The sequence below is a fragment of the Hoplias malabaricus genome, chromosome X1 (assembly GCF_029633855.1).
Source record: "Hoplias malabaricus isolate fHopMal1 chromosome X1, fHopMal1.hap1, whole genome shotgun sequence".
NCBI classification, from domain to species: Eukaryota; Metazoa; Chordata; class Actinopteri; order Characiformes; family Erythrinidae; genus Hoplias; species Hoplias malabaricus.
In genome coordinates, this window is record NC_089818.1 from 16464370 (window position 1) to 16605334 (window position 140965).

A 140965-nucleotide genomic window follows, 5' to 3' on the forward strand; every position below is an offset into this window, starting at 1 on the left:
ACATTAACTTTCACTGTTACGCAGACGACACACAATTGTATATTTCAGCCAAGCCCGATGACAAACACAGATTAAAGAAAATAGAGGACTGTGTAAAAGACGTGAAAGGCTGGATGTTGCGTAACTTTCTCCTTCTAAACAGCAACAAAACAGGTCCTGCTTTTGGGTCCAAAAGTTGCAAGAAATAAATTATCAGATTTAATCTTAAATCTCGCTGACTCTCCAGTTAAACCTGGTTCAGCAGCAAAAAATCTTGGAGTCAAAATCGACCCGGATTTATCATTTGATCAACACATAGGTAGTATCACTAGGACAGCTTTTTTACATCTTCGCAATATTGCTAAGATTAGAAACGCCTTACCCCTGCAGGACGCAGAAATATTAGTACATGCCTTTATTACTTCAAGGCTTGACTACTGTAACGCACTACTGTCAGGATGCACCAGCAGCAATTTAAGAAAACTTCAACTAGTTCAAAATGCTGCAGCTAGGGTCCTCACTAAAACTAGAAAATTTGAACATATCAGCCCAGTTCTATCATCACTTCATTGGCTGCCTGTTAAATTCCGCATTGAAAATTCTGTTATTAACATATAAAGCTCTACATGGGCTTATAAATCCCCCAAACTCTGGAATGATCTTCCAGAAAATGTTCGGGACTCAGACACAGTCGCAATCTTCAAATCTAAGCTAAAAACTCATTTGTTTAGTTTATCTTTTGGTAGCTAATGCTCCCCCATAGATAAAGGCGGCAGATCCGGGGGGTCCATGGACACAGGGAATTATAGTAAACTGAGACGCTGGTGCTGTCGTCCCGTCGCTTCTCGCGATCACTCAGGTTTGTTGACGGTGGAGCGGAGGAATGCCAGTGTTTCAGGATGCTCCCGTTTCTGTGTGTCCTCCTGGTTCTCTCCTTTTAGTTAAAGCTGTCAGATCTGCCGGAGTCATTAGCCACACTCTGGAAATTTTCACATTTTCTGCTTTACAAACACAAAACAGTTCAAAACTAATTCCATCCCTTTACATCTTTCTGAGTAAACGACTGCCCACCTGTCTGTCTGGACACTGATGGATGACTGTCGAGATCCTCCTCCACGCTTCAGACCAGCTGCCCACGCTCCAGCCAACACCAAGTGCCTTGAAGCTGTCCCTACACTGAAGTTCTCATGGACTACTAACTATTATCACCAGTAGATTGACCAGAGGAGGATGGGTCACCCCTTGTGAGCCTTGGTTCCTCCCAAGGTTTCCTCCTCAGCTGGGGGAGTTTTTCCTTGCCACTGTCGCCCCTGGCTTGCTCACTTGAGGGTTTTACATTTGTTTTTACATTTCATGTCAAATCTTTGTCTTACTGGAATTCTGTGAAGCTGCTTTGTGACAACATCAGTTGTGAAAAGCGCTATATAAATAAATTTGATTTGATTTGATTTGATATGTCCCTCAACAACACATAATACAACAAGCCGTTAGTGGGTATAATGCTTCTCTTGCATTGATCCATGACCCTCTCCTTTTTCACACAATCTAACTCAACTGCATCCTCTTCCTCTCCCAAGGTCAGCATGCGCACATACACGTTTGATGAAGCATGTACGCCTCAATTCCCCCCACCAATCAGTAAACACAACGTTCTGATTGGCCCACAATTAACCATTAACCTACTCTGCCAAAATCCAGAGCACTGGAGAATTCCTCAGAGCGATGCAGCCCTAGCTTTGATGTGGCGCCGTGTCTTGTTTATTGTGATAAGAGCTCACTGAGGGGGCTAAATGCTAAATGCAAACCAATTACTCTCTCCCACTCTCCTTTATGTATCTTGGCCCCAAAAATGTATTACCCCACACATGAAGGCATGAGGCACGCTCCATGTGACTAAACACAGCACCTGGCACTGACCCAGGCCCAAAGGACCAGGAGCAGACCTACATTAGCCTCGGGATGACTTACAGAGAGGAACTCAGCCAGGCCACACAGCAGAGAGGGCCAGAAGCCAACCAGGATCTGGTTCCAAAACCCTGAGAAGCTTTTGGCTCGTAGAAGTAGATCAGATTGGAAGCCTCAGTTAACTCAGTTCACCCAAAACATTTCTACTCTACCATTGATCTAGTGCTGATGACAACCTCTTCAAGATGGTTAGAAGATGAGTGAAGCAGCACCAGCAGACCACAACTCTGATTGATATTAAGGATTATTACTATTTAATTTTTGTTTTTATTTGTTTGTTAAAGAACAAAATCATAATTTTTTTTTCTTGCTATAGCTTATTGAAAGAATGTGATAGCTTTGAAAAGAGGAATCAGCTTTACGTTACCAGGCCCTACATCGCAAAATGAGGTGACTCCACCAGAAGCCATTGTCCATAGAATCAAATTGTCCCAGCATGAAGCAAATCTATACTGAAATCCCTCAGAACAGGATTTAAGTTCCATTCAGAAAAATCAAGAACAGCTCCTTAAAAATTGCCCATATCATTACCACACAATCACAGCTCATGCTCACGCCTTTTTGTGACCTTAGATCTAGAGCATGGTGGATGACATTGAGGCTTTTGCTTTGCTGGCAATGTGTGCTTTCTGCACAGAAATAGCCAAGAGGAAGAAAAACACAGGAGATGAACACAAACACAGGAGATGAACACATACATGCATGACGTCAACATCACATTTCCCACCAAAGAATATTACTTACCTTGCCTTGCCTGCATGTACACATTAATTTGGGGATATGGAACCTACCAAACCACACACAGTGAAACCACCCAGTCAGTTTTTCTGTGGGATGCCAAAGTTAGCTATTCGGATTTTGCTTTAAAAAAAAATTATCCTTTAAAAGAAAATGTGCTGAAACTGGTCATTCCAAACAGGATTGTTTACACATGACGAACGCTGCTGTGTTGTTGTAGGCTTGTGGTATTTAGAACTGTGTTCATTTGTGGAAGGGGTGCAGTAAGTTCCCTTTAAGTCTCAGAACCAGAAAACAGAAGTTCTAATAATAACATGAATGACTAAAAATATTCACCATTTCACTCCCCAAATACAAGTCTACTTCAGCTTTAGACAGTTATAACTATTGCAGAGTGTCTCTAAAACAATCACAAGAACATGGAGGAAATGAAGGTAGACATATCGGAACACAACACTTGCACATGCATTTCATTTACCACATAATTGTAACCACATAAGCAATTGTGTTAAGGAATGGTTAGCAACTTATCTGATATAAGCAATGTGTATGCTAATTAGCTTTAGTCATTAGTTACATGAGGTTTGTAGGTCAAGGCAAACTTTAGCACATTTTAGCTGTTAGATCTTGGTTTTCTTGGTGTCTTCAAGTGGAATTAATCTTGTTCTCCTGTGATATAAGATCAGCACTGAACTGTAATCCAAGGTGTGGAAGGAGTTGAGAGCATTCCCTCTCTATCATCTCAGCTGGGCACTCTTATAGACAGAGAGTACTCTTGAGCTACTGTTACGGTGACAACTGTTTCTAAACGGCTCTCCGTCGCTGTAGGAGCTGGAGAGCACTCTCAGCGGGTGTCCATTTTCCTCCTGCTACCTGTTAGCCCCTGAGCATTCGACAACTCCCAGAGATGGTGTATCAATATGACCCAAGGTGCTAAAATCGCAGGCTATTTACTCTCGTTTATATCAGTGAGATCGACAAAATTAGATTATCTCTGGATGAAACAATGCTCCCTCTGGCCTTGCCCTCAGCAGCTGGCGAGGGCAGTTGGTTTCATTATCCATTTTGTCATATGACACCATGCTTTCATATCATGCACTGTGATAACTATATAGCAAATTTAATACAGAGCATTCTTTTTTTTCTGAAATCAGTGACATTAATAGGGAACTTGTCACAATTAGCTTCAACTACCTCTGCTCTTCTAGGAAGGCTGTACACAAGATATTGGAACCATTCTGTGAGAATCTATTGGCATTTAACCATAAAAACATAAGAAAATCAGGTACAGATGCACTGTAAAAAAATATGTGTAAATTTTACGATGAAAAACTGTAAAAATGACAGTAAATGACTGTAAATGTTGAAAACAATGAAATACCGTAAATACTTATCAGCCAAAACACGAATCTAACTACATCTAAATATGGCCATATTGCAGTCTCCATTCTCTCATTTGTCATACAATTTACATGTTAAATTTATGGCAAAACAATGTTTTTTTTTGTTATATTTATGTAAATATTATGGGTTACGATGTATATCTGTTTTCTTAACAGAAAAGTACTGTAAACAAAACAATTCTTGAATGTAAAATTTATGATTGTCAAAAATAATACTGTAATGTAATATATATATTGACTGTATTTTTTACGGTGAATTATTGGCAACAACTGGAGCTGTTTTTTTACCATAGATTTTACTCTTTTTTTTTCTTTAAGTGTGTGGTTGATTACTTCAGTATCACAAATGCCACCACAAGCCATTGCAAAGATATAGACTGGAGTGCCATTAACTCAGTTCTGCTTCTCCTCACCCCAAATGCTAGGGCTTTATACCCCTCTAGCTGATACATGGCATTGGCATAGTCATGTACAACTACGTCTCATCATTCCGTGCTTTTGGGGCCATGTTTCTCTATGGATATTAGTGAAAGTCACTGATGAGACAGAACATCTACAAGTTCTTCTATCTATCGCTCTCTCTCTCTGTCTTTCTCTCTCCCACACTTTTAACACTCACATTCATGAAGCTATAATCAGATCCCTGCTGCCACCAATGAGGATAATCATTTCTCTGTCACAGTGATGGAGGGAGGATGAAGGAGGAATGAAGGACTGACACATGTCACTCCCTCGCTCATCTTCTCCTCCGCTCAGACAGTCTGTAATCAAAGAGGGAAAGTGCTGTTTTATAAAGCCGCTCTCTTCCAGACAGCTTTGGAATGAGCTCGTCACAAAAACAAATGGGACAAAATGAAAGTGACAAATCACGGGGAGGAAGGATGGGGCTTGTGTGCGGACTGCAGTCTGGAAGAGCGGGATTTCACACTTTCTACCATCTGACACACTGCTTCTGACTTTCACACATTTAGGCCCTGTTTACACTTGCCATTAACATCTGATCATGGTGATGGGATCATCATCATCCATCAAGGCACAGTGTGTTTACACTTGGCCGTTTCAAATTCAACTTTCAGCCACCAGTGATTGGGTCTTGAATTCCCCCTCGTTATCCAAATTACAGGGAATGTATTATAAAAAAAAATGGTGGCACGGTGGTACTGCTGGTAAAGTGTCACACAGCTCCAGGGTCCTGTTGTGGGTTCAAGCCCCACTCCGGGTGACTGTTTTTGAGGAGTTGGTGTGTTCTCCCTGTGTCTGCATGGGTTTCCTCCGGGTGCTTGGCGATTCAAAAGAATGGACCCAGTGAATCTGGGTAGGCTCTGGGCTCACACTGACCCTAAACTGGATAAGTGTATTAAAATATTATGAAAAAAAAATCTATTTAGGAATCAATCTGGAGTCCACCAACCCAGAAACTGCAAAACAAGACCACCCAGTCAGTTTCTTGTGGGTTGCCCAAGTCAGAAAACTTGGCGGAAAAAATGAACCATTCTGATTTTGTGCTCTTTAAGAAACTTTAAAATAGTCCCACCCCCTTGTCAGAGTCCCTCCAATCACAGCACTGGACCTGCAAACCTACACATACACAGGGAGAACACACCACATTCCTCACAGACAATCTCCAGAAGTGGGGTACAAAGCCTCAGCCCCTTTTTGGATGATTGGAGTGGCCTCTGCAATAGAGAATCACAATCACCCAATATCATTACCAGACATTGTGCAAACCCCCAGGGCTGCAATCAGATCCTCACAGAAATGTGCCAACACCTGATGTTAAGCCTTCCCTTAAGACCGATGACTGATGCCACAATTTTTTTGTTAAGGGTGGTGTAAGGGTTAAATTCATCAATGCATTTCTAATGGTTTTCTGAGGCAGAAGCTGCCTGACTCATATTGACTTTTATGGCATTGACGTTGGCTGGTATCTGGGGGTGGATGGAACGTGGCTGATGCTTCTGTATGGAGGGTGGGGGTTAATGGGCTGTTTCGAGCCCCCCCAGTGGTTCTCTCTTGGTGTGGGTGGGGCTGCTGGCTCTTACTCTACACAACTCCTTCACATCTCCATGGCAATGAGGCCAGTAAGGCCCTAATTGAAGCTTTCATTCGAATGGGGGCGTCTCCGGAGCCAAGGGGTAAAACCGAGGGGCTGCAGAACAACAGCCAGATATTAATGGGGGTCATAATCTGCATATCTTTTGTATTTTGTTTTTGAAGCCTGCTTGTAAGGTTCGAGGAGGGGGCATTTTTGTTTTTTACAAAATCTAATCTTAATATCAATTCACAGGATCATTTTCCCTTTTTAACCGGGCCTGTATCTTGGAAGTCGTTCATGACATTTATCGTTGCCTGACCACGTCAAACCTCTCCATGTCCCTTAAAATCAAACAATCTCTGCCTCAGACAGAAAGGTATGTTACAATCATAAATGTTGGAGCACAAATCTTTAGGGACGTTGGATATAAGCTGTAACTGCTCTACTCAATTGTCATTCATTGTCAGTAACTGCTTATCATATTCAGGGTCACGGTGGGTCTGGAGCCTACCCGGAATCACTGGGCACAAGGCAGAGCACACCCTGGAGGGGGTGCCAGTCCTTCACAGAGTGACACACACAATCACAACTAAACAATAAATATGAGGAATAAAATGGGCAGTTTATTTATGAGGAATGAAATGCCACTCACCCATATATAGACAGTATTAGTTGGGAAGTGAAGGGTAAAACAACCAATGAACAAAATCAATAAAAATTGATCAAAAATATTTGGCAACACGTTTCATTATTGATTAATTGATTTTTTGCTTATTCCATACTAACACAGATATTCAATCTGTATTTCGTTCTCTGTCAAACTCTGGGTGTTGGAGGTAAACAGATTTTACAGAAAATGTGGATGAATTATTGCAAAAAAAAAGATATGACCAAATTCTTCCAAAGTATGAACGCATTTTCCTGTCGCATACCATTTTTTTATATGGTTTGGCTGCAAAGTGTGTAAAGCTGAACTTACATGGCACAGAAGCACTATGATGCATGAGCATTTGAAAAAGAATGTTGGAGCCATAGAAAAAGAAGATGCAGGGGGCACAAAGTAAGATTGGTGAAATGGTAAAACAATCAAAATATTGCTGGTTTTATAACATAGCTTGTGTTGTGATGTGAGTAATAAATTGCGTTCTTAATACGAGAGCACAGTTGTTGTGGCTGCTACTACTAATTAGTACTACTGAGGCTATGTAATAAATTTGCATAATTTTTCCACACATATCATTAGTCTCTAAACTAACTTACATGTGCTATAATTGAGTACAGGATGTACTCTGTGCATCATACAATTCTCAGGATCTCATTATATCATAATATTGATATACTGAAATGGTTTTGCACTGTGAAGGACTGGCGCCCCCTCCAGGGTGTGTACCCACCTTGCACCCAGTGACTCTGGGTAGGCTCCGGACCCACCGTGACCCTGAATTGAATAAGCGGTTACAGACAATGAATGAATGAATGAATTAAATGTTTTTTATTTGTTTTCCATTCATGCCAACAATAGCATATGTTAGCACTGTGTTACATATAAATTTAATTATAATTAATCCATTATAAAAATATTCTGCTTCTCTACATTGTTTACACTGTCTGAACTGAAATGAAGTCAGGTTTTCCATGGTATGGGCTCTTTAAAGTGCAACATCCACGCTCAGTGCTCGTCAGGTATTCAGCGTGGGGCTCTGTCCGAAATGAGAGGGCTGTAATATATTTTTCCAAGGAGTGCACTGCTGCTCCTTTAATGTGCTCTGATATGTGAGTTCTCTTTGATAGAGTCTGAGGACGCTATGCTTGGTGATGGACAGGGCTGCAGCGCTGGTTATTAGTGAGGAGTGGCCCACTCTCCTGCGCTTTGAGGGGCTGCAGAATGCTCCCATAGCTGGAAATAGTTTTCTTCCATGGAAACAGCAGCTATTGATTTCAGGGTTTCCCCCCCCCCTCATCTTATAAATGCACATCACATACACGGCCCACTTATTCATAATTGTTTTTTTTAAGAATGTAGATATGTCCCAGTAAACTCTCAAACTGGTCAGGTCCTCAGGAGCTGGACTGAAGGCCTTAATAATTTCATGGATCCCTGACATCATTAGAAATTGACTGTGGAAAAAACAATATTGTGACTTATAATTGTATAAATCTGTGAGGAGATTCATATGATACCTTATGATAACTGTGAATGTGAATATGAGATGTAGCTTAACCAATATCCAGTCAGTTCTTACAAATGGAAGAATGTAGCCCTGAATCAGGATTCTTTACTGAAGTAGACACTGTAAAATTGCAGCATGCAAATCAAATATATTCCAGTAAACATTTCCAGAATTTTCAATGGCCCAAATGTCCATTGTTAATCATGAACAGCCATAAATATATTGATATGCACCAGTGTTAGGCCTGTTGCTATCTAGCTAATAGAAATCCCATTGGGGAGCTGGTTAAATATAAACAGTCAAACACAATATGGTTTCTCAGGATGTAGAGGGGAAGTCCATTCACATATACACAAAAGCACTTCAAAATTAGAAGGCAAGGGGTAGTTGTGTCAGCATTTGCCCATTAGCTTCTAGGACAAATGAGTTTATGAACAGATGTTTTGACTTTTTTCATCAGCATGGGGAAGTGTTCTCAGATTCTCTTTTTTGGTAACTGCTACAGGTAAAGGAACAAATTCTTATTCAATGGGTTGGCATCTTTACTTGCTGTGACCAAAAATCACACACCAAAACAAAAGGGAAGCACACTGTTAAAAACAATAACCAGTTTAAGATCTTTGGTTTTTTTAATATTAAAAAATGTAAATTTATATGGTCACATTCTGGTGCCATTCCACTCTGAAGCAGCTGTTATACTTTAACATTAACATTATAGCTATTACAATCCTATACCCTCCCTTAAATCATGCAGCAGTTACATTCTGGTGCTTAAAAGCCAGAGTGTAACTGTGGCAACAGTTTAAGGTGGAATAGTGCCAGAATGCAGCTGCTGCATCCTTTAAAGTGGAATGGTGTTGGATTGTTACTGCTGCACCATTTAAGGTGAACTCGTGCCAGGAAGTTACTTCTACACTCTTAAAGGTGGACAGGTACCAAATTTGATTTTTTAAGGTGGAACTGTCTTATAATTTGATTTTGTTTGGGCCCAGAATTCAATTGCAGTCCATCATTTTCCACATTATGAACATGGTCTTGATGCACTAAGCTGTAGAAATAGGGAGCCGTTATAATGAAATGTAAATAAGTGTGGGAACAGTGACAGGCCCTTTCTCTCCGCAGGCCTTCCGCTTGTTGCTAGTGTTCCGTGTGTCCAAGTATTTTTGGGCATTTGCCGCCCCTCTGTGTGCTCAGCCGCTCTGGAGCTCCAGAGGATAAAGGCTGTGCTTTCTCAATGTGTTGAGGAAAGCTGGAGCAGAGGAAAAAGCTGTGGACGCAGCTCATCTCTCACTGTGTTTAATGGCCTCTGGGCCGAGAGGCTGTAGTAAAGCTATTAGTTTTATGTATTATGTATTGTACACAGAACAGCAGTGATTGATCATTTACACTCTTTCTCTCTTCCTTTCAATTTCTCCCCCCCCCCCCCCAACACTCTCTCTCTCACTCAGTCTTTCTCTCAATTTCTTGCCCCAAGCTCTTTCTCCCTCTCTATCTCTCATTCTTTCCTCTCTTCAGTACTTCCCTTTTTCTCTGTCACTCCATCTCTTTCTTTCATGCTTGCTAAATCTCATTCTATTTCTCATTATTCTCTCTCCCCCTCTTTTGTTGTCTCTCTTCTATATATATATATATAAATATCATACTCCACTCACACGTCTGGACAGTTTCACACAGCAAATCCACTTACTAGCATGTGCATTTGGACTGTGGAAGGACACCAAAGCATCTGGAGGAAACCCACACAGACACGGGGAGAACACATCAAAGCCCATACTTAACACGGGGTGTGATTATTTTAATCATATGCAACTGCTCCGTATCGTACCATTTAATTCTAAGCAGGTTCAAACCTATTGCACCTTAAATTAGCTTAAGTCGCTCATTATGGGGATGTCTACATACTTTTGGACAAGTAATTTACTTGTAAATTTTACTTCTACTTGAGGCAGCAGTGAATTGCGTCACTCGCTGCGGTGTGTTCTGATTGGCGGATTGGAGGAAGGTAAAGTGTAAACACTAGACGCGTTAAATATATATTTATTTATTTATTATTTATTTATTTTCTGTATATATTCTCTTCATTCCTCTGGGGCTCCTACTCTCTCTATCTCTCACACTTGCTTTACCTACTCTCTCTCTCTCTCTCTCTCTCTCTCTCTCTCTCCTCCTCCTCCCACGTTCTTGCGCGCGCTGCGCGTTGCAGACGTTTCCACACCGTGTGCGCGTCCCGGAGAAAACGCGGACCTACATCGCGGATTACAGCAGCGCGCGAAACTCGGACAATGGTGAGTGCACGGATTTGTCCCCTTTATCTGTATCCCCTTTTAAAGCTTTGTTTTTGCGCGTACCGGCATGTGAGTGATGCACGCGCTCGGCGTGTCAGTGACCATAAGGACGACTGCAGTGTGTGCATCTGCATTCGCAAAGGATAGAAAGAAGAAGAGCCCTCTGAGGTTGGGCAGGATGGTTCATTAAGGGTTAATAATGGCTGCTTTTAATAATTGATAAGCGCGAGACTCGTCTGTTGGGATTGAGTCCGTCTGCTGGAGCGCGAGCTGTGTATTGACAGGGTATCACTGTGCATCATATGCATTTACAGTAGTGGAGCTGCAGTGGGCACATGCTGCATGTATATGATGTATGTGCAGGCACTGAATACAAGTCTCTCTCTCTCTCTCTCTCTCTCTCTCTACATGGATTATATATGTGCTCAGTTTATAGGCTCATGTGCGTACATGTCTACATATACCTATATATGCCTTATAAGTATTCATTTACTATACAAGCATATAATCTCTTATAGATGCAGACTTGCTATATTTGCCTTCACTCTATAAATGCCTACAATATATAAATGCATCTCTATATGTCTCAATGGCAAAGGCCCTGAGCCTCTATATGTTTACTACATGTCGTTTTGCATTGAAGTGTAATTGTACTGCATCCTACTGACATGTGCTGAATGGATTTTGTTGTTGTTGTTGTTTGTATTTTTTCACATCCTACACATGGTGTAGCTCTGTGTGTCCTCTGCCTACAGCAGACGGGATTATAGCTGATTGAACGCAATATGGCAGCATAAGCCAGGGCTGAGAAAGTGCCATTGATCAAAATCGTATGCTGTTCTTCAGGGAAAAGAGTCAGAGTTGTTGTGTGAATTTGCCACAGACAATAATACTGAATCTGAACCGAGGGTTTACAGGATCATGCTGGAATAGGCTTCTTTCTTCAGTCCAGGGTTAAGGAGCCCTTTGAGCTTTCAGCTGACCAGAACCAAACTAATCAGAGGATACATGAATAGAAAAGGAGCGAAATTCATTATCGGATTTAATCAATAACACCATCTTCGTCATAATCATCATCAGTGGCTGGACCGTGTTCCCCGATTAGACGTTGCGATGGTACATTGATGCAACAGTGAGTCACCACAGCAGCCTCATGCTACAGCAACTAAATTCAGAGATAGGAATCTTTATCTCTGTGGAAATGTCCTCTATTTTGTAAGAATTTGCAGCATTTCAAAAACTGCTAATCACAATTGCATACATTTAAAGCTACAGTAGGCACCTCATCCAACATTTCTCCTGAAATCCAGGGTATTTAATGGTCAGCTGGTCCTGCTTTGCTGCAGTCAGTGCTTCTGCTCTTCCTTGGTTTCCACCTGATGCTGGAACACTGCTGTAAGGATATGAAGGTATTCCACACAAACTTGAATGAGTTCAGGGACAGACAGTGGATGATTATTCTAGCTCGGAAACACCAAAGCCACACTCGCTCCATCAATCATTCCCACAATTCCGCTGCTCAACAACCCAATGTTTGGAAGCTTTATGTACCCCTAGCCGATGCTCAGCATTAATCATGCAGACATTAGGCTTATGTTCTGCTCTTTTGTTTGAGTGAGCGTGTGAAATTGTCCACAGGCGTGAGTGTTTGTGTTACTGGGTGAGTGTGTGAAATTACATTCTGAGCAGGCTCCTAAGCCACTGCGACCCTGATCAGGATGAAGCTCTTACAGAAGGTAATAGAATTAAGCGTTTTAAACATGGCTATTACAAACACCTGTTACTAAATGCATTTACACTATCGAACTGTTTAAGGAACACTAGTTGATTCTCTTTAATCTGAAGCACATTAGAGCTTGTGTTGCTCCTCTCTCTTAAAGAGACAAGATTTAAGTGCTGTTTATCTGAGGGGATAGTTGTCACTATATATACCAAGCCATTTGGACTGGAAATACAACGGCATTGGACTCATTTACAAGTATCTGGAGCTAGTTTAGTTTAACGTTACTGAAAACCATGATTCCAAACATGTGCTTGGAACAAATATGTACATTTTCGGAGGCATTTGTCACAGCCTGATTCTCATGGATATTTGCACAGAGTTGTGAAATGCTCGCTAAATATTCGAGCTGGTGAAACATGCCACGGAAATTGTAGCATGTTTTGACATTAGCGTGTCTGTTTATGTTTCGCTAAATGTTGGAGAAGATGAATTGGCTGTGGTGAATGCCGCTAAGAATCAGCAAAAACAGATGTGAATAACAAGAAGAACAAGGAACTTCAGATGGTCACTGACCTTGCTAGTTTCCAAGAAGAGGTTACACAGTTTCCTACACTATCCAAACATAAGGCTGCTGGTTTGCACAGAAGAGGGCAATCGGATTTGATAATTTATCCTTTATATAATACTGTGCTCATGATCAACACATTGTTTTTCTCTGAGTGATATTCTCAGTGTTTAAATGAAAATGAATCAACATACTGTTTAAATATAATGAGCATATCCCTGTTTAACTGAATTTGATGCTGTAAATTGTTAAATTAAAGTTATATATCCAGAGTTTATTGACCTTTTTACAGTATTGGTGTCTGTGTAAAATAAATAGATAAATAAATAAATAAATAAACAGTTCAGTTATGGTATGCTTCCACTTGCACTTTATCTAATACATGTCAGTGGAAATAAACTGTGAGGTTTAGCATATTTGATGTAATGAAAATGAGTTCGGTGGCCATACTGTGTTTGGTCAAACCTTGTCTGGTTCTGATTGGACTGCAGCAGACTCTTTACTTCATTTATTACCTCAGAGAAAGGCCAGCACTGTGAGCATTGGGAATGAGAGAGATTGCAAGAGATGTTTACTTAACCCCAATATTTATATTCATAAAATTGTTTTAAGGTGTCGTAATAATTCCTCAATAAATAAATAAAATGCAGTCAGTGCAGTTTAAGGTAGGATGGGGAGGGGAAAACAGGAGTCTAATATAACATGGTTTAATGTACTAAACCCATGACCTAGGAACACCAAGCTTCTCTCAGTTACTACTGATAATACGTGCTTAAACTTGATTAAATATGAAGAAAAACATAACATTTGTTACTTTCCGTTTGAGTTAGAGTAATTGTTTTAGCAGTAGAGGGCACTTATGATCAGTAATTGAGGGGGAAATGCTGTCCCTGGGTCGTTGTTTTAATAAATCAAGTCTCGCTAAACCACAAGAGCCCAGACTCAGCTCAAATTATGAGAACAATAAAACAGACCAAAGAAACAACACGGAACCCCATTTTGCCCACATTTCTTGCCATATTCTGTCATTATGTTTGAGCTAAAATCCCAGAGGTAACAGACATAGTGATAAATCCCTTCAAATGGGATCAGAATGAGTCGTATGTAACAGGACATGTTACTGAAGCATTTTAATAGTTCAACAAAATCACCTTTTAGAAATAAAAATGTGATTTTAAATCAAACATTCCTATAGTCTCTTTGTCACCGAGCACTCCGTCAACCTCCAGTTAGAAGCTGGAGCGTGAAACGTAATTTCAGCCTCAGGTTCTCATTTAAGGTGGAACGGAAAATTCGAAAGCGACGCTAGCTTTAGCCTCTTAATGAATGGCTCATTTAAGGTGAAGTGGAAGACAGACCTCTGGTTGGCGGTGCTGGAATGCCAGTTTGATAGATTTTTTTTGGGGCCCAAACCGTTATGTCACAAATCATTTTAGCATAGATTGGATTTAAGGCGAAGTTAAAAACCATAACCTGGGAGTTAATAATAATAATAATAATAATAATAATATAATGAATACAATCCACAATAAGATTTTTTGTTGATGTGAATGTGAGATTAACCACTTAAGCATTTAAATATTCAATATAAAATATAATAGAACATTTAAATGTATATAAAATATTGCTGCCCTTGTGATTTAATGCTACTGCTGCACTTCCTGTCTCTAATTCCTGTTGAGAAACTGGTCCTGGTTTCTATCAAAATATGAATAAAGCTATTATCTGATATATCTCAGATAAAATATTGCAACATTTATTACCATTGCAATAATGTTTCTTTAATTATATGTTTTCTATAAATGTATTTATTTTATTTAGGGTTGTGGTTGGAATGTCACAGCACTTACTATATGTGCTTTGCTGATTCTGATTGGTCTGGTTGCTTTGTGTTATTGGGTTAAATTTCCCATCTTGAAACTTGTGTAGACAATATTGATGATGTAGACTAAATTTGCAGCTCTTGCCATCTGAAAATAGCTACTATATTGTGTATTGCAACTGCAGTAAAAACAAATTAATTTTGCTGCGTTATCTGAACATGTGCAGATCTGGGCTTATGTCAGAGATGGAAAATTTGATGTAGAGTCGTTGTCCTTATGTTCTAAAGCAGGGGACAATTTTAGAGCAGGCAGAGCTTGAATATAAAACACATTTGTATCATCTCTGTCCTGTTGCTCCTCATTTAGATCATTATCAGGAGGCCAGAAAAAGACATGTCTCCTCTCTGAGTGACGGCTGCTCTCAGAGAACTGCTGACGTCCTCTGACTGAACCCCTCGCTCAAACCAGCACACTCCTTATCCACATTTGATCACCTGCTGATTCTCTCTCTCTCTCTCTCTCTCTCTCTCTCTCTCTCTCCCTTTGCCCCCCCCCCCCCCCCATTGTTTTCTACATACAGAATATTTGTATTTTCCTTGTTTACTCTTCCAAGCAAACATTTTAGTTAACAGCATTTGACTGAATTTGGCTGTTGCAGGATTAAATCTGGAACCAAATTAAATTAAAATTTGTTAAACAGGATGTCAGCTTCATCCATGAAAAGTGCATGATCTAAGGTAGAAACTGATGAAACAAAGAGATTTCATACACCTGGCAAACAGCTTTAGGTCGTGGGAAGGGGTTGGATGTAGCACTGTTTTAGTTTAGTGCAGTTTCTGCAGTGCTGAGCCTGGAGTGACAATGACAGAGGCTCTATGCTTCCTAATACCAAATAATAAAGCATCACTATGATTTTGAGCTGTGTTTTTGAGGTAAAAAAACAACAACTATGTAGTGTTCCTTTAATATGCACCCAGTTCAGCAACAGAATGAGTGCCGTCTGTCAGCAGCACAGTTTTCTGTCAGTAGTGAGAAAGGGCATAGAGGAAAACAGTGAAAGCACTTTGGTCATATCTTTTTTTGTTCCTCTAGGTCTTGATAAATCTGCTGTGGTGTGTGTTGTAGAGGCGCGATGTGCAGCTGATTCTACGGCGCACTCTGAGTATCCCATCATTATTTGATAAAGCGCCCCAGTTAGATGTAATTGGATTTAGAACCAAAGGGCAGGAGTGTGGAGGCTGTGTGTTTGTGCGTGTAGCACATGAATTGGAAATGTATTTTGCTTTTTACTAATTCACATTTAGTAGTGTCACAGTCACACAGCTCCAGGGGCCTGGGGGTTGTGGGTTCGATTCCCGCTCCGGGTGACTGTCTGTGAGGAGTTTGGTGTGTTCTCCTATGGTCCAAAAACACACATAGGTATGTAGGTGTGTGTGAGTGAATGTGTGAAGGACTGTTGCCCCCTCCAGGGTGTGTTCCTGCCTTGCGCCAGTGAATCTGGATAGGCTCCGGACCCACCGCGACCCTGAATTGGAAAAGTGGTTACAGATAATGAATGAATATTTGGATTTGCTTATTTCTCCTTTATCTACTAAGGATCTTATCTACTACCTGTGTGTGTGTGTGTGTGTGTGTGTGTGTGTGTGTGTGTGTGTGTGTGTGTGTGTAAACAAGTCATTCTGTGAGCATAACTGCAATTCATTTTCACATCCCCCTATTTTGGTGGGAAATGATGTGAATAAGTAAGAATGTGTGACAGCTGGAGGCCAAATAAATCCTCTGCTTTGCTTGGTTTTGCTGTGGACTGGATAGTGAAGGAGATCTTTACAGCCTCCTCAGATCATTAAATCTCCTCTTTCTCACAGATTCCCATAAACAGACACTTTCCCTGCAGCTCTCCTACTCTCTCTGCTGACTTCTCATTCCAGCTGTTCCACCATTGTCACGTTTCCTCACAGCGTTGATCATAAAACACTTGAATGGAACTAATAGAATGCTGGGCGTTATATAGGTGACAATACAATGTCAAGGACAAGGTCATATATGTAAATGCAATACGAATGTTTCAGGCATAGGTCAAGGAAAGTTCAGCATTCATTACTTTACAAAGGACAAGAGGAATATGTGTATACAGCACTGAACAAACTTCAGAGGCCACCCTTTGTACTTTATTTTTCGTTGGAATTTCTGTTGAAACAATATAGCACAAACGCTTAAAAGAGTTCAGTAAAGTTAAAGATGGGACTCAGCCATGACCAACATAATCTTCACCTTCAGATAAACACACTTCGTATACTTTTAGGTGTAACAGGAGTGAAGTCATCAGTGCTGTGTGGCTTCAGCGCCCCCACTGTTCTGGCTGAAAGGCCGCAGTCAGAGATGTCCTCATTAGACTGAAACCTTCTGTGTCTTTTCTAGGTTTTTTTAGGCTGAATGACTGCTGTGCGGAGGCCTGACCACTACTCTTGAGGCCAGTCAGTTCCCTGTTCCTGATCACTCCATACAGCAGTGGGCAGAATGAAGCGACCTTCAGCCATCTTCCTCCCCCTCCTCGTCCTCCACTTCATCTCTCTGGTGAGGGCACACACAAGACATATTCATTGTGCACTTTAAACACATTGGTGAAGTGTAAAGCCACAAACAAAGAAGTGTGGAAACAGATTAGCAATGTGAAGAAACAGTTTAGGGCAGTGTAGAGACATTAGAATTAGAGAAGAACAGAGATATTGACAGAAGAGGGACATATTAGAGATATATTATAAAAATGTAGAGACGTTTGGAGTAGATTAGAGATAAATGACAGAAGTAGTGAATTTGATAATACAGAGATGATTTGTTTAAAAAAGAGGGGTTTTTGAAATAGCCTTCGGGAACTGAAGCACTAAATTGAATGTAGACATCTTAAATCTATTTGTGAAGTATGGCTTTGTAATAAAGAAACAAATGTCCATCCATCCATCCATTATCTGTAAGCGCTTATCCAGTTCAGGGTCGCGGTGGGTCCAGAGCCTACCTGGAATCATTGGGTGCAAGGCAGGAATACACCCTGGAGGGGGCGCCAGTCCTTCACAGGGCAACACATACACACACACTCATTCATTCACACACTCACACCTACGGACACTTTTGAGTAGAAATAAATGTCTTCATTTATAATATCTAAACATAGTTAACTTTTTTATTGTGTTTATATTTCTACATACAAAATCAGAACACATTGTAAATATATTTAACTCATATAAATCATAAAAACATAACACTCTCAATATTTTCCTCTCATTAGCTACTTGAAGATACTCGGGTAATTAAGGGTTAATTATCTCCCTCTTTTCCACAAGTGAACCTAGACCTGGGTCTTAATGAAGCATCTTTGTCCTGCTTTGGTCAAAATACCACATGGATCAAACACCACAGCTCCTGCTTCTTTTAATGATAATGAGCTGCTGTTAACCCTGACCCGAGCGCACAGCAGTGAAGAGTGAGGAGCAGAAGCTCTGGATTTTTACTCTGTTCTCTTTCTTATCTATTCTCTATTTCTCTGTTTTTGCTCAGTGCTCTTATTTCTCGGCCATATAAGATGTGTGTGTGTGCACATGTGTGTGTGTGCACATGTGTGTTTGTGTGTGAGAGATCATGATTCACATATTAAAATACGATGTGGATGGGTTGGGTGGCAGTTGTGTGGGGGCCCATATGCAAAAACAGAGCTGAGGAGCAGGGGCTGTTGGGAAACAGCGAATCCTCATGCAGGAGATGATTTTGTTGACAGCCCATCTGTTGAGAACCCCACCCCCCTCCAACCCCAAAGCCCACTAGCCCTGGCTTCAGAAGATGAGAAGAGCTGGATCATAACTGTTAAACTGAGCTTCTCTCTGAGCTTGTTCTCTACAGAGAAGTAATGGAAGCAAAAGTGCAGCACTCTTGTCGTTTCAGTCTGTGTGTTTTAGCCGAGCGAAAGTGGCTAAAATCCAGAGCTTCTGCTCCTCGCCCCTCACTGCTGGGCATTTGGGTCGAGGTGAACAGCAAATGGCTCATTATCCTCTAAAAGAACAGGTGCTGAAACCCCATGTTCTACACAGGGCTGTTTAGAGAGGGAGAATGCTGCTGTGGGTTTTGATCCTTCTGGTATTTTGATCAAATCATATCACAGATGTTTCATTAATTTATTTATTAGTTTATTTATTTTTTTTTTTTGGGTGGGGGGGTATTAGTGAATTATTAATCAAACAAAATAAAATTGATGCTTACATTTGGTTAAATGCGCTTTCCTACAGGACACACAGCTTTTCTACAGGACACACACACTACTAATAATGTTTATAATAGCAGCTTTGTTTATATCAAAGATAACATGTAAAATCTGTCACGTCTAGGTCTTTCTTCTATGGTTTCGTAAAGAGGGTGGAGGACATATGTCTTAGAGCAATCTCCTCTACTAAAACCCCATTGCCCTGTCCCCTGCCTCTGAGACTAAAGCTTTAATCTGACATTAAGATCAGTGTGGGATGGAGAGTGGAGAAATGAAATGAGGAGAGTGGTGGAGGAAGGAATAGAAGGAGAGAGATATAGAGATATAGCACAACATCCTTCTGCTGCTGTCTGTTGTGCTGTGTAATATAGTGGATTAAAAATTGTGGAGAGTTCTTTCTTTTCACTTTATGACCACTTGCTTTTGTTTTTTTCCTCAGGAGACTTGTTTGCTGTTTCTCTAAAAGCAAGTTGTTTTCACGTTCTGTTTCTCATGATCCAAACAATCCCAAACACATTCAGAGATGTTGACCTCTGACCCAGTCGATTGTTCTGAGACCACCAGCAGCTCCTTTGTTTAATTTCTTCTTTTTTTTCTATGTCCTTTTGTCGGTAACAGCTTCTTGACAGCTCCACGTCCTTTCAGAGACACAGCTATGAGTGGGTGGACGTACCTGTGGACTCAGATCTTAAGTAAAACTTTGAAAGATCACAGGTTTAAGAGCTGACTATCTGGTGAGGCCAGTTTTGGTGCTCTGCCAGTCCTTGCAGGGTGGTTAAGTGTCCCACATTTTCTTGGGATACTTCTTAGGCTGTTCTGTTCCATATGTAAGTATTTTGTGTCTAAAATAAGTTGCTATTTTGTTGGTTCTGACATTGAAGATTACCACTATTTGCCTGTGGTTTGACTTCAAAGTGAGAACATTTTATTCTGCGACTGTATGAAAACAAGCCCACACTCACATGCACGGACAATCAGTCACGCTCTTATTTGCTTTCCCGGAAACCTGATTGCAGTTGAGTAATCCAAGGCAATATGTGCATATTTAACTCATGAGAAACGTTCTGTATGGGATTGAAATTTAATGTTTCAGTCTATGAATAGATGTGCAGCTTCTGGATTAAGCTAATGTCGTGCTGTGGCATGGCCATCAATCATCGGGCATCCAGTTACTTCTCCCGTTGCTGGGGAGGTCCTTCTGGATTGCCTGCTTTCGTAAGACACAGCAGGGTTCTTTAATGCGAAATGCCACACTCAGTATTAGCTTTGCAGCTTTGGATTGTAACATAAGAACCTTATTTACTTTTAATATATCCCTGAAATGCTGTGACTTCAAAACAGTATTTGCATGGCTTTACAGGCTTTAGTTTTGTTTCTGTGTATAGTATCAGGCTTTGTAGCTGAAGGAAAGGGATTGCGTTACATTGCATTTATTATTTACATCCATCCATCCATTATCTGTAACCGCTTATCCAATTTTAGGGTCGCGGGGGGTCCAGAGCCTACCTGGAATCATCGGGTGCAAGGCGGGAATACACCCTGGAGGGGACGCCAGTCCTTCACAGGGCAACACAGACACACACACATTCACTCACACACTCACACCTACGGACACTTTCGAGTCGCCAATCCACCTGCAACGTGTGTTTTTGGACTGTGGGAGGAAACCGGAGCACCCGGAGGAAACCCACGCGGACACGGGGAGAACACACCAACTCCTCACAGACAGTCACCCGGAGCAGGAATCGAACCCACAACCTCCAGGTTCCTGGAGCTGTGTGACTGCGACACTACCTGCTGCGCCATCGTGCCGCCTTATTATTTACATATTTACATTAAATATTATACAGTACGGTGCAGCAAGTAGTGTCACAGTCACACGGCTCCAGGGATCTGGGGTTGAGCGTTTAAGTCTCGCTCCACCTGTGAGGAGTTTGCTGTGTTCTCCTTGTGTCCACGTGGGTTTCCTCCCACAGTCCAAAAACACACGCTGTTAGGTGTCCATGGGTGTGAGTGTGTGAGAGAATGTGTGAGTGTGTGTCACCCTGCCAAGGAATAGCACCTCCTTCAGGGTGTGTTCCCACCTTGCGCCCAGTGATTCTGGGTAGGCTCCTGATCCACCGCGACCCTGAACTACATAAGTGGTTACAGACAATGAATGAACGAATTGTACAGTACAGTAATCTCTTGTTTTTCGTGGCGGATGCGTTCCAAGACCACCCGCGAAAAATAAATTTCCGCGAAGTAGAGGAAAGTTATTTTTTTAAATGTATTTAACGAGTATTTGGAAATTTTAAAACCCTCCCTGTTACTGTTAACAACCCACCCTTTGCATTAAACAGTCATTCTATAATGTTTTTCAGCTGGAACTACATGTGATATCCCACCAGTTTCTTTAATAGATTAATTCCTAGGCTGTGATTTAGCGTAAGTAAATTTCACTCGGATGTGGACATGAACAATACATGTACTGTACGTAAGAAATACTTGTAAATGATATATTTTGTCACCTAGAGGCCTAGTCTATTGCATGTAAATAATCAAAAAAATATTTTTGGCTATTCATCTTTCACGGTTTTCCTAGATTTTCCCTCAATATCCGAGATATAGTGGCCATAAGCCCCCTTGAAAAAACCCGCGAAGTAGCGAATCCGCGAAAGATGAACCGCGAAGTAGCGAGGGATTACTGTATTATTAAACAGGAGATATATAAGATAAACATTTTGTTGCATGTTTGCTGCTGTGAGTTCCTGTATATTGTGTTGTAACTTACTATCGGCTGTGTGGAGCAGTCAAGAAGCTGATACTGGGAAAAGGAAATAGCCAGAAAAGTGTGAAGTTTGGGAAGGGAAAACCATAAAATAGCCCAAATCAGATGACTCTGGGTTGAACTCTGTTGACACTCCTGACTCACTAGTCAGAAAAAAGCAACCACCTTTACCTGTCGGAGACGTTGAGTTGTGGGGATGTTTTATGAACTGTAAAACCTGGTATGATGGGTAAGATGCGGATTATGAGGAGCTGAGATTTAGTTTGCTAACTAGAAATTGAATTTTCCAAGAACTTTCTAAACAAAATCACATTTTGGCACATTCTGATCTTGAGCTAAATATCACAGTGTCACTGAGTCGCCGCAGGCTGGAGCTCAGCAGGTGAAGGCTCAATGCCAAGACAAACAGCATATGTGCTATTAGAAGTTAATGGGTCAGATCTGAAGGGGACAGGGCTGATATGTTGACTCTGTGCTGGAGGGCTGCAGGCCTGGGGACACTGCGTCTTTGAACAAGACTTTAAAGCCATGGACTCGACACAAGTCCGATTTGTAGGATTCCCCCTCAAACAAAGTATCAACGAACACACTTGATGGACATGTGGTAAAGCAAAAATGTCTGTGATTACACTTAACTGCAGCAGGGCTGGCTGCAAAGGTTTGGGTGACACTGGTCAGAGGACTGTTTTAGTTGATTTCCTGATGGATTTAGTGAAAATAAGCACACATCCTCCACAGAGAACACAGTTTTTCATGTTTTAATGCGGTGATTTGGACTGGAATGAGGCCTGTGCGAAAATAATGTTTACATTTTGTCCCCTCAAAATGTTTTAATGTAATTACGTTTTTAAAATTATTATTATACTTAAAATGCTTTTATTTTATTAATTTTCTTTATTTTAACATGTCCACACCATGGAGTGTCTAAACGACTGCACACAACTACTGTGTATCTCAGCCGGGACCAACACTCCTGCACAACATTAGTCTAGAGATTTATTTTTTTTTAACAGTGTGATTTTTCATGCTGTGATGTTTTTGTTTATTGTCCTGTGCTCTGTTCCAGATGCATCCCACACATTCCGAGATTTTCGACTGCGTCATTAAACGAGAGCAGGAGAGATGCATGGAGAGGATCGCCCTGCACGACCCCACAAAGGACCAGGAGTTCGGTCAGTCCGTAATATTCATCCGTAGACAATGTGTAGCCGAGCAAAACTGTCTGAATATTTCTGTGGTTGAACTGCCCAAACCCAACATCATTCATTCATTCATTCATTCTGTGTGCAGACCTGATTTTAGACCAACAGAGTTCAGTCCAAACCTGATTATAGCTGGAGTAAGTTCTGTCCAGACCCAAACAGAAATCTGTGGTGTCCATTTTTAATACTGGAAAATGGGAAGAAAACTAGGATGGGGGAATAAAGTTTACAAAAACATTGTGAGAGACTAAGGAATCTATATATTTTTTTCAGAAGCTCCAGCACATGCTGCATCATGTCGACTAGCGATACACACTCTTCCTCCCCCGAGTTCATCGAGTACATCACAGTCAATATGTGTCATCCAAATCATCCCCACACATACACACACACACACACACACACACACACACACACACACACACACACACTCAAACACTTGCATGTTCTTATCAATGTCTTGTATTTATCGTCAGTAAACAGGAAGCGAGGGCTGTGACACCTGGCACCAATTACAGTGGCAGCTCTGGAAAAGTGGTTTCATTTTAAACAACCCCTGAGAACTGACACTTAAAGAGAGAGAGAGAGAGAGAGAGAGAGAGAAGGAAAGAAAAGATAAAGAGACAGCAAAAAAGAATGGAGGGAGTGTTTTGGAGAGAATGAGAAAAGAGAACAATAGAAAGAAAAGGGAGAGAGAGAGAGAGAGATGCAGAGAAAGAATGGAGAGAAGTAGAGTAAGATACAGAGAAAGAGAATAGGAGATGGAGGGAATGTGAGGGAAGAAATGCATAGAGAGAGAGAAAGAAAAGAATAGAGAATGGATTAAAATGGGGAGAGAGAGAAAGAGAAAGAAAGAGACGAATGCAGAAGGGGCAGAAGACACAGATAATAGGTTGTGAGAGTAGAAAAGAGAGAGGAAGAGGAGTGTGACTCATGTAGCTGGCACCCTGAAGGCCACTCGGGCTAATTCTGATGGTTTAGAGCAGAAGATAATAGAGCTGAAAGAGTGAAACAGCTTGAGCTGCTAGCAGTTAGCGAGGGTGTGTTTTCTGGAGAGCTGGTGCTCACTCTGCTGCAAAAGAGCACTGGAGTTTACTGACCAAGACGCTTTAACTGCCAGAGAGCCAAGGGTCCAGTGATTCATTATGTTGTGTATCACCGGCCGTAACATTCACAATTCCCTCAAGGCCATTCATGTCCAGTTACTTTTGCTCACAGATGTTCAAATTGTATGAGCATTCTAACCAGAGAGAGAGAGAGAGAGAGAGAGAGAGAGAGAGAGAGAAAGAGAGAGATGACAATGAAAGAAGAGAAAACAAGCAAGACACAAGCCATTAAACCTGAAGAGAATTAAACCATAACAGAACAAGCAAGAGAGATATAAAAAGAGAAAAATAGGAGAAACAAAAACAAATGAAAGAGAAAAAGGGGCAAGATAAACACAAGAAAGAGAGGAAGCAGAAAACGTGTATGAGAGAAAATGCAGAGAGAGAAAGATAAAAAATAAAAAAACAGAAAATACAACAAAAAAGAGAATAAAGATAAAGAAAGGAGTAGAAGAGCGAGAGAGAGAGAGAGAAAGGCAAAAAAGGAGAAAATAAAAAGATAAAAATCAGAAGAGAAAGATGAGAATAAGAGAAGCAGAGGAAGAGGAAGACAAGAGCAAAAGATTAAAGAGAAGAAAGATAAAAAAAGAGAGATGAAAAAATCTTAGTGAAAGATAATATACTAAGCCCCGATGTGTCTCTTCCACAGGCAGCGACGCGGTGGAGCAGCTTGCAAGAAACGATCGCTGTAGCTAATTAAAATCTTTACTGCCTCTTTCCCCTGACTTCTGAATTTCAAACAGATCTGTTTCTAAAATAAAAGTCCTGATAGAGCAGCCTCTATATAGAACGTCCTCTATATTGATTCTCGTTCTTTATTTCTTTAAACTGGGACAGACTGCTGCTCCCCAGACAGGAAATCTTTCAGCTCGAAATAAAACAGCCACATGCTCCGAGAGACGCTCCGTCTTTCATTAAAGGATAAACAGGATGGACTCCCATAACACTCCATTATGAAACCCAGTATAGACCAACTGTAATAATAGACCACCGGCAGACCTCATTACTGTGCTATTTCACACACACACACACACTCACACACACACACACACACAATACACAGCTGCCATGTTGTGTGTGGGGAGTTGACAGTGAGCCAACAACTGCACAGAGCTGAGATATTGAAGGAGTCACACTAGATTTTTATTTCTGTTTTTATAGTGGGAACAAGGGTAAATCTTGCCTTGGTCTTGGCTGCGTCTGTGTGAAGAAAAAAGCCAATAAACTGCCAGTTTTCCCATCATCATTTTTGTGATGTCACATCCATGTAAATGTTTGCATATAACCTTCAAAAACAAAGCCTTCCACAGCTTGCCCCTGCCTGTTCCTGTTGAAGTGGTGTGGAACATGGGGAAAGCCATTAAACGTTGTGCTGTTCTTGGCTGTCAGGAAGTAAACGGATCACAACTTCTGAATACTTTGCTTACGTTTATCATAAGGATTTCAAAACTGTACCAGGATGTTCTGCACATTTCAGTGAGGGCTGCTGTTTAAAAGAAGCACAATAGAAGGCAGCCAATCAGAACAGGGCTCATTTCCGCCTAACGACCTTAAAGGGAAAGTAATAACAGGCCGTTTCAAAAGGAAAAGTGAGAAGTGTGATTATTTTAGTGAAATGTTATAAGTGGACTTGTGTGTGTGTGTGTGTGTGTGTGTGTGTGTGTGAGCTTAGCCAAGCCCCATTCATTATCTCCCATGATTCATGAGTGGGGGCTCTCTTCCGGACCACGGAGCATTGATCCAGTGTCATATTTATGTTTCATATTAGCACAGTGCTGGGGCTGTTGATGGATTTTCATATGGAAATTTACTCAGCATTTGTTGTGTGTGTGTGTGTAGGTGTCTGTGGGGGCATGCACTCTCATGCATAACGGTGGCAGGAATTCTAATCCTTCCCAAAGAAGATGAATGGAGCCTTTGAAGCCCTCGAATGTGGGATAGCACACCTTCATGAGTCTAGCCCCAAATCCAAAAAGTCAATGCTATTACCTGTTGATGAGTGATCTGTCCAATTACACCAGGTCAATGAAATCTATAGTAATAATATTTGCTAAGGCAAGTCTCTGACCCACAGTACCCATGATCCACAACCTGTTAGACTAATGTTTATTAATCATTATTACAAAGCCATTCTTTGCAAACCCAGTAATGTAGATATACAAATCCCTACTGGCACTTCCACTGCAAGGTGCCTACTCTACTTGACTCTACTCATTTTTTGGCCTATGGAACTTGGTTGCTTTCCCATTAGCACATCTGCCCCTAGAAATGTAGCCTGAGATGTTGCAAATCATTGTTTCTAACAGGAACTGGAGGCTTTAGAAACCAGAGCAATGGCAGCGATAATTTTAAGCATTGTTTACACATCGTGTATTCTCGTGTTATTATGTTTCATGTTTCCTTAGCCACCGATCCAAGGAGTGTTTGAACTTCACAAACCATGACGTAAATTTACGAGCTTCTGTTGCGAGTCGGTTTAAAACAAATTTGATCTTTTCTGAAGCTTGGAAATGTTACAAATGCCTTGTTTGTGCTGTATGGCTGTATTTCGCTGTGATTGACAACCATGGAACCATCACCTTGCTTGGAACCAATGAGTGAGTAAGTGCTAAAAACAAGTCTCCAATTCCAGAGTCCAGGAGAAATTTTTCTTAATGGAAAAGTAAAAGAGTGAGTAGAGCTGAGTGTGCCAAGCCTATACACCCTAAAGCTGGTCAGTCCTGCACTTTCACACTGATGTTGTAAGGTGTATTTTAGGACTTGTTGAAATGCAGTGCCACCAATCAAACATGGAACATTTACATATCAGTCTTAGAAGTACAGTCAAAAAAAAATATAAGTGATAACGGATAATAGATAAAAAGCACAAGACATGGACTCTTTTAGCTCTAGTTTTACCTCTGTTAAGTGCTTGTGTAATGATCAGACTGTTTGGGTGTGTGTGTGTGGCCTTGTGTGTGGTTTGTCTCTGCCCAGTGCATCGTCTCTTCGTTGGTTTGGACTGTTCTTATTTGCCCTTTAAGAGGTAATTGGCTTTGTGTCCAGGCTGCCAGACAGAGCAAAAACAGATTAGAGTGAAGAGGAGGAGCAGCAAGTGCCACAGGGCACACCAAGCACAACCAAGCTACTGAGAGAGAGAGAGAAAGACAGAGAGAGAGGGTTAATTTTAGTTGGAGAATAAATGCATAAATGAAAGACAGATAGAGTGAGAGTGAATTTTAATAAAGTAAATTCAGTGTCTTCATTTTCAGTGCAGAGATACAATGTGACCCTACAGGCTTCTGGACCAGATTTCATGACTGGACGTCATCAGGCACATGGCCAGAGGAACTGTGAACTCCTCTTGTTACCTCTAAGGGTTTTTCTTAGCTGGGTTTCATGCTGTGTGTTAGATGAGCTAGTGTAAGTTCACGCCTTTATTGTAGAAAGATCACACATCTGATGTTGATTGCCTTATAACCGCAGAATCACATCGACAGTGAAGCCGTGATCTTAGAGAATTCTGACAGTGTCCATCCACCTAGGCCCTCGTTCAGTGTGAGTGTCACCCTTTTCACTCCGAGCTGAATGCACCTCCTCTGTGTCTTTGTTTTGTGATTCTAATGCGACGATCGCTGGGCCTTCCTGGAAATCTCTTCAATCTGAGATTATGCGCTCCAAAGGTTTGGCCATAACTCACTCTAATGCCCATATTTCAGTACGATGGAGGGCTTCAGGGGACAGTGATGTAGCTCTTCATGCATAAAAACAAAGCTGGGGATAGTAGGCTAAATGCATGCTCAAGTAAAAGGACAGGAGTAAAATTCATTCATTTATTATCTGTAACTGCTTACCCAGTTCAGGGTGCGGTGGGTCCAGAGCCTACCTGGAATCATTGGGCACAAGGCGGGAATACACCCTGGAGGGAGCGCCAATCCTTCACAGGGCAGCACACACACACTCACACATTCACTCACACACACACACCTACGGACACATTTGAGTCGCCAATTCACCTACCAACATGTTTCTGTGGGAAGAAACTGGAGCACCCGGAGGAATCCCACATGGACACGGGGAGAACACACCACACTCCTCACAGACAGTCACCCGGAGGAATCCCACATGGACACGGGGAGAACACACCACACTCCTCACAGACAGTCACTCGGAGGAAACCCACGCAGACACAGGGAGAACACACCACACTCCTCACAGATGGTCACCTGGAGGAAACCCATGCAGACACAGGGAGAACACACCACACTCCTCACAAACAGTCACCTGGAGGAAACCCATGCAGACACAGCGAGAACACACCACACTCCTCACAGACGGTCACCTGGAGGAAACCCATGCAGACACAGGGAGAACACACCACACTCCTCACAGACGGTCACCCAGAAGAAACCCACGCAGACACAGGGAGAACACACCAAGTCCTCACAGACAGTCACCTGGAGGAAACCCACGCAGACACGGAGAACAAACCAAACTCTTCACAGACAGTCACCCGGAGGAAACCCACGCAGACACAGGGAGAACATACCACACTCCTCACAGACAGTCACCTGGAGGAAACCCACACAGACACAGGGAGAACATACCACACTCCTCACAGACAGTCACCCGGAGGAAACCCACGCAGACACAGGGAGAACATACCACACTCCTCACAGACAGTCACCCGGAGCGGGAATCGAACCCACAACCTCCAGGTCCTGGAGCTGTGTGACTGCATAGAATTAAAAAGTCGTGGCTCCAAATACTTAATCACGGAGAAACCTGTATCCTGCTCTGGAATTTTGCAAAACATTCAGCATTGCTTCAGCTTTGAGGTCAGCAGCGTGACAAAGAGCAAAGCAGCTCAACAACAAAACATAAGAAAACTAAACAGTGAAAAGGAATCAGTGACTAAATGTACACGGTTACAACATTAAAATCAATTCATTTACTCACTACTATACTTATTATACTTTGTGTATTAATGTGTGTATCTGGCATCCATTCACACACTGTGAACCAAGACCACCAGAAAATTCTGCTCCTTTTACGTGAAGTACAGACTATTTACAGTTGTTACGTACAAAATGTCTTAAAACAGCTTTTGCTTGCTTGCTCCTCACTGCTGGAAGCTCAGGTCAGTGTGAACAGCGGCTCATTATCATTTAAAGGAACAGGCACTAAAATAATCAGTTTATACCAGTGCTGTTTCGACGGGGGAGAACGCTGCTGTGGTATTTGATCCTTGTTGTATTTTGACCAAAGCAGGTCATAGTCCTTTCATTAAGACCCTGAACTGTGTTCACTTGAGGAAACATGCTTGAATATGACCCCTATTATTTGTTCATTGAGTACACACAAGTTTTTCTCGTTCTGGAGAAGACTCAGAGTAGGCCTAACGTCAACATGCTGAGTGTCAGTTGCTCACTAGAGGCTACATTTGATGAAGTAAATGTTACTTGTCACTACTCTATCAAATCTGTATTAAACCACACAGCACCTTCTTGCTCCAAAAGAAGGTGGAGGGAAATCTGCAGCTGCCTAAACGGAGCTGTCATCAGGTTCTCGGCGCTACACGGAGGCATCGCTGGAGCGAGGATAATCACTGCAAAGCACCAAAGGAAAGCAGAGGAGTAGAATTGAATTCCCCCATCAGGAGACAACTCTGTTGAGAACCTGATGGATTTTCATCATGATCACATATTGATCAGTTTCACCTCCAGGGTCAGGATGAGTCATGTGGAGAGGACGGAAATGCAGCACTGACTCACACCACCCCCTGGTGGTCTGTGCGGCTTGACGTCTCAGGCGTCTAACTATTTAAGGAATTCATTTTCATGTGACGTCTGTGGATGACTCTAGACGCCTTTGGAGTGCATCAGCAGCCAGCAAAAAAAAAGACATTGTTATAAAACTTTATCCTCATGTAAGAACGCTAACGTCATTTTTAATTACAACTATTTTAAAGGACTGAGCACTTAATGTTTTTGTTTGGATTCCTTGGAAAACTTGCTTCCTGACAGCCATGAACAGCACAGCAGTTAATGCATTTCCTGTATTTCTCCATGCCCATAATTGCAGTAACAGCACTTGACTTCGGAAGGACAGGGTGGGCCAAATTGAGGTCTATGTTCATGCTTGTGACATCACAAAATATGTGCAGGTTTGGTTCATGTTGAATGAAAGAAACCATATACGTGTATCTTGTGTCCTGTATAAAGTGTACAGTAGTGGAGACGTACATACAGGTCTTTTTCATTATATGGATGGCGTGGCGGGACGTGTTTGGCAGTTTTGTCAAGGCTGAAATTCCCGTTTTGTTTCTCAGGCTGTGCTTGGCAGTGGGACAACCTGACATGTTGGCAGGCCGCCAGCGTTGGAGAGACAGTTGTGGTCAACTGCCCTGAGCTTTTTGTGTTTATGAGTCCTGCAGAGAGTGAGTGATTTTATAGCATGTCGTATCTACAGTGTTTATCCGATGTGATCTATTATTCACTCTATTACTGATGCTTCTGCATTATCGTTTTATTATTTACGAGAGCATTCCTGTTTTCTTTTCCAGTCAAATCTGGAAAATATTCAGGACAAGTTATTAATTGCAGGAGGTGTTGAAAAGAATCAATTTATGAGAAATGAGATCAGATGTATAAAAAAAATGATTCAATCTAGATTAATAAAATCTAAAGGGGCTAACAACCATTTAAGGCCTGGTAGACCATACCATAACTGCCCTCATCAGATACACAGCACTTACATCTTTTATTTACAAGAGGGGAAAACTCTTGGCTGGTCAACTACATCTGGATTAAATAGTAAACTGGGCCAGTTTTTTACTTTTTTTCTCTTAATGTTTCAATTTTTAAAATTGTGTGATATTCATATTTATTGTGTTCTGTCATATCACAGGCCTTGGGAAAATCAGTAGGAACTGTACTGAATATGGCTGGTCTGAACCTTACCCACAATACATGGAAGCCTGTATGTCAGAGGAAAATAGCACCAAACCTGTACGTGTTCTTCTAAAATACACATTCTGCTGCTCCTCCAAGGGGCCCACATCTAGGACAAAAACATATTCATTGCTTTTTAGCTTGAAGTATGAAAACATTGATACTACGATTCGTGCTGTCCTTATATGGAAATGAGGCTGAAAATTCATACACTGGCTTATGAGCCAATCAAACACCTTTATAAAAAAATGTAACAAAGAACCCTCTGAAAAGTTGGACATAAATTTCATCAAATTTCATCATGTCCTTGGCGTTATGTTCTTATGTTCTTTATGATTCCTACAGGATATGTACTATGCGTCAGTAAAGGCTCTCTACACAGTGGGCTACAGCACCTCCCTGGTGTCGCTCACCACCGCTATGGTCATCCTTTGCAGGTTCAGGTCAGTCTTGCATCCCTGCATCCAGTAATCACACCACATATAGTAAACATTGGGGAAACTGGTCTAGAGGTCAGTTCCATTTCCGCTCCCGTTCTCCAGCACTGGAAATTGAATTTGGTCCTGCCAGTTGGAAGGGGCTGTATTTTTTCTGCTCTACCAAGTGATTCTGATTTAATTCTGCCTGCTGTAGCTGGAGTCACAATGAAATGGGCTCGACTCCTGTGGAGGCTTTTTTCATGTGGCTGTTATTATTCCTGTTCGTTCCTGTATCTTTGGAATTCACTGTTCTCATTGGAACTTGCTCCATTTTTTAACAGGAAACTGCACTGTACCAGGAACTTCATCCACATGAACCTGTTTGTGTCGTTCATCCTGCGAGCCATTTCTGTCTTCATTAAGGATGGGGTACTGTACGCTGAGGAGGACAGTAACCACTGCTTTGTCCACACGGTGAGGCCCTTTTGGATGGTTTTCATCTATATGCAGTGTAGAGTATATGCAGCTTTAAGTGCCTTTTTTTTATCTCAATCAAGCTGCAGCTGTTTTCAAAACAAATAGCTCCCCATTCCACTCTTACCCCTCATTGCTCCCTAGCAGCTCAACATGAAGTCACAACATTTCTCATTTAGAAGGAAAATAAAGTGGAGAAAAATGTTCGTATTTGACTACAATTTCACCAACATTTGTTTTTTTGTCACATTTGGTGTGTGTGGGTGGGGGGGGTAAATTTGAGTGTAATATTTTAATAGACTGAAAAATATATGTGCATCCAAACCACAATAGATATATATATATAATGTCAATAACAATAAAAATAGATCACAAATATGATAATAATAATTGCACTATGAACAGTTATAAGCCTCCAGTGGACACCTCCAACCCCCCTAAACAAAAGAAATAAACCCTAAAGTAACTAATCAGTATCTCACTCATGTTAAATTCTCCAGGCTTCTGTTTGTGATAACAAACTTAATTGAACTGTGCGCCACTAGAAGCCAAACACAATGAACATGATGTAAATTAAGTGGTCAATGTGAATGAGACAATGTGCTTAGTTCCATTTGCATCAGAAAGGCATGGGCTAATGCGTTTTGAAATTGCTGTGGTTCGGGCTTTCACCTCTCAGAGAGCCACTACACATTGTACAGGGCCTGGCCAGTGTCAGACAAACAGCCATAATTAACATTGTAGCGGTGGAGTTCAGCAGGCCAGGGAAATCTTCCATTAGAGCTGCATTACCATGACAATACCTGCTCCGCTCCACATGCACCCATTATACACCTGACCCAGCACTCTGAGTCAAACTTAACAGCCAATCACAGGCCGCCCCAATGACATCACTCCTCCTCTAATTAGATCATGTACTAATTGATGGGCATGATAAAGGACAATGCTACGCCTATTACAGTGAATGGAGATGAATGATGTACTGCATTTCTAAAACTAAATGCTACCAAAATAGTTCTAGACTTCTAGGAGAGACTTGTAATGGGTAACACTATGTTTTCTTTACACTTACATTAAAAATTCTAACTTGGTTCAGTTTGAAGCCTTTTGTTTTATAAAAGTGTGTACACATTAAAGGCTGACGTAGTGTTCTTTTAAATAGCGCAAACTGAAAAGAGAATTGATTGACTTTTTAATGAGACCTTATGCTTCTTGAAATCTTAACAGTCCTTAGTGCTGTGGTCATATTACAATTACCTTTATTATTGTTCTTATAGGCACGTTTATTTTAGATATGTCATTTTTCATATTCCAATATGTGGTCATTTAAAGTGCTTTACAAATGAGAAAATACAATATAATTTAAATTCAAATAAAAAAATGTGAGCTCTCGTCCCCCGCTACCGTTGTATACTTAGCTGAACCTATGTGTGCTTTTAGGTCCTTTACACCTTTATTTGCTACACATGAGAAAAACATGGGAATTTCTTTTTTTAATTCATCCGAGAATTTACATTTACGTTTCGGCACAGCTGCTCCAGATGAGGGTGGGTACATGAGCTTTGCCTGACGTAAACAAGGACTACTGACGTGCAGACTGACCAATTAAATGTTTACAGAGAAGGTTATCGACCAATAACGGTACCTCTACAGTCAGACCGTCCAATCAGAAGATTTTAGGCTACTTCACCATGCCCCCTTCTCACTCAAGCGAACCAATCGGAGTAGAGGAGGGAGGGACTAGTTTGTGAACGAAACCCTCTAGAAAAACAAAATCCCGGACATTTGTGAAATTCCGCCCGGACATTTTTTTAAGTCTAAAAAAGAGGACATGTCCGGGTAAAAGAGGATGTCTGGTCACACTATTTAAACCAAGCTGAAGGCCTGTTTAAACAGGAAAATCTTTCAGCTTGGATTTAAAAGCATCTAGTGCTGGGGCTCTTCTGATGCTCGGTGTCAGCTTGTTCCATTGTACGCCATTTGGTTCCATTAACACTGTTGATATTTTCTTCTACCGTTATTGTTTAAACTGGTAATTATACAGAACAGGACAGATTTTTGGTCTGAAATAACATGAAATTGGCTAAGCACCATTTTCAATTCTCATTCTCTCTCCCTTGGGTTTCCTTTGTTGCCACATAGCCACCTCCCTCTTTTACCTCCTGCTGAGTGACGAGTGTGGCCAACTTTCAAACCCACAGCAAAACCATTTAGAACTCCTTCCCAACTTTCTCTGGTTGCCTGCAAAATCAGAAACAGAAGGATGTCCTTTATTGATATACCATAGTACAAACCCATTTGAGAATAAATGAAAGCACTAACCGATCCACTGTGTTCAGTATTTGTGTTTCTTCTTATTTCCAGGTGGGATGTAAAGCAGTGATGGTATTCTTCCACTACTGTGTGATGTCCAATTACTTTTGGCTCTTCATCGAAGGCCTTTATCTCTTCACTCTGCTGGTGGAAACCTTCTTTCCAGAAAGGAGATACTTCTACTGGTACACCATCATTGGCTGGGGTAGGCTGGGGCTTGTTTCTAACATTTTACTGTAATTTGCTATGGATTCTGCTCTTATTTAATAGCATTGTCTCCACACTTTTCACACATTGATTAAGACAATTGTTTAAGTCACCTTCACTGACCTTGCAATAGCTGAGCTGAATTGACATTTATTTTAACAGGGAACATTTTTATACCAATATAGTAAATAGGGCCTAAAATCAAAGAGACTAGTTGTTTCTTTTGTGTCGCAGGAACCCCAACCATTTGTGTGACTATCTGGGCTATTCTGCGCATTCATTTTGACGACTCTGGGTAGGTTTCATGCAGTCTAGCACAAATGCCCCTTCTGCCTGTTTGTACAAGCCTTTAAGGCGGATTCAGATCATTGTGGTCTGTTTTTGTCCTCTGGGAGAAGGCTGGTCATGTTCTTGTGACAGGATCTGCTTTAATTTGCATTGATTTTCTTGTGTCTGCGCAGATGCTGGGATATGAACGACAACACTGCTCTCTGGTGGGTGATCAAGGGACCTGTTGTTGCTTCTATTATGGTAAGACCAGCAGCCTCACGTCTCCACAGTTTATAACACACTGGGGAGTTATTTTTTGCAGCTGGAATGCCATTAACGAAAAATATTTGAACAACAGTTTGTTCAGATGTTAAATGAATTCCTGCTGGAAAGAGCAGTATTATGAAAATGAGGTTATGTTTGAATGGTCACTATTAGTGACCCCTTTTCAATGCAGAAATGCCTTCTCTGGTTCTCTGAAAGTTTGCTTTAAAATGTCTGGACATCTGCTCATACATTTCTCTGGAAATGAAGGGAGACTTACACTAGATGTTGAAACATTTCGGTAACTCCTCTGTCTTTGATCTCCTCAGATAAATTTTGTACTCTTCATCGGGATCATCATCATCCTCGTCCAGAAGCTGCAGTCTCCAGACGTGGGAGGGAACGAGTCCAGCATTTACCTGTGAGTAAGCCCGTCTCAATCGCCATGGAAACACACCTCTCTGTCTGTTTCTCTTTCACACACACACACATACAAAGGAATAGGGTGTGGGGCTCTGACTCATCTGATTGGCTGATCGATAGTGTTGTTGCATTATTAGGCCCTGACGGCCTGCTGCGTGAGCTTTGATTGGAGTATTAGAGATGAATGGACGTTCTGTGCTGCTTTGTACTTCTCTGAATGGCACCATGATGTTCCTCTCTCCGTCGTTCTTGATGATTATGCAGTGTAACGAAGGACAAAATGTTCCACTGATCCAGAGCCCCTATGGTGGCACTTTTCTCAAGAATGACTGGATGAAAGGATGCGTAGGTTTACACTGGTGTGTGCTTGGTCATGTGCTGATGGGTGCGGGTGAATATAAGCTGTGCTTTAAGCGCTATTGCACATCGTCATAATGCTCCTTTGAACTTGTGGTGGTTTACTCACACTCCAGCTTTCTGAACTAATCTCCACCTACTGTAAAAACCTGCATTTATTAGTGGTTTCATGTGAAATGGTTCACTGTAGAGAGTCTTAATGACTCTGCAGTGCAAGTGAACGGAACTGGAGTTTGTAATGTCTACAACATTTCATAAATTCCCTTCAGTCCCCACCCACATCTTCACAATAACAGTGATAATAATGTGAGGTAGTGGTAAATCACAGCACCCTGAATATCCTTTCACCTTGAATACGTTTTACAAATGTATGTTTTTAGGCCGAAGACTTTGTAAAACAAATGTTTTAAATTTCTAAGAAGGATATATTTGTATATCTTTAAAAGGAGCTGGAAACTTGAAAGAGTATTTAAGAAATGTGTTCTGATGTCCTAATGACCCCTCAAAATGTATTATGTTGCTGCACAGTGTGTTTATGTGGATGTGAGTGTGTGTGTGAGTGTTCTGTCCTGAAGAGGTGTCTGTTGTCTCTGTTGTATTGTCTTTGTCGTGTTTAGCAGCTGTGCACAGAAATGCTTCAGTGAGCCAACACAGGCTGTCCAGCATTCGTGCAGGATGTCAGAGCTTTCTGCCATCACCCTGTAAGTGTGTGTGTGTGTGTGTGCATGGGCGTGCATGTTTACATGTCTGTGTATAAGTACCCCTGGTCTGAGTGTATGGGTGTGTGCCATCCCATAACCATGTATTTTATATAAAGTGTTGTGGGTGTTGAGTCTGGAGGTCTTGTACTAGTGCATCAGTCTGTGCTGCATGCTTCAGCTCATCTGGGATTTCAGAGGTTCACTCATGCCATTGCTTGCTGCAGCAATTGATTAATAACTAGACATTTAAAGGAAATGTTTTAAACAAAATGAAAGAATGACTTGTAATTTCTGGGAATTGATTAAGAAATTACAGATTGTTCCCAAACAAAAATGTGTTTATTTTTCCTGGATTTTCTGTCTGTTGATTCACTGACCAAATAGTTGTGTTTATGGCTATTGGTAAATCCTATTAAGCTTTTATAAGGAGCAGACCATGCACTGAACTTAGTCTTACATTTCTGGAAACAACCTCATTTTTTTCTAAGTATTAGAGACACAATGGGGACATAAAGAAATGTCTAATGACTGATTTTGATTCATGTGAAATTGTTAATTAATAAAACTACTTCTTCTCATACAGTGGAGGTGATAGGAACCAGGGTTTGTAATGTTTAAGCACAAACTGCCGCCATTTTGTTACTGATTGTAACTCAGTAGACATCTTAATAAACTTTAGTGTGCACAGAGACTTCATTGGTTAGTCCCAATGTTTCCTGCGCTCTCAGATACACAGTTCTAGTCAAAGGTGCAAGAAATAATCAATTAATTAAATGTCTTTATTTCAAAACCATTTTTTTCTTTTTTTAGTGTTTTAATTTTTGGCAAAAATATAAACTGGAGACTTTTTGTACTCTGTGTTAATGTTCAATTAGTGTTACGCTCTTCTGTAGTAATCATTGTATATATGTGAACATAGGACAGTTTCTATTTGTGCCACAAGGGGCGACAGAGACTGAGTTTGAATGTAAGCTACTGCCATCTTTCACATGAGCTCATCTCTGCTCATTTTTAAGTTTATTTTAAATCTGAAACTGCAAGTTCTGCAAACTCCACCACACACAAATCAGGCATTTGCAGACTTTCAGACTCATCCATCAAGTTTTCTTAGAAAGTTATATTTTGATTTTGTGGCATGTTCCTCAGGAGTTGCCTGTAAAAGCTTATTAGCTTCAGGCTTGAGAGGAAACGTAAGATATTTTGGGGTTTCAGGTCATGGATTGAAGTACAGACATTAATCATGTGTACAACAAAAAGGATGTTATCGATATATATCTATATTTATCGATATCTCAGTATGTGTTCCCAGCCTTACTGGAATCCCACACTATATTGTTGTATGTTTTGTGTAACCCACTGTGATATTGCAGTGTGTTGAGCGATATCACTCCTGTGTGAAGTTTGATATTATGTTTTGTAATAATCCATAAGAGTGTTGTCTTGTATATTATGCTGACTGAATGGTTTGAGAGGCAGTGGACCGATGGACTGATGAGCTGGACGTTGTGTTGTGTTTTCAGGAGACTGGCTCGATCCACTCTGCTGCTCATCCCTCTCTTTGGCATCCATTACACTGTGTTTGCTTTCTCGCCTGAGGACGTCAGCAAGAGGGAGAGACTGGTGTTCGAATTGGGCCTCGGATCTTTCCAGGTAAATTTCCATGACGGCCCAGGTCCTTGTACATTTAACAACATCTGAGTGCATAGTCCATTTGAACATGATGAATTTTGGTGTTCAATTGGACAAACAGTATAAATACTGAAATCATTATCCCTTTGTTAGCTCTATTCTTGAAATTAATTTTAAAAACTATTTTAAGGAACACTAGGTAAGATTAGCTATTTTGCTCCTTGGGCTCCCCCTAGTGTAATTAATTTTTACAGCACTGTATGAAATCAGTGAGGAGGGAGGTGTGATTCCTACCCTCCTCCATATAGTGCAGTTTCTGCAGTGCTGACCCCAGAGTAGCAACTCTAGTTTCTCTATTGTACATTTTACTGCTCAGTGGAGCATCTAAATTATTGTGAAGTTGTAATTTTAAGGTAGGTAGTGTTCCTTTAATAGTTGGAACCCACATTTTAAAAAGCATGATGTATGTGTCCACGTGAGTTGATTAGATTTTAGCTTAAACAATTGCAGACAGAATGAACAAAAAGCTTTGAGCAGGCTATAATTCAGTGTGACTAAGTTTCAACAGCTTCCAGAGGAATATCTTTGAAAATGTTTTGTATTATTAAAAATAGCCTGAGGAAATGTGCACTTGTTTGTATAAGTGTAACAGTGGCAGCCAGCCACTAACACTAACTTACCGCTTACCACTAACCGCTAACACTGACTTACAGCTCAGTGGCACAACACAGGACACTACCGGGGTTAGCTGTCCACTAATGAAGGATGTTATCTTCAATATAAATAGCAACATTTTTCCCATTATACCAAAATATCTTGACCAATGGGCTAATGTTATCCATTGAGGAACACTAGCAAGACTGCTATATTTTACAGTGACTGATTTATGTTAGCTCAACATTTTCCATATTCCTGTGATAACACTTGATAAAAACAGTATTTTATCTTCATGAATGTTCACAAATTGAAATGGTTTATCTATTCCTGGTGCATATTTGTTATCTATAGTGAGACCCCCCCCCCCTTCTTAAATAAGTGCTAATTGCTAAACATTCAGTGTCTTAACTGTCATGCATTAGCTTTCATCCATTGCTAGGCGACATAATGCTTTCAAAAGAAACATGTTCCTGTCTCAGCAGACACCCAGAACCCAGAGAGTGATTAAATGACACACAACAAGTGTTATATTTAAGTGCTGCCTCGCTGTTCATTATGAAGCATTTCACACAATCACACTATGGACTATAAATGTGAATGCTGTAACACTATTAAAATGCACTGAGGCTATCACATCTATTACCACTGACCACTGGTTGACTGCAATCTCATTCTCTCTCTCTCCAGGGCTTTGTGGTGGCTGTGCTCTACTGTTTTCTGAATGGAGAGGTAAGCCTTTTGAATGACTAAATAAATATTTGTGCATGCAGCATTGTTCTTAGATAGTTTGTCTCTGATATTAATCTTTAAATCTGTGAAGACTGCAACTCTTAAGATATTTGCCAAACACATGGAAGATGCCAAGGAATACTCAGCCTAATCTTTATCTGAAGTTTTTGCAGCATATGTTCAATTACCACAGACGATTCCTCAAAGATTCAACTCAGCTCATTTAAGCTGCACTGATTGTGAACACAGATGTTCAGTTGTGCGCACACAATTTGTGTAATCTCCATAGAAGGGCATAAAATGAAATGTGGTGCTGGAACAGCTGGACATGGGATTATAGTCACTATGCTAGAGTTCCAGAACCTATGATCCACAACTAAGCAACCAACATCAGTACCTGACCTCCACCCATGCTCCCAGCTTTTACTGAGAACATTGTCCTATGCCCATTTTGGAATGTAGTAATCACCCAATAGTTTATTATTATTATTATTACACATCAGTTTCAAGTCAGTGGGCTGTTACTGCTTTACTTCATCACACTACAGATGCCACAGATAGGGATGAAGATTAAGAAGTATTCCTTTATGTGAGTTTCCCTTGTTTCCTGTGTGGTGTATTAGAGAAGAGTGTAGAGAGTGATTTGTGTTGATAGATGAGGGCAGGTGGGAGAGCGCGTGTACCCTTACAGCTGAGTCCATTAAAAAATGACCTTTTCAAGTTTCTGCCTGAAGGTGCAGTCGGAGATCAAGAGGAAATGGCGCAGTTGGACGGTGAACAGGTACTTTGCTGTGGACCTGAAGCAGCAGCGTCACCCTTCGCTAGCGAGCAGTGGGGTGAACGGGGGAACGCAGCTGTCCATCCTGAGCAAGAGCAGCTCGCAGATCCGCATGTCCAGCCCCCAGGCCGAGAGTGCCAACCTCAGCCTGCCCACCTGAGCGCCTGAATGGCCCGGCCTCATGAGACTCCTCCCCCAAAAGAGCCTACCCCCTTCAACCCCTCCCACTACAGCCAGGACAGAGTAGGGCCTTAAAGCACTGCTCTACTGTACACGTATCTCTGACGAGTTAAAGGAGTAAATCACTGATTATTATATTTACATTTTTTGGGGGAAATTAATGCATATTTTATGGAGAGTGTTCGTAAAAATCAAACCATCTCATTTATCTCACGGTTTGCCAAATGTGTTTTTACACTCAAGCTTTGAGGCTAAAACTGCAGTGCTTTCTATTTAATCCCAGTTTTGGAGATTTCTGCCAAATAGCACTGAGAAAAGTAAATGACATGAAATAAATACATTTTTCCATTCTCATTAGCAGCTAATTAAATCGGTGGGACAGAGCTCGTCATAGTACTTAGAAAACAGGTCAGACTGACTTGAAACATATGCATTTCATGAGTAAGTACTACTGAAAATGACCCCATTATATTTAAGGGGCAAACATAACAACTTCGGCTCAGAATGCAGTGTTCTGATTTATTGATCACTGTGAGTATATTGATGTAATGAAATGAAGTCCATATTTAACTAACAAGCCCTCCCCCCAGAAAATAAATAAATAAATAAATAGAACTATAATACATTCAGAGAGAAAAGTACAAACCCAGCAAGATTTCCAAAGGGATGATGGGTATATTACAATTTGTAAAATGGTCATTGTAAAAAGTGCCAAAATAGATATTTTGATATTGTCTTATCTGCAAACTTAAATGTATATCAAAGTGACCATTTTAATATGTCCTATATACTTAGAATTGCTTGTATAAAATGCGGAAAATGATTACAGATGGAATCTCTAAAGAGATTTTAAAATGTATTTTTTTTAAACAATCAGCCACAAGTACAGAGTATGTCAAAAAGAAGACCCGTGAATCAGCTCCTAAATCCATGTAAATGTAGTTTATGACTGATTTCTTTTGTCTGTAGGTTTGAATTAATCCAGTTATCTTGAGGTGGGAGGGACTTTTGCAGAACTTAAATTACTTGTGGAGCAAATGCTTGATAGCGGGCTGTTCTTCTGCTAACTGGCTACTGATAGGAAGTTGCAGGTTGTGTGTATATTTTGTGCATTTACAGGAGTGGTTATGTGAGGTTTTCTTCAGTACGGGGCATTACAAGTTGTTTGTTGAAGTATTCTGGTCACACGCACACACACAAGCCTAAAAAACAAGGATAAACAAGACTATTCACATTAAAGGCTGGTTTTAAAAACATGCCCCTTTACGGTTCAAATTATGAGAAAATGTAAGTTCAATAATGCTTTCAAACAAGGAAACCTCAGACAGAGCAGAAACATTAAATATTGTCGCTGTCCAAAGATTTATTTCCAAGTAATTTTGTGGCATAAAGTTTCCTCCCATGGTCCATAAACACACATTGGTATGGGGATTAGTGACTGGCGCACCTTCAGGGTGTGTTCCCACCTTGTGCCCAGTGATTCCGGGTAGGCGCCGGACCCACTGCGACCCTGAACTAACTAGAGAAGCTGTTACAGACAACGTATGATTTTGGAGCATTTCTATTGGTCCATTCATAATGAAACATTAACACGACAGCTGCTGTGTTCAGATGATGTAGTTAGAATTTAAGAACTCTGTTTTTCTTTGGACAGGGACAATATGTGTCTTGTGTTGTAAAGTTTGTGGTAAAACTCTTTTAACATTTAATCAGTCGTTTTTGCAAAACATTTCACTGACATTAACAGAAAATCCCACTCTGAGGTTAGTTTTATTTTTTAAAATATTAAAATATCTGGTTTAATTATTACATATAAAAAGGCCCTGAAACATCATGTTTTGTGTATTACCAACTCATGTAAGTGCCTATTGGTCAGAAATAAATAGAAATATTCTATTTTAACAAATAACGATGATTATGCTAATGATGTTTGACACTGAATTGTATCTCACAGATGTACTATTGATGTCTTTCGATTTTAAAGTTCGAAAACTCTCTTCTCTAACACAGAAAGCCAGCCGTAGGGCACAATGGACTGTGAAAATGTTCAACTGCAAATAAATTTTAGGGCTATGATCAAAATGAATGAAGGGATAATTAACTCTCAAACCCTTTACAAAAAAATACGGTTTGATGTCAATATACTCAATGAACCAAAACTCTACTGACAATCATAGATATTATTTGTTATATATTTGTTGGGACATAAGCATGATCAGGTTTCTAAGGGAGTGAGCTAGATCTATCGATTGTACTGCATTACTTTTTGGATTTTATTTCTTTAGTCAGTAGGAGGCCAAGACCTCAGATGTCAGGGGTAAAAGAGGGAAAAAAAAGAAGAAAAAAAAAACACCTACAATGTATAGACCATCCTCACATTTGTACTGGTCATTATTCTGTGAATTCAAAGTTTTGAAATGGGGAAAAGATTAGCGTCATGTGCAATATGTGCTTTTACTGCAGCCTTTTCCTGGTGGATTATGGGTAACAGTTGAGGAGGCTGCTCTGAGCATTTGTGGCTTGATGTGTTTCAGTGATCGTCCTGTAACTGCTTTGCATAATTCTGGTCTGGGATATTTATCAGTGGAGATTTTTTATTTTCCATTTGCGTGAGTAAAATTCACGAGTCTGAGGTGCACACAGTGGCATAGACCTTAAAATTCCTAATAAATGCAAATATTTTACATCAGTAACTACCTGCAAACATCACAAACACAGCGTACCGTTTACAGGACCTTGTGCTAAAACCGAAGAGACCTTTACGCATGTTCACAAATACGTTACTGTTGCGTACGTTGAGAATACTCCAGCATTTTGTTTTATCCTAACCTTTAAAAGCTAATAGTTTAACATTGCAGTGAGAACAGCAGTGGACGTTAATGAGCCAGAATTGGAAATTGTTTCTGGAGCTGAACAGGTTTTGGGTTAATCAGTTATCGTCTATTAATCAGAGCTCACATGGGACTTTCTTAAAAATGGAAATAAATACGTTCTGTGAATAAATGTTTCTATTTATGCGACAATGTGACTTCAACTACAGACATTCCAGTTTAACCAAACAGGCCTTGCCAGAGTTCAAAAGTTATTTTGTATTCAGCAGCTGGCCATTGGCTCCTGTTAGAATTCTGTTTCAGGACTCGGAGCTTTATAGATTATCTGCTACAAACGAACAAATACAAATACAGGGTTGGAAAATGATGGAGTATTCCTGTAGTATTCAGTATAGCAGAACTTACAAAACATAAATAGTATGAAGAGCGGTCCAAGAGTTGTTAGTGATCAGGGTAACGGTTCCTGAACCATGTTTAGAATGTACAGTGAAAAATTATGTTAGTGGAGATAGTGGGCTAGAAGCTGTGTGCCTGCATGAAAAAAATAACAAAACAAACAAAAAAAATTATAAAAGATGAAGAAATAAATCTGCTGCTTTCTATGTTCTTGACACCAGCTGTCATTCTGAGCAGGAAAAGCTCAGAAGGTAACGACCATGTCTCAAAGCTGTTATAAACCAGTGTCAGCTGTGGAAGTGTGTGGATGTCTGTAATACATATTGCCTGCCACTAGGTGGTGATATATTAGCTTTCATTACTGTGCCATGTAGAGACCGGGGGAGGGGGGGTGAATGAGGGCGGGGAGGTCTGAAAATGTTCTGGGTCTCTACACGGGTTTAAAATGGACTCATTGTAGAACAGACTCGTGGACTCATTGTACTGTGGACTCTTGAACTATGAATGTATCATATGAACTGAAGTGTATTGTACTTTCCAGCTAAACTGTTGTGTATCATTAGTCAGCTTCATTTTATTTCCTGCTTCATGTACAGAATAGTTCAAAAGTCTTTGTTGAGCATTTTTTTCTACATGTTAAATTCCATTGTTGACAAAAAGAAGAAAAAACTCTGGTATTTCTGGTGTTTGTGCCAAATTTTTTTGTATCTCTCTGTGAATTTTTAATTGTCCACTAAAAAGAGCGTTGGCGTGTTTTGCCTTTGTTCAAAATCCTGAGATTTTTGAGAAAAGATGGCTCTCACTGAAAGAAACTGATTATAATTTTGGGACAAATCTACAGTTTAAATGTAAAATGAATCTCCATTCAGAACGGAGACACTGATGGTATAACATTCGAGAATATATATTTATTTCTTTGTAAAAGTGCCAAAATATTCAATAAAAATCGATGAATCTGTGATGGATGTCTTGTAAGATCAAATTACGACTCACACATTACAGCCCTGCATAGTTTTGGTCACTGATTTTTTATTTTCAGTGAAATACACATGCAAAATAGCATAATGAAATAAAAAATATATAATAAATAAATAGTTATTTGCATTACGTTGCCATATGGCAACAGCATGCTGCAATGGAATGACAGACATAAACAGTATTCGGACAGGATTAGTTCTACCTGTGGACCTGGGGTAAAATAATTATTATATATATCTCAGTAGTTTTAATTCTGTCTGAAAAGGAGTACCACAATAAAATCCACAAAACGACATTTCTGGTGGCTGTAGGTCGACGAGGGCTGCATATTTTTAGGCTGTTCTCAGAACAGTTGTGTCACTGTAAAAACTCCTGTAGCTCTGATGTGTCTGATCCACACTGTGTGATAGCAGTGCGTGAATCAAGTAGCCACTCCCACCTCTTATTTTCATAGAGATTTCTTATCCAGTGTGAAACCACCATAAACATTATTGACATCTTGTGGAAATATTACATTACGCCAGTTCCCCATGTAAAACTAATCCCGTCCGAATAGGGCTTTAGTGAACCAACACCCCAGAACTCCAGACAGAGGGACGATATGCTTACGAAAGTCTCATTTCCACTGATGTAAAACTAAACTTGGTAAATGATTGTCTGTTTGGTTTAAAACACGATCGTAGAGAAAGATTTCCTCCACTGAGGTGGTAATCTGCCAGTGTTAATGTAACAGTATCTTACAGAGACCAAAGCCCACACTGTAAACACTGACGTTTACCACCTGATGCTTGATAGTGGTAGTTCCACTTTAGACACATTTAATATGGTTTATTATGAGATTGTAGGACAATTAGTGTTAGATCTTTCTAACAGTTTCGGCAGATGTTAATCAAATAAAGGGTTATGTCTCACTTCGTATTATGTACTGAGTAATTAATTTTAAAAAGTTTTATTTTATTAAAATGACTTGACATATTAAATAACACTGAAGTGTTCTCATCATAACCTCTTCTACATTTCAGATTTGTTTACGTTTGGATATCGTTTTTGCAGCAGGTCACATTCATGAAAGCCCTTAAAAGGTGTTAAAATAAAGAGAACATAAAAGTCAAGACACAATGTAAACAGAAAAGTCTGATATTTTACAGTGTGTATATTTTACAGTCTAAGTGCTCCAGTGTGAGGTATCAGCAGTTTCCTGCTGTAACTGACATAAAAATACTGCACATAGTCACAAAACTGAAAAACCAGAGCTAAACGGTCTACACCACTATCCCAGCAACATCTACAACACATCCATGTACATCTGAACATTCAGACTTAGAACAACTGTTTTTGACAAGACTGTACACAGTGAGCCATGGCTCATTTGAACCTCTTCGTGTCCATATCCAAGACCTCCAGGGCTGCAAAAATTACTGGGAAAGTAGGGGTTCAAACCCAACCAGGCGCAATTAACAGGAAAACTTTTTTTTTTTTTCATTTCCACAGGAAAGAGGTGCCTAAGAACTTACTGAATATTAACTATGCCACAGACTTCAAAAGAGCATTTGCAACATTAATCATTGTGTGATGTTAAACCAAAATCTGGGTCTCTCCGTAGCTGTCTTCAAGAGATGCAGCATGAGACTGAATGGAGTTTTACGGGCTCAGGTTACAGGAGTTTACAGATGTGATGCACTAAGCTTAATTTACTCACAGCGGTTGGTTGCAGCAAACAATATTTGAGTGTTGGGGACAACTTTAATTACCATTTAGCTTTAAAGGTGGAGTAGGTGATTTGTTTTATGGAGTTTGTTATACTTTGCTGTAGCTGTTGGTTATTTATTACATGTGAATGAGACATGAGGTAGGTGTATGGTGTGTGAAAACAAGGCTTTTTTTTCTTTAAATGGCATGCCCTATGCAAGGTTTACACTTTTGTGATGGAACGAAAACAACCCACAACACCTGCACTTTTCTCCTCTGGGATGACTGCTTCTGGTTCTTCAACCTCTACATACATGCTTGTCATGGATTCCCTGTGTTTTTGTAGTGTGAAGTTGTTCATAATTATGGACGTACCTTAGCTAATCTTTCCTCAACTTGATCCATGTCTTTCCAACAGCTGACAGATCATAGTTGTTGCTGTCTTTATCGCCATGAGTTACAGTTAAGGGCGGCACGGTGGCGCAGCAGGGGTCTGGAGGTTGTGGGTTCAATTCCCGCTCCGGGTGACTGTCTGTGAGGAGTTTGGTGTGTTCTCCCTGTGTCTGCGTGGGTTTCCTCCGGGTGCTCCGGTTTCCTCCCACAGTCCAAAAACACACATTGGTAGGTGGATTGGCGACTCCAAAGTGTCTGTAGGTGTGAATGTGTGAGTGAATGCGTGTGAGTGTCTGTGTTGCCCTGTGAAGGACTGGCGCCCCCTCCAGGGTGTATTCCTGCCTTGCGCCCAATGATTCCAGGTAGGCTCTGGACCCACCGCGACCCTGAATTGGATAAGAGGTTACAGATAATGAATGAATGAATGAGTTACAGTTAAATTTCTGGGGAGGTGCTTGTATGGTGAAGGGTGAATATGCAGTAGATTTCACGCAAAAAGCATTCTATACATTACCCAGTCACCTACCCTGGCTTAAAATGTTTGATAACGAAAAGAGCAGTACTATTTGAGTTATCATGCTTAAAAACACTTCAAGCTCCTTTGGTACTCAACATGAGGACATATTAGTGTCTGATGCACATTCACAATGATTTTTTTTTTTTTGCTCGTTCACCTCTTTTTGTTCTCATCGCTTTGCCCTTGGAAGTAGCGTTATTCTGTGTCTGTTTCAGATCCACTTCACTACATAACCACAACCTCTTCCTTTTCATGGCTAGAAAATATAAGCATGACATACTCGGTCAGAAACCACAGATCATGAATGACAGACAGTCAACTGACCAGTCCATGCACCACATACAATTTTCTCCTAGCAGCTTCTACCAGGTTGGATGAGCATCACAGAGCATTCAGCTTCCTGAGAAAAAACAGCAGTTTTAACTAGGTTTAATTTCCCAAAAATGTCTTTGTGTGTGAATGATTTCAGTGGTAGAGTAGAGCTGGGGTCATTTTAGTTAATTAACTATTTAAACTCAATTGATGTATCATTAGAGTCTGCAGAAGGAAAAAAATATAACATAAATCTGAATGAAAAATGTCCTAAAGCCCCTGGGAACCCATTTTGAAACTTTGTGGGGTTTTTTTTTTTTTGTATAATTCTACATCAAGAGCAGAGCAGAACTGGTCACATTTCACATAACAACCAGGTTTAGAGTTATACAAAAAAACAAACCTAACCACATGACACCACATTTTAAAATGGGTTCCCAGGGGCTTTAAGTGTCTTGAGAAACAGGTCTAAAAACAGGCCCAAGTTCAGAAAAAGAAGCCTGTGTGAATGGGCCTTAAAAAGAACTGAAGATCAAGTTTAAATAAAGTTATTTTTTAATACTGAGGTATTTAACTGACTAGGGTCAGTGTGTGCATTTTGGAGAGAAATCACTACATCACCAGTACAGACAGGCAGTGGGTGGAATTACACTGAGATGCTAAAATTGCCAGGCTCAAACAAAGTATAGACTGCACAAAGCAACATGAAATAAACAGAATCACCTCACAAAGGGGCTAATTATATTTTCAGATTTTAAAACATTTTAAAATGTAGAACTTGCTTTAATTTTTTATTTTTTCCGCTCATTTTAGATCAAAGCTGTCCTCTTTCTCCTTTTCCTGTAGTGTTGAGGTCTATTCTCTCTTCCCCTTTTTCTCTTTTGAACTGTATTCTCTCTTCTCCTTTTTCACTTTTCTTTTCAGCGGCCTTAGAACACTATACGAGTCAACACTCAGCAAAGGTGTGCTGTTTACCACAGCCTGAAATGCAGGGACAAGCAGGTGTATCTTGTTAACACTAATTATCCCTTGGTATTCTGGGACTTTAAGTCTCCCAGAGTAGCAGTACCATGCTACCACTGCCCCCTACTGGCAGACAGTAGCACAGGCTGACATTACATTAAATGTTTTTATTTACTATCATAACCTGCTTAGTTTCAGTCAGGCACAATGACAAACAGTCCAGGTATCAAACACAATAGTCAAACAATTTCGTGCAAAATATTTTCGCAGGATTGCACAACGCCGTTTCTCAGGGAGATGGTTCTGTAAAATTCTATCCAACATCGTAACAAGTGCCCAAAATCTGTGTATTTTTGGATGGAGCAAGGTTGATGGCAGAGCATGGACAGGACAGTTATGATTTGGCAACGTAAATGATAAAGGACTTAATTTACATCAATTACAATATTAGCAGCAAAATGTAACCAAGTGTAACCTAGGATATTATCCAGTCTTTGGAGGTTTGAAGGTTGAAGCTGACTTTGGAGCTACTGGTTTTATCGAGACGACTCAGGCTTGTACGCTAAGTTCAAACATACTGCCCCACCCCACCCTACCAACCCCAAGGATGCTACATTAAACAGGTCTAGACTTCTAGCCAGACATCCTCTGCAACACAAGGCTGTGTTGGCGCTGTCACCCGTAAATGAAAATCTCCTCCTGAGACCAATTCAGTGTTCCTCACACGGGCTTAATGCTACTTGATCCAAGCTCCATCCCTTTATTTGAGGCAGACAAATCCAGCTGTGCTTGAGCTCTTCAGCCCTCAGAACACGACAGCAAGTTCCCACTCATTAATGACACAAAGCCGTACGGTGAAGCCTGTTTGTTCACACTGTGGACACATTACCGGAACACACAACTGCCTGAGGGTCGCCTCTCTCCAGAACGGTGATCTGGGTGACAGTGATGCGGCGCTTTTTTCCTGGGCTCAGATGACTCTGTGTCTGCCACTTTCTCAGCCTCCTCTTTAGTTCTGTCTGCACCTGAGGGGACAACATGAGTCCACACACAGCACATTGCACACAGCATAACACATCTAGAACTGGCACTGTACTACAGGAGACACTAATAAGTTGCTAGTGTTCCCGCTGCTGGAATGCTTACCTCTCCATTGAGGAAACAGTAGAGCAGAGCCACCACGAAGCCCTGCAGTTAAAATATAAATAAATAAATAAAGCAACACTAGGTTTTTTTCAAAGACACATACAATCTTTAACAACCAAAATGTCTGAGTAATATCAAAAGAACTGATCATCATCTGAAAATGTCAGCTGTCCTATATATTATGGAAACATATGAAGTAAAAAAAAATTATATCTTTAAAATATATATTTTAAACAAGTTCTTAATTATTATTCATTCATTCATTGTCTGTAACCGTTTATCCAGTTCAGAATTGTGGTGGGTCCAAAGCATTCACTGGAATCACTGGGCGCAAGCGGGAACACATCCTGGAGGGGGAGCCAGTCCTTCGCAGGGGACTGGGACACACACATTCACTCACACACACACCTACAGACACTTTTTGAGTAGCCAATCTACCTAACAATGTGTGTTTTTGGACCGTGGGAGTAAACCGGAGCAGCCAGAAGAAACCCACATAGACACTGAGAGAACACACCAGACTCCTCACAGACAGTCACCTGGAGTGGGCCTTGAACCCACAACCCCATGATGCTGGAGCTGCATGACAGCAACATTACCTGCTGCACCGTGCCGCCTCTTAATAATTTGTTCATTATTATTATTATTATTATTAACTTATAATTGTACTCCAGAGCTGCTTCACAGCTTACTACATTAGTTTTACCTCTCTCTGCAGGTCTTCTGCAAGTTTTCTGTCTGTGTAAAATTTTGTGTCTCTGTATTGAGATGCTAACAAATAATCAGGGGTGAGAACCCCATCACAACAGCGGCCTTCATACACACACAGAGAGAGAGAGACACACACCTGAAAGGAGCCGAGACCAAGTTCAATGTAGAGTCGTGCTGTCTCTCCTGTGTTCTCTGGCAGGAAAGCAAACACAGTGTAGTGCATTCCAAACAGAGGGATCAAAAACAGGGTGGACTTGGCAAGCCTCCTGCAAAAACAAGTTTAAATTTGCACACAGTAAATAGCAGATAGATGCAAAAGTTTTACATAATGCTTTTCTACTATAATGCTCATTTTTACTAGCGCACCTTTGGGATTCGAAAATTGTTGATTCACTATATTTTTACACATTCCGGATTAAACAACTTCATTTACTGCTTGTGAAACAGTTTATTATATTTCATAAGTGTAACAGATAACAGCATTTGACCTCATATAACAAATTTACAGTTATCTTCTCTGTAAAGAGCCCTGGCCTAGAGCGTTGTTTTTTCACATTTTTATGTCTGACCAAAATGGGAAACCTGCATATATGCATAACGATATAACAGTCAACCTTTTTTTTCTTTTGTCTGGAGAAATTTCCATAATATTCACACACTGTGTTGATATATCACACCACTCTCGAGTATCAAAGTTACTACTGAAGCATCTGGTGATATTGAAAAACCAAATGAGATCTTTTTCAAATATCTTGATAAAAAACTGCAGATCAGCTAATAAAGTGTAAACACTTCAACTGTGTGTGTCTGAATAATCAGCCCAATCTGCTGCTGTGCTATGCCTGGGGTAGGGATTCTCCTAGCCTGCATGTATGTGTATCGTCTACAGAGACACACTTTCAAACAAAGCCAAGCCTTGGCCTAAATTGTTCTGTCACTGAGGACTCTTCACTGAACAGAACTTGGCTCAATTTAAGCTCAGAACACAAGCCTATGGGGAATTATAATGCTAAGTCACCAGTACTGCATAAACCCACTTGTTAATAATCCATTCTAAATGCAAATGTGTAATTGCATAAACACTGGATGAAATTAGTTTATTTAATGAGTTTTGGCTTCATATTTGAATATCTCCAAGTATCTCTAGACCTTCAGGGATATAGTTGGATCTGGGCTACATTGCTAACATTATCATTCCACATAATGTGACATGGACCCCTGCTGGGTTTAGTTTTGACAATATTGGTGGCATATTGCTAAAAATACTTTCTCAGACTCTTAACCCAGCTGGGGTTATTTAGCTCAAACGTTGGCCATCTAAACAAGTTTGATTTTTAATTAAAAATAAGGTTCCCTCAACTGTAATTACATCAGGAACTTTATCGCAGCTGCCCTCAGCTAATTGTCATTTCCATGCTAATTGCCGTTAGCTCACTTCACATCACGCTTCCCAATCCGCCTTGATTACACCAGAGGCAGCAGGCAGTATTAGCTTCTGACAGTGTAGCACACTATTTCTGGGTTCGAGGGCATCCCTGTGAATAAGTTGGGTCACTGCTCATGTTCCATTTAGTCTAAATGCTAACAATGTTCATTTATGTTACTCTGACATAATTAAGGCAGAGCTGTTAAGACACTTAACTGTGTTTCCCTGGCTCTTTTTCAGTGCCTTGCTAGGTGTCTGCTTTATTTTTATGAGCATGAAAATGAGTACGCTAATCATTCCTACAGGATACTGGTGCCTTTTTACTTTAGCATTTTTCTGTCTTACTGCTTTAAAAACCAGCTATAGATGTTAAATTATACACTCTAAATTACACACACTAATTCATACACATAAACCTACATATGTAGCCAGCATCTCTAGTGCTAGTTTTGGAACCACTTTCCTGTAGCACTTAGCATTTACTTAATAACAAAATATTTTAAGTTTAATGTAATTCATATACATTCAAACAGTTATATTAGATCACTCTCTGAGAGCTACTAATCTTTACTCCTAAATGTATCTGTAGTGTTATGTCCATTAGCTTACTAGCAGGCAGCTAGTGAAATCATATTTGTGCTCAATGTAACTGAGCACAACGAGGCAAGTGGTGTGGAGAAGCTAAAACAGTGCCAAACTACTAATTAGATGGTTAATTACCTAACAAAAGATTTTCTACATACTTTTTCTTCTAGCTATAAATAAATATATAATGAGTCAAGCTTGAGATACTATCAAGTTTTACTGCCTATGGCATGATTGTCTTGGTAATTCTGACAGAAATTAGAAAATATATTTGAGTGTTTACATTAAAAACCTATGTATTATTTGCTGTTATGTATTGTTTGTGAAAGTTCCCTCTTTCAAGCTTTTTTTGTCTCTGCCTCCTTTGAGAGGGTTAAGTATTAATTAGAGTGGGTCAGACCACATAAAACTCACTATAGTCAGAGCTGGCAGTTTCCTCATTGTATTATTCTTCATGAGCTTATTTCACTATCAAATGGTTTTAATGTGCAAGTTATTTCCTTATCTCAGAAATTATTCTAGTCACAGAATGCCAGTGAAGGAAATTCCTTCAAAAACCCTCTCTGGCAGCTCTGTTAATGTAAATATTGTAAAGACCACACATAATTATAAAATGTGACAAAATTACATTGTTCAAGCAAATTATCCAATAAATGTTGGTATCTGCCATTAATCTGTAGGCTAATGAAGACTAGCTTTAACAGGAATCTGTAGGGTGAGCTTCCTCTGGCTGCAACAAATACATTTATGATGACTATCACAGTTGTCCAGTAATATGTATGCCCTCTTTGCATTTATTTCTACATAATCAGAGCACAGTTGACACTCATATAAAAATCTATATTATTGGACTGATAGAAATTAAATAACTTTTTAATTAACTTACATATTTAAGAGTGTAAATGTATCCTATTGAACATAAACTTGGAGTACAATTTGGACAGCAACACTGCTGTCTATCAAAGGCAGCATTATTTATTTGTGTGTGTATTTTATGAGACTTCCTGGTAGATGTTACTGTATGCAACGTGCCTCGAAGTGCTTGCTTACATTATTCATTACCTCTGTTATAAAAATAGAGTGAATAATCGATGATTGACAAGACAATTATATGGTCAAAAGACTCCCTCCAGAACTAAATGAATGAAAAATTTCTCTTTCGCCGTTGTTGAAGAAAAGTCATTCAAGGACGTATTATTATATGATGCATTGAATGACGGTAGCAATGCATTTGCAGAACTGTGGAATTTTTATGGTGATTTATAACTTTTGAAGAACAACACTCTTGTGTTGTCCTCTTTCTCAGTGATGTTTTAAATCAAACTCACAACATGTAACATGCTGTTTTGTGTTCCGTTTTTGTTCCTTGTTTGTGCTCCCCTTGTCATGTGACTGTTACCCCCTGTCTTGTGTCTGCTTCCTGCTTGTTCCCTGTTTATGTGATACCCTTCCCTTGTGTTTCTAGTGTCATGTGTCTTAATTAGTACCCAGGTGTTTCTTGTTGGTGTTGTCTTTATATAGTCCTTGTCAGTGGTTCTTGTTTGTGGGTCATTGTATGTATGTTTGCTTGATGAGCCTTAGCCTTAGCCTTAGCCTTAGCCTTAGCCTTAGCCTTAGCCTTAGCCTTAGCCTTAGCCTTAGCCTTAGCCTTAGCCTTAGCCTTAGCCTTAGCCTTAGCCTTAGCCTTGTTTATAATTTAGCCTATTATTTTGTGTTTAGCTCATCAGCTTCTGTATTTAGCCCTTTTGTTTAGTTCCTTAGCTTCTGTGTTTTGCCCTTTTGTTTAGCGTCACTTTTGTCTAATTTCCTTTAAGTTATTGTAATAAAACCTCCTGCACTTACCTCCTTCCCTTACTCCTACACACCCCCAGTCTTATTACACATGCCAAGGTACTTTACTATTGGTTGCTTTTCAGTGATGAGAAAAAAGTAAAGGGTTAATAGAAAAGGTGCTGTCACCCAATGTGTTAAAAGTCAGGAGTGAGTTTGTTAGGATTTCACTCATGCATAAAGGATGCTCTAACAGCTGGAACATTAGCCATTCTCAGCCACATCTTAATTGGAATGAACAAAATCTCCTGCTGAAAAGCAGAGGAGCATTCTTCCTCTTTATCTTCTTTACAAACTCACAAAGACACTATATAGCTGTCTACATAGTGACAGAGTCGACTGAATTCAACAGAAAAAAAAAGATTATAGAGTCAGTTAGTTAGTCTGAAGATTAAAAAACTAATTTGAGTTAACAAACTAAAATAAAAACTACTGTTTTTAAATATAATAATAATAAGTATGCTTGAATTAAACTTTTGAGAATTTGGAAGCACCCAACCTCTTTCTACTCTGTCTCTGCAGCACTCCCGGTGAAATATCCTTTGAAAACCTTCCTGACTCACATGAAATGTCCTGTGTCGTTGCCTCCTACTCCTGGAGACTTTAGCTTCTGAACCAGGATCCGGATCACATTCAGGAAGATGACGATATTACCCTAAGAGAAAGACTTCATGTCATTGTGTAATATTATTAGAAAAATTATAGCAGAAAAAAATATGCAATGCGCCACAAACATGCCATTATGCAACGCATTATACATTTTTATATAATTCAAAATTCATTATGTGTATTTTACTCAGTGCTGGCTTCTAAAATCTAAATACACTGTGTCTCAGCATATACAAAATCTGCCCTTTTCACCAGATCTTCTTCAGATCCATTTCTCGGCTTAGTGCACTGAACCCTGACTGATAAATAATGCTGCATGACCTAATGCTTTTGTTATCACCAATGACTATAAAGGTTAAACTGATAAATCAGGTCCATCTTTACACACAAACAAGGATGCTGTTATTGGGCCTTTGATGATCCACCAGACGCCCATGTTATCAGTGTCATCCCAGCATCTGTAAAAAGAAAATGTCATCAGACCAGACCAAGTCATCTTTGTTTTAATAAAAGCCCAGTGTCTCTGATAACTTCAGAGAAGACAGGAGAAACATGCACATTCCTTAATAACGTATAACGTATGTTTGCCTTCCTTTTGCTTTTGTGCTCTCAGAAGTTTCCTGAAATATCAGTAGAAAATGTTCAACACAAACTATGGAGACAGAGTTTTATGACGTTAAGACCAAGGGAACATAATATATCAAATATCAAAGCTCTTGGCACGATATTAAAATGTTCAATCACATGGTTACAAATGAGTTTTTTTAGAAACTCTAGCCTTTCTCTGTCACACACAATGCTACTACGTTTAGAACGTGTTTTTACAACTCAACATCACTGGACAGCTCAACAAGCTTGAGCTAGAGCACTATAAAACAACTCTGTTATGTTAGCTAACAGATGCTCACATTGAACTGCCCTTTGCTGAGTGATGAATGGATTCCTGATCTTGAATAGACAGATACCAAATTTTGAAACGAGACCAATAAACTAAAAGCCTCTTTATGTTTTGCTTGTTAAAGTAAGAATAGCTTACCCTCTGTTGTCGTAGAAGTTTCTTGTCAAAACCCAAACAACGAGCACAATTGATGGCACCCCTAAAACACAGAAGATGGGCTTAGAGTTAGCTTAGCTGAGGTAATGAAACTGAAAAAAAAAAAAAGAATTGAGCTGAGAGACAAATGCACTCTCAAGAAAACTAAATTTATGGCTTTGATCACATTCCAGGACATTTTGAAGAGGGTGCGCTCTCTTTGAAGCTAATTAGACGCAGGCCCTGCTCTGAGCTCAGAACTCATTTGCTTGATGCACTGACCCCAGCCTATCAGGATGTACCACCAGAAGTATTTCCTTTGGGAGACGAAGGTGAGTGCCAGCAGCGTCTGCAGGTACATGCCCTCCACCAGCAGCCAGAAGTAATTAGCCAGGATGCTGAACTGGAAGAAGGCTACAGCACTCTTACACGCCATCTGGAGAGAGAAGCGTGCAGTGAAAACATGAAGACAGAGCCATCCACTTGCATTAACACAGCCGCAGTGCTACAGTCGGCCAATACACACAATAACAGAGCCCTATCAGCAGGAGAGGAAGCCTAAACAGGCTATTAATGTTCTGAGTGCATTTGTTCTCTCACAAAATTCAGTGTTTTTAACAGGTTTCTTACATTTTAACCTACTTTGCATACTCCCTAAAACATCTGTATACAGTTATTTTAATATATAATTGCTGATGTGACTGATTTTTATCTCCAAATCTAGCTAGCCATAAATTAATACTATTATTATTATTATTATTATTATTAATAGTAGTTGCCCTAGCAACGGTAGAAACATTATCATTGGTGTTGTTTTTGTGTATTATATTTCCATAAAGTTACCCTGATTGTAACCTTATTATTACTGTGTCTTTTATTATTATTATTATTATAGTTATGATTCTTGTTGCTGCTGCTGATCTTGCTGGTTTGAAATGTCAGGTATTGTTTGCACAATAATGATCCAGTTTTCAAACTCCTGACTTATTTCCTCTGAAATAAGGTGCTGTGGGAAGCGCTTTACTGTACGGCTCTCTGTGTGTCTCAGTAGCTGCCTGTCACTTAAATAACATGACCCACTTCCCTCCAGAGAGCTTTTACTGCCTCCTGCCTCTCTGCATGGATTAACAGATCAGAGAAACAGAAAAGTGCTGCAATCTCAACACAGGCGTGTTTATACCCCCCTCATCTTCTCAGCTCTCCATTAATCCTCCACAATCCCACTCAACTGATATGTCAATAATGAATAATGAATGTCACTGTGTTTGTGCTCATGCTGTAAAATTTCTCCAGACGTTTACTTCAAATAAATCTGCACATTTATACACTGCAATATGTTAAATATATCTGGACGGGGCTTTTAAATTATTCATCTTTCATCGCTCTCATTGTTGACACTATTATATAAATTATCTATTATATCAATCCCCATCTCCAATTCAATTTTCAGATCTTAGATGTTAACTTGTAGAAATAATATTATTATCACGATTTCTATAAAACTAGCTGTGATTTAAACTGGTTCTACATATTTCACATCATATGTTCATACTGTCACAGACCTGGCCGAATGCTCTAAACATATTCATGTAATAGATTTTTGTATTGGCGCTTTGAGAGGCAAGACTTTAGAGGTTCCCAAAGCTCTGCCTTGGTGACCCCACATTATACACATTGTTTTTTAATTAACAAGATTCTCACTGGCTGTGTGTGTGAGGTGTGTGAAGTAGATAAAACTACAACATGCAGAGCTTGGGATCTTCACAAGTTGAATTGGAAATCCCTGTGTTAAACACTTTACACTTCTGTTTCCTTTCACCACCTCTAACGTTTATGTTTCTCTTGAACGGAGCATTTAAAATCACTCTCCATGCCTATTTTAACCAGTGAATTACACACTAATATCTGCTTTTTAAGCTGTCTACTTCTCACTTTCTCTGTCCCTCACCGTGGACATGAAGCAGTGGTCCAGGGACTCGTCAGAGAACAGAACAGCATCTTTGATGAAGACTGCACTGGCCCGGAGGATAAAGGAGGCAAAGAGGTTGATGTGTATGTAGTTTCTCGTACAGTGGAATTTCCTGGAATGGACAGGCACTTATTTTTGGTTATTGGTTATTTGGTTATTGGTAGGCACTTATTTTGACTAATTTTCTCCCCTCATCTCATTATTGCTCATCTTAATTTACACCCTTTCTTTTAATCTCCTGGCCTCAATGAGCTAAGGTAACACTGGGATTCAAATCTGTGATTTCCTGGGGTCATGGCTGAGTGGACGAGGACACGGACGTAAACGGAAGGAATATTTATTGAGAAACAAAAGCACAGACAGAAAATAATCAAGTAGGACAAACAGAAATACAAACTAGAATATACAGAACAAACCAAACAGAAAACAACCATGAACTGTTGAGGACATACTGAAAAATACACACCCACAGACAAGAACCGACAAAGCTGCACTGAAATCGAGGGGTATATATATATACAAAGGAGAACACCTGGAGGATATAACGAGAGGGCAGGGCAACAAAGGAGACACAGGTGGTGACACTGACGAGAGGGCGGTGCCAATACAAAAACAAGGGAGGAGACAGGAACAAAACAAAACCAGAGCCATGTGCTAACAAGGACACTCAGACAGACAAAGCAAGAACAAATGAAACAGGGCAGGAAGCGTGACACCTGGTGATTCGCTCAGGAGCTCTTGGCTACCCTTCTTCCTGAATCATTGGTTTACTTGAATACCAATACTATTTCTAGAGTTTGAATGAGGCTATTCTACCCACCTCTCGTCAGTAGTCCATTAGTGCTAATTATCAGTAAGTTGACAATGGCCCAGAGACCAAGACAACCTTTGTACCTGAAGGATGTGAAGACAACGATGGCTGTTATGAGAGATATCAGCGATGTGGCGTATCCTGCTGTGTACACCTGCTTAAATGTTGAAAAGTAGGTTGTCTAAAAAAAAAGGGAATAAGATGGTTGAATTATATTTATCTCTGACTCACATTTTCTTCCCCACTCTTACGATGAAAGAGACAGAGCCGACTATTGTGTTTATCCATCAAAGACCAGAAAGATGACAAAGAAAAGATCTAATTTGACAGTCTAGACATTAAGGTCAAGGGGCACAACGATATTTTCAAACACAAGTACATTCACCTCAGATTCAGGTTCTGCGTCATCTCCAAACTCGCAGGCTTCCTCGTAAGGAGGATACAGGTCGCTCCAACCTGCAGCTGTACAGTTCCTGTAGATGTAACCTGGAATATTCAACAGATGATTTGTACTTGCTCAGTGTTTTCTGGAGCACTATCAGCCTATGGACACTGCTACGTGTAAAAAAGATTAAAAAAAAAAGTTTAATGCACTGTAAAAACACTTCAATCCATAGAGTGTTGATATGGCAGAGACAATATATGACGAAGGTAAGCCAAGATAATCATCCTTAAGTACCAGGCTTGATATCTACTTATGTCACTCTGCCAAGTTCTGAGGGAATTAGGTTTGCCCTCCCGAGATTTTAAGCTGTTAAGGATTCAGAAGTGCACTGTGTAAAGATTTAAATCACTCACTAAATGAAACCTTCCACAAACACCTTGTGCAGAAAGGCATGGTCCGCTTCCAGAATTCCACTAAACTTCAGTACTTAAGAAGTACTTAAAAACTTGCATGGAAGAGCACAGGATCTTAATTAAAGTAATGGACAGCCATTATCATCTTTTGTCTTTTTTACATCGGTAATAAACTTGTGCCAATTGGCTGCTGTAGACCAACACCACTCAATCTTCTTTCGGATTAATATCCTTCTGAATTAGGTATGAATCGGAGTGAGATAACACTTTTTGGTTTGGAATTGTTTTATTGTATATTCTACAAAATCTCCACAGAAAAACATGAAATGAAATGGGATGCTCTGCAGCAGCTGCACATAAACAAAGAGGAACAAGAAGCTCCTCAAAATTAGGCTGGGTCTCATTGCTCTGGAGCAGAGGCGATTGCTCTAAGACTGCAAGGGAAGCTCAGCTTCCCCTAAAATGTCTAAAAATAAGTGATCAAATATATACTGTTGTGTCTACATGTCATTGAATAAATATGCACTAAAACGCACTCAACTTTTGTTCAGAATCAGCTTCTTATCACTGGTAAAGACGCGGCTTTCCTTTCAATCATTCCTGCAGCTTCACAGTGCTTTAAACAGTGAGGACGCTGAGCGTCCACAGAGTTCAATATCGAAGTGCAGCGAAACGAGACGAGTCATTGGATAAATGCTGGGCTTTTTCCCGCCCATCGGACGCTCAGCTTCTGCATGACGATTGGATGAATTGTCTGAGGCTGAATCCCTTTTTGATTGACAGCGAAATGAGCGAATCAGCGAACGGAGACTTTCTGAATCCTCTTAGCGGCATTTTCTTTGTTAAAAACAATTAGTGACAAATCGAACTTCTATATCTGGTGGGTTTTTTTGTAGCTGCTTGTGTTTGGAGACTGTCTTCTATCACTCTTTCTGACTTTCTGACTTATCGCAGTTTCTGTCCAGTGGGTGCTGCTGAGCCCATCCACCGTCACAAAGCACTTACAGGCGGACACACTTCACATGGGCCAAGGCCGTTTAAGCAGCCTAGCTCTGCTGGCCATTGAGAGGACACTAGTCAAGTCCCTGGAAAAGACGCCTTGTTGGTACGACAGGGTCACAGATCATTTTCTTGAAAAGGAACGGAGGGTAGAATTTACGTAGAAAATAAACCGACACATTTTATGATGTAAGCTGAAATTGAGATTCCCCTCCTTGAAAGACCAGCATCCGCCACTGCTCTGGAGCTATAATAACCAATACATTTGGGTTAAACTGGAGTGGTGTTTGTGATTCAAATTAACAATTCAACATCAGTACTGAATGTCAGTATCTGATCTCATTAATACTCTTGTGGATGAATGCACTCAAATCCTTACAGAAATGTTCCAACCTGGAGTGTAAAGCTGTTACTGCAGAAAATGGGGACAAACTATCTATTAATACCCTTGATTTCAGGAAAACACCTGGATGAGCAGGTGCAGCAAATTATACACCATGCGTTGGTATTTTAGTCTCATTAAAATGTAGTTCTGTATATGAGATGCATTGGTGGTTCAATGGTGTAATTCTCCCCTGCCAGGTGGGATGCATGGATGTGACTCCCGTCAGTGCTCAGTGCTGCTTTTCTGCAATTTCCCTCGAGACCTATAAAGTTCTACCTCTGAAAAACTATTTAAGCTAAATAATGTTAGCCATGTCATCAGCACACAGCAAAATATTCATCAGTAAAATCACACTAAATTACAGGCTTCCATAAAATGTTGTGAAAACCTGGAAACACATCACAGAGTGAGGCACAGAAAGTAGGGCAAATCTGTGTGGACGTTCTGAGAGAGCTCTCTTCTCTCTGGTCAGTCCCAGAACTACCCGATGTCTGTAATTAAGACTTTAGGTGGGTTTAACACAGTGCAGGCCTTTGGTCAATATCCCTGCTCTACACAGTGAGCTGTTCATTTTAAGCTCCAATCACTCACAGTGGATTTAAGAACATTGACACAAGCAGCCAGATTAGAGGGAATGTGTAATCCTCGAGCCTCTTGTGGTTTTAGACAAAAAAGTAATCAAAGAATCACGATTGGGAGCCCGCAGTGATGTCATCAGCCGCCAAAACAGGGCTAAATGAAATGTGTGATTATGATTATTTTTTAATATATATATAATGCCATCTTAGAGATATCTCTTCATGGAAATATCCTTGAGTTCAATGGAGAGAAAAACATGTAATTCCCAGACTGATTTTTGTTTATCCATATTTTTGTCATACTGTACATTTTATCTCTGGCACTTTCCCTCAGAAGACTAATGATGTAATGTCTGCATAACTGCTGAAGATTGCCATTGACTGTAATCTTTACGCATTACATGTCTGGTGTACATAAATGGATAAGGCCAAAATTAAAAAAAAAATGTAGTCATTGTTTCATCAGTTGTAAACATGTCTCCCACAATATTCTATTTTCTAGTTTAAAGATGAGGTCCATCTTGTCATGACGTGTTTTTAAAGTGGGAGGAACATAGGAAAAACTACTCTCACTTTGGTGTGGGGTCATGAAGGTTGATCTCAGTGGTTCCCAAACAGATATTGGCATAATGCATGCTGCGTATTGTAGTGAAAAATCAATGATGGCAGGGAACAGTGCAAGTACAAATTCCTGATTCCTATGACACCAATGAAGGACAACCACGTATATAGTAATATGAACAACAACAAGACAAGAAAACATCAACAACAAGAACAAAATACATATTTAATCTAAGTCTGACACCGTCCCTTTAAAATCGCAGATTAATAATATGTCTTTATTCGAGTTCTTCCAACAAGATCTAACATTAAATGAACAAAACTAGAAATAATAATTTGGCAACATAACAATTAGCTGGAATGTGTGAGTGTGTGTCACCCCGCTAAGGACTGGCGGCACCTCCAGGGTGTGTCCCTGCCTTACGACCAGTGATTCCAGGTAAGCTCCGGACCAACCATGAAACCTGACCTGGATAAGCGGTTACAGACAATAAATGAATGAATGAATGAATGAAGTTAGCTACATTTTCAAATCATGAAAATAGTTGTTAGGAAATGTAACATTGGGTCAAAATATTAACAGAATTAAATGCTAATTGATACATGAATGTGTATAAATGACATTCAGACTGAGCTTCTAACACTACTGCACATTCATTAGCATATGCTACATCTTGCAACACCAACAAGAGCGTACCTTGGTTGGAGCTAAGAACCACTCAATCAAATATAATAATAATTAACTTACTAATTATTCCAAACACTCTCAGTGTTTAATAATGATGAAGGCTTGATCCACTGTCTCTTGACACTGCTCTGTCTCTTAGTGGTGTTAATAATACATCAACCACAAAAGTGTATATGATTAGCATGATAATCATGGCCCTCTGCACTAATAAACAGCACACGGGAATGTTAACAATAGAAGGCTATTGTCTTATACTGAGGATTTTCCATCACCTAGACAGTTTTAGATGATTTTTAATATTACAATTGAATTTGAATTACCTTTGGCATGAGTCTGAGTGGGACATATGATTCAGAACTAATCATCCAACATCAGCAGTTGGCCTTTATAAATCATAATCCAGTCTCACTATATCCACCTGTAAATCTCACTCTTGACTCACTCAATATAATGAAAATATCATTTCCATTACATTATCAAATCTGGCATCCCTCCAAAGTGTATTATTTCTATTTTGGTATTTACAAATTCTGCAACAATCCTGGAAAAAAACATTTTTAATCTTCTGTCACTGTCATGACATGAAAACTTTTTTCAAAGGATGATCATAACTTGACTCTCTTCGAGGGAACATGGCTTCTGTAAGAATGTAATTTTCAGCACTCTTTCCATCACTGCCAGGAAAAGGAGGCCAGACAAGTCTGCGCAACATTTTTAGCACTAGCTCCAGCATAGCTCCTCTGGGTTTCTGTGCAATAAACACTCACAGCACTCTCTAAGCCACTGACCTGTAAAATGCTGTGACTTTTACACCGGACACTAGACCCACTAGGACACCTGGCATAGCACGACCCTGATGCATGCTGCCCATTTCCCTCCAGCTGAAAGATTCCAGGCACTTTAACCTCAAGACTTTTGATTTAGGTCACAGAAAGTCGTCTGCAGGAGCCTTTTTAGAGTCGCTAACTCTTAGAGTGTCAGCAAGACAATGAGGCTAAGTGTATCTGTACCACTCGTGAATGTCTGTGACATGTGCAGTTGACAGTTTTCAAGCATGAAAAAGAAGGGTATTATGTTTCGGAATGAAATTTTACCCAGGATTGTGACCCACTTTACCATGCCTCCGAAGTGCCAGGTGTGCCTTCTTGCACATGTGCCAAAGTAAAGTAGGTTTGAGTGTCTGATTCAAATGAAAGTGACAAACGAACACGTTCCAAAAGGCTTCCTAATTACACTTTATTTCTTTTGTGAGGCAATTTAATCTGCAGAAAGCAATGATGCATTTTTTGTTATCACACCATTTCCTCATTCAACACAGAACAAAGCAGCTCCACTGACTGTTCATTTTGGATCACTGAATGTGATGTAACTGACCTTGCTTGCTGGAGAAGTGTTGGAAGACTTCAGAGCAGGACACATTGACCACCTGATCGACGTCTGCTCTAAGCCAGCATCGTATCTCATCCCACTCTGTCCTGCAGCCTGAAACACACCAGAGTGAAGAGAGGGGTCCGTCAAAACAAAAGAACAACTACTCAACAACAGCCATTTTTTAATCTAGCTTGCCCATGGCCGATTAAGTTATTTATCAGATTTACTGCTGATGTCAAATCAAGTCTCAGCTCCTCAACATACATCGGTATACCATCGTCTGTTAATCCCCATCCACTGATCCTCTTTGTTCTTCATTCTGCTGATTCGTTTATTCAATTATTTGCTATGCATCATCATAGTTACACACTTTCATGGGTGTGCAGATCTCTGGAGGAGTTGAGAAAACTCCAGAAGAACTGACTCTACTTTGATGAAAAGAGAGATAAGACTGAGGTACAGGGAGGACACGAGGAAGTGGTGGTGTAAAACATCATCAAAGGAAATGGAAGTTTAAAGGAAGCTAGATGTGATGGAAGAGGAGCTTTAGGCAGGGTTCTACTGCTAAATGTGAAATATTAAAATGGGGAGGAGGACAATGCCTGTAACACCCCTTCCATCATATCTAACTCATCATAATGGCATGGTAGCAAAACAGAAGATCAAAAAATATACCTTAATAGCACGATTGTGAGTGTAACCTTCACACCAATTTGGTTATTCACACCAAAATTCTGTTTTTAACTACTCTTTATTTAGCGTTTACATTTCCTAATGAATGAACCAATAGAGTGGTCCATTAAATGATATTAGTGTTAGTTTTTTTGCTTCTTCTTGTTTGATTAAAGTGACAATATAACCAATGACTGTTCCTTGCTAATCCCAAAAAATTTTTATTATGTGCTGGAAATAACTTTTCTTCTTGTATCAGTTCAGCCGGAAGACTTTCTGCAGCTATCCAAACTGTGTGAAGCTGCCTATGAAAAACATTCCTTGCCAAGCTTCATTCGCCTCTTCCACACGCTTTGTCCACTCTGGTGTAAAATATTCCAAATACTGGCCTCAAGGCCCTAGAGACTTTGACATGAACCAAAATAAACTTCACACAGACTGATCGTGGCTTCAGCGAATGTCAGATAGTTAGTGATGTCACTGAATATTCATCAGATGGTCACATACTTATAGGCTTCTGACTAAAACTCAGTGAGGTACTGTTCAGTGGTTGACTATATACCGTGTAATATATTCTATATTTAGAAAACAATGTTCATATAATAATAATATATTAATAATTATTTCAAAGCTTTTTTAAAATAGGAACTTTGTATTGTCTTAACCTAGAATATTTATTAATGTGGTTGTTTTATTTTGCAACACTTTGGTTGACCCTTGCTGTCTTTTAAATGTGCTATAAAATAAAGTTGTCTTATCTAATATGATAGAGCAGGGAACTGGTTAGTACAGGAGTGTCCAAACTGGTTCATATAAAAAAAATATTAAGGGCCAGTCTCTCTTTCCAAGTATATTAATAAATAAATTATTTATAAGTGTATTCAAAATATGAAAAACACATTTACAAAACAGTTTATATTTATTAGCTATTGAATTTCATTTTGGGTGGCACGGTGGCACAGTAGGTAGTGTCACAGTCACACAGCTCCAGGGGCCTGGAGGTATAATTCCCGCTCCGGGTGACTGTCTGTGAGGAGTTGGTGTGTTCTCTCTGTGTCTGTGTGAGTTTCCTCCGGGGGCTCTGGTTTCCTCCCACAGTCCAAAAACACACGTTGGTAGGTGGATTGGCGACTCAAAAAAAAAAGTGAGCGAATGTGTGAGTGTGTGTGTTACCCTGTGAAGGACTGGCGCCCCCTCCAGGGTGTATTCCCGCCTTGCGCCCAATGATTCCAGAAAGGCTCTGGACCCACCGCGACCCTGAACTGGATAAGCGCTTACAGATAATGAATGAATGAATGAATGAATTTAAGAGCATTTACTGCTGCAGGATATCAAAAGAGTGTAGAATCCGACATTTGGCTGCAGATATTACCCTCTCTCTTGAAATCGCCGGTTCTTACTCTCTACTTTGGGTTTTTTTTTGTTGTTCTGTGAATTTCTTTGCTGGCCCAGAGAAATGAACAGCGTTTAAGCTTAGATCAGTTCATTAACAGTGGTGCAACATCCTATACATTAGCGCACTGCCACCGTCAGGTGAAAGAAAAAACCTGCCAATTGCTAGCGGGCCACTAATGATGTATTCTTTAAAGTGAAACAGCTGGCCAATTAAAATCTTACTTAAGCTGGACTTTGTACATCCCTGGGTTAGTAGATTATTTGCATATACAAAAACATATAAAAAGAGATATATAGAATTTATACAGAGAGATGGCACATGATGTGTCAGTCTATGAAAAACTTTGGTGAAGCATTTACTTGTGGTTAAGGCATTAGACAGGGTGACCAGACATCCTCTTTTACCCAGACGTGCTCTTTTTTAGACAAAAAAATGTCTGGGCGGAATTTCACAAAGGTCTGGGATTTTGTTTTTCTAGAGCTTACATAGAACTTCGAGAAGCGTTTCGTTCACAAACTAGTCCCGCCCTCCCCTACTCCGATTGGTTCGCTTTAGTGAGAAGAGGGCGTGGTGAAGTAGCCTAAAATTTTCTGATTGGACGGTCTGACTGTAGAGCTACCGTTATTGGTCGATAACCTCCTCTGTAAACATTTAATTGGTCAGTCTGCACGTCAGTAGTCCTAGTTTACGTCAGGCAAAGCTCATGTACCTACCCTCATCTCGAGCAGCTGTGCCGAAACGTAAATGTAAGATCACGGATGAATTAAAAAAGAAATTCAAAGAAAGAAATGTTTTGTGTAGCAAATAAAGGTTTAAAGGACCTAAAAGCACACATAGGTTCAGCTAAGGATACAATGGCAGCGAGGGGCGAGCTCATCACCCCCCGAGACGTGTCCTCTTTTTCACCATCTCAGATCTGGTCACCCTACTTAAGATCCAAGGGGCACATGCCCATGTGGGTTCAAATCCTGCGCCTGTCAAGGGCTTGAGATTTGTGTGGGGAGTTTGCACAGAGAGCCATATTTATTCATATAGTACATTTTATACAATACAAAGACAATTTGAAAAATTATTTTACAAGGTAAAACAAATAAAAATTTGTAAAATGTAATACAAAATGCTGAAGTGAAATTCAAATAGAGCACAAAGTAAATTAAAGAGAATGTAAAAAAAATGCTTAATTAAGACAAAATATCAGAATAAACATGAGAAGATTTAAAATGTATTTGAAGTAGAAGTAAAGGGACTAAAGAATTAACAGCATACGCAGGGTGCATGAAAGGCTGAGGAGAACAAATATGCTTCCAGTCTGCTTTTATAAATGTTTACATTCTATGCACATCTTACCTTATCTTCTGGGATTTTAACCCAGCTGGTTGCCATGTAGATGCTTAAAGCTGCCACACCTAGTTTTGGTTCTGTGTGCTGTTAACAGGCCAGATTTTACTGGTCTGAGATGTCTATTAGGGCTGCATTTTTCTATCATGTTGGAGATTTAATTTGACTCTTTATTATTCCATTTTGAAATGCGCTCTGTAGCTGATCAGGAACCAGAGAAAGATGTGAATATTGGAGTGATGTGTTCAGACATTTTTCAGTATGTCTTGGTTAATATATTCTGGAGGTTGTATTCGAATGGACTTTTTGTGGGGGCTGGTAAAGAGACAGATGCAGTGGTCTAACCTGCTGGAAATAATCTATTGCTGTAATATTTTGCAATCATTTTGCAATGTTTATAAGGCAGATTAAGTTATTAAAGCTAAGATATTTGGGCTGAGGGCTAATCAATTAAGACTCTGGGTCTTTCACTTGTGTTGCAGACATCAGAGCATTTGAGCTGAGATAAACCCTGACCTTACGTTCTTCCACAGGGGAGCGGAATACAATCACTTTTGTGCTGTCCTTGTTCAACCGAAGAAAATTATAATGCATCCATTTATCAGTTTGCTTAATGAATTTGCACAAAGAGAAAAAGGGAGCTTTGTACATATGGGTGTCATCTGCATATCTATATATAAGTGATTTGTTTCCTAGCAGGATTTGGATGAGCAGGAGCATGAAATGCAGTTAAAATAGTGACTGATTTGTGAAGTACAGATATTATATATCTCAATTTGAGCATTAAAAATGCAGCAAGTAATCAACAATACAACCCAAGTACTGTAATATTTACTGACTTTTATACAGAGAGTATAAGAGGGTAATACACCAACTTGCAAATGCAATGTCAAAACACAGGTCACAGTATAGTGTTAAAGTAATATTAGTAGTTTTATAATCATAAAACTTGATGGTCCCCTAAAACCCTGGAAAACTGACCACCACATTTACCTTCAGTCCAAATTGTTGTAAGAATCTGACCCTTTTATAAAGAGCATAGAATTTCTTTGAAGAAACTGATGACATGAATGAATGAAAGTACCTTCATAATAAAGAAGACATGATGGAAAAATGTTGAGGGCTTTGGAGTGTACTTGATGCTTTTAGAGGCTGTGAGGCAGTCTGCAGATCACAGGCACATCTCTGTCTCTGCTGAAGGGAACTCATGTCATTTGGGAAGCCTACAGTTAAAACAGGGTCAAGTCTGCCTAAGGGAGACAATTTTCGGGCAATTTATGTAGCTGGACCAATTGGCATGCTATAAAAAGCCACAGGGTGGGCTGAAATACCAGGCACAAAAATACACCAGGCAAAAGGCACCTTAGCAAAGTCCTTTACATTAATGTTGCTGCAAGCCTTGCGCCCAGTGATTCTGGGTAGGCTCCAGACCCACTGTGACCCTGAACTGGAAAAGCGGTTACAGACAATGAATGAATAATTGAGTATATATCATATTAATATAACATTGATTTTGTTGCAATAGTCTGTTTTTGAAATTAATACAAGTATTTTTCAGTGTTATTTCATATCGCCAAGAATAACATAATCGCCAAAATACCCTGAAATATCGTTATATTAGTTTAGGGTCATATCACCCACCCCTAATTATGATACACTTGCTTTTTATCAAAAGGCCCATTATGAACATTTCAGCATTTAAGCAAAGCCCTGCATCACATCTTTAAATCTTGATGGTGGAGTGGGTAAGTTGATGGACCACTAGACATGAGTTTGCATTAATTCAAATCAAACAAAACTTCTGGAAAAAGATGTCCCCCCATCTACATTCACATATAATTAGCATCTGCCATCTCGGCCAATTAGCCCAGACTTTTGCTCCTGACATCCACACCCACCGACTCCCTTCTATTCATAGCGCCTTAATTCATAGAGCGGGTCTACTGGGAGAGATGAAATCAGCACAAGTTGTAACTCATTTCAGATTAACAATGCCTCTGTAAATCACTTTGGAGATTATGCTTGACAGTTAAGACCCTTTCACTGGGCGAATTTCCCACCGGTTTCTCTCAAGCCGTCTGTCCTTTTACCTCCGAAAAGCTTTCTGTGCTTTGTTCCTTTGTGTAAGACGAGCATCAAACAGAGTGGCTTCACAGACATTTACGCCGCCAAGTAATGCAAATTCGACCGCAATCTCTTTCCTGTCTGGAACCATGAAATAAAAGAAAGATTGGGGAAATTGACTGTGCTGTGCCTAACATCACCTTGCTGTAGTCAGAAGCAGATTTGAAACTCCTTTATTCTGTCTGCTGTCACTGTTTGATGCCAATATACATACATCTTTACACCTGGATGCTTAACAGAATACTGTAGCGCTTTTCAAGCATTCCCTTTCTGTCTCAGATCTCTAATCACATGGATGCTCAAAGTCAATGGGCTGTTGAGATGAATATTCTAGCACTTAAAAAAAATGACCTAAAAGCTTATAGTTTCTGCTAGCAATACACAGCCTGTAGAAGAAGCATCCTGCCATGGTCAGTTACAGTAACATGGTTAAGACCCTGTCCTAGAGGCTTAGTGTAAATATGTAGAGAGAACCTGGGTAAAGCCCTTGTCTAATGACATATCAAATATCTCAGCAAATACAAGCTTAAATTCCAAACATTTGTGGCTACTAATTTTCCTCATGAAATTACTGTTGAGCTCTAAAACACAGCACAGTGTCCACACCTCATATTGTGCCCCTTCTTCTGGGAAGGCCAGTGAGTGGTCATAATCCACAAAGATGTTTATCAAACAGCTCATGGAATGAGGAAATGAATAAAAATAATTAAATATGTCTCCTTTAAATATTCAGGTCCTAAAAAAAGCAAATAATCTTGTGCTTTCTCTACAACAAACAGTTTTTAATGAGTATTTCACCATAATTAATGTGTAACTTAATCCAAAGTCATTATTCATATTCAATAATATTAAAATGACTCTTAAGGGCTATCAAGGCTTCTGTGGTTGATGCATGGACGAAAATCAATGTTATGACAGATCAAGCCCAGTGCTGTTCTACACACCCAGCAGATCCAAGCAGACAAGAACATGGCACATTAACAGAGTTCTCCATAGGGGTTTGACAAAGAACATTTTAATGTTTAATATAGAAAAACGAAGCACTAGGCAAAAGCAGTGCTAGTAACTCAAGGTTAAACAAGGCTCCATCTGAGAAGGTGGTGCACTTACCCGGTGGTTCTGTCTGGTTCCTGCTCTCCCTCAGTCTGGTCTGATTGCAGAGCTCCTGGGCCCGCATGTGCTGGGAGATAATAGCACAGTCAGGGTGGATGGCCTGCACCTAAAGGCACAATCAAAAGATCAAATCAAGACATGTACAGAGCTACTGAAATCTGCGAACTGGTCCAGTCCTGGCAACCTTGACTAGACCTCTAACGTTCCTCATGGGTCTCGTGCATAGACCTCACCTCTATGTTCAGTGCAATTTCTTTGCTCTTAAGAATAAAGCTTTTTAAAGGATCTACTGGTTTATTGTTGCTCTCCTTTGCTTATTGTCTTCCATGATTAAGTGTGTTCCAAAGCAGGATAAGTCCACCTTTTGAGTCTTGGTTCTTATCAGTAACTCTTCCTTGTGGATTTGCAAGTGTCCTTTTGAGGCTTGGTTCTTCTCAATGATTCTTCTTCATGCTCCTAAGGACTTTAATGCTTGTTAAAATAAAAAGACTACTGTTCCAAATAATTTGGAAGCATTTGTATTGGTCTATTTTACACACCACGCAAAGTAGGTGGTAGCTGACATTTTTTAATTTTATATATATAAAAAGCCTAGAAACAATGTTCTGACAGAAATTATTTGCTTTCTTCAAGTCTCGGTTCCTCTCAGTGATTCTTCCTCAGGATCTTGTGGAGCTTGTTCTGACACTGTGTCCCATGGCTTAGGGGCTGGACTCACTCAAAGCTGCTTGGTTGAAAATACATTTCAAATGAATGGAATTGAAATTCTAAGACTCATTCGAAAATTGACTGGAATCTATGGATGATTTATTAGTGCGCTGTGGTGTAAAAAATGGCCCATAAAAAAGAAAAGGGGGCAAGTTTCAAGGGTATTGCTCTCTTGATGCTGATTAAACATACAGTCAGATTCGTCCACGTCATAAAAATAGATGGGGCAGAGAAATACAAATATCATCAAACAGCAATTTGCAGATAAAATCCAAATAATGCATCCTAAAATCATAATTAGCTGAGGAAAAGGGACGATGGTCTGTTTAAAGAATGTGCAATATATGACACCAAGGTTGAAACATGAAATATTTAAACATATTAAAACTTCATTGGCTTAAACGCTAAAGGAAAGGCATTGGTCACGTCTGGAACTTCACCAGCTCTGAATACAGATTCTGTCCAACAATGACATGTAGAATAACTGGGGTTTGATTATAGATTTGTACATTTAAAAGCTTTTACAACAGAACTGGATGCTGTGAAGCAACTGCATATCTGCCTAAGCTTACCAAAACCAACTTCCGACTAGAGGTCAATAAAGTCCATGAGCACTGAGCTGTGGAGCAGTGCAGCTGCATTCTCTGGTGTGGTGGCGCTCCAGCCAATACATCTGGAATAAAGTGGAGAGGTGTTTGTGGTCCAGAACTCGTTATTCAGCATTAGCACCTGGGGTAACCAAGGTTCGTGAAGCTGGAAAGCACGTAATACTCCCAGGAATGGTCCAACATCTAGTGTAAAGCTGTTCCATCACAGAAGCAGAACTGCAGCAGAAGGGTCAAATTTCCTTTGAATATCTTTAATATCAGAAGAAATGTCATAATACTCATAAGGGTGGTAATATTCATATTGTTTCAGAATGGCGAGTTAGGAATAGGCTCTGCGTGGGTTGGTAAATGGACTAGTAAGACTCAAGTGGGCTGCCTATGTACAGAAAATGTGGGTGGCCCAGAAACTTTCTGGGTTTTCTTAATTTAAAGAGGTTTTGTGTTTTTATTCTATGGACAAAATAACCCTATGTTTAACCCATCCTGACCCATCACTGAACATGGAACGCATCCATATGTGGGGCAAAAAATTAACCCATGAACAACACTTGTTGGTACCAGCTGGGCTGTCCATATGGACCCACAAACCTCAGTTGCTTTGAACAGTAGATGAGATGAGAGAGATGAGAGTTTCAGATACAGCACATTTAACGCAGTCTGCATAGAGTAAATGCCCACAAATCCTGATCAAAATTCACAGCTATTTGATTAAACCTCGTTAAGAGTCTGTGTAGTAGCTTGAGTAAGAGATTTCCAAAACTATAAACAGAGAAGACGTTATGAAGTTATAAAGGGAACTTACAGCTCTCCAAAACATTGTAAATATCCACAGATAAAAGGCGTCCATGTTCAAACGTCACATAAACACGCAGTAAAATCCAGTTTTGTAATAAAAACGTAAAGAAAAAGTAAATGTTCTCAAACTGCGCGGTTGTTTTCTCCTGGAGAATAAATCCAGTCTCGTGGAGCACTAGCACGGACGTCTTTGGGCGCGCGCACCCGCGGAACATCTGCACGAGCGGACCGCGTGTTGAACTATGAAGAGGATCACCTCTGTGCCACAGTAATGGTGATGATGGTGATGATGATGATGATGCAGCTTGCACGGGAGCCACTCAGATTGCCTGTTCCACTTTAAATGGTGCAGCAGTTGCTCTCTGGCGCCTGGATCACAATTTAACGTGGACCGGTTTAACGAGTTCCCATAAGAAGCACACAATTTTATGTAAAAGTTTGGGCACTCCTGGGGTGTCAGATAATCCACAAAGTTGATGGTTTGATCAATAGGGATGTCCTTTAGCTGTTTTCTCATTGGAGAGGTGTGCCAATGAAATTCTGCTCTACGGTCTGCTGTATCCCCTCCGAAATAAACAGACACCAGTGATAAAAGTCCTAACCCATTCTTTAAGACTAAGAAGTAATTAATGCTCTCTGTGATGTGGTTTTTACTAGAGTAGAAACACTTATTTCAGATATGAGCCAAGAACATTTTACTAATAATAATATAAATCAAGATTTATAAAGCCATTCTGGCTAGTCATATTTCCAGAACGAAACCTCCTTAATGTAATTTTAACTAGCCATATGTCATCCCTGACTTACAGGGAATTTCACTCCCTCTTAGGTGCAATTAAATTTCTATTAGTAAAAACCCAATTTGCTTTCTGTAACAGAAAAAAAAATCTAGTTGCAGATATCCACACTGTAATTCTGATTACTAATATAAACAGGAAGAAGTCTACAGTTGTTACCTGAAATGAGTTTCTGCGAATAAACTACTACATAAAAGAGATCTACAAAAAAGTCTTTTTACTAAAAAACTGAGATATGGCTTGCATGCTGGTGTCATCTTCTGCTAAAATAGGGTGACCAGATTTGACACATGGTGAAAAAGAGGACGGGGGGGGGGGGTGTTGGGCGACTACTGACGTGCAGACTAACCAAGTCACACTTGACAGAGAAGGTTATCGACCAATAACGGTAGCTCTACAGTCAGACCGTCCAATCAGAAGATTTTAAGCTACTTCACCACGCCCCCTTCTCACTCAAGCGAACCAATCGGAGTAGGGGAGGGCGGGACTAGTTTGTGAACGAAACTTCTCGAAGTTCTATGTAAGCTCTAGAAAAACAAAATCCCGGACGTTTGTGAAATTCCGGCCGGACATTTTTTTAAGTCTAAAAACGAGGACATGTCCGGGTAAAAGAGGACGTCTGGTCACCCTAGCTAAAACAGCTTAGTAATATTTGTTTACAAATAGCTTTGTAAGTGTTGTTCTTTTTGTACACTACCATCCTAGTACCCAACGGCTTATTTTTAAGTTACTGTTTTTGTGAGGTCATATATTTGTTCAGCCTACAACACTTTAGCTCCATTCACTGACACTGACCTTATAAGAGTGTCTCACCCAGGACGTTAGTAGGTAACAAAAAACCTACTTGTTCAAAGAAATAAAAAGAGGTTCAAACCTGTTCATGTAGAACAGAATTGCTACTGTTTTCATATAGAAAGTAAGAAGTAAGAAAATAGATTAGGATTGTATATGAAGTGTTCTTTGTAGAGGACATGTCCTTATTTCCCACAGGGGTGCCCAACATTTTATGCATGCTACCATGTTTTCTTGTGGCAGTGTGCTTTTTATCCCAAGGCAAATTGATCTTGTTTGTGATGTGTTGTTGCATGCTGGAAAACGATCTAATTTTAGGCAATTACAGCCTATTTCTGTCGTCCTATTTCTGTCATTCCCTACTTGCTTTCTGCAGATATAGGCTTATCTAGGATAAAAATGGGTTAGACACTTTTGCACACTCTATAAATGAAGTCTATTTATGTCGTATGAAGTCTATTTAAATCAATGTTACAGATTAGCTCTTTATTTTCAGGGTTTATTTTTTTAGGTCAGATTATATACAATATATTCTGCTACAAAGAAAGTAGAATGATCACATGAAACTAAAATATAAAATTATTAGAAAAAATAGAACTCCTAATAAACAAATAAGACAAAGAAGCTGCTGGGTCACCATGCGCTGAAGTGATTTGTGTCTCAGAGATACTCACAGAGACGTTTTCAGGTGTAATATAAAACCCTTCGCATGTTATTCCAGACAATTAAATTATTAGCACAATGTTATGGCCTTTAAAATATTTTTTTTTATGTTTGTAATGTCGATGGGGTACCCTTCTTTAATTAACCACTGAGCACTGTTAACAAATCAATAAAACTGCAACAGACTCAAGAGGGTGTCTGGACCCTTTGGGCAAATGACCCACTTGAATTAAAACCTAATCAAATGCCTTGCTCAAAACTACAAATAATATGTATGTCTGTGGGTGTCTTATATTAATCTAAAATATCTTATCTTATAAATAAAAGATAAATTAATTTATTCCCTCTGTAACAACATTATCTGCCCAATGTGTGATTCACATTCATGTCAAGCCTGTTGAATAACAGTTTCCACACTGCTCAAGTTCAGTCTTAGCAGTTGGTTGCACTTTTTATAATCCAACTAATCCCAGTTACATTCACATGTTGAGATCTGGGCTCTGGGGTGGCCATGCTGTTCATTGTTTGATTTACAGATTTTTTTTAGCAAGGATTTCTTGATAGCTTCGCATCATTCAGACCCACAGAGTTGAGTTATAGATGGTGATATAAACAGCTGTTTGTTAGATATGAAGCGAGAGTGGAGCTTAGTTTTCTCATATGTGGACAGTTTTGGAAGTGTGTTGTATCTTGCCTGGTTGTTAGGAATCCTATTTTCCCACTTAATTTCTTTTGACTTTCCCCTCCATTAATAAAGTAGATTATATAATATCCAGTGAAGTGCAATCAATTAATGAAAAATGAGTTTTAAAGGCTGTTTTGATTGTAAAATGGACACTATAAGAGTGGTCTCTGACTTTTACACAACCAATTCCATGTAGTTAATTATTAGACCTGACCTTACAGATGATTATAAGAGAAGATCATAAAGCACACCACCAACACATCAAACATCATAAGTAAGGCCTTACATTTCCCAGGTTTAGTGACTGTGAAGAAGCCATTATAGCTGCTTGAACTCTCAAAGTCATGTTTAATGGCTTGTACATTGTAACGAAACTGTAGGCAGAGGAAGGCTTTGATGTTCATGACAAAACCTTTGCTGTGGATAAGTCCACCTCTGCGAAACACAGATATCACCACTTTACTTTGATCTTTACAAGCTTTCACAGTAGTGAAGTTCGGTGGGCTACATCTTCATTTGTTCACAGAAATATAACAGCTAGCACAACTGGAGTGAAACCTAAAGAAGCGGTTTTACATGTGAACCATCAACACAGACCCTTATTAAACCAATGAATTAAAGAGGTGAACTGAAGTTCAGTGTTTTAGCCTGCAGTTTTCATGACGCTAATTAGAGTAAGTTGAAAATTAGTTAGCAACATTAGCTTCAAACCTTTCTTCACTCTTCACTTATACTTCACTCTTCATAAATTTGTCATACACATGTAAACAAAGTCAGAGTTAATTCAGAATGGTTCATAGTTGTGGTGATCTAAAACAACTGTAAGGGCATTTCAATGCTACCTCACAAGATTATATATTTATTGAATAATCCCCTGTAGTTTTTGGATAGTAAATAAAATGGACACAATTGCTTAGTTAACATCAGGACAATGGTTCCTGTCAGCGCTACTGAAAGAAAACATATTTTAAGTCTCATTTCTCTTTCACAAATTATTAGACAAAGTAATATTAGACATGACATTGTTTACATTTCAATAAATAGTATTTTAGAGAAGTTTTGAGCATAATCTGAGAGTCAAATTTCTTATGTGTATATTTGATCATTTTTTCACCCCCAGAATTTTGTTTTAAACCCTTTATTAGCCTTTATTTTGGAAAAGGCTGAAAATCATTCTAAGGCTTAACTCCCAAAATTCCCAAGGAAAATTCCCTCACACCATGCTTTGGGATAAACAATCAGCACTGTGTCTATGAATAAATCCATCGTGGAAATGAGCAAGCAAATCTAGGTTTAAACCCAAATCCTTTAACTCAGAAGTCCAGTTGTTCATTAGCACATTCTAATGAGTTTGCTATGGCTGAGATCAATAATGTATGAAAGCTAGTTTAGCATGTCAGAAGTGGGAGTTCTCAGATGCAGAGGGTTCACTCTGTGAAGATAAGCAGATGCATAGTGTCAACGGAAATCATGGCGGCTCTGTGTACTTAGAGCCAAGCACAACAGAAGACTTTGGTGTGGAAGGGTTGTAGATGGTTTTTCCACAGAGCACTTGACTGCCAAGATGTATAGCCTTGGCTTAATGGAAGCACCAGTTTCAGTAGGGTATAAATATGAGGTGACATAGAGACCAAACTCTGCTAATGATTAAACCATATAATGATAAGAGAATACACAAATTAATAAATCTGTCAATAAATATTTTGGAGCAATGATTCAAGTTTGTATTAGCCAGAGCTGTAGTGAGTCTACATGCACATTTGCCTCCATATCGAGTAGCAGGAGGTTGAATAAAGAGACAAATATTTTTCAGAGGACCGTGGCTGGAGATCTTCAAAAGCTAAAGGCACGACTATGTCTCCAAAACAAGTATTAGACATCCCCTCCATGCCAACAAATGATTTAAACAAGGTTAAATCCTTTACATTCATGTACCCATAAATGAAGTGAAAAGAACTTGAGAACTTTTTCTGTCATTTTTATTTTCTTCATTCAATCATTTTCCACACTCTCAGACAATCATTATCAACGTCTCTGTACTATGATCTGTTATAAGTCTTTCAAAATTCTAAACATCTGAGCCCAGTCTGCCAGCCTTGCTCTGTTAGTGACTTCTGAGGGAAGAGCTTGAATAACAAAATGTAGGCTCCTTTAATAGCACAATGTAATATACACAGAGGACAAATCTGACTGATGTCTTGTACAAGCTTTCATGTTTCAGTCTGGTGGAGGTGTGCTCTCTGGGAGTTGTTCATTCTCAAAACCTTCACACTGATATTTTTAGCCACTGCATGAACCAACCTTTGCATTTCAAATCCTACATTTTTCTGGGTTATTTTTTTTTCTAGGCCATTCACAAAATACTTTGTACTTTTATTTATCAATATCAGTGGTCAATAAATTTGAAATTCAAGTTTTTATCCCTTACAATAAAACATTGAGCATCTGAACCAGGATGGCCGAGTGGTTAAGGCGTTGGACTTAAGATCCAATGGACAGCTGTCCTCGTGGGTTCAAACCCCACTCCTGGTAGTTGCTTGTCTTTATCTTAATAAATGTCCTCTTTAAAGCTTATGCCTTTGGAATTATAAAGCCTTGCCGACAAACAGGAGAAAGCATTTGCGTCTAATGTTCAAATGCAAATGTTGTTGAGTGTCTAAATGGCTTTGAGTAATTCTGAATTAGATGTGGATTCGTGCTCTGCAGAGGTACGATAGTGTTTTGCAATTAGCACAACATTCTATAATGCAGCTGATGGTGTCACTTGTCTCAAGTTTCCATGTACTGCATGTCAATATGTTTGCATTTTTTAAAGTTTTTTAAGATGCTTGAGACTGATTCACTCATTCACTTACTCTTTCACATGTATCAAAATAGGTGTGTTATTGCACGCAGGTTCTGTGCCACATCCCCAAACCTTAGCCCTTAGATACAGCATATGGCACCCCACAGAATAAGTGCCAGACTTGTAAGGTCGGATTCTATGTGCATTAATTCAGAGGATTTAGACAAAACATTACCAACACTTGACATTCTGGGTCTGTCCCATTCTTGGCCATGCGTTCTGAGGGTAATTAGAATCATTACAACAGGCGGAAGCTCTGGATTACAGTAATTCTGAGATAAAAGGTGTTTGGTAAGAGCCCAGTTTGAGAATATAATTTGAGAGTCCTAGATGTGCACAAAACCAAATGTAACTTGCAGTTTGATTTTTTATATAATCCAGGACAAGTGACAGCTTACACATGGAGAAATGGAAATATAGCATTAGAAATAAAGCAGACAGAGCTGAGTTACGGTCATTTATATTAATTACATATTAATGTTTGTTATCTCTGGTATGACACACAAGAAAAAATAATTTCAATACGATTATCTCAAGCAAGCAGTTAAAGGGTCACTGACCAAAGGGAACTATTATTATATCTCTTGTAGACTAGCACAAACATGCAAAATCTCACTTGATTCAACACAACAGTTAATTTCCAGGTTTATCTGGTGTGACTTCAACAAAATGTGCTGGAATCTAAACCCTTCTTCTCATCGACTGCTGTATGTCCATCATTTGTCTGGGAATTATGCCAAAACTGTCAGAAAATGGACATTCCCAACACTTGGAACACAGCAGAGGACACTGTCTATCCACTATGCCAGTGTCTGGCGATGTCAGATGATGCTGTCACTGCAAGGACATCAGGAGTGGACAGTAAATTGGACAAAAGTCAGTTCAGTAGGGCCCCAGAGACAGTGATAAGCCAGCCATGTGCAGAGTAACGTGCCAGCTGAAACAAAGGATGATGCTGGGTCAGGCAGGCAGAGGCCTTAATGTCCACTGCAACTGCAACTAAACAGCAACACAACACCAGGATGGCCGAGTGGTTAAGGCGTTGGACTTAAGATCCAATGGGCAAATGCCCACGTGGGTTCAAACCCCACTCCTGGTAGCTTGTTAGCATTTGTGCTGTTAATATATATTAAACATTATCAAGAAAAACAGAGGGATGTGTTTGTATATATGGGATTTGGCAATCTGTAGCAGTTTAAAGTGAAAATAATGTTTGATGCTGTGATGACATATCAGCTAGCTGGCATTAAGCATGGTAACCCTCAGTGTTGTGAGTGTGTAAATGTTCCATTAGGTGCTTACTACAAAATGTATGTTTGCACAGTTAACAATTTGTGTCCAGGTGCAATTAAAGAAACTTATTTCACTATTATAAGTAGAAACTTGAGGACTTTTAAAAATTTTATTTGTAGGACTAGCTTTCTCAAAAAAGGGCGCGCAAACATGGGTTAACTGTGGAAAAGTGTCTAAATGGATCCTATTTTAAGACCTTTTTAGAACTTAACTGAAAGGAAAACGTATCACTCTTCTTAACGGTTGCTTTGACAGCCACTATGGCGAACAAAGTTAATGGAACATACCAATTCCCCAAACGGGGGTGGCATGATTTATATATTGGTATTTAGCGTAACATTCGTCGATTTTGGTTACTGATCCAATAATAATAATCTAAAAATCAATATGTACATGTGAAATAATTTAAATAAATATGCTTAAACTTTACACCCCGTCGTTCATCTAAATACATATGTTTGTAGTCTGCCCTATAGTAAGAATAAGTTGAGGAGACCCGACCCCGAGCGTTCTTTTCAGAACAACACTCTCCTCAGAGACGTTCACTCAGACCGGCCGCCGAATACACACGTTTGAAAGTAAGTGAAAAGTAGTTTTTCCGCGGTATATGGATGTTAAGTGTGTTTTTGTTTAACTTGGATTAACATTATTGGTGTAAATAGTAAGTGTAAGTGCCACAGTCTCGCCACGTGGCCACGTGAGAAACTAGCGGGTTAAAGTGAAGTCTATCTATAGCCATGTTGAGACGAGCCCTGTAACGTTGACCCCAAAGCTCTTAGAGACTGAGTCATATATAGCAGCTTAACAGTGTCCCAACGCCATTTTATAATGTATTTCTTACAGTCTGAGTACCTCCAAACCTGGGCTTTAAATTTGAGTTGACTTCCTACTCCAATTGTCCGTTTCACCTTAAACAGGGAAGAAGTTAAAGACAACATCCAGTGAAATTAAAGGGTACAATGTTGTAAAGGGTTTAATGTTGACAACCATGTGCTGTGGGTTATACACCGGAAAACGTACAGCGAGTGACATTAGCACTTAACACCATGGCCGCACCTATCCGTTTTGTAACTGCAGTTTTCTTAAGAGAATCGTAAATATACAGATTCAGACATCCAAGGTTTCTTACCTCATAAACTCTCATATAACCAAAACTGTCAACTTGGGGTGAGGCTCACAAGCTGCAGGCGAGTGATGGAGGGGTAAGTGTAAAAGTAGGTCCAGGGACATTGTATGTTCAATGATCCATGCATACTGGATATTTTTATTTTTCATTTGGAATTTACCTCTGTTTTCATGCCCAACTGTCATGAGCAGAGATGACTGTTTAAGGAGTTGAATCAGTTATCAGAATGGGAATGTAAATGTTCTGACACCTGTGGTTTTGCATGAAGCGGATCAAGTTCAAGTTCAGTTCAAGTTAGGTGTAGATACAGTTTTTTGAAATTAGAAAACCATTGGGCAAATTACTTTTTTCGTTGGATTTTGAACAGAAAGAAAGCATTACATTCTAAGTCTAATTGAGATGTTTTATTGTTATTTATTTATTTATTTATTTTCACTAGTTCTACCTGTTAAACATTGTGGTGGACATTGTTTTGAGGTTGTTTAGCTTAAATAATAGTTTTGTTTAGTTGCTAAAGGTTTTAGAATGTTATATCTGCTTTGCATGGTACACAGACCATATGTTTTATAGAATTACAATTCTATTACAATTCTGCAGAGAAGATTGGCTGAAAATTCTTAAAAGCATTATAGAAAGGCTCCTAGCTAAAAGGTTTTACAATATTTTCAAGCATGTCTTCCAAAAGAGGTGTAAGTACTGGCATCTAACATCTTCAAAACATGCACATTGAATTGCATATTAACTTAGTTTTAAAGTTAATCGATTATAAAGTCACTGTTGACATTGCAGAAACAAATAGTTTGCCACAGAAGTTGCCCAAACCTTTGCATATAACTGCAGCTGTACCCCTGAAACTTTGTGATGTATTTTAGTATTTAGAGACATTCAATTTTTCAGACGTCCAGTTCTTATCACCACAACTGTGAACAATTCAGGTTCTGGCACTCTTACCTAGAGCAGAGCGTTTTACTTCAAATCATTCTGAATAATGAGGCTGCTACTTTATCGCACTTTCAGATTTAATACAAAGGGAGTGCTTGATCTTTTGCATCCAGTTTTGTGCCCATTATATATGTGATTTCTGACAGTCACAATGCTTACTGTTAGAGAGAGCCTGCAAAAATCCATCTTTTTTTTCTCTGAGCTCATCAGAAGGTGAGTGTTTGAATGGAGAATGGCGAGAGAGTGCTGTGTAATGGCATGTTGTTTGTGTTCTGTTTTAATGCGATGCTGATGGGCGTTCAGAGTGTATTGCAGTAATACAGAGGTGTTGCTAACAAGTTCTAGATTGTAATGGAGTGTGTATGTGCATTATTCAAATACTTCAATGATTCACTATCTTGTGGTGTTTTATGGCGTGTTTTCATCTTAGCTTTAAATGTATTGTGAAACAATTTCTTTATTTGTAGATTTTAATCAGAACCCTTTATGATGGGAATGTGCAGATTATGGGTTCTGGGCACACTTATAATCCCACTGTACATATTCATACAAAAATGTATACAGTCTACAAATTTGGGCTACACATACCTGGATGAGTATTAAAGAGAAATATAACGTATATCGATAGCATTATAAGTGCAGCTCAGTGCTGCTCATCTTTTCAGCTATTCCAGAATTCAGTGAAGACATCAAATTATTTATATTTATTATATAATTATAAATATATATTATATATAATTATTTATATATATATATATATATATATATATATATATGTGTATATATGTATATGTATATATGTATGTGTATATATATATGTGTGTGTATATATGTATATGTATATATGTATGTGTATATATGTATATATGTATATATATATATGTATATGTGTGTATATATATATATATATATATATATATATATATATATATATATATATATATATATATATATATATATATAAAATGTGTGTGTGTGTGCATGCTATTCAGTACTCGCCTGTTGCCATTTTACAGCATCTTGTAATTTCATTTGGACAAGACACTGCATTTTTGCATTTTAACATTTGCTTTGCATCGTTGTATATTGTCTTTTATTATTGTTTTGATTGATTTTTATTTAATATATGGCTGGGCAATAATATAATGGGCAATATAAATGAATTTCTTGGTATGAATTCATTTATATATAAATTCATGGTATGAAATGTGTTAGGATTAACATTTTATGATCTGAAAAGTGAAGGTTGTGTGATTGTGCATGGTTGTAAAAGAAAGTTGAAGTCGAAATTACCTTGAAATACATCATACAGAGTAATGAATATTAAGTATTGAGTAATGATGCCCTTCACAATTTTCTTTCAACTACCTGCATTGAGGCATGTCTGGCTGTGTGGACTGACTGCGGCTGACTTGTTTGGTTTCTGAATATCCTTCACATATTCGTTACATATAAAATATAACAGAACTCAATTCTGTAGGCGTGGGCTTATTTGTTAATGTTCATAGTTGAAATAAACTGTGTTATTTATGCAAAGCAGTGTCATTGAGGTATAGAAAAGACTCCGTACTATGACTTGTGTTTGGCACACACTTGTGGAATATTAACCAGATAAATGAATCCTACTAAATATGAGTTAATAATTTTCCTCAGTGATTACCTTGTGGATTCACAATTTAAATACTGCATGAATTATGTCGTCTTGTCATGGATGGCTCCTCTGAAATATTGCTGAATGATGCTAGACATCACAGTTTTCTCTGAAATTCTGTCACTTGCACATATTCAGTTAATTTACCCAGTAAATTAAAATGAACTTATCCAAGATATGTCACAATTTTGAATTACTTAAAACAATTAGGTCTTCTGATATCTGTATATTCAAATAACCAAGCCCATCCCTATCCTGTAGCTTCTGCCCTTTCACTTGCCTCCCCCCCCCCTCCTTTTTTTTGTCTCTGCTGTAACCTATCCTAAGATGGAGACTCAGAGGGGCGATCAGTCCCAGGGCGGAGCCTCAGGCCGAGTACGGCAGGGTTCGGGGAACGGCCCAGGTCTGCCTGGTTCTAACCTGAATGGAGATGACCTGCATGGGGCCAGGAGACGAAGACCACGCTCATCTCGTTCAGAGAGCCAGGGCTTGGAGGAAGGTTTCGTTGTGCAGGGATTGGGACCCATGCAGGGCTCCAGAGGAGAGATTGTTTGGTTTAACAGCAACATGTACGAAGAAGCAGAGGGCTACTTTCAGAATTCTACATCAGGGATGAGGGCACCCCCTCTGTCGTCCTCTCCGAGGGACCGGGCCCATCGGCCCCTCGTGTTTAGAGCAAGGCGGAACGAGAGCCAACAGAGTAACGAGGGTGGGAGCCCTCTACCTCACAGCCACCATCGCTCATCTTCAGAACCACAAAGGGGTCGGATAGTTCCCCGGGGAAGAGGCAGGAAGAGGGTCTTCTCAGAGACTGAACGCACCCCTCAGAAAAGACGGGACAAGTATGGCACAATGCAGGGCATGGGCCAATAGCGTTCTGTTTTCTGTATTTTCTGCTTGGTTTATAAATGTTACTTGTGTTGACTTATGTTAATGTTTATTTTTATTTATTTACTTTTAAATGTTTTTTGGCGTTTCCTTGGTTGCTTGTCTGCACTGAGTGATCCTTTTGGAATGCCACCCTGAATCCCTGCAAACACCAATCCTCACTTAAATGAAAACCTACCTGTGTTTAGTGTGGCTTATAGCTGCATGGAAGAGAATGGGCACCAATAACCGTCCCGCAGACAGGAAGAGTTCAGGAGCATGCTAGGCTGCGGCTATTGTCCATGGGCTTGGGTCAGCAAAAGCAACAAATGGGTTTTACTGAGAGAAAGCCCTACGCTGGCCTTTCAAATCTCCCCTTGTCACATGATCTGTGATCTGCACTGGTCAGTGTGCTTTTGTGCTGAACGTAACCATATCCATGCAGGTTGTAGCCCCTGAAAACTGTTGCTCTCTACAAATATTTGAGTTGAAGCTCAGATATTTGGATGATTTTTGGGGGGAAATACCCATAAAATGATCTAACATGTTGGCTGCCAAACTGCAATAATGAAATAACAGGCTTTTAAGATGAAATGAATATTTGTAAACATGTTTTTCTTGATATAACTCAAATGAATAAATTAAATTTCTTTTAAACTGTAAATGAGTAATTGTCATTAGTTGCTGCACCGTTGAATATATGTCGGTGTTCTAGAGCACTTTGTTCAGATTATTCTCCTTTGCTTATATAATTTTGTTAGTACACTTATTTACTGCATTTAAAGCACTTAACATGGTCTCAACTTTGTGGTTTAATATGAAATCTGATTTACAATAAACAGTGATAGGTTGATAAGCAAGTTTAGTGCTAGTTTTGCTTTGGGTTTTTCTCTCTTGATCTTCCTATTCTGAGCTCTAACCCCACTGCTCACCTGCTGTTTTTCTGTCTTTCCCTTTTTTCCCTGCAGCAACAAAATGAGTGACCTCCAGTGCCTTGCCCAGGAAAACATCTGGTTCGACAAATCCAAATATGATGAGGCGGAGACGCGCTTCTATGAAGGAGTGAATGGCATCTCGCAGGCTCCTCAGGTACGGCTTCCTCCAGGGTCTGAACGCAACACCATCAGAGGAAATTACATCAGCTGGGGGCTGTGACTTTTCCCTCATTGATATTAATCAGACCCGACCCTTGTTTAAATCCTCGCTACTCCACGTCTACGGTCATGGCAGCACATAATGAGCTGTATGAATATTTCAGTTTGTACAGCGCTGATATTGATGGAGCCTGACTGCCTGTTTGCTCAGCTGTTGTTTGTCCATCCGTGGTCAGGAAGAGAAGCATGGATGAGGATTTATTAAAAAAAAAAAAAAAAACCAACAACCTCCTCCTCAATTGCATGGTTATTCTGCGCTATCTGTCTTTGCCTAGATGCTGTTGCTGCAGCTGGTTTGAGGTGTGTGTGTGTGTGTATGTGTGAAAGGGTGGGCAATATGATGTTATTGTTGTTCAGATTCAGATTGCACTCTCCTGAGTAACTGGGTAACACTGTTATATCTAGAACCATGAACACTATATAAATCATAAAGGCTTTTACAGATTTTTGTAAATAAATATTAAGCTCCAGCATGGTGAACAGCATGTGATTTCTTTATATATTTCTTTTAAATTAAGGTGGAAAAGTGAATTTCCAAATGGCCTTAAGGTACTTAATAGTTTGCCATATTGCCCTCCCTTATCTCTGTGTATGTATATGTTTTTCTGCTCGCCTGCCTGCCCTCTTACCATCTGCCCCTTGCTTGCTGGTTTGACTTGGCCCTCTCTGCCCCGCTGTACCCTTTCAGGAGAGAGACGCTAGTGCCATCCTGCAGGACATTGTTAAAGCCCGGCAGACTATCCAGCAATCCCTAGCCGGAGTGAGTACTACCTTTCCCCTCCCCCAAAATACAGCCCAAACTCGTGAGTTTCGCTCCAGACCTCCAATAATCAGAATGCATTCTGCGTACATTTAGAATGACGCGTTACTTTATTTCTAACAAGACTGAATAGTTTTTGTCGTTGTGACTCTGAGTGCACTCTTAACTGTCACTCAATCACTAGCCTGCTTCCTAAAGTGCCTGGCCAATGATGTGCTCATGATTTGAATGGGCGATTATGTGAAAAGACTCTCTCTCTCTCTCGGCCAGTAACAGTCTGTGGATATGGCTTTTAAGTTTTTTTTTTGCCTGAAGCAGTGGTCATTACCTCTGCATAAAATGATTCCAAAACAGTGTAAACGTGTCTGTCACCAGCTGGACAGCCAGAAATGCCGGCGGTCAGTGCCACACTACAGCGGCGGTCCTAGGGGACCTCGTCCTAGCTCAGTTTGATAGTAAACCTGCTCAAATGCACTACTATAGCAGTAGAGCTGAATGATAAATCACTAGTGCTACTTGGTGGACCATACAGCTGCTTCCAGATAACCACAACTCCAATAACAATAGGTGTCTAACAGAGGTGTCCAATGTCATTCTGGACAAAACTTACATTTACAGTAATGCAAAATGCCATAATTAAAACAATAATGGAAATTATGGTTTAAAGGAGTGGGATTTTCAAGTCACAAAATATATATATATATACGCGCACACACATACCCAGAGTCTTTTGTAACCAGTCCACCAAAGTGTGTATTGTGCAATAATATTTCAGCTAAATTGGCCACCAATTTATTGGCATGCTACATTCTGTCAATAGATTTTACTGGACTCTGATCAACAGAATGAAACTAGGCTCTGGGTTAGTCTTGGAGCATGCTCAGTTAGACCCCAGTTTTCTATACAGATCTTGTATTTTTATATTTAAGCTTTTCCTCCATGATTCTGGAAGGTTGCTGGCCGGTCAAAGCTCCTGTTGGGTTTTCTCAGCTGTCGTCCAAGCTACCAATTTTGCCCCTGCTTCATTCTGTAGTGTAACCGCTTCACTTTGCCCCATTTGCAGCTGCTGAAGAGCTTGTAGATAACGGACAGAGCAGCTGTGACTTCTTTTGACTGCTCTGGCAGCAGGGGCAGCTTCTCATTCATCATGATTTAAGTCCATATTTCAGATTTGTGCCTAACTAGGAAATATGGGTGGTTATGAAGATCTTATCAAAATAATAAAATGATTCTCTTAGAATAATTGAATTTGGAAGGTCTAATCTGGCTCTTTATGATTACATTTTGCCATAACACCCATCCATATTTGAAACCAGGCATTCATCTGAGAGGTTCCAGCAGTTCATTAGAGGTTCTGCAATTTAAATTAATGCTTAATGTTTCCCTTTGGCTTTTCTTTATGCATGTTTAGTAAGTTATTTGTGCTTTTTGTGTATATGCCTGTGTTGTTCATTGAGCTGTTCCCCAGTGATGCAGTGAGAGTCCTGTTACCGTGTGTGTGTGTTTTTTGCACTGTGAGGGGGGTGGTGGAGCTTGTTGCCTTACGGCTTGCTGCAGGGTATTTTTGTGTCTGTGGCTTATGGTGTCATTGACTGAAACATGCCATGTGGACTGGAGTCTGATCAACAAACTTTCACTCTCCACCACACCTACATATGTAAATATGTAGTACTTGCAGGGTGTCTTATATTTTCAGTGTTAGTTTGTTCTATTTAAAAAAGCGGTAGTGTATGCCAAAGCGTCGCAAACAACATGAAAGTTTTTAACGTATTTCTTATTAAACACAGCTCACATGTTATTTTGCAATTAACCAGATTATGATCCACAAAGTGGGTCTGCCAAGTGGGGGTTTCCATGCTTAATGTTGTACAGAATCACTGCCCAGTAGGTGTCAGAAAAGTGCTGTTTATTTGTGATTAATTACTGTTTTTTTAGTCATTCATGTATTTAGTACTAGTGTGTTAATACTCTGAAGCTGCTCATATACCACATTTATTAGTTATTTATCACTTGTGTATCATATAGGAGTCACAGATTCAGATGCGTTAAAACATTGTTGTGGTTTAGTTGCTTTTAATCTAAATTAAAACTGTTTGTTTGTTTTCTTCTGACACACAGTCTGTTCTGACTGACTTTTCACTGCTCTTCTGTTTGTCTGTTTGTGTACATGGGGTGATTTTATTGTGAACTACTCTCAGGTGAAAGCAGCTCTACAGCCGGGTAAAGGGCATTCACGTCCTCAAAAACCCCGCGAGCGCAAGACTGTAAGTGCCATGGCACAGAAGCCTGGCTTTTAGAGTGAAAAGGCATGAGAGGGAGATGCTCATTCTGCTGCCTCACATTTATTACTCTTTTCCCTGAAAGAGTTAAACAGTTAAAGCTGAATGGTGTGGGTGTGTAATGTGCATGTAAGCATGTGGCGTTTTACCAAAAGTGTTTAGGAATGTGTGTAAACCCATAATTGCATGCTCACTTTTTAAGGCGTACATCGCTTTTGCTGAGATTAAACTGCATGGGTCAGTGTAAAGCCATGGTAAATGTTAAATAATCACTTGATGTTAAAGGTTTTGTCCCTTGCCCCCAACCCATGGCTGCGTTTTCAGTGAAATTTAGACAGAAATGCTCAGACATTTGTAGTATGTTAAGTTTAAAATAGGGTGCGGTTTATATCCATAACAGGTGTCAAAAGAATATTTACCTACAGAATGGTCAGTGAATTGTAAAGTATTGATAATGCTGTGTCTTTATATGATTACAGTGCAGGCCTGCAGTTTGTTTGAGATTGTGTTTTTGAACCAGATAACAGTGACGGGGATTCTGCATAAAAGGTTTTATTACAAAGAACAGGATACACTCCAGAGAACTGAAAGTGTATATATATTTTTTGATTGCAAACTGTTTTGGCAGCAAATAATTTTATTTAATACCACAATTTCTTAATCACTGACTTTCATACTGTCACTGTCAAATAAAAAATCTCCAAATTCTAACTTTATATTAGAAGGGAGGGGGAAACTTTCAGTGGAAATCTATGTAAAATTTTGATTTCAATAATTTTCTATTGGTCCATTCATTAAAGTTAGTGTGAAGGACAGCTGCCGTGTTGAAATGATGGAGGAAACTAAATATCAATAAAATATCAAATATCAGTAAAAGTGGATATGCATTTTTTTATTATTATTTTTTGAATTTTTGTTTTTAATTATAAATTTTTTTGAACAGTGACAGTTAAAGCTTGTTGGAGCTTGTTAACAGTTCCAATATTTTGCTGCTCCTTTTGAGCCCTGTGCCTCTCTAGTAAGCAGTAACAATTCTTTCCTGATAAGTCTATTTGTCAGAGCTGCATGGAGTGTGAGATGTGGAGTGTGTGCTCACTGCTCTCAGGAGCTTGGCATTGCATCCTCTCCTGAAAAGCGATTTGATTCCCGCATGCGTTTATCGCAGTATTTCCCCCCCTGGCCAGTTCAGGTCTCTAACTTTCATCTTTCCATCCTTGGCGGCAGAGTCAGAACACCAGCAGATCGGAAGATCAGACTGAACTTCTCTCACGCATCAGGAGTCTGGAGCTGGACAACAAGAGCCTGCACAAAGGTGTGCATTTGTGTTTCCCATTACTATCAGTATGAATTCTGTGTTTACAAAACATTGCAACTTGCAGGTAGCATCCCTCACTCTCTTGTTCTGTTTGCTTTCTGTTCTGTCAGTGGTGGATGACCTGAGGGCCATGATGTCCAAACTGGATTCCAGAATGTCAGTGCTGGAGAAAGGCCAGAGCCAGCCAAGCAGAGCAGCCCCAGCCCCACAGGTAAAAGAAGAAAAAAGTTTATTCACATCATCCCCATGATATCCTCTGATGGATGAAGAAAGAAGTAGTGAAGCACTGAAATGAATGTTTTTGGCCAGAATCAAAATTCTGGACACGTTTAGATGAAGACCAGCTTGGACATCAGTCTTGCTGTTCTCAGTTCCTGTAAGCATCTTATGGGTTACTGAAAAGCACTATATTAATATAATGTTTTACTGTTAAAAGTAGCTAGAACCTAGGGGTTATTGCCTAAAGTTTGTGAACCTAGCTTAATAATCCAGCTTCTTTTCACTTGTGTCTCAGTGTGGAACAAGGCTATACATTATGCAGTCAGTTTGACTGTGATAAACCTAGAGCGACTTCATTTTAAAAAAATGACTTGCTACAAATAGAATCTTTTTAAAATCTTCTCCCAAACTTCAGGCTGCTCCAGCTCCTCAACCAAAGGTGATGGTGAAGGAAGAGAATGAGGATGATGACATCGACCTATTTGGCAGCGATGAGGAAGATGAAGAGGCTGAGCGCATCAAAGAACAGAGAGTGCAGGAGTACGCAGCGAGGAAGTCTACAAAACCAGCCCTCATTGCCAAGTCCTCCATCCTTCTTGATGTCAAGCCTGTACGCACTCCTCTAGAGAACATTTACTGTAGGGCAGTGTTTATAAAGCTATACGCCCTCTGTGCGCCCATTCAGAGACCTACATTTATAAGTTTGTATACCACAGAAACTAATTTGTCAAATGAGTGTTTTCTGTGGCTTTTTAAGTAAATTATTTTTATCATTTTTAAGACGGAAGCCATTAGTATTATGTCACTGATCCACACCAACTACAGTCAGTTGTTAGTCAACTGGGGGATATTCCACAAAGCAGGATTGCTCTGATTAGTAAGATAACTGAAAGGAGACATGTTTTACTACTTTTCCTCAAGTGAACAATGTTCTGGGGTCGTAATGAAACCTGTGACATACTTTAGTCAAAATATCACAAGGATTAAAAACTACAGCACAGTTTTCTCCTTGTTCAGAATGACAAGTTTCAGCGACTGTTCTTTTAAATATCAATGAGCCACAGCTCACCCCAATATGGGCACACAGGAGGGAGGAGCAGAATCTGTCCTTTTAGGCATTTTTGGCAATTATTTTTAAAACTCTAACCAGTAGAAAAAGCTCTGAGGGACATTATTATTAGACTGTCCTCATCTTTGGGTTTAAGTTGTTTAGCTAACTGAGAAATCCTGCTTTGTGCAACAGTCATCTGGACAACAGCATTGACTAAATCAGCCTTTAGGCATAAAGCTTTAGAAAGGTTTGTTTTTAGGAGTCCTGTGGCTTTATAAAGTTTTCAAATCTATAATTTGTGATTTCAAACCTGCTTTCATGAGCTTCTCTGCGGTTGCTAATTAGAGCTTTTCCTCTGCCTGTTACCTAACCCATTTGTCTCTTTCTCAGTGGGATGATGAGACAGACATGGCTAAGCTGGAGGAGTGTGTGCGCTCGGTGCAGGCAGACGGTTTGCTCTGGGGCGCCTCCAAGCTTGTTCCTGTGGGCTACGGCATCAAGAAGCTGCAAATCAGCTGCGTGGTAGAAGACGACAAAGTAGGAACAGACATGCTGGAGGAAGAGATCACCAAATTTGAGGACTATGTAAGTATCGAGCGTTGGCCTCAGCTGTTAGATATGAGTGTTATTGGCTTTGATCTCAGTTTCACTTGAAAGCAGTTCTGACCTCTGTAAACTTGTATTTCCTTCTATTTCCACAGATTCAGAGTGTTGACGTTGCTGCCTTTAATAAGATCTGAGTCTGCCTCGACAATCAAACCAACACCTCAGAGTTACTGCTGCTTTTGTTTTGCACGGTTACAAATAAACAGATAAAGCTCTACAAACTGAGACATTTGTTTTTTATTAATTACGTATACAAATTTATATAATTTAATATGAATATAGAATTCTTTCAGAAATTATACAAATATTTGTTACATCTCTAGCTGATGTTCCTGTACCAGTTCCTATAATTCCAGGCCATGTAAATCTATGTAAATACAGTGTTCAGACTGTCCTCTGCTTAACCGTAGAGGCTGCATATCCTCTCTCTCTAAGCGGAGAAGTTTAAGATGGGGCACAGTTTCAGTGTTGAACCTGCTCCTACCCAAAATCCAGGGTAGAGTGGCTGGGAGAATGTGGTTTGTACCTTGTGGAGCAGGGTCATGGAGTCCCCTCTTGGTGAGACACAGTAGAATGCCAAAATCCCTCCCTTGTGGTCCAGATAAACTCCTATCCTTGGTGAAATAGGAGTGGGTATCTCAGTCTTGCTTTTATTGTGCTGAAATGTGCATAGTCCACCCGAGAGGTCCAAACTCCAGGATTTGGAATTGCAGCCTAGTTTTCCGTCCGTGCTTCCACTGTGCCTGATAATCCCTTTATAGGAAACTCCGATAGCGATTCCACTGTTTCCGGCCCATTCTACTTCCCAGTAGCTGCGTTCTGAGAAGCCGTCTTTGCCCAGTACCTGGGGCCAGCTGCTGAACCTGTCGGGGTGTTCTGGGTACTGCTGTGATTCATAACCCATGCTGACCTTCTTGTTCCCCTCAGACAAGCAGAGCTGGGAGTTGGCCGTATTCGGGTCCAGCGTCACATCACAGCAGTCTGCAAATTAAAGAACGAAACCCAATTAAGTTAGAAGTATTCCCCAGATTTATATAAGCAGTCAAGGCCTTTGTTGCCTGTATTCTGCTTCTTTAGCTGTGAGGATGACCCTCAGTACAACCCTGGCATTGGGCCTCTTACTCTGTTAATAGACTCATTAGGTGAACTGTACTCTGAAGTTACTTCATGGCTGTGAACACCTCATTACCTCATACAGCTTTTAATAATGATGGCTTTGAAGAGATGGTAATTGTGAATATGCTTACACTGCAGAAAGTTGGCCCTTGTGTTTGGCTCGCCTCGGGATTGATCCACGCTTTTTGCAGGAGGAGCTGAAAAGCATCCAATAGAAATAATAGCTCAGGTTAGTTTCTTGGGTATTCTTACATACCAAAAGTCCAGATCAGATTGTGGGCTATCTGCCTTAGGGCATGTGTAGTGTGCGGTACCTATTTCAGTTTGTGTGGGAGAACTCAGGGTCTCATCTGACTCGCTGTGCTCATCTTTAACTATAAGCAGAGGACATGATTATCAGCCATATTTACAGTGAAATATACTTATGCAAATGAAAACATCTTGGATATGTCACAGACAGCAGGATTTCTCAGAGGCTCATCTTTAATATATATATATATTTTTTTCTTTAACTATTCTGTTCTTTATCACTTAACATTTCTTGGCTTGAAAATGTGCCAAAATTGACCAAAATTTCTTCAAGGAGCATAGTGTAAAAGGTTCTTAAAGCAACAATCCATAGTATATTTACCTTAGTTACAGCTTCAGAATTTCTGAGATGCTTCACTGATCTATAATATGGACAATAAACCCTCTGTTGTTGCTACTCTGGGCTCAGCACTGCTAAAGTTCCATTATGTAACTTTTGGAAGAGGGTAGGAAACGGTGAAGTACACTTTATGGTTGTAGGGGGAGCCCAGGAGCAGAAATACCAAATCTTACTTCATGTTCCTTTAAATGGCAGCTATATTAGAATAATCTGAGGAATCCTGGTTTGAGTAAAAACACCAAGATGCATCCAGAATTGAAAGTCTTGTTCTAATTGACCAATGGCTAAACTCACTCAAATCAGAGATCTTGGACAACTCCCTGTCGCACATGTCGTTTATTCGCTCCCTCAGCTCGGTGAGGGCTCTTCTCAGGATCAGCAGGGTGAAGTAAGGATGGACATCAACATAAGGAGGTTCCTCAAGCTCAGCAGGAGCACACAGGACTCTGCTTTTCTGCAGGAGACAGACGGACACTTGTTGAGACACTGGCTAATGGTACAGTGGCCTGACTGAAAAGGCCTTCAGCTTGAACCATGATGTACACCTCTACGTATGCAGCCTGGGATCTTAACTAGAAATGAATACATGTTGTAGGTCTGACACCCCCCTTTCCTTCGTCCTTTCATTATCCGGAATATGTTTTTATCTGCTAGAAAATGGCCTCCAGCAGGGGGAACTTGAGCTGTGAACTTTTCAATAACCTAGTTGCAGTTACCTGTAGGAAATGGATATGATCATCGCTATGTGAAAGCTGCTCCAGTTCATTCTCCCTCCTCCTCTGATCTTCTATCTGCTGCTCCAGGCTCTCCAGCAGCCCTTCCGCCTGGGCCAGCGCCTCCCTCTCCTCCGCACGGACCAGCTCCTTCACCTCGCAGTGTCTCCTCTCAACTGAGCGCTTGATTTTTATGAAGATCTTTTCACTGTCCTCTTCCACAGCTTGGCCAGACCGCTGATCGGAGACAGATGTGAAAAATAAGGTGTTAAGACCCAGTCGGTGTACATATTGTTCGTGTCTTTGTTTTGCAAAGTTTGCAAATGTTTTGCATAATATTGCATATTGCATAAGCTATAAAATCTATAGGCACTTTGTTTCTCCAGCTGGGGGCACTATAAATACAAAGTGCGTGTCATTGAAAGAGAAGAAACCACTATGCACCGCAGTAAAATATGGCTGTGTCTCAAGCCTAGCTGCACGCAGCTTCAGAAGGATGGGTCCTCTGTAGGACAGTGCTTTGAAGACTTCTTCTGAGGAGCCAACAGAGCTCTGAAATGGAACAGTCTAATGAGGGTGGGTGGTGATGTCGGCGGAAAAGCTTATGCTTTCGCGGCTATGGCATGAAAATTTAATTACTGTACGGAAATGGAGGAGCTGTTTCAAAGAGAGTTTAGTGTTTGTTTTGCTCTGTTACCGTACATGCGCAATGAATTTAGAGTGGTTGAAGGAAGCAAAGGATACATTGGGACCGTCCCCCAAATCTTGTGCTGCATGTCTCTGCTCTAAACACATGAAATATGTGGACTGAGGAGTCATCGGCAAATTTGAAAACCTTGATCATTATTACATGAAAATGATGTCCAAAAAAAGTAAGTGGAACTTAATTAAACTGACTTCGAGTAATACTTCTGCTGTATACATTTTCATATGGACTGGTGTTTAGATCTGCAGCACCTTGTGGAACTGGATTCTCACTCACGTTTAACAAAGTAAGGCTTCATAATTAGCTGATAATCTAGGTCAAGTGTGTTGGGGATACAGTTAAACTTGGTGAAACTCTGTCCCCACTGACACTATTACTACTCTCAGATGTAGTGCTTCATGGAATTTGGTGAGCTTCATCAATAACACTGGGTCCTTGCAAGTAATGGTCATCAATTAAACCCCTCTCTGCTTAATTGAACTCTTCTGTTAACCAAATATACATATGTAAAATCCCATAATGCTTTACACCTTTATCTTTACATTTATTCAGTATGCACAGATCTGTGAACACAGTTAATCCCCGCCTCTGTCTCCACCCACCCCTCCGTCACTCGCCCACAACTCAAAAGCCCCACCATTTTGTTGATGGGACTGGTTCCTTCATTTTGTGAGGTAAGAAACCCCAGCTGTCTGATTCTGTGTTTTTGAGACATTCTTTGGAATTTTGCATTTTAAAAGCAGACATACAACCATGGTTCTTCTCCTGATTCCTTGTCTAGCATAAACACAGCCAACTGAACCTGTTAAGAAGAGCATGGAGGGGGTTGTTATCCACCATTTCAAAGCATTTACCTTAAGGTACTTCATGATATTTCGAATCTCCTTCTCTTTCTCCTTGCCACGCAGTTTTGCTCTTCTGAAAGCCTCTTCTAACTGCCTCTGTTTTGGGAGTAACATGAACAATGCTTTACACGTTGCCACAACATATTAACCCTCATCATCTACGTTCCACACACAGATTGTACACAATACTTGACAAACTAGCTCTGATTTTTAGGTCATTCATAATGCTTTGAAAGCATTTTGAATTTGTGTAAATAGAACTACAAGTGAATGCAGCTTTAAACAAGCCTCATACTTATAGGTATTATTTAATTAGATAATCTGATTAGTGTTTGACTAAACAGGTCTAGACACTCCTTGTAAATATCAAATACTTCTATAGTTGGCGTGACCAGGAGAGTGGAGTATACTGCTGAAAAAGAGGGTCCTAAGTAGGTGTCCAGCTGTTTGAGGTTATAAGGATAAGGGTATATTTGCTTTTCTATCTAACTTTTTCTTTAATCAAATGTCAGCTATAGGTTTTTAATTTACTTTGATTTCTTTTGTGCTGCAAACCATTGTGTAGCTCCAGAGCTGTCCATACTGTGACCCCAATTTTTGTTGTAGAGCCGGTGACATTTCTTAAACAACACTGTCATTTGTCTGGAGGCTCGTACTCTCTGTTCTCATGGTGTATTTATGTTTTTGTGTAATAAGACAGGATTTGTAAAGTTAACCGTAGCATGCGAGAGTACATGAAGTGACCCAGCCTGTGTATAACACAATGAACAAAATCACATTCTTTCATGTTTCTCCATTCACCATTTGGTGACCTTTTTTTCATACGTAGCTGCTATTAAGTTTCTTGTACTGGACGAATGCACAAATCCCAATTCTAAACAGTATGTGAAAAACACTGGCTGACCAAAAAACAAAGTCGCTTATTTATATTCTTCACTCATTGTCAATTTTATCATCTCCACTGATCATACAGTCTACAATTACAGCACTGTGTGCAGTGTGTTAGTGTTTGTTGTGTCTGTATGAGTGGATTAGACACATCAGTGCTGCTAGAGTTTTATGGTCCACTCACAGGCCACTGTTCTAGACACACTTACATGGATATGTTTTGTTGGTGAACTGTTCTCAATCCAGCAGTGACACTGAGGGATTTAAAAACTCTAGCAGCACTGCTGTGTCTGATCCACTCATACCAGTGCAACACATTGCCACCAGAGTGACTACAGCACTGAGAATGATCCGCCACCCAAATCGTATTGGCTTTGTGGGGGTCCTGACTTACAAATCATGTAGAGTAACAAAGGGAATACAGTTGGTAATTGTAGATCTATGACGTGCGCTTAATGGAGCTGATAAAATGGACAATTAATAAAATTGAAGTAAGGTAATTTTAACGTTGTGGCTGATTGGTGTGTGTGTGTGTGTGTGTGTGTGTGTGTGTGTGTACAGGTACACGACTTTACTTGGCTGTCATTGGTGTATTTTGGTCCTTTACCTAACATACAGATATTACCCATAATTCCCTGAATTGTTTGATGATATCATGCACTGCGGGCGTGAAAATTCTGCAACCACACATTGCACTTAAACTGCGGGAAGAATCCATCTTCACTCAAGGACTAGGTGGCATGCTGCTTTTACTAAAACATGATTACATGTTCTGACCTCTACAGCTCATGGTGTAGGTGTCAATTTTAGCATGAATGTTATATGGGACATAGCAAACACTACATGTTTTGGGGTAAATAGATCTGTCAAAATAGACATTTTGGTGGCTGATATACTCAACCTAAAAATGTGCAGTACATTATATTATTATCTTTTTAAGACCCTTTAATGCCACTGATATAATAACATTATAATAACCTAAAAATGCAGCTACACCTGTACACATCTTCTTTGGCCCTTTCAGGGTCCCAGTGACATTGAATATTGAATATGTAAAATGTTCAAATAGCCTAATTAAATAATATAAAATTAAACCAATGTTTTCAAACAAATCAAAATAATGACTCCAGAAAACAGAGACCAGAGAAAGCTAGAAAACAACAAAAAGAGTGGCTAAAATACTGGTGATGTTCATTCTTAAGTAAACTAACCCAAAAGTAAACACAGTGGGCAATATTGTGTCCAGCAAAAATTACTGAGAAATATATTCTCCATGTATTGTCTGATAAATCGGTAATGTTATTATTTCGACAGGTTTAGGTTTTTTTTAAATTATTATTCCTCTTTAATGAATATGCTGTGTCATTCATGTTTATAGCGACTTCAGGTTATGTTTTATAGCGTCCAGTCAGTTTCCTGCCACCTCTCCCAGATTGTGGTAAAGCAGGAAGTGAACACTCTGTACTCGACTTCATAAAATCAGATTCAATTTAATCCTCATGTTTGTAAAACTGTCAATGTTCTGAACAACTTAAGAGACTTTTATTATGGAACATGAGATCTAACACTAAAATGGAATATATAGCAGGATATGGGTCAATATTTTCAGTCACTCCAATTTTTCAGCCACCTATATATTTTTATATTAATGACAGTTGTATGTTGTTCCTGTCTGAGGTGGGAACTGAACCCCAGTCTGTCAGGTGGAGGGGAGTTAACCCTGTAAACGTATAAAATGAATACCATGACCACGAACCAGTCTGGACTAGCATTTCTGGATATATGATTATGTATTTTAATATAAAATGCTCTAACTGTATTGAATGGTCACCTGCTTCTCAGTCCTCTCCTCCAAGGCCGTTACAGTGTGATGTCCACTGTGTCCATCTGTGGTACAAAGACAGCAGATGAGCTGCTGGTCGGTGCGGCAGTAGAACTCAAAAAGCCGGCAGTGCTGGGGACACACTCTTTTCTGCAGCTGCCTGGTGGCATCGGTCAGTCGGTGAGTTTTGGACCGGTCTCGTTCATTATGTTGTTTGAGGTGAGATTCGCAGTAAGAGGCCAGGCACTTCATACAAGACTTTACGGCTTTACGTTTTCTCCCAGGGCAAAGGTCACAATCCACTTCGGCCACTTTTCCCGGCCCTGTGTGTTCCACCTTCAACCCGGCCTGCCTTAGCTTTTCCACCAGCTCTGCCAGCATGGTGTTTCTGGCCAGGACGGGCCTAGGGCTGAAGCCTCTCCGGCATTGGGGGCAGCAGTAGCCACCCTTGTTCTCTGTTTTCTTCCAGTAGCCTTTGATGCAGTCCATACAATAGCTGTGACCACAGGGAATGGTCACTGGATCCCGGAGAATCTCCAGACACACTGAGCAGCAAAACTGCTCCTCATCTACAGAGATCGTGGCGGCAGCTGCCATTTTCACTCAGTGCACTTTGGCGTGTGGCGAGAGAGATAAGAGTGGAAAAGGGAGAAGGAGAGGGAGGGAGGGAGAGAGAGAGAGAGAGAGACAATAGGGGTTTTATGTACACACTGGGCGTGGGAAACAGCTGTACAGGCGAAAGGTGATACAGGTTGCTCTGGAAATGGCTCACAGCGGCCAATCACAGGCATGATTACGACAGGGGAAGGACACACCACCACCACAGGGCTGGAACTGCAGCAGGTGGATGGGTCTGCTTTGCATAGAAATGACAGTGAAATGTTAAGGAAGGAGTCCGCTCTGGTGGACAACAAGCCTCGTTTTTGTAATGGAAGGTGTGTGGCTCTTATGTGGGTCAAAATTAACAAGAGCACTCAAGCTTAATATCAGGGGGAGCCCATGATCAACAATATCAAAATTTACTTAGTATTACTTTAATAATTGTCCACGTAGATTCTTTATTATTAACAATATTAACAACCTTTGTTAAATTCCTCTAACAGGCTTCTGTTGTTCACTGTGATGATTATAGTTGCCATGGGCTCTGTCTTGCAGAAAATCAAATACTATCAAAAATGTTTCACTCTTGGCTAATGTCACGCTTCAGAGACATTTGTAAAAGCTTAATGATAAAGTAAAGGTTGATTAGATACACTGCCTGGCTACTTTATCAGCTCCACTGACCATATAAGTACACTTTGTACTTCTACAATTACAGGCTGTAGTTTGTCAAAGAAAAGGAGCCAAACTGAGCTATCAAGGTGATCCTTGCTAATTATTATTATTGCTAAATTTAGCTTAGCTTGTTAGCCTACTTATAAGTCATTTCTAATCTTTGAGCACTGTAGTTGATTTGAAGGAGGTGGATTATGAGGTTTCAAAAAATAAAAGTCACCTCAGTGCAAATGTAGCTGTTAATAGGCTCCTCCTACCTTCAAAATACATAATCAGAAGGGGGTTTTCTTTGTTTTAAACAAGAAACTCTCAGGCTAGAAACCACTGTGGCACCTGTGTTGATGTGAGCAAGCATGTTTACACCAGATATAATGCTGGGTAAATGTTTCTTGTTGAATGGAGTGTCTCTTTAAAGGGTCTATAACAGGTTTTTCTAGAAATGTGCGTCCAAGCCAAGAGACAACAACTAAACGCTTTGATAAATAAAGTTAGTTCTTGATCTGCAGTAAAAGTCATAACTCTTGCTTTTAAAGCTTCTTTAAGAAGCAGTTTGAAATATAATCGCCTCAAAATGGGGTCATACAGCTTCCCATCCTCCGAGATGGAATGTTTGTTTTAGCTCCAGGTTGACCTTGGCAATGTTTAACTGCAACCTGAGACTAGGAATGTTTTTTCACCACTGAGTACAGTGTGGGGCTAAATGGAAGTGGACACCTGCTAGTCCAAATTTTTTATATGAAATTAAGGGTATTTCTATGGACTGTGTCCATTTTGCAGCGCCAACTGCTTTTACTCTTAGCTTTACATTGTGAGGACTTGAGTGTTCAGGCATGAGTGCATGATATGCACAGAAACTGTGGGGAAGACACTCTGTTAAACCATAGAATGCCGTTTTACTGCTCTATATAACAATGGTGAGGGTTTTTCACCATTCACCAACTCCTCTACTGCTTAAGGCTCCTTCGCAGATGCTCCACAGTCCCATTTCATTGCATATTTTTACTAGATTTGTTTGTAAGTTAAGCCTGATTTAAGATTCATAATTCTGTAAATGAATCCTTTGTGTGTATATTTCAATAAAAATGTGCCAATAGATTACAGAGGGTGATGTAACATGTAGTGTTAACGTCTCATAGCACCAGTGTCCTGATTTGTGGGAAGCTTGGGTTGTTCTCCCTGTGTTGGCATGGGTTTCTTCCCAGCATTCAATAAATTCATGTTTGTAGGTGGATTGGATGTGTGAAATTGTCCATGTGTGTGTGTGTGTGAGAGGGAGAGAGAGAGACTTCCTCTGGACCCATTGCAACCCTGAACGAATGAAGCAGTTTCAGAAGATGAATGAATGATGATAGATTAATAGGAGGCCCCATGGGAAAACACTTTATTTTCCATGTTATGAAAAATAAGTATTTTTGGCATTCTTGTCAAAACGCCTTATGTAAGACATTATTTCACAAACATTCAGACACTTCAAACACACTTTATGAACAAATGGCAATTTAGCAACATTACTTTTAAAAGCTTGTTTAGGTTGCTAAGAACATCTTGGCAACAGCAGTCAAAGAATTACAGTGTGGATAAAGACTCTTTAATACTGTACATTATATTTTGAACTCTTTGCAAAAAAAAAAAAAAACATTAAATGTGGCAAAGAATCTGATTCACTGATGAGGTCATGCTACTGAAAGGAAGCAAGCAGTTGCATGGTTCCATGAAAATAAAACTTTGGACAGCTTCTTTAATAGAGTTTTTAAAATAACAAACACTAATATCTACCATCTGCAATATATCCGTCTCTTGTTTTCAAATGAAATAAGCATAAGCTGTGCTTTAAATAAAAAAATAATAAAAATAAAACTTGGTTATTAAATCATGCACAGTTAACCATAAATAAAACTAATTCCAAATATTGGTCAGGTCTTGGTCCAGTCTGGAATGAGGCTACCTCCGCCTCCTCCGCTGCTGGGTTCTGAGTCGAGCTCCTGGAGGCCTGGAACCTGTAGAAAGACGACAAAGAAAAAATTTTAAAAAAATAAACAAAAATTAAATATAGACAATATGACAAATGTAGGCAAAGTTAAATCTATTCTAAAAATGTTGCATTTTATAGTAGAGCCCTTCTGTCTTTCATTTAAAGACCAGGGAAAAAACCTTTGATGATGCAACTTGAATATGGGCGGATTTTTATTTCTTTATTTTTAATTATTTCTTCCTTTAAGCTTTTCAGTACAAAAGGTGGCCATTTTCTTAATGTCAACCATTAGGAAATTGAATCATGATGCATCCATGTAATTATGGTAACTCTCTTCAACATCATTACAATAGAAAGAATGCTCAAAAAATATGACAGAACTGCTTTGTCAGAGGAAAAATACAAGTTAAAAAGTAAAGCATAGTAAATAGCTACCTAGATACGCTATGCTCAAATGAAACAGACCCTGTTTAGATAATTCAGCTTTGTCCAATATCATTTGGATGTGTTGGAGTGGGTTGTGATTAAGAAATAATCATCTCATATCAGCGTCTGATCTTAATAAATATCCAATATCTAGTGTAAAGACTTTCCAGGAAAGAAGAAGCTGTTACCAGAGCTACTGATCCCTATGTTTTTCGAAAACATGGACAAACTAGTGTCAATAAACTATTGGTAATTCATTCAAACGTAGTGTTTACACTCACTGAATGATGTGAACGTGAAGCCAGTAAAGGCGGGTGACGTGACTCCAAATGCATTTTGAACGCCAAAACTCTGGAAAACTGGGCTGACTGGAAAAGTAACTGGTGGCACTGAAGGAAGAGCTGTGACAGAAATTAATTTTTTAAATGAACATCAATTTTAGTCTTCATAATTCATACAAATCCCTGTCGGGGAGTCTTCCGTACAATAAAGGATTTAGTCAAAATTAGAAATAATTAGAAGCTGCTCATCTTTGCACATTAATTATAGCTTTATATTAAGATAGAAATATTCAAATCAGTTTGTCATATTAATAGTTTCCTTTCTGAATTTAAAAATGACCAATGATAAATAATAATTATACATAGTGAACCTTAATTAAATGGCCTTTTGTTATTATGATATCACTGTCAAATTTATTTTCCGTCTATTGTTTAAGGATTCCTACAACTGCAACCTGCAGAGTATTAGCAATGCATATAGTAATTTGACCATCTCTCACCTGTGTTTGGCTCTGTGTCTGCCTTTGGTTTCACATTCTGAACAATGGTGACATCACTCACTGTCAACAAGTCAAAAAGAGGATAGTGCTTACTATAATATTATTTAATTTTTGCTGTTGAATTTATAATGAAGTTGGTACAACGTGACTTTCCCTGTCCCATTACCAGGACTTAACATCCTTGAGTACCAGCCATTACCAAGCAGATATTCCTTCTCTAAGAATTACTATTATGAGCTCTTACATTAACCTAACATGAACACTTATTAACCGAAGCACATCACTTAAGATTATAATCATAATAGACCTTTCCTTCCCGAATTACACAAACACTACTTTAGCACAGGAAGAACTTCCACATCATCACATTAGTCAGAGTGTGTGCTTTTTCAGAACAGATTTGTTACAAGGGTTCAATCCAATACCCAAAGGTGCATTTTCTGATGACAGTGGCTTGGTATCTGATCGATTTTCTCTTTGCTTTGATTGTGCAGCAAGTCTCATACCAGTACAGTTTACAGTTACTGATATTTATGCCCACCTTTTTCTGAGATATTTACAAATCCACCTTGGCACACGTCGTCCAGCAGGGCCTGGAATTCTGACACTGCGCTCATTACACATCCAAAGCCAGGGTCCACGGTGATGCTGGGGACATCCACACTCACAGGTGGAGTACACACGGACCTGTAGTTCTAACCATGAACATCAAGCAGATAGGAAGAGGCTCAAGATTAGTGATTACACATGAAGTGACTATACTAGACGCACAGATAAATAACATAAAACATGCATAATTATATACAGCATCCAGTGGAAAAACATATAGAGACCTGCAAGGAAAATACACAAAGTGATGCAAATGTTCTATCCCTGTTCCCCACAGGTTTCAGTCAACACTTCCCACTTATAATGAGTGTATATGTAGATGAACACAGCCTATGGTACTGAGGCCCAAAATATATTTAAAAGACTCTACATTGGTAAGATTCAGAATCCCTATGGTGCCAATCAATCCTGATAGCTGACCAAGCCAAAGACAGGCTAATAAATACAATCAAGCAATATTAATGTAACTGAATAAGCATGTTTACAAAGGATACAGAAATGGCTACATTTTACATTTTTTAAATATTTCCAATAGCTGTTTCTGAACAGAAAGTCTTCTCCAGTCCTTTCAACATTAAGCTTAAAGTTATACTCTTGTACCTAGGAGTCAGCAGTGCTACCTGGAGGAAGGAGATATGGTCCTCAGCTTGGACGAGCTGCCCTAGCTCAGCGTCTCGTTTTTTCAGTTCACGGATCTCGTGCTCCAGCTGCCGGAGGAGCTCCTCTGCCTGGCCTGTAGCTTCCCTCTCCTGAGCTTGGATCAGCTCCTTCACTTCAGTGCGCCGCCGCTCTATAGAGCACACCAGCTCTGTGAAGATCCGCTCGCACTCATCGACAGCCGCCTGCGCTGAGAGCTGGCCAAAGAGACAGATGGAACAGAATGTTGATAACATGAGGAAAAAAACTGTCCTGGCACTTTTCACACTTAAAACGTTGTAATCTTTTGGTTGCACTGTGTCATGAACACATGCAGCCTTTACGCTTTCACACTGGCCACGAAACTCCTGGAAACAGGAGATGTTCTTAGCCAAAAGCTGCTTCATTTCTTAGTCATGTACAAAAATACAATTCTCACAAAATTCAAATTAAACAGGGCACACACTTCCTTGCTTTGCTGTTTACATTCAATCACATTTGTGCAGATGTGACTAAGGACATGGATTTTTACATTTTCCCACTAGAATCATGTCCGAAGTGCACTAACATAATTTCTTCCCTCACAAACAACTAAATGTTGAGCATTGCCAGCTGTCATAGTTTATGTAAATTTCACTGTATTTAACCACTATGTATTGGCTTCTGTTCACACAAGTTCTAAAGGGAAACTCTCTGGAGACTTTAGCTGCGTCTCATGTAGGTAAACTTACATTTCAAATTTAAATGTGTGCTTGTTCTCTGAAGGCAATATTGGATTACTACACGAAGATGTTTATGACATTAACCTGAATACATTTGTCATTCTTTAGAAATAAATCTTAAATCTCTATAACGTTCAGTCAAACTGTCAGTGTGCTCCAAAGATGTAAGACCTGATGCCATGAGCTTATGAAGTCAGGTCAGATGAGAAACCTGGGATGTGAAACAATGAAGCAGATCAAAAGCGAGTTATCTGGTTTGCTCAGTGTGTTCAGTACGGAATTACTTATTTCAACCATATAGACTACATAGACACGATAACAAATCTACAAGCACCTGATAAGGACAAACATTAGGAATGATTAAAGAAACCCTAAAGATAAACACATCACAACCTACTATCTATCAGGGGGAAGCTGTTTAAATGGCCTACTCACAGTGAGAGACTGAGTGGCCTGTCTCAGATCCTGCAGCTCCTTCTCTCTCTCCTGAATCCTCTGCTGGGAATTCCTCTGCATCTCAGCCAGGGCGTTCTGTTAAATACCAGCAGTGTACATGTACATTTTTAAATAGGACATCAATAACAGCCATTTTGTTTTGACATCTGTATTCAATAAAGCAGGATTTCTCAGTGCAGCCAGATAACCTGAGCCAAATATCAAGCCAACTGAATCAGAAAAGGAGTGAGGGAGAGTGGGGAGTTATCTGAAAAATCCTGCTTTGTGGTATATCTCCCATTTTTTTCCCCTCAGAATAGTTTCCAGCATTTTCAATAACTTTAGCAACAAAAACACAACATATAGTGCGAATTACCAGGCACTGTACCTTTCAGACTGGACTAGATATCAGCTTTCTAACACAGAAATAGAGTGGAGAACTTCCTTTTATTAGAATATATATATATATATATATATATACACACCCCATCACAAACTAAATCTAAAACTAGAAACCTTCGAGACATAAACAGAGTAGAAAAGACTTTTATAGCTAGTTAATTAAGCACTTCTATGAACCCTACCTTCTTGTCGGTTATCTCTACAGAGGCCAGGACCGTGTCGTGGCCTTTGTGCTCGTCTGTCAGACACAGGTAGCAGATGCAGTATTGGTCGGTTCGACAAAACACCTCCAGGAGCTTGTCGTGTCGAGGACAGAGACTTTCCTGGAGTTTGACTGAAGGGGTCACCAGCTTGTGCTTCTGGAAAGCCGGAGATTCATAGTGGGGCTTTAGGTGAGTTTCGCAGAACGAAGCCAGACAAACCAGGCAGGACCTGTAGGCTTTATTTTTCCGGCACACGTCGCACGGCACGTCACCGGGCTCGGTGCACTCGGGCTCGGACTGAGAAGGCGGAGGAGCCGCGGAGACTGACGAACCACCGCAGAGAGACGTTTTCTTTAGCTTCTCCACCACGTCGGCCAGCATAGTGTTGCGGCCCAAGACCGGCCTTGGGGCGAAGCTCTGGCGGCACTGCGGACAGCCGTAAATCCCCAGATATTCGTCCTGGTCCCAGTAGCCCTTAATGCAGCCTTTACAGTAGCTATGTCCACACGGAACCGTGACCGGGTCCTTCAGTACGTCCAGGCAAATGGAGCAGTTAAACTGGTCATGCTCCAAGAACACTCCGGCCTGCGCCATTTTAGAGTTAGCTCCACACTCACTGTAAACACAGCTCCGCAGAGGAGAGGGCTGCCAGGGGTTTGTTATTGCTGCTGGAAGAAGGAGGGTCATGTGACAGGGGATGGGCCACGAATGAAACTGAAATTTGATTTAAATAAAAACTAAAAAAATAAAAGTGTTGTAATGGATTTTATAGATAAATATCGTTTGGTTTACAAAGTAATATTCGTGAAGGTTACATTAACGGAGACACTCTGTCACTATTTTGCTGCTGTTGGCAGAACGAAAGTCACGTGACAGGAGGCCAAACGCTTGGAAAGGGAGCGTCAAAATTTGAGAAAAACATCACCCTGAAAATCAAATGAACAATCCGGTGTATTGTTTTAAAAATGACTGTTTAACACCTATTATAATCAATTAATTATTTATGAGGGAGGAGGAGGAAACATGACGGTGGGCGTGGCCATGTGTTTAAAAAAAAATCTCATTAAATAATCAATTAAAAAAAATACTTCCCAAAATTCTGAGGCCTATTAATGAGGTAAAGCGTCTCCTTACTTTAATTGTACACAGTTGTTTATTTTTATGAGATAACACCTCAATATGAAATTTATTTACAACCTGCAGTTTTTTTTTATTATTGTTGATAATTCTTAGTTAAACAAAATGTAATGCCATTGTATAATTAAGAGGTGATATATGATAATTAAAGCATCCAGCATTTACTAATTTACTAATTCACTCAGGAGCAGCAAACTTATTTAAGACTATATTGTTAGCTTGTTTGCAGTTTATTATTGGGCATTTACAGCCCAGCTGGAGCTGGAGCTTATTGGGCATTTATAATGTATTTCCCTTACAGTAATTATCTGTTGTTACAACCCTGACCTAGAAAACTACAGACACTAGATGGCAGTATTTAAACAAGGGTGCAAAGACTGTAGATTCTAACTGTGGTCGATAATGTTGCTGAATGTAGGAATGGTAAATAATAGAAAGGGATACACGTTTTTTCCTGAGTAAAAATTTGCAGCACGTCAGGCTAGAGGACCTTTTATACTTTAAATCAAGTACTTTCACAAATTAATTTATTAAAAATGACTTTATTGGAAAGTGCAGACTTTTGATAATCATTTTGGAATTCACTTCAAATGATGTTAAAAGTTAAATAACACCATGCAAATAAATCTTGTGCGCAAACTTCATTTTAGTTATTTGCTGTAAATACTTTAAATAAAGTAATAATAATAATTTAAAAAAAAACAGAATTCCTCAGAATAAATAACAAGCAGACATCCCTTTGGAAGATTCAGATCCAAAAACACTAGGTGAATTTAACACAATACTGGAGCAGATTTCACAATCTATAAATATGTACCTGTTGATATTTACTAACAGTGACTAAGATCATTTTTACATTAAAATTTCATGTCATCAGTAGTCAGTGCACATTTGAAACAAAGCTAATTTCAAGTATATGATACATTTTGTTCACTTATACTTGGTCAAATATATATTTGTTCTTTTATATATTAGGTCAGACTCTCTGGACCACACACATGCAATCATTTGCTTTTCAAGGTCCCTAAAAGTAAATAAAATATTCCCTTTTTACAAAAACCATTCTCTTTTGTCCCCATTAACATCATCTAGAATACAAAAATGATAATGGAGCCCAAAGGATAAAACTTAAAAGTGCATTAATGTAGTGTATTTCCACATGATAATATGCTATCAATACATAAAAGGTATAAATTCAGTCCAGAGACCACTCTTCATCTTCAGAATAATAATAATAATAATAATAATAATAATAAAAAAAGGAAATTTGGGGAAAAAAATTTCAAATACTCTAAAAAGTAGATGTTTTTCCATTCAGTTAAGATCAACTGCTTTCAAATTTATAACAGCTCTCCAGGGTTTTCTTTCCACATATTCAAAGCTTAGCTGTAGGAAGTGATCGTGATTTCTGTTTCTCATGATTCAAGGTGCTTCCAAACACATCCAAGGATGTAGAGGTGAGGTCTGAGTTCTAGGGCCGTCAGTCCTTTGTTCTGAGAATACTAAAACCTTCTCTATTTAATTTGCAAATGATCTTTTTTTTTTGTCCATTTCCTTAACCTGACGGATCAAGAAGTGTTACTGATGGTTACTTTGTGGCCTACCAGTTCTTTCAGTTTCCTGAAGTCCCATATCATGCAGTCCTATCTGTTTGTGGGTGTGAAGTCCACCACATGCTTCATCTGAAACATGTGAACCCAGCCACACCATCTTTCTGTCCATGAAGAGCTGCTCACACAAAATCAGCAAAAAACATCTCAACATGCCTAGAGGAAAACACTAACAGCCCATGTCTGTTGTTAGCCAACATATATTCGCTTTAGCGAACAGAGCCTTGAGTTATGAGCAAGAGGGCCATTACGCTCTTGGACTTCTGCCCTTGGCTGGACATTCCATTTATTCTTCTCCTTCTCTAAAAGAAGTGGGTTATACTATAATCTCCTCATGAATGTCTCTTGAAAAATGAAATAGCTAGTACTTAAAGTGTGTTTTGACTGAAAATTAGATACATGAAGAGTGGTCTCTGACTTCTGCACAGTACTGTAGATATTTGTATGCTGAAGAATGACTCCACATTTTGAGCTGTGTACACATTCAGAACTAGAAATCCCTTTTTCAAGATTATACGTTCTTTCTTTTTTAAGGTCACGCACGTCACATAAATAAGACCTAGAGGGGAAATAGGGGGATTGTGTTTGGATAAATAAAATAAAGTCCCTATCTGAAATCACTTGTTTTTCTCCTCCAATCCACTCTCAGCTCTGAGTGCCTGACTGCTGGCTGAGATGAACTTGATCCACTGCTGAAGGTCCTCTGGGATATCAGGGCATTCCACCTAAAGACAAACAGCCAGGACAAGTGATTGAGTTAGAAGTAAATTTATATATTAAATAATAATAATAATAAAATAAAAAAATAATAATTTATAAGATTCCTAGACAAATTCCAAACTCTGAACATCTGATTTTACCTTCCTCTTGCAGAGAAACTCCAAAATCTTGTCAGGGGAACTACGAAGGACATTCTGTCTGCACAGCATCACAGCAGAAATAAAGCCATCAGACTTGGACACGAAGCGCTGCTCCACATAGAAGGACTTTTCGTCCCAGGCCACAATGCGACTGCGCAGCTCAAAGGCCTCCCCAAACGCAAGAGAGCGACGATAGCGGATAGTGGATGCTCCAATGACCATAGTGGCCTTCAGCTTTTGAGCCGCCATGAAGATCCCATTACGGGTGTAGAAGGCAAACCTAGGGGTGGATGATATGGCAAAAAAGTTATTTAAATTATTTACACATGGTTTTGGCTATGAATAACAAGTATTTGTAAAACTTGCAATACATAATTAAAGATGGACATTGACAACAGTCAATGAGTTCATGATTATTACAGAAATACGCTGGTTTTCTAATGCAGTGCTGTGTGAGGGATAGAAGGTCACAGTGTGTAAATATATATATATAACCAGTGTCTTCATGTACCTGCCCATATCACACTCTCTGAGGTAGCGAGCGTTGTTCATGTGGCCCATGAAGTCCAGGTCCTGAGGGAGCACACGGCTGTGGGTCACCTGTTCAGCCAGAACATCTCTGACTGGCTCCTGAAGTGCTGACCTTATAATGACCCACGCCCCCCTCAGGAAATACCACACATCAAAGCTGCCAAACAGCACCAGTAAAGCTGACAGCACCCACAGCATCTTCACCTCTGAAATTAGGAGATAGTATCAGGAGGACACATACCTACACATTTCACACACAGCTACACATCTGACCACTCAGTTTACTCTACTCGGTTATGGGATCACTTTCTCATTGAATGGTCACATTTTTCAATTTCCTTTAGTCTGTATGTTCTCTAAGGTTTTCTGAGTACAGTTCTAAAGAAATGCTTCTTGATTTTTCTTTCTGAACAAAACTTAGTATCTTTATTTTTGTTTTTCCTGTAAGTTTTAAAAGTGTTTATGTAACATATAAATGTAATTAAAATTTCTAAATTCTCCCCGCTCTTTTGTCATTTCATGTTAACTAATGCCTAGTATTAAAAATGAAAATTGTCATTTTATTCAACTAAAAAAAATAAGAGCTGCAAAACATGTGCATCCATTTGTTCTGTTCTTGGGGTTAATACTTTATCACAAAATTCATGTGAGTTTTTGTTTAGATTCTTTAAAGAAGGTGAATTCAAAGTTAGTGATAAAATTTTTTACATATTAATACTTAATTTTAGGTTATTTTTAAAAATAAAATATTTATGTTTAAAATTATACCACACTTAAAATAAACAACAAAAAGAGCAGGAAATTTTTTTACATTTTTTAAATTTTGTCTAAATTACAATTACAACTATAATTTACATGAAAATACTTAAAAATGTTTGCACATAACTGTCCTATAATATGTAAATATTTATTGATGAATTCATCGATTAATTCATTCTCTGGTGCACAAATTAATACAATCTCTCACTAATTAACTTAAGCTGATATAAGTTATAGCTTTGGAGATATGAGGGTTTATTTCAAAAGCAATAAGATCAGAGACAGTATCAATGTATGTTTTTTTTTTTTTTTTGTCTTTGTGGCCTGTGTAGTTTCATGAGAACAGAACAGATGAAGAACTGGGTGGCTAACAATGTATGCAGAGCAATAAATGTATGACCATATGTAACCGCAAAACTATAAAAAGTACCTATATGATCAGTGGAGCTAGAAAAAAAAGAACTGAGAGTGTGCACATATTTTATTGTGCAAATTTCTTATATTAATAATATTACTATGATTTTTAAAATGGGTCAGATCTTGTAGTTTGGTCTGTTTAACTGTGTTTATTGACAGAATAAGAACATGGTACTTATAGGTTTGCCACTAATTTTGTTTGTGTAAACATATCAAAGACGTGAAAAATTATCGGAGTATCGTGATGTTATTCATTTTCCATATCACCCACCACTCTGAAAGACATCTACCTACATAGATTTCAAACCAAGCTGTGAAAACAACATATAAAACCCGCTCCAACGTTAAATAAACAATTAAAATAATTAAGCTTTCATTAGATGCAACGGGTTTCTGATTATGCTATGAGACAACGAAAACATTAAATCGACGTTGTACAAAAAACACAAATATGTATGTTCTTAGTATCACAGACTGGCTGCAGTACAGTGAGGGCTCGGTCCCAAATGTCTTCCCACTCCCTTCATAGCGTACTACTAAGGTCTTGAAATAACGGCTTCTACACGCAAAATGTGCGTAGTTTGAAACTTTCAGCTTTTAGTCATAAACTGTGTGGCTCCTTATCTAATATTTAATATAATATTTGGATAAACACGACATGGTTTTATGACCCCTGCAGTGCACTATATAGGGAGAAGGAGGCAATTTGAGGACAACACTAACAGAATGCTAGTTAGCTTTGCCCGTTGATGTTAATGCGCTTAACGGAATAGAAGCTACAAACTACAAATTTAAAGACAGAAAACCAACCAGGGCACGAGTCAGAACACGTTCAGCGGAAATGTGGCGTAAAATACAGAGACATTTTGCCCTTAAAATATACATTATTCTCACTATATACTCACTGTATGGAAAGCCGGCTGCAGAATAAGGGTACTTCCTTGTACCTCTGGATTGGTTTATGCAGCGGTCACGTGTTTAAAAATAAAACCCTCTGTTCAGGTTCTTAAAATGAAACAAATGGGGGAAAAATCCATATCCCATACAGTGTTATGAAAGCGGTTATTCATCACTTGAAAAAAGTATTCAGAAATTCGTCACAGGTATGACTAAATATCTTGGCAAATAACCTTACAATACACTGCATGATCCACAAAATCACACACTAATATTCTGCATTAATTTTATATCTTACCACACTGATGCAATCTGTACTTATGCAAATACAGATTAGAGCCTTATCTGTTGCTCTGCACACTTTATTTGGCTCCTTTCACTTTGTTCTTCAATGGTCATGACCACCACAGGACCACTATAGGGCAGGTATAACTTGGGTGTTGGATCAATGTCAGCGCTACGATGACACTGACATGGAGGTGGCATGATAACGTGTCCTCTGTTGGTATGAGTGGATCTGAAACCGCAGTGATTGATGGAGTTTTTTCAAAGCCTCAGTGTCACTGCTAACCCAGTAAACAATTAGCCGTTGATTCAACGTTGAAATAACGTAATGACTGCCGTCTAATCAACGTTCTCTTAAGGTTGAAAATGAAAGTTGAAAAGACGTCCAAACACAGACATTAAAAAGACGAATATTATATTAATAATATTCATTCATTCATTATCTGTAACTGCTAATCCAATTTAGGGTCGCGGTGGGTCCAGAGCCTACCTGGAATCATTGGGCGCAAGGCAGGAATACACCCTGGAGGGGGCGCCAGTCCTTCACAGGGCAACACACACTCACACATTCACTCACAAACTCACACCTACGGACACTTTTGATTCGCCAATCCACCTACTAACGTGTGTTTTTGGACTGTGGGAGGAAACCGGAGAACCCGGAGGAAACCCACACGGACACGGGGAGAACACACCAACTCCTCACAGACAGTCACCCGGAGCAGGAATCAAACCCACAACCTCCAGGCCCCTGGAGCTGTGTGACTGCGCCACTGCCTGCAGCGCCACCGTGCCGCCCTATTAATATTATAATATTATATTTTGGACGTCCACTGCCGGTATCAATTGGTCACCACTTAACTAACTTATTAAGATGGATTTGGATGTCCATTGATGTTTAAAATATATCATTGACGAACAGAATACTTTTAGACCTATTTTGAACGTCCAGGGACGTTCCTTGTTTACTGGGAAGAATTCTCCTCCAACCAAAAATATCCAGCCAACAGAATCTAGGTAGGTCAGGTAGGCCTAGTGTTTAAAAACTCCAGCAGCACTGCTGTATCTAATCCACTTGTACCAGCCCAACACACACTAAAACCACCACGTCAGTGTCATTGTACAAAATCTTTCTAGGTGAAGTGAAGAACAAACAACATTGTTTTAAAATGTTGATTTATGCTTTATATTGATTTTAAAAAGAACCATGTAAATATTCATGTGCTAATTGCATCTCCAAAAATGAAAATAAACAACAAAATAAACAAGCACTTGTTCCTTTCTGGAAATAACAAGCAATGCCTCAGGCACATGGAAGTCCACAGACGCTACGTTCGCTTAGGGCAGACGTAGAGAAAACACTGCTTTAAAATAATTACAATTACAATTATAGAGGCCAGATATTACCTTACTGTTGAGACACGACTAAGAGAAACTGCCTTCTTTCTTTTACCATAAAGTCTGTCCAATTAAAGATCAGTGTATCGGTTTGAACCTTTCAATTATAACAGTCCAATCTCAACCAGCATCTCCACTGCAGCTCTGATAAAGACTAATTTAGATAAACTGATATTATTTTGGACACATTTATATATATGAGAAATAAGACATTACCCATCAAAGCCATTCTATATCTATACATCTACATATCTACAATGGATGTCTGTAAAAGGAGTCTTTCATAGACAGCTTTTATCCTTCTTTCTAGTCAAAATACAGCCTTTGGTATATGTGAGACCCACAGGTATTTCTAATTTGAAGCTGGAAATTCGGAATTTTCTTCCCTTTCTGGTGCATGTGCTTGGCAGGGATTTCCAGAATGACCCCAGGACATTGTGAACATTCTCCAACTCTGAGTTGTTTAACCCAATATTTGTTTCATTACAAATGACACTTGAAAAAAATCAAACTCAATTCAGATTTAGATATTCCCTTTTACTTTAAGTGGACAGTCAGCCTTTTATTGTAAACAGAGTTTTAGAAGTTACAGTACGGACAGGACATCGTCGAGATGCTGCAAGTGTCAAATACCAATTATCCTTCCTGCTCGGGCTTGGCCTGGTGTTGGTGTTATGCAAATCTCCTGAGTGTTTCATACAAACAATAAAATATGCATTAAAAATGTATGCAAATGTTGTGCATACACTGAACTTGGAGGAAGGAAAATGCCACGAAATACACAAAGAATTTGTGGGACAGAAGGCAGCTAAAACAAGCTGTGACACAAACTGTCCTCCAGAATTACTGTAGTGCTGGTAATGGGTTATAATTAATGTAAACCATATTCGAGTTTAACTTACAATGTACATTGCAGGCAGTGTGAGGGCTGATGCATAGTGAGTGTGCCTCCCTGAGCATTCCTCATGTAAACATATACATTGTCACATAAAGACAGCAGATTCATCTCTGTCCTCACTCGCTCTTCTTCTCATCCGTTCCACTCTCGGCTTTGAGCGTCTGGCTGCTGGCCGCCATGAAGTTGATCCAGTGCTGGAGTTCTTCAGGAAACTCTGGAACTTCAACCTGAAAAATACATGAAGATATGAGTTTTTTGGTTGGGCTTCTCCATTTCTGCAGTTACCTCCAGTCTACAGAATCAAAAATGCATCAAGGCTGCGTGGCGCTTTAAGATGAAGATAATAATTGAATCAAATCAATTTTGAAATCTTAAAGTTTGGCTTCATGTTGGGAGCTATGATTAAATTTTGAGGCAGTTTTCAAGCAGAAGAAATCCATGTTTTTATCTCTATTCCACTACGTTTGTACAATAAACTCACCGAATGTGTGTCAGGGGATATCAAAAACAGTATTTTATATATATATAAAATTCTTTAATAGTGCTGCAGCAGATACTTGAGTGAGAATTTCTGGTTGAAAAACTTGTTTAAAGCCCCTTTCTAGTGATGTATAATGACGGTGGGAGGTTTTTAAACTCCCTTGGAGGAGATTTTTGGGGCCAGGCTGTTTATTTGCCCCCAAAGACAAATTGAATATCTTACTGCAGCAGTATAACTGAAACAATGGTCTTCAAATCATCGTTACGATGAAGAGAATGGACAGAAATGACTCAGCTGAGGACAAGCTAAAAGTCTGAGGGGCAGCGCTCTGGATATTTAGACATCTTTACCTCAGTCTCCATTTTTCAAGCTGAATAGACAGATGTTTTTTTTTCTTTTCATAAATTAGTTTGACAATATTAGCTGTATTTATTAGCCTATGAATCAGTGGCTAGGCTAGCAGTTAGATTGCTTGACAGGGATAGTTCCACAGAGATTTCCACTGGGAGTCTGATGTATCTGCAGAGTATTGTACTAAGAGAACACTAATGAATGGAAATAAGGCCATAGTATAAGAATGATGAGGCTGCAGGAGGTACTGTGCTGGAGAATAATGCATAATACATATATATATTACAACATAATCAATGTGGCTAACATAACTGAATTATTTTCTAAAGAATTTCAGAATGATTTGATGCAGTCTTGAGGTCACAGAATTACATTCACCTTTCTCTGGCAGAGGTGCTGAAGAATTTTGCTGGGGCTGCTCCGGAGTACGCTCTGTTTGCAGAACACGATGGCCGCCACCATGCCGTCTTTACACGACACAAACCGCTGCTCCACATAAAATGCTTTGTCGTCCCACGTGACGATGCGGCTGCGTAGCTCAAACCCTTCCCCTATGCACAGGGGTCTTCTGTAGCGGATGGTGGTCGCTGCGACGACCGCAGTCGCCCCCAAGGATCTCATGGTCTTCAACACCCCATTTCGGGCGTAGAGGGAGATGCGTGCGAAGTCACACTCGCGCAGGTATCGGGCGTTGTTCATGTGGCACAGGTCGATGTCATGGGGGTGGACCCGGCCCCCCAGCGTCTGCTCCCCTGTCACATCAAACACAGGAGAGAGCCACCAGGCCTGGATCAGCAAACCCAGCATGCGAAGATAGTACCAAACATCCACACTGCAGAAGAGCACCAGCAACACGGCCAACGCCCATAACAACATGTCCTCCCTGAAACAGGACAGAGCAACACATCTATGTTAGAAGAGTTATATTAATATTTCTATATTTCACCCTACACCAAATAAGTCTATGTTTGATCTCAGATGCTAATATAATGAATTTATAATAATAGAAATTATTCATCACTGCATTCATTATGAGCTCCATCAAGGAAATAGCACCAGTTCCTGGGATAATATTGAATCCAAAAGTATGTGGGTTTTGTTTTATACGATTTAAAATGGTGATTTCAATGTTAGCCATAATGAACATAACACATTAATACTTCATACACATTAGACTCATTTTTTAATACTACACAAGTTAACATAAAATTACAAAAGAGCAGGGGAATGTTTAAATATTTAATTACAATTATATGTTACTATATATAACTTATGTTATTGGTACACCTAAAAACAAGCTCTGGAGTTTCAGACAAATTTAATATTCCAATCTGTAAAAAACAATTTAAATATGTTCAAAACATCTGGATTTTATAACTTAGCTGGTATCAAACATCAAAAATTCTGTAACATATGTTGAATGTTATGTTCCACAACATCTACACAAGCAGAAAGTAAATTGAGAGTCCAGATCATACCCAAAACTGACTGGCTGGGTGGCTTTATTGTGGGAACAAAAACCAGACTCCCCACCACTTAGAAATGAAAGCAGTCATGGAAGACAAGGTGCTGGGTGGTGGTGGGACGTGAGGATTTATAGAACACAGAAGGGGTAGGAGGAGGAGTTTGGGTGTGGATTTCATCCCAAAATTAAGTTATTCCGTTACTACTCCATTAATATAAACTCATGGCTTTTCTGCAGCACCTGCTTTTAGTGATGCGCCAATAAAGGAATTATGGGCTTGTTTTGAGACTATATCTTCAGAAGCAGAAGCAGAGGACCCATTTTCCAAGCGATGTACTGACGCTCGTATGCCGACCTGAGAAAGCCTGTGCCTGCTTATCAAATTTTTTATTGTGACACTGAGATTAGATGCTATAAAAACAAACTATTTAATGGCAGAGAGGGACAGTGGGCATGCATCCAATACCTATTGGAGCTCACAGGAGAGGCAGAAGGCAATAACTAAGTCCCACTGCAGCGATTTGATATGAAAATGAGGCAAGGGATTATACCTCCCTGATAAAATCTGCAGAGGGACATATCTTTAGTTTTAAAGTGTGACAGTGACCTGGGCTAAGTCAAATATCTGCTGTATGTTCTTGTTTATCCAGGGTAAAGTACTGGCTTCAATGTAATGGGGCTACACAAGAAAGACCGGCTGAGCTGGTATGCTCTATGGGGAGAAAACAGGAGAGTTAGACCTCTCTGTTGTCATGTGGAATGAGTTCAGTGCAATATTCACTGACATTAATGCGAAGGATGTAGTTTAGAAGTTTAGAATGAAAAACAAGGCCAAACATCTTGAATTTTGCATTAAAACAAGGAAAAAAAAGCGCATTTGATCTGGCAATGGTACAGCTTGCTATATTTCACAGTAAATCAAACGACAGAAGTAGAAAGACACAGAAACATCAGACAGAACAGTGTACATGCAGAAAACTGGGATTCTATCACTGTAAATACTGTCATATTATGATATGGCATTAACTATAAAAGAAGAGTTGAATTCCAAAAATGTCCATAGACTCAAAAGCCTAATGTCTCTTCTGAAATCAAAGTTATTAATGAAATTTTGTTCCCTTCTGCTGCAGTAACAGTCTTGACACTAGAAGCTGAAACATTTTTGTGAGGATTAGATTGCATGCATCCTCAAAAACCTTAGTGAGGTCAGGTATTAGTGCATGATGATGAGATCAGGACCACAGTCATCCCTAAAACCCATGCTACTGGTACTGGGTCGACCATCAGAGAACGTACTTCTAGAGAACGTACTTCCATTGTTTCATGTTGTGGGGGGTTTTATACACCTCTAACTGACAACTGGAACAAGCACAGTGGCCTTAGGTTCATGTGGAGATTTGAAATTCTGTCTGCACATTTGAGTAGCGAAGTAGCGAAGATCACTCATTAAAAGATGACGACAAACTTTTGGACATTTAGTGCATGTTAAAAAAAAAAAAGGTTAAGGCTAAAACTATAATGGTTTGTACCCCATTTAAAATACGACCTCAAAGATGTGAAATTAAAAGACTCTTATGAAGATACAGAGGCTAAAACCAATCAATCCCACACCTCTACACTCAGCATTCCCAATCCTATTACACAGGTCTGGCTGAATATATGACTATTAATGTGTGGAAATGGATTGGACATGCATTTCCAGAGCTTGGCTCTTACTTGAGGAAACATCCTGCACTTCAGTCAGTGCTGAACTACAAAAAGTGAATTGGGTTGTGCTTCCACTCAAAAGCTACCCGTTTTGAAAAGGAATGAATTAATCCATTCAGTGCTTTTCTAATTAATTCTCAAAAGTTTTCTTAATTAATTTCTCCATGTTAATTTCACCAGCAGAGATATGATGCCTATGGGCGAAATTTCAGCAAAGTAGTAAAACCATAAGCTAAGCGCTGCGTTTACCAGGGTGTGAACAAGTTCTGTGATTGGATTAATTAATTTTGTTTATAAAGTGTGGAGGTTTGGAAAAGCAGAGGACCATTATTTCTGGAAATCATTCTGAAAATGTGCATTCTGCAGAAGTTGAGGCTTGAGGATTAGTTATAGCCTGTCAGAGTCAATCAGGATGTGGGTTATTCTTCAATAGTATTCATTCAATTCAGTGCAGGGAAATGAAGGTTATAGGCTTGATGTAATCTAAATATACAGCCAACCTCTGTATTTGTAGGGCAAAAACACTGTTTGGGTGTTATATATTTGATTTTCTTTCAATAGACCTTTTGGCTGTTTCTAAAATGTGCTGCAGACTTCTGTAGCACTGTATCATACTTCAATATAGTTTTCAATTTCATCCCCAAAGAGACTTACAGTGATATTCAGAATTGTGCAAAAGTTAGAGACTATCCTTTTATTTACATTTTGCTCAAAACGTCCAGTAAGTTTTTCCATTTCCAAGTTTCCTTTATATTTTAATAATTTACCTATTTTCTTAACCTTGACTTTCCCTTCCCCTATGCAAGTGGATTATCTTTTACCACCACAGAACAGCTCCTAAAACTTTAATAACTTACTGGGCTGTTCTGGATGGAAGTTAAGCTACATCACCTTTAGATAGTGTCTGATTTTGTACAGTGCTGAAGATTTTATGACAAGAAAACATTACAAATCCACATTGCAATATATTATTAAGCAAATGTAGAAATTTATTTTTTCCTGTTTGTATTAGAAATTCAATATAAAATCAATATTCAAAACTGTTCAACAGATGTTAATTCAAAATAGTTTTTATGCTGTAATTAGACTGATGCATAAATAAAGTCACTTTCCCACAAGTGCAGCAAGTCTTTGCAAATAATAATAATAATAATAATAATTATAATAATTCATTCATTCATTATCTGTAACCCTTATCCAGTTCAGGGTCGCGGTGGGTCCAGAGCCTACCTGGAATCATTGGGCGCAAGGCAGGAATACACCCTGGAGGGGGCGCTAGTCCTTCACAGGGCAACACACTCACTCGGACACTTTTGAGTCACCAATCCACCTGCAACGTGTGTTTTTGGACTGTGGGAGGAAACGGGACCCACGCGGACACGGGGAGAACACACCACACTCCTCACAGACAGTCACCCGGAGCGGGAATCGAACCCACAACCTCCAGGTCCCTGGAGCTGTGTAACACTACCTGCTGCACCACCGTGCCGCCCAATAATAATAATAATTAAAATAAAAAAATGGGTTTTGTAGGACGTACAAAAATATATTATATACTAATAGTGTTTTCAAGGCAGGACACTGGCGTAACTCGCTCCCAAAACTTAACATAAACCTTTTTAGGAATGATCTTTCAGTATGAAAACCCGGTATATCCCGATTATATCGCGACTGCTGAATGTCGCCCAACCGCTGACAACCCGAGAAACCCGAAGCTCGAATTTGAAGAGAACCCCTTCTCATGACTTATAATTTCCGTCAAATACAAACTGCAGGTCGGTCTGTTTTCCAAAGCCTGTCTTGAGAAACCAGAGTTAACGCCTTAAATCTCAGAAAGAGAGCCAGGCTCGACAGCCATGGTGTTTAGAAACCGTGAAGTGAAGACTAACTTCTGTCAGCGAGCTGTTCCTCGGTTTCCTCGCCGTCTTCCAGTTTAGCTGAAAGCTAAAGCCGCATAGGTGCTAAAAACAAACTTTATACATTTGAACAGTTCGTTCAGTGAGGAGTGAACTTACATTGTGGCAGGGCTCTCTCTCTCTCTCTCTCTCGCTGTCTCACACACACACACACACACACTTGCTCAACAGCTGAACTCTGGCTCTGTCCCAAATCCAAGCTCCTCCCTTCCAGCTATCAACACGTACTAGTCCATATACTACGGCAAGCCCATTTATGCTAAATGAAAATAATGTAGAAGCAAATAAGTTGGTTTCTCAAGATCTTATGCTTTATTTTGAGAAAATAAGCCATAATTATAAAACACATTCTCACAGATACTTTTTAGTGAGTTAATGCCAAGTCACTATCATGTGATGAGTCATTATTATGAGATACTGAGTAATTACTTCAGATGCCAAGATTATTATTTTTTTTGAGAAAATTAGCCAAAATCCCAGAAAACAGAACTATCCTGGCCCAGGTCTGGCCCATTTTTCCATTGCCATTGGCCAATTTGGGATGCCACATTTGAGCAAACAGTTCTCACTTGCCACACCTGGGACACACATACCCCCAAATTAGGGCCACGTGTCACCAGAAGTACATTTTTGTCCCACTTCTGACTTACATCCGGTCTGCCATGGCTAGCTGATCCATATTTGTTTTGGCCAGAAATGAGCCAGATCTGTTTTGTGACATGACATAATGAGCATTTTTAATGTGAGCCACATTTGAGTGACAGGTATTTTCAATACTGAATATGTGCCAGCCATGTGCGTCTTTGCCAGAAGTGTCCCACATCTGCAGGCTATCTGTGAATTGTGAATTCTGTGTTTTCTAGACCCTCGCTCCTCAAAGCTGTCCATCATTGCCGAAATGTATACAGCTCTTTCCAACTCATAGAAGTTCTAAAGCTCAGGAAAATTCTCCTGTGCTTCTCCGTGTTATTATCTGTGCTGTATTAATATTTTACAGCTTTATTACAACACAGGCATCTGCTTCAGTTTCTGCATTAATAATCTGTCAGATTTACATAAGTCTGTATTTAATATTTAATGTGTTGTTCTACCTTTTTTTATAATATATATTTTGGTATGTACTTGTATAAATAATTTACATTTGGTGTCTACCCTTTGCTGTGTCTCTACTTTTCTCAGAAGGTGTTACACTGGGTGTTGGAACATTGATGTAAGAATTTGAATGCATCCAGCCATGAGAGGTCATAAGACTGCACTTTCTGCAGCTTATCCTGGAGTAGCAATGACAGGGGCTTTATTCTCCCTATCACAGCTCAGTGAAGCGTCACAGTGAATTCGAAGTTGTAATTTAAAGTAAAAATATTACGTAATGTTCCTTTAACACCAGTGCATAGTGAAGACTAATATTCTTACGGCTGAATGCAATCAAATTCTCCTCTGGGTTCCAACAACATTTCCCCATGAGAAGAGCCTTTCGGATTCAGCAAAAAGGACGTAGTTCCAGTCAGTGCCCTTCAGCTGAGGAGAACAGGTGTCCAGAAGATTTTAAACATGTAGTGTGCATAGGCACGGTGAAGGTTAAGGAAAATGAGGGTTTGAAGACAGGCCCTTAAATGTGAACAGCCTCTCCTCAAACTGTCAGGCACCTAGTCATATAGTTCCACTGTAACAAAGCAGAAAGCACATCAATAAAAGCCATCAAAGACCATTCAAGCCTCTCCAGATCTATTTTTAGAGTGGGCAAAGACCAGACAAAGACATATGAGTTAGGCCCAGGAAATCTTCCCTCATGTTCTTAAAAATGGAGTTGAAATAGGACTTTTTTTCAAGGCAGTTCCATTGTGGAACCATCTTGGGTTCTCTGTGAAACCTTTCCATGCTCTTTAATAGAAAATGTTCAGTTCTCTTTCAAGTACAATCTTAGCAACAGTATCCTATGACTTATACAATAACATTAGCAGACTCCTTTTAGCTGCTGCATGGAATCATTTAAGAAAGGTTCTTTAGAGAACCATATATGAGGTTTTTCCGTCATAAACAATGATTTACACTTTCAAATGGATCTCTGAGTGGTCATGGTGTATGTAAAACTGGTGACTGTACCATTATCAGTGGATCCTTTTCACCTCTGCTCTTCAGAGAAGGCTTTGCATAAGGTGTTAGATAAACTGCTGTGAAAAAGCATTCTCACCACACTGCGTCATCCGCAAGAGCATTAGTAAGGTCACGTACCAATGTTGGATAATTAGTGCTGGGTCACTAATGCCACTCCAACTCATCCCAGAAGTATTGGATCATGCTCTGGATCTGGGAACACTTTCTTGTTGCGGTTGTGTATGCGTCTTCTCACACATCCATGCACGGTTTATTAAAAAAAATTGATATAGATGAAGCATTCACCAGTAGTGGTCTTTTAAATATATATTTTGAATAGGAGTTTAATTAGTTATCTCTATTCTGATCTCATTCTGGTTTTGACAGCCCTGGTCTCAGCCTACTCCAGACAAACAGATGTGGTTAAAACTGATGGGTTGAACTGATAGGCTGCCCTATCACACTGGAACGATCTGACTCTTTTTGACACCTTTATTTAAGTGTGCACTGAAATACAGAGCACCCACTTTCAAAATGTAGTTATAACAAAACTCAGTGAGCAGTTGATTCAATACGACAGTGTCTTCTACTTTGATACAAAGGACAGGAAAATGGGTCTTAATTATTGTCTGTGGTAATGAGCTGCCTGCTGCACATATGCCAGATGTCCTCTTACAATGTTATAATATTTCTATGGCTATAAGTACCAAAGCCAGTAAGTAATTCAGTTCTGCTTGACTGGCTTCCTATCCTTCTTAAGAGGCTGTTTTTGGAAAATGGAGCTCTGTTCTGATTGGCTGCCTGTACTGTGAGATATACAAAAAGCAGGGGAATAAATGAGTCTGAACTTCAGTAGGTCGTATATTGGGATGTATGTATGTGTGTTGATTTCTGTGACATCATATAAACAGTGAATTCACAATGACCTATTTTCTCAACTGTATATACAACAGTCAGCCACCTCCTTGTTTCTACATGCACTAACCCGATTACAGACCATAATCAATTTGTTGCTCCCATGCATTATTGTTCTTCAGTGGTCAAGACACACACTACCACCATAGAGAAGCTATGATTAGCTTAGTGGACCATTGTCGGGGCTGCAGGGGTCGACACATCTATATTCTTGGTCCTCCTTATACACGTAAACACAGAGACCGTAGTTATGTCATGCTTTTTGCCCTGTCTTGTGTGTTCCTGCATTTTCTGAGTTACCTTGTTTGCCCTGCGCTCAGGAGCACATGGCTCTGTTTTTGTTTTGTCCCTAGTCTCCACCTTAGCTCCGCCCTCTCGTCAGTGTGTCTCTTTTGTAATCCTGCCCCCTCGTTATCTGTCTCAAGTGTCCTTGTTTGCATTTATTCCCCTTGGTTTCAGTGCTCCTTAGTCTCCTATGTCTATAATCAGTCCATGGTTGTTTCAATTTAATTCTAATTACTGTTTCTATGTCCTATCTATGTTTATTTTCAGAGTATATGCGGAGTGTTTATTTTTGTTTGTTAATAAATTCCTTGCGTGTACGTCCACCTCCTCGCCCTCCCTCCAACCGTGACAAGTTCATCTGTTGCTGCACAGTCTGTGTTGACAGTCCTATAGTCATCAGTGGTTACTGGATGCTACTCACATGAAGTGGATATATTTATCAATTCAGTGGACTATTCTCAGTCCAGGAGTGACACAGAGGGCTTTAAAAACTCCAGCAGCACTGATGTGTCCGATCCAGTTCACAGTGGTCCTGATCACTGTATATCGTTAATGGGGCAAACCAAAATATGCAGAACAAAAGATCGACTACAGTCTGTAGTTGTATAAATACAGAGTGTGTAGAAACAAGGGGTTAAACATAATATTATGGCTTAAGGAGTGAGTGTTAGGTTTTGAAACTATGTTTACATACGTGTAACAGTATACTACTGTCTTATGTTTTAAATGCTTAACATACTTATGGTTAATATGGTTAGCATGTAGCTTAGCTTGCCCTTGTTTAGTAACTGCTCCACAAGCAGGTGCTAATTAAAGCTTGGTATCAAGGCCAGTGTAGCCTTTTTTTTATGGAAGAAAAAGCAGGAAAGATTGGTTTTCATGCTATACAGGCCCTTTAAATAGCCATTGACTGAACGATTTATTCATAAAAGCATATTGCTCCAAATCTTTTTGGCAGCTTTACATTTTGAGATTGTACAAGCTTGCTAAGTGTAAATGTACAGAGATTTACTGCTGTGATTTCCTGATAAAAAAAAAAGAAGCAAAATTACATTTCTACATTCAGTACGGTATAGTGCATTTACAGGGAGTATGAGAACACTGCATTTCAGTGCTTCAGAAGCTGGATGACCTTGAGATTGTTAGCATGCTGGCTTGAATTGCTGGCAAAATGCTTTCTCAAGTCCAGAGTTGTCCTCTAAGGTATGCCGAATGTCAGTGTGAGTGATGTATTGCAAGGGACTGGATTCAATTTTGACATTGTCAAAGCAGTGGGGGGGCGCTCAGCTTTGGGCCTCGGGCAGGCTTTGGAATGGAAATCTGTGCAAATGTGAGGAAAACACTGCAGCGTCTCACATCCCAAGCCCAGGAATATGGAACAGCTTACCTTTTCTAGAAAGTCACCCTTCATAAAACACCGTTTAAAATCCTCTTCAAAAGTTTCTGGTATTTCCTGCCATTTGTTCAAGGCCTAAACCCAGCCCTCCCCAGTCACATGATGCTCTGAAGCAGGGAGGGTGAAGATCAGCTCTAGTATCCTCTGAGACATATGAAGCCAATCACCACTTCCTTTAAACTACTGCTAATATGTCATTGGATGCTTCAACACACTTGGAGGAGAATGCTAACTACCAGTTTGTGCTAAAATAAAAACGTCCAATGTTGGCTAGCATTGTCCTGACTAATGGAGGTCAGTGAAGCGCAACAATGATCTGAAGCTGTAATTTTAAGGTAAAAAGAATACTGCATAGTCTGCCTTTAATAGGCTTTTAGAACAAATAACAGTACTGTTACATAAATGTTAATAACCTATTTTCTGATTGGCTGCTCTCTGTTGTTGCTTATTCAGAAAGCACAAGGCTCATCCAAACTCCTTCTGAAATTTTGATGTGTGGGCGGTGCTAAAACACTGTAAGTCACATATGTGAATATGTAGCATTTGTGACATCACAAATATGAGTTTAAAATGGACTGTATCTTGAGTTCAGGTTATATCAGTTCCCACTGAAATTTCTGTGTTATTTCTCTTAGAAATATCTAGTTCTTTATGTTTTGTTTTGACCCGACTAGTGCAAAGGACTCAGCGGTCATACTGAGCGTTCGTCACAGGTGATATTAACTGTGTATTAATGACAGAAAATGCTAAAGTAATTCAATAATAATGCATGGTGGCTGGTGAAAATGTGGAAATGGCTGCATTTAAAGCCCTTTAAAGATCAAGGTTGGCAGACTTCACTTTAGCAACATGCTCCACCTCTCACAGATTATATTTATATTTTATTTTTTTTAATGGAAGCTGGTGGATGTTCAGCCCTGACTTTCTGGCTCTTAATCAGCGCAGGCAGGAGAGCGTTTGAAAAGCAGCCGTTCATCACCGTAATGGAAATGTATCGATTGTGGAGCAATGTGCCTCTGAAATAGTAATGAAGCAATTGAGAAATCGCAGACTGAGAGCTATGAGGGGATTTCTGGGGTCCACAGCTCCTGTGCTGATGGATATTGTGTTGTATGAGTGTGTGTGTGTTTGTGTGTGTAGTTCCCTCCCGCATTATAATGACCAGAAAATGCTGGATATAATTCACCTTTTTTTTGGGAAATTGGCTTCCCCTTACAACACCTACATTCATTTGCATAATTGTATTTTGATAACATTAATGTGACTTTATTAGCGTTTAAAAAAAACTAAAAACATGACACTATTGAGAATTAAATTATTTCATAAATAATGTGGTTTCAGTCATGAAACTGACTAAATTAAGAGATGCCATACTTCCACTAACAGTGTGGTGTGCCCTGAACTGTACTATATTAAGAGCTTTGTTTTTTATCAGTATTTGAGCTCAGCTGGCTTCATGTATATGAAATTTCCTCTTTAGTCCTTTAACAGTTTGTTTACTTTAGATAAAGAAGAAAATTCCTTATGAAGTGCTGAGGTGCATTTTAGCTGTTTATTTTTTCTGATCCCTGTTAAAGCATAAACATATCTGCAAACAAATTCCACTGTGTTTAGTTTGTCTGGGGATTTTTCACTTTTCCACATCGTGTCTCTTTCGTTTCTCTGAAAGTTTTAGAGATTCCAATAGTTCACATTTTAAAGGTAGGACAGCCGTACCTCCATCCCCATTCTACACAGATTAAAGAACGCTCTATATCGTGTTGTGTTGTCTACAATTTCTTGTCTGCAGCTGCAGGTTGGTTTCTCAGTCAGAGCTATAAATTATGAATAAGCTGTGGATGTTTTTCAGGCTGAAAATGTGAACAGACAAGAGGCCACCTGAAAAGATTTGTTTGGCATTTTCCCTGTGTTTTTTGGATTTATGGTGGTAGGCTCATACATTCTGACGACAGCTGTCAGGATTGGTGGCCCCTGTTCACCCAATGCACCCCAGTCATTAATCAACTCACATTCAACGTCAGTATTGGGCTCATGACTGGGGTGTAAAGTTGGGGCCTGGCAAATCTGCCACAATCCCGTCACCCGACACGATTCTGTCATCCGCCATTAGAACATGACCCCACTGTGGCTCCAGAAAGAAAGATTGACACTGAAAAGCCAGGCATATTTATTTTTTTCCAAAAAGACATCATAACTGTAGTCTTCAAACAGGCTTTGGTCATTATTTTTGACACGCGGGAACAGAATAAGCCATTATCATTAGTCAGTTTGGCTACAGTGCACAGAGGATTATGTCTGCTACTTAGTTTGTCTATTCTCCACAGAAAAAGTGTGAGAACGCCATGGGGCATGCTGGGGTGGCTGCATTATAGGCTCCATGCTCAATGCCAAGAGGTGGCTAGAAGAGTAAAACGTGACCCATGACTGAATAAAAATAAATAAGCAAGCAATTCACATTTATATTATTAAAAAGATTACTATTTCAAAGCAAATATGAAGGGGTCATACATTTTCATTGCACTATGGACCAGAATATCTTCAGTACTCCACTGGTCACTCACCCTCATCTCAGCTTTCAGTCCTTGTGGAGATATTCCTCTTCAAAGCGCTTTTGAGGACTCACAGTGATGAAGTGGTCTACTTCCACCAGGCGGCTGGACCACTGCTGTGTACACAGAAGAGTGTCTCTTAACTTTAATAAAAAATGAACTAATAAGCCTCTGAATCTCCCCCAGCCTCATGTGTCTCGGCTCATTTTGATCCAGGAAATAAAACCATTTATTTCTGGATCTTGAGAAAGCTAAGGATTTTTATGCCTTTCCATGAAATTCTAAGAAAATGTAATGGTTAATAAACCAAAAAATGGGTTCATTTCCAAGTGCATTGAGCACCACTTTAATTAATATCTTTTTTTTCCCCCTCAATATTTTGCAGGGACACACATGCAATAAACATCACACACATAAGAAATAGCTATTGTGACTAATTCCACCTTAGTTTATTGTACTGCAGCTGTAATTTTTTTTTAGATTTCTGTTTTTAAATGTTATTTGTCAAAAATAGATCAAATAGTACAACATCACCTCTCTCAAAGATTCTTTACAGTAAATACACAATCAACAATAATGAAAACAACAAACTACACACAAACACAGACACAGACACACAGTTCCCCAGATGGCAGGAAACAATGAAATATATACACAAACTATACACAAAATTAAATAAAAAGAATGAATTATTTACAGTGTCACAAATGCAAAGAATCATGCTTATGAACCATTATAAACTGTCTGAGAGCTATTTGCTGCCCACTTGTGGAGGAGATTAAGTTTGCTAAATGTGAGTGAGTGAGATAGTAATGAGTGAGTTTAAACTAGTTCCACAAGGTGTTTTTTACATATTAAAACAAATGAGGCTGATATCAAGAGGCAGGTAATTGTGCCAGTTTGATATTCTATGAAACACACACACACACACACATTTGATTTTAAGGAAGGTCATACCCAGGAGGGATACTTTGTGAGCTATGGTATTAATCTCTTTGAAAATCAAGTTTACAAAGCGCCCTGAGAGTACGACCTTGTATTGTTAAAAAAAAAAAAAAAAAGAAAAGAAAAGAAAGAAACTATCGTACCGTATGGTTGTTATATAAACTCAAATTCTGAATGAAATTAATTCAAACAAAGTGACCTTGTATAGCTTGGCAGTGTAGCATTTAAATTCATGTTCATCATGTAGTGACTCTAAATGTAGGTTTGAATAAAATGGATATCTGCCAGTGATCTGTAAAACCTGTCGAACTTTGCAACAGTAGCAATGATGCATTATTGAATTCAACATTTCCCTCCCATTTGAACAAGTATATTTTAAATGCTTATACTTTGCTTCCATTTTATAGATGAGCTCCAACTGCCTGCTGTCATAATTCAAAAACATGTTAAAGGTGTATCTGCAATAACCCTTTACACCATGTGTTTATAATCTAGGTAAAAATGTATTTACGTCATCAGCAGATCCTTGAAAATTTTGGAGTAAGAATCAAGAGGCTACTCTCATGCAGAGGCCATTGTGTTCAACAGGGAGCAGCCTCCAACAGACAATAGAAGATGCATTTCATCCTTTAGGCAAACAGGTGGCAAACATGCTGGTTAATTACTGAACACACACACAAACCTGGAAGTGTGACCAGGCAAAATAAAAGACACACACACACACACACACACACACACACAAATTCAATATTCGTAGTCCCAAAATCCATTTCCTGATTCAACCGAGGAAACTCAGCAGCCTTCAAGTTCCAAATCCAGAATGTTTCACCACAGAAAAGTGGTGTGTTCTTCCAGTGTCTGCGTAGGTTTCTTCCAAGTGCTCTGGATTCCCACAGTACAAACACATCCCTGATAGCAAGGAGACGGCAGACCACTGTTGTCCCACTGAGGGCAAAGTTGGAGGTCCACTAGTGTTTTACACAGCGTTTTCTGGGCGGACCGCTGGTGATAAACAGAATTTTAGACAAAATGCTACATTTTAGCACTTTTCCATTCACAGTCCAATTTACATTTTTTTCCTTCATAAGGTTTTTTTGTTATCGTTTATAAATAAGATTAGTAAATCATTTTAATCCAGCACAGTGTCAACATTTTTATCATAATCATTTTATATCAGGCTTATAATCATTATTATATCTCTCATAGTTCTTGGTAATATTTGTATTAGTTTGTTTTCCAGAATAAAAGTCTCTGTGAATTTAAAATCTGTTTGAGGAGATTATAAATGAGTTATATCCTGTACAGGACAGTAATCTGAGTGCTCCGATAGTGGACCAGCAGTGGTCTACAGTCAGTGGTGTGCCACCCTTTTTATGCCAGTGGACCGGTATATGCTCGCTGTCTGTGTTGGTAGGTGGTTTGGTCGTACAAAGGTGTGAGTGTGTGGTGCCCTCTGATGAACTGGTGCTCTGCCCAGTGTGTGTTCCTGCCCTGCACCTGGTGATTCTGGGCCCCAGATGCACTGTGACCCTGAATTGGAAAAGTGCTTACAGGCAATGAAATAATTAATGTTTAAAAAATGAGTAAACTCTTCAGCACATAAACTCAGCCTATCACCACAGGATAGTTATCTTAAAGACCTCAGTTAACTTATAATAGGTCAACTTCCCTCACAATGGCCTCAGTAACTGTATGTATATCTTCCAGCTGTTTCTCAACATGTTTTAATTCTGTAGTCGTTTAGCCATTAAGCCTTTACTGATATATCTCTTTTGTTTTGTTATTTCAGGAATGATATATTTCCAAACTGGATCACTTTAAACTAGCGTCCAGTTTGACTGAATGACTGAATGATTTACTTAATGCTCTGTGTTTGAAACTGTACTGAGTCACAAACACTTTTAGAGAAGTATCTTTTCAGGCAGCAATTTATTTTTAACAGATCTGAGTGCTTTAAAGATTTGGATTTACTCACTGCATTATTGATTAAAGCCCGTGAGTATCCTCGTTCACAGAGTCTAGCTTTCGTGTTCTGTAATTGCTTCTTGAAGTCAGGATCATCCAAAAATATACAGATCATAAATACAATGTTTATACAGATAATGACCCTATGACAAATCATTATGAAGAGAGATGTCACAGTATCCCTTCACCTTTGAGGGCGTAAGGCTTAAAAATGATGAAGACAAACACTGATGTGCTAACACTGGCTTCTGTCCTGTCAGAAAATATATATATATATATTATTAGTGGTAATAAATTATTAAGAAACAACTGCAAATGAACACACCACACCGTCATATTTACTGTCAAAGAACCCTGACCTTCTGAATATGGGATGTGTCAACAAAAAAACATAATGAAACCAAAATACAGAGCAGGTGAAAGCTGAAGTGGGTGGGGAAGATTTATGTATATCTTAAGGATTGATCTAGGCAGAAATTTTGAAAAATGGATGGAGTTTCCCTTTAATTATAAAGATAACCAGCTTGGGTTATTAGCTAGTGCTGACTGACATTGTCTCTTGTGTTTACATGTTTGTTTGTGTGTGTGTGTGTTTGTGTTTGTGTGTGTGTGTATTTTTGTGTATTAGAGCCATAATTCCCTTTGTGGCCTAAACCTCCTTACCAGCACTAAGCTGAGAGAAACAGTGAACATCTGTTTGTCTGCTGCTCATATTCATCCTCGGTTCTGAAAAAGGCAGAAAAAACTGTGTTTTTTGTGCAATAATCAAAAGCTTTTTTTTTTTTTAAATTCTTGATCTTTCTCCAGGCCTCGACGGCAGCCATTAATTTCTCATTATATTGGTGTGAAACCCTTCTGAACCAGCTACAGAGAAACACACGTTAGAACACAAAAACAATGTGGCTGGCTTTTCTAAAACTTAATTTCTTAATTTTGTATGTTATTTTTAAACAACGGCTAAATTTTACATTGTGTGAACATTTCATAATAAAATGAATGATAGAAAGTAGGTCAGGAGCCTTCCCGGAATCACTGGGTGCAAGGCAGGAACACACCCTTGTCCTTCACAGGGAGACACACACTCACACCAATGGACACTTTTGAGTCACCAATCCACCTACCAACATGTGTTTTTGGACTGTGGGAGGAAACCGGAGCACTCGGAGGAAACCCACACAGACACAGGGAGAGCACACCAAACTCCTCACAGACAGTCACCCAGAGGAAACCCACACATACACAGGGAGAACACACCACACTCCTCAGAGACAATCACCCGGAGGAAACCCACACAGACAAAGGGAGAACACACCAAACTCCTCACAGACAGTCACCCGGAGGAAACCCACACAGATACAGGGAGAACACACCAAACTCCTCACAGACTGTCACCCGGAGGAAACCCACACAGACACAGGGAGAACACACCACACTCCTCACAGACAGTCACCCGGAGGAAACCCACGCAGACACAGGGAGAACACACCAAACTCCTCACAGACAGTCACCCGGAGGAAACCCACGCAGACACAGGGAGAACACACCACACTCCTCACAGACAGTCACCTGGAGGAAACCCACTCAGACACAGGGAGAACACACCAAACTCCTCACAGACAGTCACCCCGAGGAAACCCACGCAGACACAGGGAGAACACACCAAACTCCTCACAGACAGTCACCCAGAGGAAACCCGCGCAGACACAGGGAGAACACACCAAACTCCTCACAGACAGTCACCCGGAGGAAACCCACACAGCCACAGGGAGAACACACCACACTCCTCAGAGACAATCACCCGGAGGAAACCCACAAAGACACAGGGAGAACACACCACACTCCTCACAGACAGTCACCCGGAGGAAACCCACAAAGACACAGGGAGAACACATCAAACTCCTCACAGACAGTCACCCGGAGGAAACTCATACAGACACAGGGAGAACACACCACACTCCTCACAGACAGTTACCCGGAGGAAACCCACACAGACACAGGGAGAACACACCACACTCCTCACAGACAGTCACCCGGAGGAAACCCACACAGACACAGGGAGAACACACCACACTCCTCACAGACAGTCACCCAGAGCGGGACTTGAACCCACAACCTCAAGGTCCCTGGAGCTGTATGATTGCAACACCACCTGCTGAGCCACGTTGCCGCCCAATCTTTAAAATATATACTGAAATATCAAAAACAAAAACACCTTTAATTGCATTGTTTTTGTGATGTCACAAATCCCAACACATCTGTCTGTTCAGCCTGTACATTCTGAAAAACGGTCACTGTGGCGGTACCATCAATGTTACCATGGCGCCATTGTACCACAGCTGATTTCAATTCATGAATCCCATTTGAACCCCAGGCATTTATTATGTGTTTCTAATTAAATTATGTCTAAAGTGAAAAAGCACAGATGTGCGACTTTCCTTATGAAGTAGGGAATGTAACGTTCGTTTAAGGCGCCCAACTGGACTTTTAGACCACTGCTGTACTTATGTAGGGACATTTCCACCGCCTGAACCTTTAGTGAACATCACTGTTCAATTCAGCTTCATCCTCAGTCAGAACATCCTGAAAAGGACATGCTCCACACAGGGAAGATGCCTCTTAAAATGTTTCCTCTTATATTAATGCACAATGACTGTTATTATTGGCCAATTCATTTCATGTGTTAAACTCAGCAAATGGACCGTGTTGCAGCAAAATGTTCAGAGATTTGGACTGTGTTCTCTGCACAAATGGTCACATAATTCACAACACAATACACCGCCTAATTTCAAAAGGGGTTATTGAATTTTGCGCAGAAGTGTACAATGATTCCCCCCTATTTTTTTATAAAGGTATCATAACACTAGAGACATTACATGCATCTTCCACACAGACATGTGAACTTTATACTCTCCCTCGGCTTGTTCAGACACTGAAAGAGTGTGAGCAGGCAGCAGATGTGTGAGGGTATATATGTGTATATGTGTGTATGTATTAGTATGTGTGTGTGTGTGTGTTTGTAGGCCCATATGTGGCATGGCATGTGCAGAGAGACGAGCATGGTCCCTAAACCCCCTCCTCTTCCATGCGTTTGTCTGATGTTAATTAAACTGATCTGGGTCGACACAGCCAGCTCCGCCCTGGGGGCTTCACAGGGTTTCATCACAGATCCACGCACACGACACACACACACACACACACACACACACACACACACACACACACACACACACAGAGCACATGCACAGAGCACAGATTTGTTAATGTAAGATATCACTGTTGTAATAAAACCTCATATCCCCAAAACACTGCCTGTACATGAGTATTATTCCTACACACTCCTGTGTATAAACACACACAAGATGGTTTTCATGTAATGCGGGGACACTAGGTTAACTTCTCTTCATCTTGTGGAGACTTTTTGCAATCATAACCATAACTACTGCTACTGTACCTCCCTTCTCAACCCTAACTCTAACCCTAACCCTAACCCTAACTTTAACCTTACCCTAAACTTAACACGGTGTAGGGACAAGCTTGTGCTCACAGTGAACAAAATCCCCACAACGTGAGTGGGCAAACATCCATCCATCCATTATCTGTAACCGCTTATCCAATTTAGGGTCGCGGGGGGTCCAGAGCCCACCTGGAATCATCGGGCGCAAGGCGGGAATACACCCTGGAGGGGACGCCAGTCCTTCACAGGGCAACACAGACACACACACATTCACTCACACACTCACACCCACGGACACTTTTGAGTCGCCAATCCACCTGCAACGTGTGTTTTTGGACTGTGGGAGGAAACCGGAGCACCCGGAGGAAACCCACGCGGACACGGGGAGAACACACCAACTCCTCACAGACAGTCACCCGGAGTGGGAATCGAACCCACAACCTCCAGGTCCCTGGAGCTGTGTGACTGCGACACTACCTGCTGCGCCACCGTGCCGTGGGCAAACACAACTTAATTTAAAAAAAATTGTTTCTACACACACACACAAACACACACACACACACACAGAGAGAGAGAGAGAGAGAGAGAGAGAGAGAGAGAGAGAGAGAGAGAGAGAGAGAGAATAAGTGAGGGGGGCTGGGGAGAGAAAGAGAGAGCATATCAAAAAGCTTGCTCTATCTAGAAAGCACATTCAAAAGCTTGAAATGTGGGTCAGCTCATCTCTCCATGGCAGCCTTCGATCACCACTCCACTCCCACTCCACCACCACCCCCCCACTCTCTCAGAACTTAATATGACCCAAATATAAACAATATCAGCCAGAAAAAAAGCCCATCGCTACAAGACTGAGACATCAGGACCAACAGTGGGGTTTTAGCACAGTATTATACACAGCATATTCATGTAATACCAGTGAATACTGTTATATGTAGAGAGCTTATCTACTAAAAAAAATAAACTCTGTTATACTGTGTTAACAGGGCAGCCGGACACCAGCATCACAGCATTGGAAACCATGCTGATAAATGTCCAGATGCAGGATTACATGCTCAGTGATTTGATGCTAGAATGGAAGAAGCTGTTTTGCCCTTTATGGAAGGCTTATGAGTAATTTCATGAGCTCTGCTCTGACTGGATTGTTAGTGTGACGCACTGTTGATGTCTGTGATGGCTCACACAGACACAGCAAGACCAACTAAACTACTAAAACTGTTCCACATTCCACACACACACACACACACACACACACCACATCCTGCTGCTTACCACCTTAAAACACAAAACCACCTTAAGAAACACCACATCTTACACTAACAGATGGCATCATGTGAGAGGAGGTGTTTTTAAGGGGGTAAATATGCAGCAGTATACCACCTTAAAATCATCAAGTCCTGCTTAATACCACTTTAAAAACATCTCATCGTACCCAATACCAATTAAAACCCCACGTCTCGCTCAATGCCACCTTAAACCCACCTCCACGCACTTGATACCACCTTAAAAACGCCATATCTTGTTTCGCACCTATTTCAAATCACATCACACATAGCTTGATATGACTTTAAAAACATCACATCTTGCATGATGTCACCTTTAAACAACACGTATTGCTCTATACCATCTCTAAAGCATTGCATCAAGCTCGATACCACCTTAAATACTTGATACACAGAAGCAAAAAACCACAGCCAAAGCAAACTAAATTTACAGGAATGATTTTCGATACGCAGGGGGAGTGAAGGGGTCAGCGGGGCCAGCAGCTTCATACTCACCATGCACTGTGTGTGCTAACAACTTTCTGTCAGAGCCCGCATTAACTTTCTCAGCAGTGTGTGTGCTTCTCTGACGGACTCGCCTTCACTCCCCACGCACATCAATGAGCCTTGAGTGCCCATGACCCCGTTCACCAGTGGGCCTTCCTTGGGCCACTTTTGATATGTACTAACCACGGCACACTGGGGACCTCCCACAAGACCTGGGTTTTGGAGAGGCTCTGACTAAAACATTATGATCATCACAACACGGCGCTCATAAAAGTGGCTCAGATTCTTCGAATCGACCATTTCACTCGCTTCCAGCATCAACTTGAAGAATTGACCGTTCACCCACTGATCTATCCTACTCCTCGACAGGGTCCACTGTATCCAGATCATCAATGTTATTCACTCTTCTCTTGTCAGTGGTTTTAATCTTGTGGCTGATCAGTGTATATGCTTGATTTTGTGACATCACAAAAAGAGTTATCTAAGCTTTGGCCTCAGCCACCTGATGCCAGGACGCCTAGAGGGCATCACTTCCTACCCTCCTCCAAAAGGACATAGTGCAGTCTCTGTAGTGCTGAGCCCTGAGTAGCACAGACAGAGGCTCTATTCTCCCTGTCAGACGTCAGTGGACCATCAAAATGAATATAAAGCTGTAATTTTAGTGTAAAAATACCACCTACTGTTTTTTTAAAGAGTGCAGACCTTGTGAAGCCTCCATCATCAGTCCTCAGGCCCTTCATTGATTGAAGAGTAGCTCGACTTAGTTAGTTCTCCGAACAGCTGAAGGAGTCGTCTGAGGACAGATGTTTGCCCGCTCTGTCGGCCTTGTGGGGGTCATCTTGATGATGATCATTTACAGCTGTCTGTTTCAGGCTCGGCTTTAATTAGCACAGCGGATGTGCCTGAAATAAACAGTGCTACATCTGCCTTGAGTGGAGTGTCCTTCTTTCATTATCCTGGACACTACATGTCCAAATATTTGATGTTCACATGTCTAAGTAGTGATTTTAGCATCCTCGTCATACTAAAAGCATTGACCAATAGAATTGGAAGCGCTGAAGAAGCTCCACATGAGCCCAAGGTCACCATGCCCAATGACAAGTGTCAACTAGAAGGGTGTAAAGCCATGGCTGTGGAGCTGTGGGATCACATTCTCTGAATTACTGGAGCATCACATATCTGTGGGCTGAACTTACAAAGGTTTATATGGTTGAATGCCTTCAGATGCCCCCAGCAATGTTCTAATATCTACTGCATGACCTTATAGGAAAGCAAAGGTTGTTGCAGTCAATGTCAAACATTAAGCCTTCACCAAGGAGTAGACAGCCCCCGCCCGATTACTACGCCTGATTTCAGAAGAAACACTGAGCATGTGGGTGTCTATAGATGTTTGGATAGACAGAATACATGCACACAAGTCTGAAGACAGATACAGGTGGTCTTTCCTGCTCCAGGCCTTTGTCTGAATGAGCCATCATTCATCACTGGGTGGAAAACCAACAGCGTAGCCATGACAACCCGACGGCACTCACTTACCTGATCCTCAATGGGCTTCAGTCTTGAGTGGACTGTATTGTTAACCTCCGCCGTTTCAATCTCCACTGCAGGACATGAGCATGGACGTTCCGCTGACACTCTTATCCTCCAGTGGCTTCCCACAGGGATGAACCTATTTTTTACGCTATGTCAGGGGTCCCCAACCTTTTGAACAGCACAGACCAGTGTCCAAGGCACAGTGTGTTTGAATTTTTTTTTCTTTTTTTGTAGACCACTAGAGAAGGAAGTGGGAATATGGTGCCGTGACCCATATTATTCGCCTATGTGGGTCCACAATCATCATGCCCCACTAAACCCACTACACACGCTTTTAAACAGAGACTGGAAGCAAACATCAAAGGGAAAATACAATTTCCATGCATCCCTGACCACAAAAGCTGCACTGAATAAGCATTGGAGAGGAGGGTTGGGGGGTGGCTTTTTGGGCTACTGCATTAGGTGGGTTGTGGGCTTGTATTATATTAATTTTTGACAAATATGATGGGGTTTTGCCTTCAGCTGAAAGCACACACACACACACACTCAGAGGACATGGCATACAGTGATACATAATATGTAAGAGAAATGGTATATAATAATATCATAATACACAGTTTGCCTAATCTCCATATAATGATTGTATAGACAGAGGACTCTCAGTACAGTATTATGAAATATTTAAAATGATATTGAAGCTTATAGTTTTTCATTATCAGAGACAGGTGCTTGTTCATTAAAAGTGATTAGTGTAAGCTACTTATTTAACAGATTGTAGCCCGTTAACCTTTTTTGTTTTTTTCAGACAATGGGCGGTTTAATGGCATTAGCTGAGCCCGTGTGTCGCTGTCCACGGTGCTGAAATTTTCTATTCAGTTACCAATGCGTGAAACCTAAAGGGTTTCCTTGAAGGCTGCTAAAGACTTTTGAGTGGGTTTATGTATCAAAACCAGCCATGAATCACTCTTACATAATCATCCTCCATCCTCTCTTCATCTCTTAGGATTAAATAGACGGTTTGTGTTACTGTGATTACATGTAAATGAGCTCTTCTTTGATTGGCCGACACTGTTTTAAGCCTTCTTGCAGCAGAAAGCATGCTGCATGTCAACGCTGCTTATAACTTAAACCTGAATGGGCGGGGCTACGTTGCTCTATGCTGAGTAAGTGGGTATACGACGTCACAAATACATACATGAACATGGCCAATTGTGGACACCTACTGATCCACACTTTCTGCCCTGTTGGTTTGATTTCAAGGCATTGTTAGGGATTTTTTTGTACCCCAGCTTCTCTTTCAAGAAGGCTGTGCGCTAGGATGGAACATTGCTGTGAGGAATTGATTGCATTCAGCCAAGTACACGTTAGTGAGCACAAATTCCGGGTCACAAAAACAAGTCCAGCTCCTTCCTATGGTACTGGATGGAGCTCAGTCACTCCTGAGAACGCAGTTCCACTGTTCCACAATTGCCATCTCCCCGAGTGGGAGAAAAAGGGAGAAAGTATTTGCCACCTTTTCTTCCAGCCTGTTTTGAATCGTTGATGTAGAGACGGTGGGTTTGAGATGAGCAACAACTAATAAACAAGAGATCAACACGTGAGGGGTGTTTCATTCGCGCGTGGAGAAACCCGATACCGGAGACTAAATTGAATTGAAAGGAGGGACAATGCGCGCTCTGGACTGGCGCCAGGCGTTTGCGTCCAGGGCTCGCGCGCTGATGCGAAGCTTACGTTACCTATCAGTGTGAACAATGGCTTGGGCGCGAGGAGGGAGGGAAGTGTGGTGGTGGAGTGAGGGGGGTGGGAGCAGATTGAAGAGAGTGGGGTGGAGGAGGGGGGGTGGTTAGGGTAGGAGAAAGAGAAGGGGGGAGACGGAAGAGCGCGAGCTTATAAGGCAAATCTGGATGCGAGCTCCGGAGCTGTGGTCCGCGCGGGAGTCGATCGCGTGTCTCGAGAGCGGAGTTTCCCGGTGGCTCGCGCGGGACGAACCGCACGTTAACGCTCGCGTGAGGTTTTACGGCGATTACAGACTCTGAGCAGTGACTAGTGACCACTGAGCAGGGCAGGCAGCTCTGCCGTCGCCTCGCGAGCCCTGTTGAGGAATGGAGGGACGGGACCCTGGCCTTTAGGGACCACCGCGAGCGAGGATGGAATGAGGCTATTGTTGCTTGTTTGTTTGAGCCCTGAACGGTCCCCGTGCCCTTAACGGAGCTCGGTGAATACCGCACGCACGCGGGCAGGTCGAGGGCTGCAGCGTCGCGTGAAGAATTCACACTACTTGGCTGACAGGTTGGCAGGCTTTGCATTCATTCATTCGTTCATTCATCCATTCATTCATTCATCTGGGCTCCTCGCGCTGGGCCCTAGACTTTTGCATTTCCTAAAGCACATTTGCATTAACCCTTCGTTTCCCTGCGGGGCTTTATCACATAGCAGTGTTACTCTGTGGTGTTCCGGGGGTCTGTTCTACTCTAGTGATGGGGCTTTACTCTAAGAGTTCCATCATATGCCTCTCTGGCACTGAGTGAGGGACTGAGGACAGGGTCAATAGTAAAACTGACCATCCAGCACTGGACAACACTCCAGCACTCAGCAACATGGAGTAATGCCAGGACTCAGAAATAGAGTCCACATGGATGAGAGAGAGAGAGAGAGAGAGAGAGAGAGAGAGAGAGAGAGAGAGAGAGAGAGAGAGAGAGAGAATGCTAGGAATTAAAGAATCAGTGATTGGGAGAGATTGATGAAAGAAGGAGGCAGTGAGTGATAGAGAAATGAATGAAAGAGACTGAAAGAGAGATAAAGAGACTGTATCTCTCTCTCTCTCTCTGTGTGTGTGTGTGTGTGTGAGAGAGAGAGAAAGAGAGAGAGAGAGAGAGAGAGAGGTGATAAAGCATACATACAGGGTAAAGTAGAAGTAGAGGAAAGAGAGAGAGAGAGTGTGAGAGAGAGAGAGAGAGAGAGAGAGGGAGGGAGGAAGCTAGAGCAGCAATGAATGTGTGAAAGAGAGACAGAGAGAAAGAAATGAGAAAAACCTGATCAAGTATAAACACAGAGGACAGAAGAAGGGGGAGGAAATCAGAAATGGAGGAGAGGGTAAGTGATAGAGACAAATGAATGAAGCAGGATGAGAGGAGAGAGAAAGAGAGAGAGAGAGGAGAATGAAAAAGAGATAGAGAGAGGAGAATGAAAAAGAGATAGTGAGGACTAATTAAAGGACAAGGAGAGAGACAGAGAAAGAGATATTAAGAAGAAAGAGACTGAAGTGTGTGTGTGTGTGTGTGTGTGTGTGTGAGAGAGAGAGAGAGAGAGAGAGAGAGAGAGAGAAAGAGGAAGGTGGAATTAATGAAGTGATTAAAGACAGAGTAAAGTAAAGAGAGAAGGAAAAAGAGGGATCAATGGTGATATTGTTATTGCAGTGTTATACTCTGT

At 40.0% G+C, this 140965-nt stretch overlaps 6 protein-coding genes and 2 non-coding genes across 11 annotated transcripts; 4 read left to right on the forward strand and 4 right to left on the reverse strand.

Moving 5' to 3' along the window:
* Window positions 1–10484: 10484 nt before the first annotated feature.
* LOC136675527 (pituitary adenylate cyclase-activating polypeptide type I receptor-like) lies at window positions 10485–40336 on the forward strand. Its single transcript, XM_066652096.1, has 14 exons — window positions 10485–10576; window positions 17106–17261; window positions 22773–22878; window positions 30325–30432; window positions 30903–31009; window positions 31292–31389; window positions 31707–31839; window positions 34204–34357; window positions 34594–34654; window positions 34821–34890; window positions 35223–35314; window positions 37895–38024; window positions 39348–39389; window positions 40124–40336. The coding sequence occupies exons 2-14, from the start codon at window positions 17205–17207 to the stop codon at window positions 40325–40327; spliced, it is 1362 nt and encodes a 453-aa protein (XP_066508193.1). The 5' UTR covers window positions 10485–10576; window positions 17106–17204; the 3' UTR covers window positions 40328–40336.
* An 8391-nt stretch (window positions 40337–48727) lies between these two features.
* On the reverse strand, window positions 48728–72848 carry LOC136675954 (vasoactive intestinal polypeptide receptor 1-like). Its single transcript, XM_066652779.1, has 13 exons — window positions 72688–72848; window positions 70567–70675; window positions 63930–64037; window positions 58932–59032; window positions 58630–58727; window positions 57715–57847; window positions 56049–56202; window positions 55770–55830; window positions 55122–55191; window positions 54688–54779; window positions 50420–50549; window positions 49573–49614; window positions 48728–49451 (listed from the first exon to the last, which is right to left on the reverse strand). Exons 1-13 carry the CDS (start codon window positions 72730–72732, stop codon window positions 49296–49298), a joined length of 1299 nt encoding a protein of 432 aa, XP_066508876.1. The 5' UTR covers window positions 72733–72848; the 3' UTR covers window positions 48728–49295.
* Window positions 72849–78066: 5218 nt separating this feature from the next.
* Window positions 78067–78149, forward strand: trnal-uaa (transfer RNA leucine (anticodon UAA)). Its single transcript has one exon. It is a non-coding gene; the product is annotated as a tRNA-Leu (tRNA).
* Window positions 78150–79478: 1329 nt separating this feature from the next.
* On the forward strand, window positions 79479–79561 carry trnal-uaa (transfer RNA leucine (anticodon UAA)). Its single transcript has one exon. It is a non-coding gene; the product is annotated as a tRNA-Leu (tRNA).
* Window positions 79562–80219: 658 nt separating this feature from the next.
* LOC136675597 (elongation factor 1-delta-like) lies at window positions 80220–91951 on the forward strand. 3 transcript variants are annotated; one of them, XM_066652229.1, is made up of 8 exons: window positions 80220–80333; window positions 85310–85430; window positions 86184–86255; window positions 89759–89846; window positions 89960–90060; window positions 90484–90678; window positions 91510–91704; window positions 91821–91951. In XM_066652229.1, the coding sequence occupies exons 2-8, from the start codon at window positions 85317–85319 to the stop codon at window positions 91857–91859; spliced, it is 804 nt and encodes a 267-aa protein (XP_066508326.1). In that variant the 5' UTR covers window positions 80220–80333; window positions 85310–85316; the 3' UTR covers window positions 91860–91951. The 3 variants fall into 3 exon arrangements, with proteins under 3 accessions (XP_066508326.1, XP_066508327.1, XP_066508328.1); XM_066652230.1 differs by lacking the exon at window positions 86184–86255 and adding an exon at window positions 88454–88519; XM_066652231.1 differs by lacking the exon at window positions 86184–86255.
* A 204-nt stretch (window positions 91952–92155) lies between these two features.
* Window positions 92156–106628, reverse strand: LOC136675454 (E3 ubiquitin/ISG15 ligase TRIM25-like). The gene is made up of 15 exons (XM_066652007.1): window positions 105905–106628; window positions 105321–105416; window positions 104148–104381; window positions 103460–103613; window positions 102919–102978; window positions 102419–102538; window positions 101685–101736; window positions 99198–99298; window positions 98474–99054; window positions 95764–95850; window positions 94207–94440; window positions 93785–93944; window positions 93156–93215; window positions 92973–93038; window positions 92156–92706 (listed from the first exon to the last, which is right to left on the reverse strand). The coding sequence occupies exons 1-15, from the start codon at window positions 106610–106612 to the stop codon at window positions 92156–92158; spliced, it is 3264 nt and encodes a 1087-aa protein (XP_066508104.1). The 5' UTR covers window positions 106613–106628.
* Window positions 106629–108453: 1825 nt separating this feature from the next.
* On the reverse strand, window positions 108454–112175 carry LOC136675975 (protein THEM6-like). Its single transcript, XM_066652809.1, has 4 exons — window positions 112145–112175; window positions 110044–110269; window positions 109533–109812; window positions 108454–109397 (listed from the first exon to the last, which is right to left on the reverse strand). The coding sequence occupies exons 2-4, from the start codon at window positions 110259–110261 to the stop codon at window positions 109290–109292; spliced, it is 606 nt and encodes a 201-aa protein (XP_066508906.1). The 5' UTR covers window positions 110262–110269; window positions 112145–112175; the 3' UTR covers window positions 108454–109289.
* Window positions 112176–114357: 2182 nt separating this feature from the next.
* LOC136675951 (protein THEM6-like) lies at window positions 114358–120853 on the reverse strand. Of its 2 annotated transcripts, none has more exons than XM_066652776.1 (3): window positions 120737–120853; window positions 115928–116432; window positions 114358–114944 (listed from the first exon to the last, which is right to left on the reverse strand). In XM_066652776.1, coding segments are annotated over exons 1-3 (618 nt in total). In that variant the 5' UTR covers window positions 120739–120853; the 3' UTR covers window positions 114358–114833. The 2 variants fall into 2 exon arrangements, with proteins under 2 accessions (XP_066508873.1, XP_066508874.1); XM_066652777.1 differs by having other exon boundaries at window positions 120611–120739.
* Between the last annotated feature and the right edge of the window lie 20112 nt (window positions 120854–140965).

What these genes read in the sequence shown, in the direction of transcription:
- LOC136675527 (XM_066652096.1), top strand. Translation starts at nt 17,205, where the DNA reads ATGAAGCGACCTTCAGCCATCTTCCTCCCCCTCCTCGTCCTCCACTTC. An exon ending in TGGGCCTCGGATCTTTCCAG is followed by an intron (nt 38,025 to 39,347) that starts GTAAATTTCCAT and finishes CTCTCTCTCCAG; the next exon opens with GGCTTTGTGGTGGCTGTGCT. An exon ending in ACTGTTTTCTGAATGGAGAG is followed by an intron (nt 39,390 to 40,123) that starts GTAAGCCTTTTG and finishes TTCTGCCTGAAG; the next exon opens with GTGCAGTCGGAGATCAAGAG.
- LOC136675954 (XM_066652779.1), bottom strand. Translation starts at nt 72,732, where the DNA reads ATGGACGCCTTTTATCTGTGGATATTTACAATGTTTTGGAGAGCT. An exon ending in GTACATCCTGATAGGCTGGG is followed by an intron (nt 55,831 to 56,048) that starts GTCAGTGCATCA and finishes TCTGTGTTTTAG; the next exon opens with GGGTGCCATCAATTGTGCTC. An exon ending in TTGGTCTCGGCTCCTTTCAG is followed by an intron (nt 49,615 to 50,419) that starts GTGTGTGTCTCT and finishes TTTTAACTGCAG; the next exon opens with GGCTTCGTGGTGGCTCTGCT.
- LOC136675597 (XM_066652229.1), top strand. Translation starts at nt 85,317, where the DNA reads ATGAGTGACCTCCAGTGCCTTGCCCAGGAAAACATCTGGTTCGACAAA. An exon ending in GCATCTCGCAGGCTCCTCAG is followed by an intron (nt 85,431 to 86,183) that starts GTACGGCTTCCT and finishes GTACCCTTTCAG; the next exon opens with GAGAGAGACGCTAGTGCCAT. An exon ending in CAACAAGAGCCTGCACAAAG is followed by an intron (nt 89,847 to 89,959) that starts GTGTGCATTTGT and finishes CTGTTCTGTCAG; the next exon opens with TGGTGGATGACCTGAGGGCC.
- LOC136675454 (XM_066652007.1), bottom strand. Translation starts at nt 106,612, where the DNA reads ATGACCCTCCTTCTTCCAGCAGCAATAACAAACCCCTGGCAGCCCTCT. An exon ending in ATATCATGAAGTACCTTAAG is followed by an intron (nt 94,441 to 95,763) that starts GTAAATGCTTTG and finishes GTCTCCGATCAG; the next exon opens with CGGTCTGGCCAAGCTGTGGA. An exon ending in ATCATATCCATTTCCTACAG is followed by an intron (nt 93,945 to 94,206) that starts GTAACTGCAACT and finishes TGTCTCCTGCAG; the next exon opens with AAAAGCAGAGTCCTGTGTGC.
- LOC136675975 (XM_066652809.1), bottom strand. Translation starts at nt 110,261, where the DNA reads ATGCTGTGGGTGCTGTCAGCTTTACTGGTGCTGTTTGGCAGCTTTGAT. An exon ending in AGAGAGTGTGATATGGGCAG is followed by an intron (nt 109,813 to 110,043) that starts GTACATGAAGAC and finishes ATCCACCCCTAG; the next exon opens with GTTTGCCTTCTACACCCGTA. An exon ending in AGTTTCTCTGCAAGAGGAAG is followed by an intron (nt 109,398 to 109,532) that starts GTAAAATCAGAT and finishes GTTTGTCTTTAG; the next exon opens with GTGGAATGCCCTGATATCCC.
- LOC136675951 (XM_066652776.1), bottom strand. An exon ending in AGCACCTCTGCCAGAGAAAG is followed by an intron (nt 114,945 to 115,927) that starts GTGAATGTAATT and finishes TGTATTTTTCAG; the next exon opens with GTTGAAGTTCCAGAGTTTCC.